The sequence below is a fragment of the Kogia breviceps genome, chromosome 18, assembly GCF_026419965.1.
Source record: "Kogia breviceps isolate mKogBre1 chromosome 18, mKogBre1 haplotype 1, whole genome shotgun sequence".
Lineage (NCBI taxonomy): Eukaryota > Metazoa > Chordata > Mammalia > Artiodactyla > Physeteridae > Kogia > Kogia breviceps.
In genome coordinates this window covers 17,705,261-17,849,439 of record NC_081327.1, presented here as the reverse complement: position 1 = coordinate 17,849,439, position 144,179 = coordinate 17,705,261, and positions in this window count along the sequence as shown.

The window sequence follows — 144,179 nt, the reverse complement described above, 5'->3', positions numbered from 1 at the left end:
AGCCAGTGACACGGGTATCCTCACCCTGAGCTACTTCCCTGATACTCCATACCCACCCCTGCCCACCAGAGTGAGCCCTAGGGGGCATCCAGGAAGTGGTGTCCTCCCCCCATCACTCCCATCGGGATGCTGTTGGCTTTTCTCTTGAGCCATAATCCAGCCATTCGCTCCTCCATTCATCCACCGTGTCACAGAGCACAGGGCGTGACACAAAGACGGGTGAGCCACAGACCCTGCATTTCATGGTCTAGATTTCTGTATGTTATAGCCAAATTCTGAGAGGGCTAGAGCTTTTCAGGAAGAAAACAGTTCAATTCACTGTTTCATTATTTTTTCTGTCTTCTTCCTCTAAGATCTGGGGCTGCGATGCTTCCAGGAAAACAGTAAGGTGGACTTCACTATAAAACCAACCCAGCAGGAAAATGCTAAGTGAACTAAGATGACATTTTCGGACTGATTATTTTAAACAATAATTCATTCAAGGATTGATAAAAGCCCTAGTGTGATTTTGAGGGGTTTTTTTTTTTGATATGGTGAATAGATAACTATTTCTTCCTTATTCCAAGCCCAGAATTTCTAATTTGGGGGGGGGGGGTGGCCTTGGAATGGAAACTGACCTCCTGTCCATGCTGAAATCCACAAAAGATCCAGTCTTGCTGCTCAGGGAATATAGTGCTTTCCAAAGTGCTATAAGTTCCTTCCCCAGGGAGGGGACGCTGGGTAGTGGGAGACCATGTAATTCAGGTGTGCAGGTTTACACCACAGGCCACAGCCAGCGCCTGGCTCTGGCATTCTGCCTGAGCCATGTTCTTCCCTTTATTCTGGCATTTAACAATATAGATTTCTCATTTTTTTCTTACATCAAAATCTTAGGCTACGTTCAAAAGTTCAGAGATGGGGCCATACTGGACCTGTCATTCTCCCAAGGGAGCTGAGTAGTGCTGTCCTCCAGACCCGGGTCCCCAGGTCCCACCTCCTCCAGCCCCTAACTGGCCTGCTTCACCAAGAGGCATCTGTGTCTGTGACCCTGGTTCACACCAACCATGCTTCCCCAACTTTCTTCCAGAAACACCCACTACCCCTTCACAATCTAGCAGCTTTGGGACACAGTCAAGTTTCTTGCATCAGCACATCTATTCCAAGGCTTCTATTTGATCTTGAAAAACTTGTGCATTTTCCATTTTACTATATAATATGTCCGTGTGTTTTAAGTAAACTTTTGTTTCTCTTCCTAAAACATGGAATCAATGTGTCCCTCCAGGAAGATGTGCGGGGCTGTCCTGAGGCTTTGCATGTCCTGACAATTCTCCCAGGTGGGCGAGAGAAATTCTCTGGTTTGAGAAATGCAAGAATTCCTTAATCTTGTTCATCAGAACTTTTGTTCTTTTTCTGAATCTTCCAAGTTACTAACTCATGACTACTTTTTATAATCAGAAATTAAATGGTCTCCTTGGAAATGCCATTAATTTTGGTGTCTTGGTCTGGCCCTCGGGGACATGAGGCCCTTTGAGTTTGCCCACAGTGTTTGTGCGGTAAGGGGCCATGACTCATGCCCACACAGGGCCTGGCTGGCCCGTGGCAGGAGCTCCGGGCATCCTACACTTGGGTTGTACAGCGCTGCCCTCGGAAACTTTCGTGGGTTATGGCTTAGGAAGGGTTCCGGAGAGTTCAGGAGCAATCGATAGCACGCATTACAGGAGAGAGAGCACTAACAAAGGTGCCGGTAGGTCATGCATCTTAAAACCGCTTCTCGGGGACTTTAATTGTCGGGATGTTCAGGAGAAGAATATGACCTTATGGGGGCATTTTCCAGAATGGAATAGTCTATATATTAAAAGGCAGCAAATGATTCATAACTGGATGGTGGCACTGGGCCTATGGGCCCATGTTTCCCATGTGGATTTTTTCTCTGCATTGCAAACTCTTACATTAAATTGTGATAAATGAAGAGTGGGGGCTACTCATACAAATCAATGACTCTAGTGTGTGTGTCGTTAGCCTGAGAGATGCAAGCAGCGGTCAGTCCCATAAATCATGTGATGATCTGCTGTCTGCAACACGATGCGAGCAAGCAGGCGCATTAGGGAGGTTAAGGAATGAAATTAATCTGTGCATTTTCCTCTCCCCCTTCCGCCTTCTCCATCACCTGGTCATACGGAAAGAATTAAAATCACATGATCTGAACTAAACCAGCTCCAGAACAGTAAATTGGCTAAGTTTGACTTCACCTTTCGACTTTGAGTTAATTATGTATTAGGGGATTCATTTAATCGCAGACACTGGGAAGGCAAATGGAGACTAGGGGAAACCCTCCAGGGCCTGTCATCCAGGTGCCAAGATTATTCATTGCCCTGGCTGTGCCACGAGCTCTACCTGGGCAGACCATGGGACGGGGGGTGGGGGGGCTGCGGGATCCGCCACGCCCGCGCTTGTGACTGTGCTGTTCTGGGACTGACAGCTGCAGGGAGTCCGCCAGCCCACAGAGGATGCTGCTGCTTGTTTGGGTTTCAGAGGGGGGCCCCACCTCTTGATACACAGGGCTGCCTGTGATGCTTGGTTGCTGGGGCGTCCTAGGTGACTGGTCTGGGAGAAGCCTCACTCAAGGCGTGTAGTAAGACCTCATCCCGGATGGAAACCCATGCTCCTGCAAGAGCCACTAGCCTTGGCGTGAACACCTCCCACGAGCAGAAGCTCTTCACCTGCAAAGCTGTCCGTTTCATATTGCAAAACTCTGATGTGGACCACTCAAGTGTCGTCCCCCTCCCCCCACCCCCACCTATGCTCTCCAGACACCTGAGGACAGTGGCTGTTTTCTCCCCAGAGGTCCTCTGCCCGTGTCTCTGACAGCATCACTTCCAGTCCCCTCACACTTTCGGTCTCCATCTGCCATACGCAGTGTCAGCCAGGTGAGAGCCGCTGCAGGCAGAGCCGCTGCAGGCAGAGTAGGGCTGGTGGAAATGAGGCCTGCGGTAGAGAGCAGGGTGACCAGCTCCCTTCTCGGTGCCGCTGCCTGGCAACAGCCCTGGAGCAGGCCGGGAGGTGCGGCTCCCATCTGCACGAGGGTCATGTCTGATGAAGAGTCCATTGCCTGAAGTGAGCCACGTGAGAGAAATTCTTAGGAACGTTTGTCCGTTTGGAGTTAAAACACGAGGATGCTGAATGGATTCAACGCTGACCTTTTGCTTATAAAAACTCACAAGGTCCGACGTGGACGGTAGCACTATGTTTTGTGTCTGCACAGCACTTCGCAGCCTCCTGAATGCTTTCCCACGCTTAGGTGATATTGTTTGATCTTCCCATCTGCCCAGGAGTGGGGGCTAGGGACACCCATTCAACTCCTAAGGAAACTGAGACTCAGAGAGTTTGAAGGACTTGCCCATCGGGTGCACTTGCACCTCTGGTGGCTGGAAAGTGGCTCAGCTGCCAGGCCTGCTAGTTGCTCAGGGCAGAAAGGATGGGGTCGTTTAGGGGTTCTCTTAGGGCTCAGCTGGCAGGCTGTCCAAATCTAAGTCTCCTTGCCCATCTCTGGAGGCCCGATGCAACCCCCAGACCTATGCACTGTATTGCAAACACGGTTAAAAAAAAACAACTAAGTTGAGCAAACAGCTGAAAACTAAGAGGTTTCATTTAAAGAAGGGATTACGGTTTCCTCTTGAAACCTGGGAGAAACCTCTTGAAGTCTGGTCAGGGGTTGCCATCCCGTCGTGGTGGTGCTGGAATGGAGATGGGTAGTGGTTCCTGCTCAGAGGGGCAGAAGCTCTCAGGGCGCCTAAGACTCATCCTGGCCAGTAGGCCATGTGGACACAGTGACCGGAGTCAGGGCTCACGTTGAGCCCCATGCCCCGATGACCCACGGCCGACCTTCCTATGTAGGCCCCCGGCCGACCTTCCCATGTAGGCCCCCGGCCATGCCGGCCTCTCCCCAGAGCCCGTCTTAGGCTGCTCCCTCCCCCAGGATGCACACTCATGACTGTCACACATGCCAACCTTTCTCTTCCTCGCCCAAGTCCCTCCTGGCCTTCAAGTCCAGCTCAGGCTGGCTCACCAGCCCTTCAGTCAGCCCTCTTTGGCCTCCTCCTTCCTAAGCTCCGACAGGACTTCTCAGCTGATTGACACAGGGAACACATCAGAGCCTGAAGGGCCCGGGTGATATTTGAATGCACCCTTCCTTTCGAGGCAAATGAAGTCAAGGCCAGCCGGGGCCCTGGCCTGGCTGTGTCACCAACCCACACCTTCCCCACGCCCGTGAGGTCTCCCAGTTATGCTGCTATGTGAGTACACTCCTCGTTTGCCCTTCGTTTTTCATTCTTTTGGGGAAACATAAAAAATACAGAGAATAGCCAAAGACCTAATTCCTCAACATCCAGAATTAGCAAATATTAACATTGGCCATATTTGTTGCAGATATCAAAAGTAACGACAATCTGTAGCCCTGTCCTGGGGGGCTGCCTGCATGATCCATTTCAGGTCCTGACACCACCCCGATTCCATTCCACTCTCTCTCTCCTGAGGTAGCGTCTTTGCGGTACATCCTTCTGAGCCACGTTTGTGTGTGTGCACGCACACGCATGCAACCCAGAGCACACAGAGCACGCACGCACGCACACCCGTGCACACACGTACATGTACACACATTCTTAAATTTTACGTACTGTGTGGTTACACGCAAGTATAAATCTTTGCTTTTATTCCATCATCATGGCATTTTTGAGGTCCAAGCACCCACGGCTGGGAATCCACTTAGCCACGCAAGAGGCATTCCATGAGGGATGTACCCCTTTGGATGGCCATGTACATCGTTTCCAATTTTCCACTGTCCCCAAGGATGAAGCTCCGGCAACCCTGTGCATCTCTGCTGGGGCTCATTAAGGAGGCTTGTTCTAGTGTTTCAGCTGTTCTCTGACGTGTCCTGGGTCTCTCTCCCTAGGGGCACTGAGGCCTTTGGGGGCCTGCAGGGACGAGGTGTGAAGGTGTCCAGCACAGCCCCCGGCCAGTGCCTGGTATTTTTCCTGGAATGTGTTCATATTTCCCTCGGTTTCCCACACAGGCTGGCACGGGCTGGGCACACCGCGTGCTCCTGGCAGGTGGGGTCTGCACACGCAAGCCCCAGGGAAACCCAGCCCTCGGCCCAGCGCTCTTCCCAGGCCTATTAAACCTCTCACTTTGTATTTCCTAATTCCTTTAAGAAATCCCAAACCTGTCTCCTCGGATAGAACTAAAATAAATGTAATATCTATTGCTATCGCTTAAACACAAATTATAGTATTTTTTATTAAATAATCTGTTGTCAAATGCTTGACATTCTTCATAATAGATAAAAAAGGCAACTAAAACTAGTTATTTTCTGTTACCTTAGAGGCTTGCAACGTAGTTTGTAGTGTATTTACTTGTTATGTTCTGCTTGTCGCATTTCATTATAAGCACGTGAATTATTTTCCCTATTAAATTAAATGCAGTGTCCCCTCACCCAGCTACCCTTGAGCTTTTATCAGAGGTGAAGGTCTGGAGATGGGGAAGCAGGGGGAAGCCACCTGGAGATCAGGGCGGAGCTGGCGCTAGTGGAGGTCAGCGCCACCCCTGTGTTGGAAGCTGGACCCGGGAACCACCCCCACCCCCACCCCCCAGCGGGCCCTGGCTGTGAAGGGCCCTTGTGTCACCCCTCTGGCCTCACATTCACCAAAGCCCATTTCCACGCACTGTCTCTTGTCACCTTCTCAGCAGTAAAGCGGGCAGGCTGGGTCCACTGTACCCATTTTACAGCTAGGCGAATGGTGCTGAGATAAGGCGTTTCAAGTTGAGGTCAAGTTCAGGCTAGAGCCCTGCCTCCCCCCACCCCACCCCTGCCACTGCCCCGCTCTGATTTTGATCGAAGACCGCTGCGCACCCGGCACGTGGCTAATCGTTCCACGGGCAATGCGTTGTTCGATCTCTCTGTTATGATCTCTCCGACCCTGCGGTTCACATAGGACCGAGAACTTGCCCGTGGTCGTACAGCCAGTCGGTGCAAGGCCAGCGTCCCAGCCGGGTCTGTCTGACTTCAGAGCCCAGCTCAGAAGCAGCGCAGGGCAACAGGAACCTCCTGGGCTTCACAGTTCCTTTTTAGAATTTGATGAAATCTATGCCCCGCTTCCTGGGGGGGGTGTACATTTCTCATACCAATAACATTGGACATGGAATTGTATGGACTTCCCAGATTTTCTGCAGGCCATCTCTGTGGGGCCCACACAGGTCTCTGTGCGCCAGGTCAGAAAGCGCCCTCCTGAGAGCTCGGGAGTATTCCCTTTTCGTTTACCCAGCCCCAGCGTAAACAAACTGAAATGGGACCGGATGCGAGAGTCCCCAGCCCCTCCCCCTCCTTCCTACACTCTTCCTGTCAGCAGAGTGTCAGCAGAATTTGAAATGGACCCACGTGGGGCTCAGGAGTGTCCCTCAAGGCTGGGGCAGGACCTGGTCTTCTCTGCATCCGAGAGGGCTTGGAGGATGATGAGCCTGGACACCCGCTCAGACCCTCCCGCTCGGTCAGCTGCTCCCCACCTGCCCGCCCACGGTGGCACTTCTTGAGAAGAAGAGTTAAAGCCTTCAGGTCACCTGCAAGCCTCTGACGATATCCCTTCAAGAACACAGACAGGTGCAGAGCCTGGCAGAAATCCAGGGAAGCTCAGTTTACTCATGTCTAAAATGAGAAGATCCTTTCCAAGGACTGCCATACAAACGACAGGGCTCTGACACCTTCATCACGAATGACATCACACGTTTCTATTTCTCCTCTCCCTACATGTTTAGCTTGTGGGTGCCTGGTCTGACCTGTTCTTGCTGTTTAATCTTACAGAGAACGTTCTCAGGATTCCTCCTATCTTGATGTGTCTTTCAGCACCGGCCACTCCATCATGTGAAAGCTTTGTGGCAACACAGCTCCTCTCATCTGAGGCTGCTTCCAGAGCTGTGCTGATAACACTCACCTCGGCGGTGCAGGGAGAAAGGAAGCTGATAAGCCCATGTGAACGTCAGAAAATTACACCTCCTAAACACAACAGCCAAATCAAAGTGCGAGGAAACATCTACAGGTACCTATGGAGGGGAGATAAAAGAAAACGTACCCGGAAATTCTTTGGATGGAAAAGAGGAAGCCAGATGAGAAGAACGTGGGCTTCATGCATGGGCCTTTTTGGGGTGCCCAAATTGCCACCAAAGCCACCATGATGGAAGCACCTTCTCCATTGGCCAGTGGTCAGGAGTGGGCGTGAATGGAAAAGATGAGGTCAAGGGAAGGGACCAGGCTTTGGGGTGGGCGGACTCTAAACCTGACATCCAGCTTGCCCATTTGGATATACTGTTAGCTTAGGTTTTGTCTGTTTCCTTCGGGGGCTTCCCTCACCACCATTCCTCAAATACCCTACAGCCCTTGAGTGGTATTTAAACATCCACCAGAAATGAAATCATCAGGACCGGTCATGGCACAAGAGAGACGAAGTAGTAAGGAATTGGGGAATTTTGGAACCACAGGACGGAGGCAGTGTGTCCCACCACAGTCAGTGGGATGGAGCGCTGGACACATGTTCTGGTTTATCCAGGGGTCGAACCACCCGTCCTGGAATCTCATAGCTCATCCTCTTCCTCATTCTTACCCAGCCCAGTGCCAGATAAGGCATTATGGCTTTTCTCAAGGCCAGCATTCCCATGGTATTTTGGTCAAGCATCTCTGCCATCCTCCTAGGCTTCTCATGCCTTTTCTGTTTCAACCCCAAGTCTGTCTCCCCCATCCCAGTCCTCAGTTGGAATTATCTTGAGGCGCTCTCAAACTACAGCTGGTTGGCTGCTCCTTGCAGCACCCTGGGGAAACTCAGCCCAGTTCATGGTCTGCTTCTCATACAATAAACCCTATTCTGCTGCCAAGATCTCCCACATAGGAGATGAGACCACCCACCCACAGAAGGGGGTGCCCTCTTCTCCCCAAGGCCAGCTCAGTCCTCCCTTGGGATGTGGCACTCTCCTGGAGAACATCTTGATGTAGATGAAGGATGCTCCATGAATCAATAAATCATAAGTCTGCTGGACAGCACTCAGGTAGGTAAATGCATGTGTGCTCTTCACTCAGTGAACCCTCCTGAAAAAGATAATACACTCAGTATCTTACTCTGCTGACATATTTCAACTCAATTGATAATGGGCCAGGATTGAGCACAGCTTAGAGAGTGAATTACCTTTTAGCCATCCCTTCAAGTTTAGGGTTGCAGTGACCAACAAAATCAATGTCAAAGGATTCTTGTTGTCTCGGGCAATACCTACAGTGACTCCTAATGAAATAAACCATTGAAGCCTTTTAATCAGAGCACCTGCCTGAAAGGAGGAAGCCATCCGGGAGGAGGCTGGGGCTCTAGGGACCTGTTTTCCCCTCACCGGTCAATGCATGAGTGATTCTTTAATTGTAGTAATGATGCGTTTACCCTGGACCCAGATGCTCGGGCAGCAGGAGGCAGCAATTCTCTGGGGCGCAGAGCTGGCGTGACCTCAGCTGGGGCTACACAGGTCCCTGAGCAGGGCTGTATCACCAGGGGCCATGGCAGCGCCTCCAGGGTGGGGACCTGCTTTACTCCCAGACATGTGATAAATCTCTATGAAACGAAAGCCCTGCAATAAAGGAGACCCTGCTCTGGATCTGGATCCCAGGGTCAGTGCTATGAAAGTCAGAGTCGCTGCAAATGGGCTTCTGCCCCCACACCTGCTCTGCCCTCCTCCCCTGCCTGCATCCCTCTAAAACATCGGTTAAATCACTTTAAATAAATTCAAATATTAGGAAGCTCGAGGAAATTCAGAAACAATCAAGGTTGATCCAGACGCTTTCTGAAAAGGCTTGCTTTTGTGGCCACTTGTCCACTCCAGGGCACGTTTGTGGCTTGCCTCTCTAGCATTCATTCCTCCTTCTCTGGGGCTCGATCCCTGATTTTCTTTGGAAATCTGTCTTCTCTCACTCTTGTGTCTGACAGTACTCTCCCCTCAGCTCTGTGATGTGCAACATGGGATCCATGCCTAAGTTGGTCAGTTAGCTATGGATCCCATGCAAACCGACCTGTGCCCCCAACAAACTCAGCTTGTCCGTCAGGAAACTCAGGATGTTTGGGGTAAATAATGGAGAAAGGCCTGGTTCTCTCTTTTCAATGAAACTTGGACCTAAAGGTGCCTTTTCTTGTTCATCACCAGAGGGAGAGTCCCTCTGAAGATGGGACGCACACAAAGGAAGTTGGGCCAAGAGGCTAAGGCAGCCTGTAGTCCAAGCTCTGTGGTCACTATCTGAGGCTCTGTGTTCAGCTACTGCCAAACAAGAGCTTTTTGGATTCTTCAGTTTTTGAGCCAAGAAGTTCCCTAGTCACTTTAGTCACTTAGGGTGGGCTTTTTCTCTTTTTCTTCTTTCTCTCCTTCCCTCCCTCCCTCCCTCCCTTCCTTCCATCCTTCCTCCCCTCTTTCCTTCCTTCCTTTTTCTTTCCTTGTGTCACAGGTAACGAAAGAATCCTCATAGATTTCTCCCATCTACAAGGAAATAAACCATGAACGTTGGAAGATACGACTTCTGCCTGTCTGGGGAGGAAACCCTTCCAGGAAATCCACAGGGGAGAGTCCCTAGAGTGACCACGACATCAATCCAAGAGGTTGCTCGTTTCTGTGTACTCAAACCTAAATCTTACCAAGAGCCTTTAAACAAGCCCTAGGAAAAAGTGAAGGGCACAGATGGAAAAGGAATTGCTTTTCTTGGAAAGCAATATAAAAAGAGAGCCACCCATGTAGCTGATCATACTCAGAGGCCCATGGTCCTCTGAAGTCCCATTTTTCTGATGGGTCATAATGATGGAGACCAAGAAGAGTTTCTGCTGTGGATAGCTTTGCTGAAGCCCTGGCTGCCTAGAACGGCCAAGGGTAAGTCCTCCACCAAGCCAGTAACCCCTAACTCTTCCCATGAGAGACTCTTCAGGTCCCTGGAGTAGATCTGCTCATATTCTGGATAACTGGATCAATGGAGATGCCAAATGAGGTAGCCAGACAAGACAGTAGATTGGAAGGAGCCAAAGTCAAGCCAATAATGCCTGAATCCTCCCTTCCCTGGGTCTTTGTGGAGGTCACTTTGACTTCCAAATACTCAGACCCCAGTAACCCGCACCCTAGGCCCTCTCTTTTGGGACCAATGCCAATAGGAACTTTTAGAGAAATGGAGGCACAGCCAGAGACCGCATGCCTCCTGTAAGATCCACGAGCAGGATGCTGGTAGAGCACCCACCGCCCTTTGTCTACCACGGTGATGAATGGTTGTTGACACGACTAAACAAAGGTATTATTAGTAGATTACATCTGAGAAGTCGGACCCCTGAAGAAAGAGGCCAGCAAGAGCCCTGGGCCTCACTCGACTCCCAATCACTCCACAAAAGCCTAAACCACCAGGTCAGGGATAAAAGTGAATAAATGTTTCTAAATTCTTATCTTAAACACACTTAAGCTTAAAGCTATTTAACTGGGGCTTTAAAAGCATGTGAGCCTCGTGGAGCCCAGCTACCTGCCTCATTCTCTCGCTCTTATTTTTGCTTTTATCCTTTTAGTCTTGAAGAAGCCTAATTAGAAGCTTGAACAGGGCTCTCTCTCCCTGCCCTTAAATCAGTAATTGGCTTCAGTGCAGAGACTGTCAGGAAATTAACACATCACAACATGACAGCTGTTAATTTTTTCTCCTTATTTGTCATATGAATCACCGCTGATTTGCCGGAGTGCATAACAAATTAGTGGGCTGTAATCAGCGGTCTCTCTTCTGTGAGCTGCACCTTCTCTTTTTTTTTTTCCCTTTCCCCCCCCTCTCTCTCTTCTTCTCTCTCCCCCTAAAGTCCATTACTTCACTGCATCGGCAGAGACGACGGTTCCTAAGTGTGTCATTGTCAATAAATCAGAATAAGCAAATGCTAAAAGCGCAAGAAGCTCTTTAAACTTTGATGAAGGCTTTTAGTTACATTTTTAAACTTACACTCATAGCTGGAATCTTTTTTTTTTTTTTTTTTTTTCATATTGTCACTCCCTGGTAGTGATAGACTGTCAGGTTTCCAGTCATTCTCTCATCCAGTGTGCCAGGGAAGGTGGAACTCCAAGTGTCATCAGCGCAAGTTCTGGCTGATGGAAGGGGATGGAGGAGGTGTTAGGGAAGGTGGGGGCTGTGGGCGGGGAGTATTAGAGATTCCAACAGGGTCGGACCAGAGGTGCTTCCTCTCTGAGTGAGGGGTTAGGGGGAGAGAGGAAACGGGAGGAAGGGCAGGTGAGCAGACAGAGCAGGAGGAAGAGAATGGATTCTGGGACCTCACTGTCCCAGAATCAGTGGATCAGCCACCTGAAAAAGGGTGTGAGTCTTTGTTAAATGCCTTTGTAGTGTCAGCCGGGACCACCGAGAAGAGTCACGGGATCTGGGACTTTATTCTTCATTCAGCACATTTGGTGGGTCTTACACCTCATATTTATGGCCTCCAGGAGAAAGGGGAGATAGGAAGGGTGACAGCTACGAGGTGGCTACAATGTGGGATTCTGCTGCAGCCTCGGAGATTTGGCAAACAAATCTGTGTTCTTCGCATCTACACTGTAGATGCGGAAGGGAGAAGAGCTTCTTCCTTCTTGGTCTGGACCTTTCTGGACGGAAGAGTGCTGGTCCTTCCAACCTGAGTCCATCAGGGAGTTAGTGGGAGCTTCAAGGGGTTGGGGGTTTGGGGGGCGCTCAGCCTCTCAGAGCTCTACCAGCATGTTCTCTTGGATATTGTAGACTGATGTTGAGCCTGAGATCAGAGGATTTTAGGGATGAGTTTCTCCTTTTCTTTCTTCTTTCATCCACACATCCATCCATCTATCCATCTATCCAGCCAGCCAGCCAGCCAGCCAGCCAGCCAGCCAGCCAGTGTCCTTTGCATGGGACATCAGGATATGAGCCCAGCGTGTGAACAAGTGGAACAGAGAGAGGGAGTAGAAGATGGGTCTATCTCAAGATAGGACACAGGGAGGAAAATCACAGCCTTAGATAAATAAAATCTTTAGACTCAGACCCCCTTCTGCTATCCCAGGATGCCTTCTTGGGTGGGATGTGGCAGAAGAGTGGAAGGGCCTTTCTCCCTCAGCCGTCACCATCAGCAGATGGGTAATTCTGTCTACCATATTGGTCTGTCTTACCCTTTTTCCAGGAATTAGTCTAATGACTAATTCACTAATGGTGAATTCTAATTTGACCACTTGAAAATTGGATTTAGTTCAGTTTATCAAATACTTTTCCAGGACTATCAGGCACCAGACTCTAGTTTAAGAACCAGGAATTCAACAAATTAAGATCTATGATCTTAGAAAATCTGCACTTTTTTGCAAAACAGTAGTAATTTTAAAAATTTCTTTTTTTAAAGAATACCAGCACCTGGGGCTTGGAATACACGTCCCACCCACTGTTCTTTCCCTCTTCTGAGAGCCGAGATGCTGTATCATAACAGGCACAAAGCTGCAGCACAAGCATCAGCCATCAGAGTTGATGAGGCCTTGAGGTCCGGCTGTGTGAAAGTCATCGAAATCTTTTAGAAATAAAACAATTGTCCTTTTTTTCCTCCTTTTTACTGGTGATAATTTATATTCCTTCAACATGTTTAAATACAGTTTGATATGCTACATCTTATAAGAATCTCTGCTGAGAAAGTTTCTCTCTAAGGTCATTTTATAAGCTCAAAGAAAATACCAATTTTACAATTACTCTGTCAAATCCTACTTTAAGAAAAAAACATCATTTCTCCATTATCTGATGTGGAACAAGTTTCCTGGTAGAGAACTAGATTAACAGTACGGAAGCAGCAGCTTCCCTGAAGCAGCGGTTGTGGGAGTTTGGTGATACCATGACAAACCAGGCCCGCCATGGTGGGGGCGGGCTCCTGGCTGGTCTAAGGAAGCCCCACAAGAGTAGGACCCATGGGCACTGTGCTCCACGGGCTGGATGCCTCTGGAAATGATTGAGTCTGATCCAGTAAGTGTTTCCAACACATAGTGAGGATCCAGTGAAGCAATGAACCCCACTGCTGCTGACTGGCTCTCAAGCACTCCCTTCCCCAGCTCATGGGTACTGTGGGCACAAGGTGATGTCACTACCCCTCCACCCCTACTACCCCTGACCTGCAGTCATCTAGCCTTCAGGTTCTCCCATTCCCATATCTTGTGTTCCTCTCCTTTCCAAATTGCTAGATGGGAATCCTGTTCCTTGATAAACAAACCTCCTTAAGTCTCCCTACTATCTTCAATGTCCTCATTCTGCTATAATTGATGTTGTGGTCTTAGTGATGTACTCTAGGGGAAAGCTTCCCCTGCAGTCCTCTATGCTGGCAACTGTTCCTTCTTCCAGGCTCCGTGTCCATCAGGGTCAGTTGAGAACCTTCCTTCAGTTGGCATAGAAGGAAGAATTTTTCCTTCTATCCCTGAAGATAAGCATCATCTGCCTGTGCTACCCTTCACCTCTTGTAATCCTCAGCATTTACCCATCTCCTGGATACTCTTGTCACTCATTCTCATTCATCAGACACCGTGAGAACTGGGTCAGCATCTTCCCCTACCCCCCAACCCATTGTCATCAGTAAAGGTGCCCTCAGCCTTAACATGCATGATTCATCACCCATCACCTCACAGATGCCTGATTCACCTGCTAATTTCCAATGATCTCCATCTACTCTACATTAGCCATCTAGGTGACTGGTCACCCCCAGGTGGTCTATACCTTCCTGTAGAAACTATGACTCTCAAGTCAAATGCTAGAAGCATCACATTCTCATTCCCAAGGTCCTGTCTTAGCTCTCTTGAAGATTTCCTCATTTTACACATTTTCTTCTACCTTACTGGGATTTCTAGACCCTAGATGTCAATACTATCTTCCTTCCTAGTAACACCATCTGCCTTTGATTCTTCATGTGGTTTCTATGTTCTTTTGTTTCAAACATTGTGATGTGAAATTCCTCCATATCACTATTTTTTTTCATTGTCCATGCTCCACCCTGGCAAAATCCCAGTCCTGAATCAATCCATTTTTCTCCCTTCTTTATATCCACTCTGAATTAACAAGCAGTGCTGGAGAAAAACCATACTTTTCTGTAAATTGGAAGCCCTACAAGCACAAAATCTCTGGGCTCAGCTGAGCCTTCCGCACTCTGTACCACTCCTCTGAGTTTTCCCACCCTGCTTTCTCTCCAGAATAAGAAATCATCCCAAGTGATTATTTGAAAATTTCTCTATGGGGTTTTCCATCTACTTCCCTCCGTCTTTCTCTCCCACCATAGTGGAAAAGACTTCACTCCTTGTATGGGAGGTTGACCGTCCCGCTTTGCCTCTGCTCCACATTTCTTCCACGTCTGCTCCCCAAGTGCTATGGCTTGATTCATTCACTGCTTTCTCTCCTATATTTTCAACACCTTCCACTGTCTTCTCTTTCTGCTCCTTCCGTTTAACAATGAAACTTACTTAAATCTCTTCCAACTTAATTTTTTTTTTTTCTTATAGCCCTAAGCAGCTTCTTACCCTCACAACAAGCCAAGTTTCTGAAAGAGTGGTCTCCACTCGCTGTCTCCACTCCCCCAGCAATTGTTAGCAAACCAAATTTGGGTCCGCTTGCCTGTGCTCATTTAAGGCAATCTATTGACACCAGGTTGTGGTGAAGGAAAGTACAGTGTTTGTTGCAGGGTGCCAAGCCAGGAGAACAGGCAGCTTATGCTCAGAAGATCTGAACTCCCCAATAGTTTTCAGGGAAGGGCTTTTAAAGGCAGTGTGTGGGAGGGGGCTGTAGGGTGTGTGATCAGCTCGTGCACAATTGGCTGGCATCAAGGTAAAGTTCCAAGCATCATCAACCTTCTGGTTTCAACCAGTCTAGGGTCTAGTGCTTTCGGTTAGCAGGTTTCACCTGGTGGGGGTCTGCTTCCTATAAAAACAACTCAGGCCTTTATCTATATGGTTCAGGGAACTGGGAGTTTGGTGACTTGGCTATGTGGCAGACTTATAGGGTAAACTGCTACCAATTTCTCAGCCCAACAGCTATTTTTTGTTTCTACATCTTCACGTTTCCTAGTCATTATCTCCTGAGCCAGCCTTTTGAGACTCAGGGGATGCCTGGGAGACTAAAGCAAAAGCCTTTTAGTTCAAGAGACGGGGACACAGGGGCTTGTATACAGTTTCACAATTAACTCATCCCACAGTTTGGAGGCTGCTCCTTCCATCTCATGGAAACTTGTCTCACCAAGAATGCCAGTGTGCTTGGAGACGAGGATGATTTTCAGTTCTTGGTTAACCTGATTTTTCTGCAAGCATGAGGGCATAACTACTTCATAAAATTTGAGTTCCAAATTTGGATTTTTGCTACATTTCTGGCCACCCCTTTCTGGAATCCTCAGTAGATTTACTTCTCATGATCTTTGCATTCTATGTAATTTCTTTGGGATTTCCTTTTTCTCTCTTTTCATTTTACACACTCTGTGGGCAAACTTGATGTCTCTTCTGGCTTCAGATGTGACTTCCAATCTAAATTTTCTCAACATGTAATCTTGGATATCTCACAAGTACCTTCAAGGTTAACCTGCTATCTCTTTCTCCCCATCCTCATCTGCCTTGGATTCTTTGTCTAGAGATCAATGACCAGAGACCATCCTAGATTCTTTCCCCCCAGTACAGCCATTGTCTACTCAATCACTGAATTGTGTCCATTCCCATGACTGTCCTTTCTCGCCATTACCACTGCCGTGACCCACGTCCCCACCACCATTTTCTTTCACTTGATCAGTTCAACAGCTTCCATATTGCCAGCCTCTAATACATCCAGTGTATCTTCTAGCCTGCAGCCAGAGTCTTCTTTCTCAGTGCAAATTTGACCTCGTAGCTTGCATGTTTAGTCCCTGCTACAGAGTCCCTTTATCTTTAACCTGTTTTCAAAGACCTTCATGATGGGACTCACTTGCTTCCTTAGAGGGTGTCATCATTTGCCACCCAGACCATGTATTATAGTCCAGAAACACTGAACTCACTCAGTTTCCTGAAAGTACTAAATTTTGTCTTGTTCCCCAGTCTCATACCCGAGACAGGGGCCTGCATTCCTTTCTCATGCTAGAACAGCCAGACATGGCAGCTCATGTCACATGGCCTTGTTGGGGTGTCTGTTGCCACACCAGACCCTGCTTGCAGATAGACAGTACACTGTGTCAGGGCAGAAACCATGTGCTTATTGCTGAAGCCAATCCCAAGCATGGTGCCTCACACAGGGAGGTCCTCTGGACATGTTCCTCAAATGCCTTAGTGTTCAATGTCTACAGTGTCATTGGTCCTGGGTCAACCTCTCCACTTCATGAAAGCCAGTCTATATCTTGGGCTCCATAGTTTGGTGTTAAATTTATTCCCTGAGCATCTTTCAATTTTGATCAAATTTTCCAAGATAGCTGGTTCAATGGAAGGATCTCTATATTCCCAACTAACAACTTCTAAGTACCTTGGGTTATTTCTCTCTGCATGAAGCTAAGCAGCCGGTGATTCCCATCTCTGAGCAGATGTTTGGCCCCGTGTAGACCCCGCGGGGCCGTGCCCAGGGCTACACACCTCACACAGTCCTGAACCCACTCTGTGGTTCTGAGGAAGCCCTCTCAGTAAGGATTCTTTTCAGTTCAGCTATTTCTGAAATCTTAGAGTCCACAGATGGAAAAACTGAGAAATGATTTGCAGACTGGAGCAAAGTGAGCCGAGGCTGGGAGGAAGGAGAAAGAAGGTCAGTTTGGGGGCAACATCAAAAGTCAGTCTGCACTGTTAGAGCAAAAAGAAACAGAGGCACACAAACCCAAACAAGACAAAAATGCTTATCAGCTGGGCCAAGCCGGGCCCAGACCACCCACTTTGCCGAATTCACCGGATCACTGGAGATTCACTCCACTGGGGCCTTACCCTTCCTTGTGCTCCCCAAGGGGCAGGCAGGGCAACTTGGTGGAAGAGGAGAGACCAGCCCAGATCAGAAGGACCCTTCCTGAACCACTCAGCCAGGGGCTTCGAAGCAAACCCAGATAGAGGTTGGGAGTGGGTGAGCCCCCTGCCTGCTGCCTCTGCTTCCCCTTTGAGAGAGCAGCACAGTTTGGTCCTTTTACCCTAATGAGTCTCAAATGGAAGTTGGGGTAGATCAGTAACTAGGGGGAAGGGCCGCATTCTTTGAAAAGGCGTATTCAGAGTATATTATGCTGTGATAATGAAAAACAAACTCTTGCTTTCCTATTAAACTTTCGAAAAAGTTAAGTCCAATTAAAGCATCTGAACTCCTAGGGAGACAAGGAGATGGAGTCCTCATTAGCCCCTGCAGCGACTCTGAGGGCAGGCGAAGGAGGAACAGGGAAATTTCACTTTGTTTACTGACTTTTTTGTCTCTCTCTGCAGAACGGGGGGATAGAGACCTGCACATTTTGTTCATCACTGTGTCCCCAACACCTGGACCTGGGCCTGGTTCACAGAAGATATTTGTCGAATGAACTGATGAATGAGAGAAAGAAAGAAAGAAGGAAAGAAAGAAAGAAAAAAAGAAAGAAAGAAAGAAAGAAAGAAAGAAAGAAAGAAAGAAAGAAAGAAAGAAAGAAAGAAAGAACAAACATCAACCCCCCAGGGACAGGAACGGTGATTGGAGTGCCTTGTCTGACACAGGGTAGATGGACACTGAATATTTGTTGTGTATTGTTTATCAAAACAGAGCTTAAGTGAAAAGAAAAACAAGAACTTTTAAAGGAAGTTTTTCTAGAGGGAGGTTCATGTTTCCCAATCGAGATACTGAGGCCCAGGGAGGAAGGGAAGTTTCCTGCAGTCTCTGAGCTTGTTCAACTCCAGGCTGTGGCCAAGCTGAGGTCCCTGAGCCCCAGGTAAAGGCCCCGCCCAGGGCCTCTCCCTGCTGGGGGCGTCCGGAAGGCTGCACCCTGCATCTGCTGGGGAAGCTTGTTAGGACTGAGAGTCGCAGGACCAGGCCTTCAGGGCCTCTCCCCAGGAGAGCAGAGCCCTTTCCTCCTGAACGTCCTCAGCCTTGTTTCTCCCCCTGGTCTGAGCAGTGGCCCTCACGTCTGCTCTCCTCTCTGGCTCCCAGAGCTCACCCGCTCACATGTTTCCGGATTGTGGACAAAATGAAGGCCAGATAGGTGTCACGTGAACGGCCGAGGCACAAACACAGGAAGTGCTGCTGCCTGGCCTGGAGGGCCCCCACGAGCTGCCTTGCTTTTCAGCCCTTGGAGGGACCAAGGAGGTTTTCGGCAATTCAGGAAAGTGGTGAACTCCCAGAAAGCCAACCTCTCCCTTCAAAGCCCAGCTCAAATGTCACCTCTTGCAGGAAGACTTCGCTCTTCCCCAGCATTTGTGAGGTGCACTCCCTCCTCTGGTGAGGCAACCCCCTCCTCCGCATCTCTGGACAGTTCTCGGTGCCATCCTTCCACAGCCCAATCATGTTCCTGTGTGTGGGACTGTGCCTTTCACCACAAGGATAAACCCCCGCATCCACATCCAGAGCCTGGCTCTGAGAGTGCAGGTTCTTGGGAAATACTCATGACAAGTGGACGAGCCTCGCAGCATCTTTAAGGCCAAGGAAGCAAAAGGACACCAAAGAGATGCTCTCTGCGAGCCTCAGGGCCCACAGAGTGAAAGACCAGGAAGGCAAGGACAAGGTCCCTGAAAGGACTGAAGAGGGAGGACTCCCCCTTCCTGGGCCTCCAGACCCAGAAGCCCTTGCTCTGCCCTGGCATCGTGTCCCTCTTAGGTCAGACCCCACGTCCCACATTAGATAAAAAGGTGAAGACGTAGATGTGAACAAGGAGAGTAAGATGAATACAAACCTTTGCTTAAAATGCCCACCCCTGATAAAGAGAAAGGCTATTTAATCAACCCCTTGTTTGACCCAGAGTGTGGAACTTGTTCGTCTGGACCCAAGCATGTAGACACTGCTGAAAAGCAGCAGTCACGCCTGAAGGGCTGGCCTGGGTCAGGTGTCAGGAGGCCGAGGGAGGAGCAGGGAGACAGGACTAGGCTATAGTGTCTTCCCCGGGTGTGTCTTCACAGCTCTTCCCTCCCCTTCCCGGACTCTCTCCTCCTCACAGGCTGTTTGTCAGGGGCATAGGTGGGGTTTCCTGGGAGGCAGGCTCTAGAGAAGTTGGTTCATGAGCATTCTTGGGATCCCCATGGAAAGGAAGGAAGGAAGCAGGACTGGGCAGAGGAGGCAGCTGAGCGGCAGGGCCGTCCCAGTGCAAGGACTCGGACAACATGACAGACTGTTCTGAGGCCTTTACATGCCCCACTTGGACCACTCAAGCCTGGGAAAGGGAAGGGAAGTTCACTTCCCTTCTCAGGGAAGTGTCTCAGGATCACATGTAAAATCACATGCAAGTCACGGTAGGTCCAGGAGGAGAGCCCAGGGATTCTGGCTCCCATACCAGGGTTACGTTAAGACCATCTTCCGGCCTAAGCATTGTAGAGCATGATGTTTCTCCCCACCCAACACTTCACATATAGACCCAACTTTCAGATTTCCTGCACTTTCACAAAACAATGCAAATCAATAAACCTTCATGGAGTTCATATGGAATGCTCAGGACTGTCTCAGACCAAAGGGAGGCAAGAGAAAGAAGACTCAGGGCTGTAGCCTGCAGTCCAGGAGACAAGAGGCATGGCCAACAAGCAATGCACCTGGCAGGACAGAAGAAAACTTCCATGGGAATATGTTCACACCCCAGGGTTAAGTCCAAGCAATTCAGTGTGGGCCAGAAGGGAGGCTGTGGATGAGGCTTGGGAATGGGCTTTTTGGCCCATATAAGTGTCTCAAGAAAGATGTATAGGACAGAGGTATCATCCAGGGCAGGTGGTCCAGGCACCTCAGCCCCTCACCTCTCAGTCTAACTTGGGTTGGGCAGGGAAGTCACACTGAGGAAGGACAGAATTCAGTCAGATGGTCACTGGGGAGAGCCCCCTGGGGAAAGGGAAAAAGCCATTCTCTTTGGAGTCCAATCAATGAGTGGTCCAACTGGAGGGCAGAGATTCCTTGATACTCCCCTGACACCCAGAGGCCTGCAGGGGCCCTCAGAGGAGGAGGGTGTGATCCATGAGGAAGCCACTCACCCCAGGCACGCCAAGGCTTCAGAAAGAGACACCAGCGAAACAGAGGGAGGCCCTAGCTGGGGGACATCCACACCATAAATATCACAGTGGCTGCAGTCCTGGGACACCTGGAGGAATGGAAGCCACCAGAGATTAGAGTTCATGACAGAAAAGGAAAATGGGGGAACTCTTCAGGGATGTCTGGTCTTTACCATTGTCAGGGTCACCCAATCCAGGCAGGCACCTTCTCCAGGCTGCTGTGGAGGTGGGCAGCACTTGGGTGCTCACAAGCGGGGAGCAGGCCAGCAGCAGTCCAGGGTCACGTCCAAGTCCAGACCTTGCACTAAGTGAGATTCTCCCCTAGCTGCTTTCTCAGAGCTCTCTCCCAACTTCTGGGGAAAGTTTAGAGCAACAACTGCAGTCTCTACTACCACATTAGTGATTAAACTCAATAGCTGGATTAGCCTTGTTTGGGGGAAAATGATTCTAACTAGATGAACGTTGGACCATGGAGGCCACAATTACAAGGACACCGGGGACTATTGCTGGGTCCCTGGGCTCTCCCTCCACAAGCAGGTGTCCCAGGTGGTAGTCATTAGGGCTAGCGATGCACCTTTCTGAGAATAGGCAAGAATGTGTGACCTGCTTTGTCAATGGAAAGTGATGGAAGTTGCCTGTGTCACTCCCAGAACTGACGCCTTTAAGACAGTGGGTAATTTGCCACCTGCCCTTCTCAATGACATGGGAACCAGCAGCGCTCCAGATGGTGGATCGTCTGTCAACCTGAGACTGCTAACGTGCATGATGAGAAGCAAATCCCTTCCTGACTTAAGATGCACATATGGCCAGATGGAGAAATTATTTTAAGATTGTGAATTTTCAGAGCTGTCAGTTGCTGCAGCACAACCTCTCCTATCCAGACTGATAGCACCATATAGCTTAAAGCTCTTCAATGCATTCCTTCACAGCTCTAATACAATCCCAAAGCCTCACCATGACCTGTAAGGTTCTACACTGCCTGGTTTCTGCCTCCCTCCCAACCTCATACTCCACTGGTCTCACCTTGCTCGCCTGTTCCAGCTATAATGGCCTTCTGTCTGTTCCCCAAACAAACCAAACTCATTCCTCCCAGAAAGACTTGGCACTTACTGTTATCTGCCCCTAGAATAACCTTCTCCCAGACCCTCAATCCTGAGTGGATTCAGATCCACTCAGATGCCACCTTCGTAGAGGGCTCTTGTCTGACTACTGTCTTAAAGAAGCCCAGTCACTCTCTATCCTATTACTCTCCTTGCATTTTCTTCTGAGCATTTATTACTTTCTGAAATTCTTGGTCTCTGTTTATGTTTGTCTTCTCCCCTAAAATATGAGACAGGAATGTTAACCGATTATGGTACCTAGTACAGAGTTTGATACACAGTAAGAGTTCAGTAAACATTTAATGAGTGGATGAATATGCAAACCAGTGAAATTCATTGCCTCATGGATCAGATCCAAGAGAGGGGTTAAATGAATAGCATTCATTTTTACAAACAGATAACGACTCAGTCCAGAAATCCAGCAGAGCTAGCCCTACTCGGTTCCTGGCAGGGATACTCCTATCCGATTTGGAGCAATGACCATTTCCTCCCAGATTTAGGCACTGGATTCACCATGATAAATGGCCCGAGCTCCTCATTGCATTTAATGGCAGACCCTGATCCAAGTGGAACTGCAGCCAGGTGGCTCGTGTGAGCCCTGGAATACGACTTCCAGATAGACCACAAAACCTGGAGAAGCCAACACATTCCAGATACATTAACTCATAATCCCCAGGAAGTGCACACTTCTGGTGAGGGAAGGGGAGACTCCCCCTCCACAAGCACTAATAGCCATGGTTAATCCTCATCCCAGTGAAAGATTCTTGCCCAGGAGTCCGGGGAAGCTCCATCAATGTCAGCACAAGGGCCCAATGCAGAGGGAGACAGTTGCCCTGAGAGCAGCCATCTGAGTTTATGGATTGCTCGTGATTGTCCTCCAGCATCTGGGAGCCGCCCAGCTTAGCCCACCTGCCTGTTCTCAGTATCCAGAGGAAGGTGACTGTCTCTGCATCTCAAGCTCCAGCCTTTATTCTCTGTAGGGATACAGCAGGCTGTGTCTCTACCCCTAAAATGAATAGGATGGGATCCAGGCAGTCCAAGATGCCCATTGAGCCAATGGACTGCTTTTATCCTGCCAAGCACATCATCCCTTGAGCGCCGGTGCCCCCTCCCCACTGCACCCACTGCTCCTTTTGTCTCCTGCTCTCTTTCTTCCCCAAGCCTTCGACGGAGAACACCCTCCGGGTCCTGGAATAGAGCCTCTGCTCTCTGTTCCTCTCTGTCTTAGCGGTGCTGGGGATTCCTCAAGCTCGCAAATTCACCATCTCCCCTCTTGTGACTGCTTCTAAACTCCAGCCCAAGTCTTTTCTTCTCAGCCCAGAGTAATTGTTCTCATACAGCAATCCATGGACTAATGTCCGTTCTTGGTAAAATAAATAAATACATACCAGCTAAGGAATAACTATTTTTATTAAGCTAAATTTTATTCATTTCAAAGGACTATCATGAGATAGGTTCTTATTAGAGAAGATTTTCTTTTTTTTCTTCAGTAAAATTGCAATGGTTTCTATTTATTTATTTTCAGGTAGCTACCTGGCCAAATAAAAAGTTGGTGACCTCAAACTGGTCTCACAATTTTTATAATGTCTACCTGCCTGGGAAGCACAGAAGCCCGAAAACATGCAGGTCACAGGGCATCCCTCCCTACCTGTCCTCTTTCTACCTGGAGTACCTGATGCAGAAATGCTCACGGTCTCCTTTCCCATGTCCCAAATCCCATAAATGAGTTCTCTCAGCAATTCTGTCCTCATCAAAGGCAACTCTACCTTCCTGACCCCTGGACTCTCCAGTTAGAACCTTCTTAGGTTTTCCCTTCGTTTAACGGACCCCATTCTTTTTCCTCCACCTCTTTGGGCTCCATTTCTTTCTCTCCATGTCACTGCCGAACCCATGATTCAGGGACCCAGCATCTCACACTAAAATTGGAGCAGAGCCTCCAACTCTTCTGGGCCAGTGTGTTTCTCAATCGACCCTAAAGCACCATGTACAAGCTAGCACGCTAGTCTTGGGCAAACAGTGCCTTAGTCTAAAAGTCACAGACTGGAGGCCATGGGGCTGTGCCCAGCAGGACACATATTAGATATAAAAGAGGGTTTTCTTCTTTTGGGGGGAGGGTCAACATTTGCATATGTACACATCAGAAGACCTGATGATGCTGGGTTTGCCATTTTGCACGCCAACACTTCTCTGGAGCCAAGGAAGGCAGCCCCTCCTGGGTGGCTGGCCCACCCCGGTTTGTCCAGGCCCTGCCACACCCCACTGGGTACACCCGGCCTGCCCAGTTCATGGATGTTACTTGCCATTTGACTGAAGGCACTCGTGTTGCAGCCCCTACACGAGTCCCATCACCCTGCTTTTCAAGGAACTTAAGCTCATACATTCTGCACAGAAGTGAAAGACAACTATTAAGTGAGGAGACAGCAGTTAAGCTCCATCTGTGCTTTAGGGAGCCACAGAGAGCCCTCCGCCTTGGTTTCCCTGTCTGCGGAATACGGGGCTATGACCTTTGCATCTGGAGTCCGATGAGACACAATGAAGACGTACATTTTGGTTTTAATGCTGTGAGCTCCTTGGAGAGCAGGTAACATCAAAATTCAAGGTGTTATTATTAGAGGGTAAGAAGTTTTGTTCTATGCTAATTGAACTCACACCTCACCACTTTGCGCACAGGGAAGAGGCAGCATGACAGCGTGACATGCTTCCGAGTAAGAGGGGTTCTGCCTGTGAGCGCAAGACAGCCTGACTCGGCCTCCTCACCTGCCGTGACGTGCCTGTAGACCTGCCTCCCGCTCCTCACCTCACATCCAGCCCGGACTCCCGCCACTTTCGGGATGCAGCGCTTGGCTCCACACTGAGCATTGACCGTTCTCTGCACCTGTGAAGAAGTTGTCAAGCTGAGGTCAGACAGGTGAAGATTCAGGAAGGCAGCCCGCAAAGTTTCCCTGCTACTAGGCTGCCACCACTTATAGAAACACCGGCAGGACACACGTGAGAAAACAGATCTTTCCTTCGCGATGGCTTTAGCCCTCTTCTGGGGTTGCAGACGTGATCTTCCTCCACTACCAGGAGGCCGTGACAGGGCTGGATCTGAGGAGGCGGAGGGCCCGCTGAGGGAGAGTGGGTGCCGGCCCTACTGATCTGGTGGTCCTGGCATAAGGGCCAATTGCGGGAGGAACATCATTTTTTCCTGCTTTTTTTCAGGGCCAAAGAAGAGACTATCCATGGAAGGTAATGTAGCTGTCACCGAGGAGAGAGAAGTGGAAATTCACGGTTCTCTTGTGAGGCAAAGACATCTGTGTTATTGCACCCTAAGCCAATAGTTTTTAAAACAAAGTCATAAAACAAGCTACTGTATATAAAAGAGGTGGAAGCTACACAGGGCTCCCCTCACACTGTGTGGGCTTCCAAAAAGAAACAAACCTTAAAAAATAAAAAAAGAGAAAAAGGCCAGGATGACAATGAGTGATGACAGGACAAGGCCCTGGGGTACAGGTTGGAGCTGAGAAGCTGGACCCTCCAGGGCTGCTGCTTCCCTCCAGAAGGAAGGGGCCTGTTTGCACTTCAGGGCAGAGAGACACAGCTGTGCCTGAGAGAAGGCACGAGGTGGCAGGGACAATGAGGGACAGGAAAGGTGCACAGCCCTGTGCCACCATTGGCACAAGCCCTGGAGATGTCTCTCTTAGACAAGAACGTGCCTGGAGATGTGACCACCGTGTGCACCTGTGCTGAGCACCGGCGTCTTCCCAGGCTTTCACAAACATCCACCCGGTCAATTTCTAAACCAGGGTCCTCATTTTCAGATGAAGAAATGTCAGCTTCAAGGGATCACTTGGTTGGCCAATGTCACGGTGCAGGGATACTGACCTTAAATTCAGTGTCTTTTTTTTTTTTTTCCTTTTTAATAACTCCTTCTTTTTCTATCTTCTTTGTCAAGATAGGTCTGACTATTTCTAAAGCCCATCCTCCTCCAATGCGCAGGAGGTACGGATCCAGTAGAAAACCACGAGAGGCACTGATGTACGTTGTATGTTAGCAGGGCCTGCTGAGATCTTGTCTACAGCCCGCTGGCTTGACTAGGAAGACATCAGCAAATGGACCAACTCTCCAGATGGTGAGTTGGCCTCATGGTTTGTTTCTAAGGGGTACAGTTTGGGCCTTAGAATCACAGAATTCAGAGTTGGAGGAGGCTTAATACAGCCTCCCCTGAGCATGAGGATCTGCCCCTGATGCTCTGAGAGGTGATGATCCAGCTTCTGTGCACTAGAGAGTGCAGACCCGGTGAGAGGTACCGGCCACTCTTTTGTACCAGGTAATTCGACCCAGTGACCTGGGTCTGGATGAATATCAGAAACGCAACAATCCATATATATGTGTTAGCATACGGTATTTGTTTTTCTCTTTCTGACTTACTTCACTCTGTATGACAGACTCTAGATCCATCCACCTCACTACAAATAATTCAGTTTTGTTCCTTTTTTATGGCTGAGTAATATTCCATTGTATATATGTGCCACATCTTCTTTATCCATTCATCTGTCGATGGACACTTAGGTTGCTTCCATGTCCTGGCTATTGTAAATAGAGCTGCCATGAATATTTTGGTACATGACTCTTTTTGAATTATGGTTTTCTCATGGTATATGCCCAGTAGTGGGATTGCTGGGTCGTATGGTAGTTCTATTTGTAGTTTTTTTAAGGAACCTCCATACTGTTCTGCATAGTGGCTGTATCAATTTACATTCCCACTAATAGTGGGACCAGGTCCCTTGGTCCTGAAGGGCCTGCCTGGGTATCTGCCATGTCCTCGCATCCTGGGGTGAGCACAGCATCCCCCCAGAGTCAGATGCTGCTGATTGTAAAGGATTCAGAGGTTTTGCAGCAGTAGTTCCAGTGCATAGCTCAGTATCTGCTGCCACGTATCGCATGTGAATCAGGTGTGGAGTCTGTACTTGGAAAGGCTGCCACGTGGGATGGGGCTGGCAGGATGGGGCCAATACCCTGGTCACACTGGCTGTAAGTCTGCAGAATGTTGGGGCCCTTCTGTAAACCCACCTGCCTGTATAGATACTGAAGAGATGCCAAGAAGTGAGTGAGCGATCTTCCTCTGCTCCACTACAGTAGACATTTTTTTTTCCCAGTATTTTCCCAGTATCCACATGCAGGATCTTTTCCTGTACACCCTCATGAAGGGTACTCTGGAGGAGTGTGAGGAAAAAAAAGAAGATTCTTTGTAATGTATATTAGTAACATTTAATTAGCCTTGGATTACTTATTAAGTGACAATTATTCCTATTTCATCTGTCACAGATGAACGACTACCTACTGTCCATGGTTTATGGACCTAAAGTTCTCCACCAAGTGTGACAAATTCCCATTATGTCCCCAGCGTTAGGCTTTGCATTTGTAGTTTGGGCAGAGGCAAATGGTCCCCTCCACACAGCCAGACGTTTCCCCATCAACCTGGCAATGAAGTAGGATTGTATCAACCTTACTTCTGGTAAAAACAGAGAACTCATCAGTGAAGAATTAGTGACACATTCTTTTTTTTTTAACTTTGGTTTTAATTAATTAATTTTATTTGGCCATGCCACACGGCTTACGGGATCTTAGCTCCCCAACCAGGGATTGAACCTGCGCCCTCAGCAGTGAAAGTGTGGAGTCCTAACCACTGGACCACCAGGGAATTCCCAGCGACACATTCTTGATGGGGCGCCCCTACCGTGGGAGGGATTCAAGCCACTGAAACTGACAGAATGCCTCCAGGGCAACATCCTCCGAAGTGAATGCCATCCGAGTCTTGTGGATGTCCCACTAGAAGTCCCTTGGAGATCAGTCTTCAAATCTTTCTCTTACTGCTTGGAAAACAGACTTCAGAGAGGAACTGGATGTGGCCACAGACCAGGGCTACAACCCTGAAACTTCTCGGGATTCAAGAAGCAGGCCCTAGGTATAGAAGCCAGGAAGGATTCTCCCAGGCGTCCTTCTGTTTTCACACCCCTCCCCAATGATGCCCTTGACATATAAGCTGAAGAGCTCAGAAATATCTTGCCAGCCCACTGTGCCAGGTTAAGACCTCCCCAATCATCACCACCCCAAAGGTCAAGGTGATACATGGATAGGCAGGTGCCTTATTCCTCAAGTCTTAGGGTACCTAAAATCTCATCTTTTGACTTTTTTCTACTGAATTCATCATGCCCTTTTTCAAAGGCATACCACGCCGACATAAGCCACTAACTCTTTAGCATAAGTGAGCTTTCCAATTCTTTTCGTAGAATGTGCTTAAAAACAGTAAGCTAACGTCTCCTAAGGGTCAGACATGGGTTGGGAAGTTGGATCCCGAGACTGTCCTGGAGGAGCAGCTGGTCCCGAGAGAGGACTTGCAGGCCACCGAGAAGGGAAGAGGGCAGGCAAAGAGAGGATGGGGAATGAGTGTCTCCAGAGGATGCAGCCAAGGACAAGGAGGAAGGCAACTGGAGGCTGCAGAAGCATCCTGGGCTGTTTCTACCAATCTCATCATTTTGTACATCTGAAACTCAGAGCTTTGGTACAGCTGAAAACTAAGCAAATTTGCAAATGAAATGTAAACAAAACCACAACCAGAAAACTCATTAAATTCAAATGGAAAATATTAAAAACCAACCAAATATAAATCTACAATATGAATTTAGCATGATTGATTCATCCTCCTCCAAAGCATAAGGCTATTCACAGTGTCCAGGTAGCAGTAGTTACCACTGAGCGTGTTGTATTGTGTCTGAGGGTGTTCTCCTTGTTGTGAGTCCTTGGAAGGTTCCCCCAAACTAACACAGTGAAACATGTCCAGTGCCCTGTCGGTCATGTGACCTATCTTTGGAAAAGATATATCCTTGTCTATGTCAAGTTCTCTCTGCTCCTCTTATCAGGCTGCCACAACTGGGGTTGTACTCCTTTGGCAAACTGATCAGACTGTAAAATCGGACACCTCATGATGGCAGGGAAAACGGGCTTACATAATCTGTGTGAACATAACTTACTACACCGTTCACAAATAATAGATGTTTATGATCCAGCAGTCAAAAGCTAAGAGCAGTGGCCGCTCAGGCCGCCAAGTGCCCATTACTTCACAGAATGGCCCTGGTGCCACGGGCACTGAACTTTCCCAAACTGGAGTTCATTTCAAATGCACTAAGGCACAGAACAATTCGGAGGAGACTTAGCCAATCACTGTGTGTGTGCGTGTGTGCGCGCGCGCGCGCGCACACACGCACATGCTTGCACGGAATCACACTAGAATTGCTCTAGCTCCTCCACTGTGTATGTGGGAGCAGAGCCACCTACAGTGGCGACTGTTCATTTTTTGATATAAAAATGCCCCTGGTTATTGCCAAAGAGCCACCATCTCTGCCATTTCACACCTCTTGTCCTCAACTCCTCACCTTACCTGATGACGTGACACGTTCACAGACAAAATGTTTGGGGGGATGGCAGAGACTGAGGAGATCTCAGATGGAGCCCCCGGCCAGCAGCTTAGGGCTGCTTCAGAGAAGATGCAGCAGAAAGGACGGCGGCCAGCATTTAGCTCTGCACTTAGCTGCTTCTCGTTAACGAGCTCTCTAGTGGAAGTCTTCACAGCAACCCTCTGACTCTCCCAGTCTTTGTTATCCCACCCACAGCAACCTCTGTGAGTCAATAATAACAGCTTATTTAAAAATAGCAGCATCAACTTGTTTGCACTCTTATCATCGGTGTCTGGCTTCTATTCCCGGAAGACTTGGGAAAGGTGTGCGACCTACTTCCTCTGGAGCTTCCCTTCGCTGAACCTGCTTCCAGATCTGGGGAAAAGACAGACACATCTTTAGCAAACACTCACGGTGTAATTGCCAGGCAGTTATGGTCGACAACAGTAAAATACAGCAGTTGGTGGCACAGTGGGTTCATTAGTCAATAAAGCATCGCCACGCGTTTTATTGAATTGTAACCCTATTTTGCCCTGATGCGGACCTTCTGGAGCTCCCACCTCCATATAAATCTGAGTGATTCATTTAGCATTCAGAGTCGGGTAAAAGGAGGATTTGGTCCAATTCCAATGCAACCCTGCTCCATTAGCTATCTCTATTATTATCTGCCTTTGTCCCCCCTCTTGTCAGTGGGGACATTTTGATAAAAGCTCACATTGGATATAAATCAGGGAGTGAATGGCAGGTTGTGCACGAACCAGCTTTCCTATTGGCCACCCACTTATGTATAGGCTGATTCTGCCCCCCGGATGCCCCCGGAGCATCACCTAGCCTGGTGAAGAAGCCAAGTGGCAATCTCCCAGCTGCCCTGTGTCCAACTGGCAAATTTATAGAAGTGACTCATTTTTCTAATATCTGATTGGAAATAAATTTGACACGATCTAATTCATGTTAGAACACTGTGAAAAGCATTTCATTGTTGAGGCTGTTTATTTAGGGACTGAAAATTAGCCCTATCACTAACATTTCCACCCCCAAAGTCAGTTGGATAATAAAAGTAAAAATAACAATAAGATGTAAGTCAATTTTATTCATTCCATATCTGTTTAAAATATCACAAATAATTTGGTAATTTAAAAAGTCATATCCTGGTTGTAAGCACCATTCTCATATGGGTTGGGTCTGAGATAATCTAAGCAAGAAGGTGGATTTAAAAGTTGTAAGGAACAATAAATAGAAAATTACTGATCAAATATTATGAAAATATGGATACTGATGAAAACCATTCCATTTGCTTTTAGGAAACTTTTTTTTTTTTTTTTTTTTTTTGCGGTACGTGGGCCTCTCACTGCTGTGGCCTCTCCAGACGCGCAGGCTCATTGGCCATGGCTCACGGGCCCAGCCGCTCCGCGGCATGTGGGATCTTCCCAGACCGGGGCACGAACCCGTGTCCCCTGCATCGGCAGGCGGACTCTCAACCACTGCGCCACCAGGGAAGCCCGGAAACGTTATTTTTAAGGTGTAGGAAATATGAAACTTATCACTGAGATCTGGGGTCCATTATCTACTAATTATTTTAAAAAACTGTTAGAAAAGAGAAGGAAAATACTAAAAATTAAGGCACACCCAAAGAAGAGTATGACAGGATGATGGAGGAATTTCAAAAAACCAGCATCAAGTATATGCTTTGACCTGCCTGGCCAAGTAGAACGACACAAAGCCTTTCTTTTTACCCATTCCTGCTCAGAGAGCCCCAGAGGGTCTGGTAATTTCCAAGACTTTGACACAGAGCCCTACAGCTGCATTTTGGGGTGCCATTTGGCTTTTCGGCTCCATTAATCACGTGTTTGCTTCCTCAGAGTGGCCTTTCAGGCCGGCGCTCCCGTTCAGAAGCAGCACCAGAAGCATCTCTGGGAAAGCATCCGCTAAGGACATCACAGATGCACTGTTTGTTTCAGACGGTTCTCCTATTCTCCAGGCAGTTGACAGTTCGACAAAGTGGATAAGGAACACACATGGGCAAAGAACAGAAGAGATTTTTTTCTAGCCGGTGAGTGCCATAAGAAAGTCTGTTCCGGTAGCGGCAGACCCGCGTCCTCACCTCCCAGAGCCGGTCCTCAAGGAGAAGGCTGCCAGGCAGGGCGAGACTGTAGGTTTTAGTGGTCCAAATAAAGCTGGCATGGCCGTGCAGACCAGAGTCACCCAGATACAAGGAAGTGCTAACTTTACTGCAGTTTGGGGTGTCAATTTCCAGAAGGTGGTGTCTGTTGCCCTGCCAGCCAGACCGCAAGAAGCAAAGCCCTGTGTGCAGGCAGCCGGGCAAGAGCGGTTGTCTTCCTCTGCCTCTTTATTCCGGCTTCTGCCACATGCAGCCCTGATGCCTTTAACTAAAAAGCACAAGTTCATAATTTAATTTGAGGGGATCAGTTGGCAAATGCTCATTAAACAATTGGGTCTTTGCAAACGCTATCTTTAGATTTTTTTTTTAATTGACCTATTATTTTGCTTGCTCTGGCTGCTAGAGCCCCCACTGCACACAAGGAGATGCTTGCTACCTGGACTTTCTTTGATGAATAGTTTTAATTAAAAAATTCTGTACCATAAGTATGTTAATGTTACAAACATACCAAAGGTATGCAGTCATAAATTTTAAAACACATTTAAATTAATCTATAAATATGCCACAAAATTGACAGGTTATATTTAAGCAGGGGGATGTGGCATAGATAGCTAATGATGACAATTAAGAATCGTGTAAAATAAATGAAAATCAATACTCAGAACAGTTTGGAGAAAAGGGAAAAAGAGAGGAACTAAAACAACATGTAGCTTGTCTTTTGGAGGAAAAATTAGTAGCTGCTTGTATCCTGAAATGTCTGCTGCAGTGAAGGAAGGGAAGCTGGTAGCATTCTTTTCTCATCGTCATGGATCATAAAAATTCCCCGGGGCCCTGCTGGGGTGACAAAAGGGACCTGCTTGGATCTGTTGGTCTGGGAGGAGGGTGGCTCTGTTTTAATTCCCTAAACAAAACCCGCACCTTGTCGGTTATACATCTGAAAGGAAACCATCAAAGGTTCCTAGGTGCTGACATGTGGACATAATTTTTTGCACTTTTAATGATTTGTTTTCTGCATTTTAAGCTCCATGACAAATCACGGGGGTGCTCATATACTAGGAGACAGGAGGCTTCTGGGGTCAAGACGGCCAGCTAGCTGCCTGCGCTGTGGGCACTTCATACCCTCCACTCAATGGGGGGCAACCCGCCCGGGGCCTCTGTGAGCCTCCCTGTACAAAGCACCATCTGCAAAGAGATGTGTGTGTCGCTCCCACTAATTCACAGAACGCTCTGCTCAGCCAAACCAGGAGCTATGTACTAACCTTCATTACTACATTCATATTAAAAGACAACTCCACGTCTTTCAATCATGTATTTCCCTCTAATTAAGGCATATTCACTTTTTTCCCCTAATTAGGTATTCTTTGTTGCATAATGTTTGCACTAATCTTTTGGAATCTTTCTCAATATCCAGTCATTACAGGCTCCCCTCGAATTCAACCAAAGCATGTTATTTTTTCTGCTAATTATATCCTCATTTACAGATTGGTGCCTCTTCTGATTGGCTCTGTGCACCAGTTGCTATGACTTCATTAGTTGCGTCTCCTGACCCTGTTATTTCTTGTGACAGGACTTGCTCCTTGTGTCCTGTGGCTCCAGATCCCGGGGTCACTTCTCACCAGGGTTGAAATAGTGTCAAACACATGAGGGTTTGGGGGGGGGGGGTGGGCATTACTGCTGCAGTCGCTAATTACTACACACAGCCACGTTGTACATACTACACATACTACACATCACCACTGCTGCTGGGCCTTCCTTTCCTCCTCTTTTTTTTTTTTAAATGAATGTTTTAAAGGTGTCATTAACAGGTTAGTTTCATTAAAAAAAAAATGTGCCTGATTTAAAAAAAAAAAAAAAAAAAAGAAAGCTAAGTGTGTCTCCCTGCTAGGGCTCCCAAAGAAACCATCCTTCAAGTACCAAACCTCACAACGTTTAGTTTTGTATGGGGGCAGCCACTGTGTGAGCAGGGGACTCAGGATTCAGCTGAATTATTGCCAATCTCACAAAAAGTTGAATTCTAAAATTTTGAAAGTGATGCTAGTAGAATCTTCTCATTCCAGGGAGACACAAATAAAATAAATAAAAATCAAGCAAATTAAAAAATAATAATAATTATATAAAAACTACAACAAACTAACACAAATTGTCATTGTCAAAAAATAGCAAGATGAAGCTCTCTGGGCAACGAAATTTAAAAAAAAGAGCTTACCTGATTAGACAAGATATGTATATTAAGAGATCATTAAAACGAATGAATTACAGTTGCGTACCAATGCTATCTTTTTAATAAGCAGAGTAGAGGAATGGGACGTGAAAACTGGGGGGTTCCCATAGCTGACAGTGTGTTGTGATCCCCACTTTTAAATTCTAGGCCATCGGAATAACCTAGTTTCCTGGAATCAGAGACCGAGGAAGAATCAAGCCTGCGGAGTTTAAATGCAAGTTAGTTAATATGAAAAATGCTGTATCTAGTTGTTTGCAAAATTACTTTTGTTGATTAAAAGGCTCTTCAGAACTTCCGGCTGGTGAAAGGGTTTTAAATTGTCTAATGCTGATTGTGATTGCTATGCAGAAAAAAGGCAGTGCAAAGCAAACCATTATATCACTGAATCTTTGTTAAGCAGGCCTTGAAAGTGTCTGACAGCATAATTAATCTTGTGATATGAACAAAGAAACCAACTCAATAGTATTGAAGATGCTTATTAAAAATACTAAATACCTTTTTCCACTTAAAAACCTTTTGAAACAGTGTGGGAAGTGGCATTACCTTTTTGTTTTTGCAGCATTTTCAAGTAAAATTGATACTAGGGTCTACAGTGCAGCAGCAAAATCGTGAAGTGGACAACAATGACAATTAGTTAAAAAACAAAACAAAACATGATCCCCGACCAAGGATGCTGGCTGGGCTCACCAACCTGGCAGCTGCAGGTTCTGACAACACCCTCTGGCAACAATGCCACTTGCCAAAGTTGAAGGAGAATAAATAGTTGACAAATCCTACTTTGATACCAAAAACGTACACACTCTGGGGCCTTCCTCAAAACTGCTCTTTTTGTTCTTGGGGATCTCAAGTGAAGGCTGTTCATACAACCATTTATGATTCCACAGAGTTTTGGAGGCACAAGACATATTTGGATTATTTGGGGTTCCTTTTTATTAGGGCAGAGTTTGGGGTCCAGTTATCAGGGTTTCCTGGGTCCCCTGGGGAACTCAGCCATGACTACGTCCTGGGGAAATGACCCAAGGAGGCCCCGAGGAGCCACCAACAATAGTTCTAACCTCTGTGTGTGAGACAACGGTGCATTCACTGCATGCAGGCAGCGTAACTGTGGGGGCGGGGCAGGGGCTTTGGTGAGCAGGGGTTTGGGCTTCCTCTTATTAGCTGGAATTTTTACCTGGGATGGTGACTAAAGAGAGCACCGATATGTGACACGTTGCAGTCGGCAACTGCAGTGTAACTAAAAACCACATAATTTCAGTGCATATAGCAATAAGCCTTTCTTGAGCTCACACATCTGTGAGGTTGACTGATCTTGACAGGTCAGCTCCACTGACCTTGGCTGAACTGGCTCCACTCCTGTATCTACAAGTCAGCTGTACTCAACTGACTTGAGCTGGACCTAACTGGGGCAACTCGGCTCCACAAGTCTCTCATCCTCATTGGTCCAGGTGTGTTCTTCTTATGGTGATGGCAGAAATGCATGAGAGCAATGGAAGCATGGGAGGGCTCCTAAGCCCTAGGCTTATAACTGGGAGCTAATGCCATGGAGTGCCCGGAAGTAGTCACTGGAACAGAAAACTTTGCAAAGGGGGTCAGGGAAAGGACTGAAAGAGACACCTCAATGCATACTGCACTTTTTGGTGAAAGAAGGTATGAACATCTAGTTATAGCTCAAACTCTTTTGCGAACTAAGAATGAAAGGCAATTTCTTGGAAAAGAAATTAGTATTGAGGAAAATAAATTGGAATAAGCTATTAGTTTTCCATGATGCTGATAATCGGAAGAGAGATCAGTGAGAAGACTATAGATTGGAACATGATGGTTTAAACCATCATCATTTGCAGTTGATATGCTCATCTACCAAACAAATACATTTAAAAAAAAATCCGTAATCAACAGAACTAATAGGAAAGTTCAGCGAGATAGCTGGATAGACATCCAAACTACAAAAATCAATAGTATTTCATTTTATCAACTATAACCAACCAGGAAATATAATTAAAGAAATAAAATATCACTCACAATGGCCACAACACATAAAGTTTACAGAAATAATACTTCAAAAACTCTGATGATTATGTTATAATATGATAAACATGGTCACATTCAAGCATGCCAATTCTCCTGTACCTAAATTTCATTCAATTCAAACATAAATTGCAGCTGGATTTTTGAGAAAATTGACAAATTTGCTCTAAAATTTAAATTTATTTTAAAATTACTCTAAAATTCAGTGAAATAAAGATATAAAATAGCTAATTCAGTAACAAAAAGGAGATTAAAGACTTAAGAATTGTACCAAATGTAAAGTCATATTGCAAAGTCATAGCAGTATAAACAGCGTGGAATTGGCAAAGAGTAAATAGACCAGTGGAGAGATAGTATCACAGATCTAAAGAGAGAGGCTACATTTATTAGTAGGTGTTTTTGAGAAAACTAGATCACTTCACAGAGAAATATAAAAGAAGATATCGACTTCATATCACACTTAAATGGACTCCACATGAGTTGAAATGTGAAAAGGTGAGGTGTGAATGTGAATGGTAAAAATAATAATTATTAGAAGAAAATATAATATTGTGGGACATAGGGAGAGAGTATTTTCTAAACAAAATTTGAAAAACTCAAAAAGTAGTCAACAATATTTGACAGATTTCCTCAATTCAAAATTGAAGGCCTCTGGGGGACTTCCCTGGTGGCACAGTAGGTAAGACTACACGCTCACAATTCAGGGGGACCTGGTTCAATCCCTGGTCAGGGAACTAGATCCCACATGCCTGCTGCAACTACGAGTTTGCATGCCACTAAGAGGCCTGCAAGCTGCAACTAAGGAGCCCTCCTGCCACAACGAAGGAGCCCTGGAGCTGCAACTAAGGAGCCCACCTGCTACAACTAAGACCAGGTGCAACCAAATAAATACATAAATATTAAAATTTTTTTAATTGAAGGCTTTTGGTTCACTGGAGGACACCTCAGATAAGTTAATAAGCCAAGGACAGAATGGGAGAAAATTTTGTAATATTTTAAATTGAGAAGGGTTGAATACCTAGACAGTAACCCCAAGACAAAATGGTCAAATTCTATGTTCAGGCAATTTACAGAAGAGGAATCTCCAAAAGCTGAAAAGTTAAAAGGAGAGGCTGAAAATCTTTAGTTATCAGAGATATGCAAATTTAAACAAAGAAGATACGTTTTGTACCTAATGCACTGACAAAAATTGGACTGCTAGAAAATCCCCAGTGTTTGCAGGGATGAGGGAATACAAGACATTTACGCTGTGCTGGTGCGTCCATGACTACTTAGTCCTAATAAACGTACATACTGCCCACAACTCAGTTCAGTTCCCTGGCAAATAGATGCTGAGTGTGCAGTGCATGCTGGGAGTTTCCCGAAGAGCATGCTCAGAATCAATGTCCCCGGGAGTGAAAATGATAAGAGAGGTTGAACTGGAATGCAGTCACCACAAAGACCTCACCTGTCACATTATTCTACGGGGAGATCCAGAACTGGGATGGCCCTGGATCTTGAGAGAGGCAGCTCTCTTAGTCACCCGGGGAGGGACTCAGTGGAGAGGGCAGCCAACCCTCCTAACAACTGGGACTCCGTTGGTCCTGAATAGGCTATCTGGGTGGCCTACTCTAGCAACCACTGTACCCTACAATCCAGGAATCCTAACAATGGACCCACCTTCCAAAGGACACATGGGTATTGGTCACAGCATGAGTTGTGGGGGCAGGAGTTGGCAACCTGTATGTCTAGTCTTGGGAAGATGGGTAAAATATAGAGACGTGAAGTAATTCAAAGCAATGCATTATATGTACACACAGCAATATGGAACTTAACATTTATATAAATTAAAATACACTGATGACAATATGCACTTGTCTAGACTGGAAACTAAAGAACAGATAGCATTAAACACACTGCAGTGGTTGTCTATGGGGTAAGAGAATGGGGTTAAAGAGAATAAATAAAGAGACAAATCAAAAGGTAGGTTTTGCATAGATGAATGGTAAAAATATGCTGTAAATTGAGGATTACAATGATCTCAAGCCTCTGCTCTGGGGTCCCGGAAGATAAAAAGAAAGCAGTGTAGGGTCAGAAATTTCTAATCATTATTTAGATCAACCTCCAGATCATTCCACATGCCATTTTTTTTTCACATCCAATCCACATAAGTCTCTCATGGAGTTGTGGTCCAGCTGGTATATCTATTTTCCAGGGAAGCAGGACTAGGGATTATTTTCCAGATGTTTTGGATTTATGTTTTCATACTTGAATCTAATTGAGGGTTTGTGAAGAGCATGAAGAAAGAAGTTTAAGTTCTTCACACTTTTGGAGTTCATTTGAAGAGAATAAATTCAAGCATGGGCTCAGAAAAGATGTTGCCAATGGAAAGTAGGCATGGAGAAAATCAGGAGTTCGGAGAGGCGGTGGCTCCTGCAGGGAGGGAAGGCATTCCTGGAGCGAACACAAGTGAAAAGTACAGTCTTACAATGAGGTGGAGAAACAACGTTCAAGAGATGCTCAAGTATTTTTAAATTGTGAAACTGCCAAAGAGAATTTGAGGCAGAATGTATACAGTCCACATGGAGAAAGGTTTTTTTATAGAAAAATCCAGTTTCTAGGATATTCTTATCACAGTGTTGGGAAGCAGGAAATAAGTTCAGAACAATGGCTTTGTGCAACTCTTAATGCCAAGAGTCCAGCCTCCAGTCTCAAAGTCTGGGCTCTTGAAAGTGAGAAAGTATATACAAGAAGATGTGTGAGTAGGTAGTCTGGGTTCTAGTACTGATGGCGACAGCCATGTTCTGTTATCTCAGATGAGTCCTGTCCCTCTTTGGATGTCAGCTTGCTCATCTGTAAAAGAAAAAGGTCAACTTTTTTTTTTCCCCCCTGAGTTTGATGTAAGAGAGTGAGGTAAGAAACTGTTGATAAAATCTCTGCTCCTGCTGTCAGGGAGATGCCGCAAAACATCCAAGCCCCATCATATAAGCAACTGATGTGATTCTTTGCTGAAGAGAAGGAGGAGGAGGAGAAGGAAAGGAATAGGACTGGGAGGTGGTTGGCGCAGGAGGATAAAAAGAAGGCAAAAGAAAAATAATAATTTAAATAGAGTATCTGGGAGCATTTGCCATCCCTTCAGTTTGTTGTAGTGTGAGCATTCACTACTGTAGTATATGTCTAGTGTCTTAAAATAAATAAATATATATTTAAAAACTTATATGACCTCAATGCAATCCAGTTACATCATCTGCTGCTTAACTAACATAGCAACAATTTATTCCAACACTGGTGAAAAAAAATGGCCCTCTTGGACTTACTGAAACCTGGCATATTTGTACACGGATGTACAGCTGAATGATTTAAGGGACTTTTAAAGGAAATTTGAATGAGACGTTTTTCGTTTTGCTTATATGCCTTATTGAGCACGTGGTGTTACAATTGCCCCAGCATCTGATGTTCCTTTCTACATTTGAGATCTTCCTCACGTTTATGAGACAGAGCCTGCCTGCCTCCATAGAGATTGAAACGACAAGCTATTTTCCTAACTTCTTTTGCAAATAGGGCACAGGGACATGAGTCTGTGGATTAAACCTTAATGAAACCATGAAGTGGGGACTGTGTGTAACCATTCTAGATTGATTGATTGGTGGTAGCAACAAGTGTCCACATCTTATTTCCTGAAGCACCAGTAGTGTAGTGACAACATGAGGGATGGATGTGTAGGGTCTGTGGTGTTGACAGTATTAGCCATAGGGTCTGGGCTCAGCAGTTGTAATCACAGTGCGTCTGTGGAGCGATTGGGGTTTCCATTCCAGTCGCACAATCCTTAAAACTGGCTCTACAGTGCTGCTGGATATAAAGGTTTCTCAAAATCCTTTTAGTAATTTTTTGGGGGGGTTTTTGTATTATTCTGATTTTACTTCTAACTCTTGAAGATAAGAATCCTGATGGGGGATATTAGAACTTAACTCCCATGTAAGATGCGGTGCTGTGTCTTTAAATGTCTGATTTAATTTACCAGTGAGGCCATCTGGACTTGTTTTCATTGTGAGAAGTTGTTTAATTCCATTTGTTGTTGTTGTTATTGTTGTTGTGCTTCATATATAGAGAGCTTTTAAAATCCTCTAGTTCTTCTTTTTATTAAATTAATTTTTATTGAAGCATAATTGCTTTACAGTGTTGTGTGAGTTTCTACTGTACAGCAAGATGAATCAGCTATACATATACATATATCCCGTCTTTTTTTGAATTTCCTTCCCATTTAGGTCATCAAGTAGAGGTCCCTGTGCTATACAGTATGTTCTAATTAATTACTTATTTTACACATAATATCAGTAGTGTATATATGTCAATCCCAATCTCCCAATTCCTCCCACCTTCTATTTCTTCTTGTGTCTATTTTGGTGATATATATCTTTTAATGTCTTTCATTTCTTCTAAATTGCTGAATTATTTACATTAAATTGGTATAATATTTCCTTTATTATTTTTTAAATGTCTGTGGGAGCTCTGTGATACCCCTGCTTTCATTCCTATTATTTCATTCTTATTACTGTCCATCTGTGTCTTCTTTTTTAGCTTTATTGTTCTATCTAGAAGACTGATGATTTTATTCATCTAGTCAAAGAACAACTTTTGGTTTTATTGATTTTTTTTCTAAAGTTTGTAAATTTCTTTTTTTTTAATTGATTTCTGTTCTTTATTATTGTATATTTACTACCTATTTGGGTTTAATCTGCCTTTTTTCTAGCTCCTTCTCTTATTTTAGATCCTTTTGCTCCATAGAATAAGAATTAATGGCTATACATTTTCCTGTAAATAATTGCTTTAGCTACATCTGATAAATGCAGTATGTTGTGTTTTCAGATCCATTCAGTTCTAACTATTTTTGATTTATCTCTTTTGATTTCTTTTTTGATCCACAAGTTTCTCAGAAACATTTTTTCCAAATGTTTGGAAACTTTTCAGATATCTTATTATTGATTCCTATTGTATTAGGAATATATCCTGTATGATTCCAGTCCTTTCAAATGTATTCACATTTTAAAAATCACTCAGCATGTTATCTATCTTGGTGAATGTTCTATATGCAGTTGAAAGAAAATTGTATTTTGCTATTATTGGGTGAAATATTCAATAAATATGGATTTATTGAATCCATAAATATGGATACAATAAATCTGTATCCTTATAGATTTTAAACTTGTTCTGTCAGTTACTGAGAGAGGAGTGTTAAAATCTTCAAGTATATTTTGTATTTGTCTTTTTTCCTTTTATTTATTTTTATTTTTATTTTTATTTTTTTGTGGTACACGGGCATCTCACTGTTGTGGCCTCTCCCATTGCGGAGCACAGGCTCCGGACTCAGAGGCTCAGGGGCCATGGCTCATGGGCCTAGCCGCTCAGTGGCATGTGGGATCTTCCTGGACCAGCGCATGAACCGTGTCCCCTGCATTGGCAGGCAGACTCTCAACCACTGTGTCACCAGGGAAGCCCTCATTTTGTTTTTTTCCTTTTAATTCAACAATTATTTGCTTTATGTACTTTGAAGCTTTATTTTTAGGTACATACATGTTTTTTGTGTTTTTTGAAGATTTGAGCATTGTATCCTTAAAAAAATGTCTCTATCTCTGGTAATATTCTTGCACAGAAGTCTACTTTGCCTTTTAATTTAGTCCTATGACAGTCTCCTTATAATTAGTTTCTGCATAATATACCTTTTTCTATCTCTTCTTTTTAAGCTATTTGTGTCTTTATTTTTAAAGTAGGTTTCTTATAGGTAGATATTAATCTTTGATATTCAGGAACAAAAAATAGAATTCCAAGGAATTCTCAGATATTTCTTAAATCAGCTATCCAATATTTTTCATTACACTGTATTTTTTTGTTTGTTTCTTTTTTTTGGTGAAGTACACATTTATACATATATTTTTCAATAAGATGTAGAAATAATCTCCATTTGAAAAGGGAACATTAACACAAAATAAATGTCATATAAAATTTATAAATTTGAAAAAGAAAACAAAATAATACCATAAAATTTAAAAGTTATCATTCTTTAAAATTTGTCATTCAAATATATTTAAAGAATTAATAGAATACTATTTAAGTTTATACTTAACCGATTGATGTACGTGGGGAAAATGTTAAAAGATTCATAAATCCAGTTCTTACTATTGCAACTATTGAAATATCATTATTCAATGTCATTTTTCAATGCCCTCCTTTGCATTTCTGCTTCCATCAAAAAGATATGATTAAACCAGTAATAATAAAGTTAATAGCTGTGTTCAATTAAAAAAGTATCATTCTTAAGAAAAATGGTAAGAACACAAAGCCCCTGTGCACAAGTATTTATCTTTTTTTCATGACAAATATTACAAATGTAGAAAATTTTCTTTCATTTTTTTCATTGATGTTGGTTGAATTGTTAAAAGTGCATCTAAAAGCATCTGCAAAGTGGGCTTTAGGGGACATATTCCTTCATACAAAATTATTTCCTTTTTAACAATAAAAATATTTTGTCACCTTGCCTTGATTTTGGTTTTGCCATTGAAATTGGTAATATTCAGATTTTTTATCAGTTTCTAATTTTATTTTAGAGTATTATACAACATTCACATATTCTGCTATTTGTATTTATCCTATTAAAAGTACTTACAAAGAACTATAGCCTATAGTGATTATTAAGTCATTGGAATATGCTAGTGAACATTATGGGATAGTATTCATATAATGTTAATTTGAATCACCTATCAAGCAATGTATATAGCACTGCACAGGATCATGTGCTAAAAATACCAATTTAAGGACTTAGTTTGAATTCAAAATTTGTATTTCTTGAAATACCACTCATAGGATTTATATAAAGTATGCTTTATAAACTTATTAATAGTTATTATATTTGCAAGAATGATTCACTATTAGTAGAAGACAGGGCCATAATCACAAATTTACAACATGACAACAGCCTGCTTCTCTCTTACCTGCTCCTTCCCTGGTTCTTGTAAATGTTCATCTTAGCTTTAGACTCTACATGTCAGTGTTTCCTACTCTTGCTTTCGGTATGACATCAGTAGATTCCTTAGAACCAGTAACGTCTCTATATTTATTGTGAAGCATTAATTTGTACTCAAGATTTATAACTTTCCTGTTTTCCAAATTTCTTGACTGATATTTATCAGACTCATAATTTGGAGAAATATATAAATTTCCCTAAAATGCAAGGAAGCAATTCCATATGGAAATAGTTATCATATATTTGAGTCTTGCTTTTTCATCATCTAATAATCTCTGGCTTTTAATTGGTATGTTAGGCCATTTACATTTAATGTAATTATTAATATGGTAGAATTTATGTCTACCATTTTGCTATTTGTTTTATATTTTCTCCCATCTTTGCTTTTTTTTTTCTCTTTTCCTATCTTCTTTTCAATCTATTAAGCATTTTTTAATATTCCATTTTATTTCTACCTTGGGTGTATTAGGTATACCTTTTTGTTCCATTTGTTTTAATTACTCATGGTTTTCCAAGTGTATTTTTACCTTTTTATAGGCGACTTTCAAATTATATTATGCCACTTTATGTATAATTTAAGAACTTAGAATACTATATGTCTACTTTTCCCTTCCCATCTTCCCATCCTTTGTGCTACTGTGACCTTGAATTTTAATTCTGCAGATATTATTAACTACACTGTTATCTATATCTATATTTATGTTTGTGTCTGTGTCTGTATCTATATCTGTATATTTATCTCCATCCTTAAAACGTTATCTTTTTTAAAAAAACTATTGTATAATTGCTCATCTATTTACCATTTCTGTTGCTTCTTCATCACTTTTTATAAATCAGAGTTTCTGTTTGGTGTTATTTTCTTTCTACCCAAAAAAGCTTTCTTTAATATTTCTTGTAGCATTTCCATATGTTTTTGCTCCCACTTGAAATGTTCTTCCCCCAATTACCTGTGTGGCCAGTTCCTTCGCTCCTTTGTCTTTTGCTCAAAGGCCACAGTCTATGCAAAGTCCCTTTAACCATCTATTTAATATCATAGTATCCTGCCCCCACCTCCCAGCACTCTCTATAATCCTTCCTTGCTTTATTTTTCTTATAACCTTTAACATCAGATGACCTGCCTGATAATTTCTTTTTTGCCTACCTCCATGCAATTAGAATATGAGCTTCATGAGAACAGGGAATTTTATCTATTTTGTTCACTGATGCACCTATATACTAGTGCCTAGTGACACTAGTATTAGTGATAAACTTATCACCAGTGCCTATAACAGGGCCTAGCCCATAAAGATGATCAATAATTGTTTGCTGAATGCATACATTAGGCTCCTCTCATGCCCTTACATGGAGCAGAGTTGCCTTCTCAACTCTTAGTCTGAATCTGCTCTCACTGTCTATAAGACTCTAGGACTAGTCAACTTTTTCTAACCAGGTGGTTAACTTATTTAGTGGTTGATCCAATCCAATGATTGACCCAATGACACAATGACCTGTAATGAATGGGTTATTTCAGCTCATTCTCACATTTTCTGAAAACTGTCTCACTGCCTGTACCAGGCAGTGAGAATACAGAAGGAGGCTGATGCTGTCTCAGGATGCTCAAAGGCCTCTAGTCGAGAGTATGATGAATTCCCCCAGAATCACAAGGTTGAGTGATGCCACAGAGGCATGAACAAGGGATGGAGCTGGTGCTCATGTGGAGAAGACTGGTAGGATTATTGGGGGAGACTTTCCAGATGAGGTGACAAGTAAACTGGGTTTTGACAAAAATAAAACGGGAATTTGTGTGTAAGTACATATTTAAAGTGGAATAGTTTGACAGTTTGAAAAAAAAAAAAAAAAAAAACTGTGGTCCCAGGTTCATGTTCACTGGCCAGAAGACTGGTTCAGGTCTTCCATGACTGTGAAGTTCTCTCACCACATAAGACACCATCTCATGCTCTGCTTAAACACAGGTGCTTGAACCAGAGGAGTTTCTGCAGCTTCAGTACCTGTCCTCTCTCTACAGGTGGCACAAAAAACCCGTGAGAGGAAAACTCTACCCTGCTGGTGGAAGGAGCTTGCCTGGCTCCTGCAGAGGGTGAGCAGTTCAGAGCCAGCATAACAAACTCCCTTAGACAACATCTGATTTCCAACAGCTGGGCAACTTCTGAGGTTCTGTGCTCTCAGCACAGCCACAGCCAACATGACACACTCAGGGTTTTCGTGTTAGGTACCAGAGATCCTCCTGCCACAAGCTCTTGATGTAATCAAGACAATGTTGTCAAGGACTTGCACGACTCTAGGATCTGAGAAAAGAAACCTTTAAAGCTCCACTTGGGGGCTGTCCCTCTCTCAGTGAAGTAGTCCTCCATTTTACTTTGAAGCCACTGCAAACTTTTCTCTCCTCAACCCATTTCTACAGACATGTACCCTAATGCCCTTAACCTGTCCTTAATCCAGTAAACAAAGCCTCAGTAACATATAAACATGATTTAAGAAAACAAATCTTCCCCCAAATCTGTCACATAGCTGCAAACAAAGCTAAAAGGCCATGATTAACAGGACTGACATCTGTAAAAAGGGAGGATGCAGCTTGGTTCCCTGCCAGAAAAGTATGCACACTAGATTGATAATGAAAATAATAGCCAATCTGTACTGAGTGCTTCCCGTGTGCATGCACTGTGCTAAGTGCTTCCCATTGACTAGATCTCACCAATGTTCACAACCATCCAAAAGGAATGGGGTCTCTTTTCATCTGCATGTTGCTGATGAGGTTTAGAGAGAGTAAGTAGCTTACAGGAGGTCACAGAGCTAGTGCATGGAAGAGCTAGGACAAGGTGAGCAGTAGTAGAGAGAAAAACATTTACTAGCAGAGCTGTGTAGTCAAGCCTACCCCAGCTAACCCACATACACGGTTGGTAATAATAATTGTTATTTAAGTCCCTGAATTTTGGAGTTCTCTGTTACACAGCAATAGCTAACTGATATACTTACCTTCTCAGTTCATTCTCAATTCCTACAGTCTGGCAAAGTCCCCAGAATGGTGTAAATGCTAAATTACATGTAAATGTAAATTAATTTTTTTAAGCCACCTTTTTCAAAAAACAGTTCATCGTAATGTCTCACTAATAACTGTTATACATACACTGTGATATTCTTCCATGTGGTTTTGGAGGAATGAAAACAAACAAGTGAAGACAGTGCTCTCTCTTGATATGGGTCACTAAGGATCCGAGTTCCTAGGCGTCCGGGCCTGGGACCACACAGTTACCTTTGGCACTGCCTGGAGGCAGCTGATACATCCCACACCAGCTCTGATAAAGCCAGCCTCCTTCATCTCCAACTGGACTCCAGTGGTGTGAAACGAACCAACATGGCAAGGCATTTATTGGGATTCCATGCTGATTCTGAAGGCATGGCCACCTCTACCCCAGGGTGCATGAGTCTAGCCAGAGGTTGCCAGTGTGAAGTCAGATCCACTTTTCCTCTGATTTTTTCAAAGGCGATTTTCCAACACATCCGAGGGGATACATCCTTCTCTGGCTGGCTTAATGCTGTTTCCCAGGAGCAGTGTAATGGAAGGTGGACTATCAGGTAGAAGAAGTATTCTTCAGAGAGCTGCATTCCCATGGGAATGGTGACAGCTTGAGCCTGCCGGGGAGTCGTGTTGCATTCCGAGGTGTGAAGGGAAGGCATGAACTGTGCATATGCTGTACCATACAGTTTTGCTTACTGCTGCTGGTAGCTTCATTGTAGCTGTGAATACTCTGCTCCTCTCTTCTTCACCCTTGAAGATTCGTGAACATGCAGGATTGTGCTGCGTGGGGCAGAGCCTTCCCCGAATGGTAGGCAGTAGAGGATGTGGTTCTGATCGTTTTACCCACGGGGGCTGATGGCATGTGTTAGGGAACCTTCCTCAGGCAGCCTTCCCACCACTGCAGGGTTGAGAATTTTGGTTTCATTGAAGGTTTTTCTTGATACAGATTTAAAAAGCAAAATTCCTTCTAAAAGAAACAGACAGGAAAGATATCCAATCAGAGACTGCACGAATGGAGAGACCATCTATTGCACTAAAGGAAACACAGATTTGTGACCCATCGTACATCTGACATGGTTTTGAGGCTGCCCCTAGGTAGGCTTAAAGCCTACAGTCTAAAAACCATGAATGTGCTTCTATCTTTGCCAGATGGAACAAGGGAGTCTTAGAGACTCTCTTCTGACTGTGAGAGAAGGAGAGAAAAACAGGAGGAGGGAGAGGGGAGCAGAAAAAAAGAAAAGAAGGAAGGGAGAAGGAAGAGAAGGAGAAGTTCTTGTCAAAATCTTTTTAGCGCACAAAACTAATTCTGTTCAACTTGGATTTGGTGAGCTGGATAATATTCTGTGCACGGCTCCTAAATGAATTATTAAATGTCAACTCAAGATGGCTTAACTACAATATCCAATTTAATAACCAAAAGTATCTAAGGTAACAATAACAATTTTACAGGTGAATGTAGAGTTGTCAAGTCAAACCATTATAGACAAGCTTTGGGGTTTTTCACATAATCTTCCTCCACATCTCATCTTCTGTCACTAAATACCCACTCTGGAGAGTGTGTTCCATTTCAATAAAGATCATCCCTCCGGTGCAGGCTTTGCTATTCAGATCGAGCCAGCAAACCTTTTTTTTTCCTTTCTAAAATATAAAGCTAAACAAGATCTCAGTCACAACCGCCAAATCTTTATTAATGCATTCCTTGTGCTACTTCTGAATATTAATAAAAATTAATAATTAATTTTGCCTTTGGCATTGCAAGATATACTAGTTTTAATTAGTGTACTGTACTCCTATACAATTAAAAAATAATTGATGTCCACGCTTATTGGCGGTGTCTGTGATCTTCTTTTCTGTTGTTGTCAACAAATGCCTTAAAAAACAAGTTCAAGAATGTTGTGCTGTCCACTTGATTTACACAACCAAAGTAACAGGCAAATCTTTTATGATGAAACAGGACAGTTTTCTGTTTAAATTATACACAAGTATATTAACTAGAAAGAGAAAATTAAAAGCTGATGGCTACAAGGAATAATGGAAAGTCTATAAAAATGTTTTATCTATCAACAAATTTGCCTGGAAAATATCAATGGCTGGCACATCTCTCAGCTGAAACATGGAGAGGCCATCTTGAGTTTGTTATGTCAATTCCATCAAGCATTTAATTCTGATGTCCTCCTTAATCAGCTTTAGTTATTTAAATTCAGCATATCATGTTACTGTTCTACTACATCATTTTAATTGTGCCATGAACTACTTTATTATGGAATGCTAAAGTATCTCCTTGTGTCTCTCTCTTCCTCTTTCTTTCTTAACAATGCAGACTGTAGAACTCAAGGCAGAACTCCTGTGGATAAAGAGAAAACAGCTTCCTTTGAAAACACTTGTATCAGGAATCTTGAACAGAGAGAGTGGTTGCTGTTCTAGAAGGATGTCATTCAAATCCCACTGTACGTGTGTCTCTTGGCTTTATTTCTAAGAATCAGGAGTCTTTTTTTTAGGAACTCTCTACTGAACAGCTACAAATATACCTGGGATACCAAGAAGTGATACACTAAGAGGAAACAGACTTAGTAAAGCAAAGGGCAAAGAAGAAAAGGGCAGCACGAGGTCTGGATTTCACCCTTTACCCCAACTCAGTGAGTGTTTTTTAAAGTAGAATATCAGAAATTGATGGAAATGTTTCTTTTATCAGGATAATGATCTTAATAGCAATTTTAAGCAAAATAATAATAATAACTATGCCAAAGTATCTGCCCTAAAAATGTAATCTTTGGTTTATTTTTCATAACAGTATTGCCTTCATGGAACTTATCTTGGTCATGTAGCGAATTACTTGCTCATAGTCTGTGTCTCCACCTAGAATCTCACCGCCATGAGGGCAGGCAATGCTATCATTCTATCCGCAGCTGCATTCACCATACCCAGCACAATGCCTGGCAGAGAGCGGACACTGAGCAAACACCTGTGGTTGAATTCATTAATTCTGACTTAAAATACATTTTTTATCCCTTGAATGCTTTGAATTTTCTTTTCCATGCTTATCAAAAGGTGAACAGATGAACAAGCTCTGGTAGAACCATATGATGGTCTACTACTAAGCAATAAAAAAAAATAAACTACTAATACTCACAATACCAGGAAGGAATCTCAAACAGTAGGCTGAGGAATGCATGTCAGTTACAAAAGAATACACACTGCATGATTTAGAGCTTTTGGAGGTCTGGAGCAGGGAAAGCTATGCTGTGGGGAAAGAAATCAAGACAGAACTTTGGTTGCCTCTGGAGGGAAGTCATTGGAAAGGGGCATCAGGGAACGTTCTGGGGTCATGGAAACATATATATTGATTGGGCTGGTGGTTACACGGATGTGTACATTTGCCCAAACTCATCAAACTGTACACTTAAGATCTGTGCATTTAAGCTATATATATTTTGCCCTGAGTTTTTAAAATCTTAGGAATACACATTTTTTTTTTTCCATTGGTAAATGAAGGAGGAAACTCAGAAAATGTATACAGTTGGGGGGTGGATTCTGGAATTCCTCTCTCCACATCACCACCTCCCTCCATAGGTCCCTGGACAGGACAACCAGACATTGGAGGTGACAGACGTGACATCCCCTCCTTCATGCTGGTGCATTTTCACAGTTGGAGTCCCCCTGACCTGGGCGCTGTGCCCTGTCTCTCTGACCTGATGCACAGGTAGGAAAGGCAGGGGTTTCTCCATCACAAGCACGCAGTTTTGGATGCAGAGACGTGCCTGGCTCCTCCACCAGAAGCTGTGAATAACACTCTTAACAGCCCATGCAAATGCTGTGGTCTATGTCTGCATGCCCAGCTGGTCTGCTGATCAATTTTTACTTCTCAAATTGGGTCAGTGAAAAAGGCTGGAGCTTTCCGTTCCTGTGATCTAAATTCTCCCTGCGATCTAAATTCTATTAACACTGAGAAGCCTGGAAACACCAAAGCAGGCCTTTGGCTTCGCTGGGACCACCTTTGAAAGGCCCATTGACCTATTTTCTTTTTGGACTTTCTTTTCATTAAAGGGCCCAAATTTCCTGGGTGTTAATGGAGGGATTAGCTTGAGAATTAAGAGGCCGTGCATCGTTCAGAGAACAAGCAAGTGATAAGGTGAGCCATACCTTTCTTCTAATTGGTGCTTAAGCACATCTAGAGGGTCTTCTTGTCCAAGAAATCACTATGTGACCTCCTCATGTCTGGAAGAAGCACCAAGACAGTTGAGAGGGCTTCCAGATACTGCACCTTGGTGGAGGCATGGGCTGTGGACTTGGGGATGCCCTTTGGGGATACTCTGTTGGCTTCTAAGAATTACATCTTTCCCTCTTCTTCTACCTGAGAGGCTCTCACATTCCCATCCTGATCTCGCTTTCCTATTTTCCTTTAGTCATGGGTGACGAGCGTATATTCAGGGCTGGGAGTCAGAGCCCACCTTGTGTTTCCTACTCCACTCTTGTTGGTTGACTTTTTGGGGTTTTCCCAGGGACCTCTGGGTGTCTGACCTGCACCCAATGGCCTCGGGTCCCTACAGTGAGTTCTGAACCTGACCAGAAACTCTGGCGTGTCCAGAACTGTCTTGTGGATAATTTTCTGCTTGCTGTCCTCCATGTTCCCAACCTACAAATGATGTCAAAGCACAGCAGCACCTCTCAGGTGGCATAGGCACCCGAGAGCAATTTGTACGCATGCGGTGGGTGGGAAGTGTCTGAGGAGGAAACAAGGTACTGTGTTGGGCCAGAGTAAGAAGGTGGTCCAGAGAGCTGGGACCATCAGAGAGCATCTTGGAGGAGGGAAACTCGGGCTTAATCTTCAGGGAGGAACAAGTTCAGCTGAAGGGGAATGTTCCAGGCTCAACAAGCAAAGACATGTTGTTCACTGGGGAGACAATGAACACTAGTTTTGCCAAAAGCAGCTTTTCTCCCCTTTAATTCATATATTCCCATCCTAGTTTCACAAGGGTTGTCGTATCTCATAGCACCTGACCATATACGGCCACAAAGGGACAAAGCGAGAGCTGTGGGTGGCAGTAACTGTCTCACAGATCAGGGAAAAGCATCAGGCAGCTGTGGTTTGAATCCTGGGTCAATCAAAAGGTTCTCCTCTCTGCACCCCACCTGTAAAATGGGATCTGTGGCATCAGAACCGTCAAGAATATTAATGAGGCACTTTGCATGTAGCCCTTCAATACAGGATAGCTATCATTAATGTTTTCCTAGGGTGGGATCAAAAGCATATTTACCCTAAATAAGGGGCCATTAAAAGGTGGTTCTTAAAGTATAAAAACAACAAAAAGTCACAGAATAATGCAATGTGGCCACTCCAGTCCTCGCCCACCTACCTCTTAGTGGTCCAGCCCTGGCTCCCAGGTGAGCACTTATCCTGACCCCTGAGCTACACCTGCCATTCCTCAGTGTTCAGTGGCATCTTCCGAGCCAAATTCCAGATTTTGGCAACATCTACCTTTAAAGAAACGTCTGTTTCCGAATGGACGCTGAGAAGGGAAGACCCAGCTGCAACAGCACTGAGCTCAGCGCTGCTTCGGGACCCACAAGGCCGAGGAGGATGGAGGGGTGGCATTTTCAGCTTCGTGCCCAGGATTTCTTGGCCGCTCTGAGGTCCTAGCCTTTCTCTACTCCTCGTGTTCCAGTGTCATCAGGGGCATGGTGGGCTGGCTGGTGTCTGTAGATGCACCTGTGAGAGAGACTGAGACGGGGGTTTGGGGGAACCCTAAGGAGCTCAGACTACAGTGACCACTGTGCTAAAGGCTTGAACATGCTTATCACATGGAACCCTCATCACTACCCTTCGAGGTGGAGACTGTTAACAGCTATTTGTGTAACAGTTTGCTTAATCCCCTACCCCCCATTAGACTATAAGCTTTGGGATATCAAGGGTTGGGTGAGCCTCGAGCCTTGCTGTGCCCCTGGCCCTGGCACAGTGTCGGGCATGACCCGAGTGCTCGATAAGTACTAATTGGAAAACTAAATAGTCTCATTCAATCAGTAGGCATGTCAAGTCCTCTCTTGAGTCCAAAACTAAGTATAACCTTCATGTCCCAGGGCACTGAAGCCCTCTCAACTCCTGCCCCCAGCCACCTGGCAAAGCTGAGATCCCTCTCTCCTTCTGGAACCTTACATCCTCTCGTGCAAAATCAGCTGCCACACTTTGCACATGGACTGTGGTATTCACATAGGATCTGTCCCCCCAGCTGGGTCAGGGGCTGCGGGAGGACAGTGGGTGGCATAGCAGCTATCAGGCTGGTCATTTCCCAACCCCACCTCCTGACAGAGTTGACTACAAGTGGGTTTGAATCCTGATTTGCCACCATGATCATGAAGGATCTGAACTGTGTCTGCCAAGGAGATCCCTAATGGTGCTCTCTGAGAAAGCAGGCAGGCGCCCATCACCCTGAAGGACATCCTTCTGTCAACCCTGCAGAGAACACCCTCCGGTGTGGGGGAACCGAGGTCTCTCGGGCTGCTCTTCTCTCTGATGAGACCTCACGTCCAGCCCAGCACATGCCTTGCCTGTCTGTGGCCAACAGAGTCGGCCAGATGAGGGCTGTCAGCCTGGCCTGCAAAGGCTTGAATATTGCGTGCGCTTGACTTTTTATGTAACTGGCCAACGTGACATGTCTAACAATACAAATGGAAGTTTTACGATGATAAGATCAGTTGTTACTGAGATATTTATGTGACAAGCTGACAGATATAAAACTACAAAGCTTGCTTTTATGCCTCCCATCCCTTCAGAGGAAAAATAAATAAATACTGAGATGATGGGTCACTTTGAAGAGAATTTATGATCGAAATTACCTAATACCTGGTAAACTTCTCATATGCAAGATGAAGTCTCTCTAGGCTATTAAAAAGATAAACTTCATTTCCCAAGACTGCGGCACATGAATTCTTCCTGGAGAGAAATTTGAGGCTGTTGCCTTCCCCTGCCCCAGATAAAGAGCCCAACTCTGCTGGGAGGAAGAGGCTTCACCGGGCTGCATGGCACAAGCATCTCCCCAGCCTGTCACAAAACATCTGCCCATCCTGAAGACAGAAACCTAAATCCTGAAATGAGTATTTGCTGAAAGCGTCAGTGATAAAGCATGGCCTTCCCTTGCCACTGCAGACTGTGTGGTATCAAACCGGTAAGGAACAGAGGACATGTCCTGGGTAATGGGACAGTGGCCACTGCCAGCATCTTTCCTTCAGTGCAGGTGATGACTGAGAACTTAGCATCTCACATGGTAGCAGCTGGGACCACTTTTCCTGCTCAGATGGGTGTGGAAGTTGGTGCCAGGCTGATACTGGGATGTCTGCAATTAGATATTAGCAGTCTGACAACTTGAACTTGCCTGTTGGCTCAGGTGCCCCTCCTTTACCTTCTTCCGGGGAGTACAGCCAAGCCCCAGGGACATGTCTTTTCCGCCAAGCAGTGGGCAGGGCATTCCATGGACCCCGCCTCCTTTCACAATCGCATCTGCTCTGCAGGTAGAATCATCGCTGTCTTCACCTGTGGAGGATAAACCAGAGGCCCAGGAGGGAGGTAGCAAGCCCACCCCCTTGTCCCATCCTGCTTGGAAAGACTCAACAAGGCTATGGGCGGGGAGTCTTTACCAGAAGCCTCCAGATAGATGTCTCCTTCCCACCAACCTTGCTCAAGGTGGCACAGTCATGGTAGGGCTGGTGTTTAAAACGTCACCTCCTCCCTGTGTCCAAAAGGTCCTCAGATCCTGGTTGTCTGGAGAATAGGAATTAGGGATGGGCGAGGCAGCAAAAGCCTAATTCTCCTTCTGTGACGTTTCCTTTACAAGGATGTTCCTTCTGGGGAACCGTGCAGGGTCAGGGTTGAGTGGGCTCATTTCTAGATAGAAAGATGGTTACCAGAGAGAAGGGGTGCTTCTCCGTGGCCACCCAGCCAGCGGGTCGCAGAGGGGACTGCAGCTCAGGGTCCTTCAAGCCCCAGGCCAACCCCTTACCTGTGCTTTTTGCCTTCTCATTTCTTCTCAAGCAATCTGCCCCCTTCAACACATCCTCAGAGTCTGATTATCTTAGGGGTGTTTGAAGGCTGCTGACCTTTCTGCACAACGTGTTTCTCTCTCAGGAAAGCATGGAGGTGGGTGTCAATGTGTGTGTGTGTGTGTGTGTGTGTGTGTGTGTGTGTGTGCGCGTGCGCGTGCGCGCACGTGCTGGGTATCAAATCCAAATTAAACTCTTTTACTGTATTTTATCAGATCGATCTTCTGTGTACTCCTCAGCATTGTCTCATTTAAATAAAACTTCCATTTGTAACAATCCTATAAATAGAAAGCTGTATTGATCAGGGCCCCACCGGCAGCTGCACTTTGGTTATCACTGAAGCCTGACCGGTTAATGTGAGGGCTACAATTTATTATGCAGCAAGGTACAATGCAAGGCCATGCCATTTGGGGCTTTAAACACAGTGTGCTTTGCTCAGGCACGCAAGCTCAGTGGGGCTGTCCTTGGGATCACAGTTTACTCCTGATTTGCCATTTCATAACCCCACATGCTCAGTGAGCAAGGCTTTAATGGACACCCCCTGGCCCCAGCTCTGTGGGATAAGTTAGTCTCCCCAGGGCAGTGAAGACGTAGTCTGAGAACCACACAAAAGCTGAGTTGCTTTATACTTGGAGGAAAAGCTGCAGAGAGGTGAGTGGGCCGACTGCTGTGTTCTGTCTGCCGGGGATGTTGAACTGACCATGTTGAAGCAGCGGCATCCCCGGCATCCACTAAACGCCTCCTGTGAGCAAGGCATGGCTGCCTGGGAGTGGAATTCATTTCATCAGGAGCTGGAGACTTAGACCATGCAACCATTGCTTTGTTGATTAAGCTACTAACCATCATCGTCATCTGTCTGCTGGGCATGACTGGTAGCTGCTTATTATCAAATGGTTTTTCCCAAAGTCACGGAAACTAGGCGTCTGTGGGATGCTTGTCTGCGAATAGAGAGATCGCATGTATATTGATGTACAGAGAAATCTGGCTCAGAGACCCTCCTTGCCTCACTGGCAAAACCCTGCTCTCTTTCAGGGTCTCTGTCCCCCCCCCCACCAACTGTGCTGAAACTCCCTGCCAGGGCTTGCCCAGAAGTGAGAATTCATCCTGGGTTCTCAGACAGGTGTACCCCTGGACCCTGGACACCTTAACCAGGAACGTACAGCTGGATGTGCGGGAAATTAGCTGCCACCGCAGTGTCACAGGGACCCATCCACCCAGGAGTCAGAAAAGCTCGCCTCTCACTTCTGAGCCCACTGGTTCCAGGACTGTTGACCTCGCCTCTGCGGCCTTTCTTCCAGCCCTGGACATGGAACCACCCTTCAAGTTCAGGTGGCACAGCAGGGTCCAGGTTGTGACTTTCTTTGGCTTTTGTCCTTGTCCTTTGCTCTCTGTTGTATTTCCAGCAGAGGGTGAGGGGATGATTGTAAGGGGTCACTCCAAGCCTCTTCTGCCACCGGGCACTTATATTTCCCGCTAGGCCCCTTGCCTGAAGAGAAAGACCTGTGGATATATCTGAACATACTGGATGCAGCTCGTCTACCCACTGGATCACCTTGGGGCCTGGGAACCCTGAATGCCACAGTGAGAGAGGAAGACGCCCTCTCCCTAGTATCACACAGCAGCCCAGGTTCTGCCCAGGGAGTTTAAGTAGAGTTCTCAGATCATTCACCTGGGATCAGTGTCCAGAGGGGAGGGGTTGGGGAGGGGCATGGGGAGGTGGAGGGCTCCGTCCCAGCTGGCTCTGGGCTTCTACGCAGAGCTGCTCGCAGCCCCTCAGCACCCTCGCCGTGCACATCTCACGCTGCAGCTTCTTCGGTTCCCTTTCAGTGTCCACTGCTCCTTTCATCTCCCGCTCCCACGAGCCTGCAGGCACCCTCACCTTCCTGGATTTCTCCTGCCTCGGTGCTCCTCTGCTTAACTCCTCCCTTAAAGTGAGTTTATGCACTCCACAGGAACTTGAGAGGCGGCAGAGGTCAAGGTCAGCTCTCTGCCCTCTTGCATCAGAAGCTCTAAGATACAACTTTGGAACGCCCCAGGCCTTACTGCATGTGAAAAGGAAATCAAAAGGTGATCACACTCAAGAGGGTGCCACACCTGTGCCGTCTCCCAGATGGCGTTTGCACAGCCCAACCATCCTGACAGCATTCCTCCAGGGGCCAGGGTGCTGGACCCCCAGGCAATGACACAAGTGAATAAGTCCTCCTCGGAGTCCGGGTCCACGTGCACAAGGTCAAGCAGAAAGTTCTCCCTGACCTCTCTGTCAAGTCCCCATTTCCTGTCTCCAGGGGAATCGCCTCACCCCACCCTGCCCCCACCGACACCCACCAAAACCACTTCAGAACACGATAGTATATTTCCCAGAGGCGGGATTAGTCTTTTCTAAATCACACAGTATATAGGACACCAACTATATAATGTTGAACTTCACTAAGCTTCACTCATTTCTCTATAAGTGTAGCGCCTCCACCCTGGCATGCACTGCATGCTTCCATGTCTTTCCTACAGACCTGGTTGCTGACCACTTGTGAGCTCACACACACACAAACACACACACGTACACAGACATACATGCACGCACAAATGACCATAGCAAGAACATCGTTCTACATGCACCAGGCTGTCTAACACCATATCAGAAAAAATAAGCACCACCATATTTCTCTCCCAAGCATCCGTGAGGCCTGCGGAAACTGAGCCGTATGAACACTCCACCTGAAACATCTGTGTTGCCACCTTTCTCCAGGAACAAAGGGTGCAACTTGAGTGGGTACACGTTCTGCACCCAAGTAATTCACAGCTTCATACTGGTAGGTGGTTGTCCCAGGAAAAATAAACTTCATACAAAAGGAGTAATCACATCTCCTTTGGAACTATTTGCAGACCGAAATCATGATTTTCCAGTTCCCACCAGTTCCATGGAAGTTGTAAACCACACCAGGTGAAAGTTGGGGCTGGGGTGGTGGGTGCTGAAGGAGCTGTGTCCACGTGGCGTCCAGGCTGTCATTGACACACACGGTGTTCGCTCTCCAGTTAAGAGCAGTGCTGAACTTGATTATCTGTTGCACTGCAATACAGGTCTTCATAAACATAAAGTCTTTTTTACTGTTAAATTTTAATACCTTGGGTTATAGGTAGGATAGAAACAATATCTAAGTGGCATTTAAAAGCAAATCTATTAAATTTTAGGGTACCTGTGTTACATGGTTAGAAACATTATCGTTTAGATCCTGCAGGGGGAAATGGGCACTGTATGAGAGAAGGAAAATTTTGTACTTTTGAAAACACAATCCAAGTCCAATATCGTCTGCAAGAAGAAGATCCTCTGCTCATTACCAGGAAGATTGTTTTTATACTACCCATAACAAAAGTTATTAAAGTTTGAGAACTGTAAAATGCTTAATGAGAAACTGTAGAATAAATGGTAACATCTAGGGTCTGGACTGGTATTTGCTGATGATAAACATTAAATCTCAATTGTGAGATACAGCCACGAGCTACACGGGTACCCGCCTGTGAGTGTGAAATGACGAAATAGGAAAATAGTAACTAGGTAACCATGATACTGTCCAACAGAGAGAGGAATTTCTAGTTGGATTCGAGGCAAGAGTTGACATTCCAGCTAAAAGCCCAAGCAGTTTGGCCCACCTTCCGCCACTTGCCTCAATACCATCCTCTGTCCATGTCCTCCATGCAGTGGGGACCAGGACACATTGGACAGAAAGAGTGGCCGTGCCTTGCACAGGAGAGAAGACAGGAGAGAGACAAGAGAAGGAGAGCAGGCACATTGCCACACAGCTGATAATGGTTTAGTTGGAACTCTGGGCATCTACTGAGACCAAAATGCCAACACAATCAGCCAAGGATGAATTGGCTCCCTGCTTCTTTAGAGGGGGGGTGATGGAGTTGTTAACTGAGCCCTCTGCCCTGGGCCAGGGATGTTTCTTCAGTCTTCCGCTTGGTGGGACTCTGAAATGAGTGGTCGTCGTGCCATTGCATGGTTGGGTCACTTTCTACTAAGAGGTTCATTGTCCTCTTGGAGTCCCGCTTTAAATTTTTTTGTGTGTGTGTTACGTGGGCCTCTCACTGTTGTGGCCTCTCCCGTAGTGGAGCACAGGCTCCGGACGCGCAGGCTCAGCGGCCATGGCTCACGGGCCCAGCCGCTCCGTGGCATGTGGGATCTTCCCGGACCGGGGCACGAACCCGTGTCCCCTGCATCGGCAGGTGGACTCTCAACCACTGTGCCACCAGGGAAGCCCTGGAGTCCCGCTTTAAAGAACCTTCTGGACGTTGCCATAGATCAGTGGGTAGACTCAGTTGGTAGCTCTTTAAAAATACTAATGTCCAAGAGCCATTGGAGAGTCTCCTTTTATTAGTTCAGAATGAGGCCTGAGCATTTGTGTGTTTTAAAGGCTCCCGAGGCTATGTGGAGGAGCCCTGGTGGAGATTCATGAACTTGCAGCGGTGCTTCTCAATCTTGACTGCACGCTGGGCTGCTTTGAACATATGGATGCCCTGTCCCACCGCGAGGAATTCTGATCTGATTGTCCTGGCCACTGGGAACTTTCAGGCTTCCAGGTGAGTCTAGTGTACAGTCAGGGCTGAGAGCCACTCCTGCCTTGGAGGATGCTCCTGAACCACTCTCAGCAGGTGAGGGGGAAGCACAGGTGGCTCAGCCTGTCACTTGGTTAAGCCCAGGGAGATGTTGCAGCTGTAGAGATGGAATGGCAGCTGGTTGGAGGTAGCAGCTGAATGTGAGAGGGTCACTCAGTGTTCCTGTGGACCCCAGCGTGACTCAGAGAGAGAGAGAGAATGGTTTCCCATGCTCACAGGAGGAACGTAAACATGCTCGGTGGTCTTATAGCTCCCTACTGCATGTCCTAAAGTCTAAGAGTGCAGACATGGAGCATCCAAGTTCTTTCTGTGCTCCCAATGAGCACAGGAGCTGAGAGAGGGCTGGGGGAAGGATGGTGTTATGATTGGAAAGGTGTGTTGGGACCAGGTGTGAAGGGTCCTGAATGCCAGGTGGAAGGATCCGGCCATCATCCGCAGGCAATGAGCTTCTCTGAAGCATTTGGGGCACAGCTGGGGAGTGTGCAAGGAGCTGACTTCGGGAAGATTCCTTTGCAAGGTACGATTTGAGGAGACAGTAGAATGGAGTGGTTGTAACAGTTCAAGAAAGAGGTGAAATCTGTCATCTTTATTTTTATAAAGACCAAGAAGATCCACTCAAAATTGTTTCAGGGTCTATGGTCTCTCACTGGTATGGTCTCACTTGGTATGAAGGATACAAATATGCTCAGACAAAGGGGTTGCCAACTCCAGGGACCAAACTGGTAACATAAGTGTGTCCATCCGGCTGCAGAGAAGGCACTGGTTAATGGTGGGTCCTAGGAAAAACTGGAGAATACATGTGGCAGGAGGTATTTTGATGTAAAATTAGTAAAACACTGTGTCAGCCAGATACCACATCTCTCTGGGTGTTTTTGAACTCTAACTTAGAGGATGGGCACTGAAGTGAGTGACCCCAATTCTCTTGCAACCCCTTCTTCTCTTTAATAGGAGGCATCATCCTCCCGCTCTTTGATCACTCCCATCTTGTTCTCGCCCCTCCTTGTAACATGGGGGAATACTTGCATAAGGCGATGGTGCGTGGATGAAGAAAGTGCCTAGAGGGGCTCAGGATCTCATGGATTGTCAACACCCTCCATGTGCCAATGGCTGTGGATGGTCTTCACACCAGCCAGGTCAGGACCAGCCAGCTGAGACCTCCCCGTATCCTCCATCAAGTAGAAAGCACGGGCTCTCATCACCCACCACCAACAACCCCTCCATGGTCCCCTTTCTGCTCTGTTATAAGCACACAATTACCCACAGCTTCAAGCCTGAGAGGGACTGGAGACAAGAAATAGCTCTGTTAATAAAGTTCTGAAGATTGACTGGCGTCACTTTCCTTAAACTATGAAAGAATGTTGCACAAATCATTAGGTAAAATTTTGATATAACTCTTCTTTCAATTAAACACAATGATGGCAGCAAAGTCTGTATTAGTGTTCAAATTTCCCAGAGAATATCCTCTCTGCAGAGTGGAATGTCTATTAGCTTTCTGCCAAAATAAAGGTCACCAGACAGAAGCCTTCCCCATGCAACTCTTACTTCCTTGAACAGGCAGTGTAATCAGGCAAGATGTGTCACACTCGGGAAACCAATGGTGCAATTATATTTAATATGCCCAGTGCATTGCAACCTGGTCCCTTATTCTCCCAAGGTCCTCAGAATGTCATGGGGCCTGGGGCCTGGCTCAGGGAGGGGAGGGAAGGATAGAGATCTGCTCACAGAGTTTATCCTTCCTATTGTCCTGATTTAGGGAAGAAGCAAATAATCCCTGTGCATCATCTGAGCCACCCCGAGTATCAGAAGTTTCCTAAGGATAGTGTAATCTGCTAAGAACAGATAGAGAATATGAATCTTGATCCACTAACTCATGTGTGCAAGAGTGAAAATCTCTTCATTTTTCTACAACTTAATGACTCATGTGAGTCTTCATTCTCTTGTGTGGCAAACTAATCTCAGGTAAATCGTGATTCCTGCCTAGGATTGGTTTAAATTCCAGGAAATTATGCAGGGCTAAGTGCCTGGGGAAAGAAAGAAAGATCTGGTCCTTGGTCCTCAGTCCATGGTGCCATCCACCACAAAAAAAAAAAAAAAAAAAGGCTGGTCACAGCTAATAGCATCTAGCTCATCTGAACAAGAAATAGGATCTTGGACATGCTGAGAGATGAGTGTCTCTAAATGTAAGATCATGAGTACCAAGCATTTTCTAACTTAGCCAGCCCAACATCCATTGTCCCTACTTCTAGTAACACCATATTGATTTTCTTTTGGGGAATCACTCCTTCTCATGTCTCAGTCTGAAACCAAGCAGGACCCTGTGGGGTCTTCCCAGTGACAGACCCTTCTGTGTCCCCAAGTTCCAAAGAGCAGACTCAATCAGTTAATGATTAGAACAATAGAGTCACAGGACTCCTATTTCCTCTTGAAGGGATACAGAGAACAATTTGACATACACCTTTGAGTTGTTCTGCAGAAACTAAGACCCCTACCCACTGAAGGATGGTGACCACATGTTGAGCAGAAACATATAGACCCCAGACTGGTTGGAACCAGAAGGTTAAGTTTCCTGAAATATCACCCTCATCATTGTTTATTTCACCATCAACCAATCAGACAAATGGCTAAGAGCTGATAACGCTCCCTGCTACCCTCACCCCTAACGTTGCCTTTTAAAACCCCTTGCCTGAAAGCCATCAGGGAATTCGGGTCTTCTGAGCATGAGCTGCCCATTCTCTTTGCTTGAAGCCCTGCAATAAACACTGTACTTTCCTTCACTACAACCCAGTGTCAATAGACTGACTTTGCTCTGCACCTGGGAGGAGACCTGAGTTTTGTTTGGTAACAAGTCCAGATGATTTGGATGGAGATGAATTAATATCCCAGCTCTAGAGAGGAGACGTGACTTAACCAAGCAGCCCATTTCATCACCCTGGCCAAACTGGTTGGTTCAGCCATGAGCCCTACAGGATTGTTCACTGAGGATCTTACCCTTGGAACCTGGCTGGAATTACAGGGGAAGAAGCATTATGTTCTGGGGAGCTTACTTGTTCAGCTCCCAGGAAGGCTGAACCTGGGACTTTCTGGGGGCAATCTGGCACTATCTGGAGAGAACTTTCCTGAGAAAGAAGGCAATATGCAAGATTGAAGAGCTGAAGGATGGAAAGAGATAAGGCTCTGATTGCATTGTTGAGATCTTGGTCCAGCTACACCTGAGGTTTCTTATACTTTTCAATTACATGAATTGGTATCTGGAGAAAACAGTAATTCAAAAAAAATACATGCACCCCAATGTTCACTGCAGCACTATTTACAATAGCCAGGACATGGAAGCAACCTGAATGTCCATCGACAGAGGAATAGATAAAGAAGATGTGGTGCATATATAAAATGGAATATTTACTCAGCCATAAAAAGAATGAAATAATTTGCAGCAACATGGATGAACCTAGAGATTATCATACTAAGTGAAGTAAGTCAGAGAAAGACAAATATCATATATCACTTATATGTGGAATCTAAAAAAGTGATGTAGGTGGACTTGTTTACAGAACAGAAACAGACTTAGAGGGAGGGCTTGTGGTTGCCAAGAGGGAAAGGTGGAGGAAGGGATGGATTGGGAGGTTGGGATTGGCATATGCACACCACTATATGTAAAATAGATAATCAATAAATACCTATTATATAATACAGGGAACTCTACTCATGCTCTGTAATAACCTATATGGGAAAATAATCTGGAAAAGAATAGATATATGAATATGTATAACTAAATCATTTTTCTGTATACCTAAAATTAACACAACACTGTGAATCAACTATACTCCAATATAAAATTAATTTTTTTTTAATTAACCAAAAAATTACATGAATTGGTAATTGCTGTTCAATCTCATTTGAGCGGATCCAGAAAAATCTGAGTAGAACACTAAGAATCTAAAAGTGAAAATCATTTGGGCTCAGGAGACCTATGGGCAGGACAGATCCAGGTGTAGTGGGGCCCCAAGCTTGTGAAATTTTAGCAGCCCTCTTTAAGAAAAAGAATATCATATTATTAACATAAAAATAAGCACAGGGCCTTAGAGGAGACTCATAAAAATAGGGGACTTGAAACTTAAGCTTCTTTAGTTCCATTGTAATTGGGAGGCCCGGGGACTGGTCTCCATTCCCCCAAAAAGCCTTTGGTAAAATCACTTACTCTCTTTAGGTCTCAGTTTCATCATCACAAGCAAGATGGATGATCTAAGGCAAATCTTAAGCAGTTTAAAAACACCATGTCTTTACAATCTTTGTTGAAAAAATGACATCATTTAAATTCATTTTTTCATTATTTGCTTGGATGAAAATCTTTGTCTGTCCAGGAATTGCCTGGGTATTCTGATGGGTCTGGACACCTACATAACTCTTTCCTACCTCTCTTCTGCAGGCCACTCCATTAATACTGGCCCAAGAGATGGGCCAGAAGATTCAGGACAGTCATTCATTTCTGCCATCTTGGTAGGCATAGGGCCCACCAGGGAAGGGAGGGGGCTGATCTTGGGAGAATAATGCCAAGCTATTGTACTCTCTTAGGAAGTGCTTCTTCCTAAGCTGTCTCACAGAGAAGCTTTCTTAAAGAATGTTTTCATACAAAATTTCTAAAATGCTGAAAATACAATAAGATTAACGGCCCCTGGAGGCTATAGCTTAAATATTTTATCTTCTTAGATATCAGTTACACTGCACTTTCCTCCAAGGATCTAAAGTCTTTTAAATATAGCATCTAATTAATCCTCCTGTCATCTGTGGATGGAGCAGCATCATTACCCTGATTTCACAGGTGAGGACACAGAAACTATGTGAGGGGTGTCTACGGGCAGAAGCAGGCTGATTCCAATCAGTGGAGACCCTGACCACACCCGTGGTGGCCAACTCAATGGGGGCATCACCTGCAAAATCCATCTGAGAGGTGCTACTCCCAGCCTATACACTACAGGGTATTTAGACTACAGCTAACATCACCAAAAAGATATCCAGGAGGGTTGAGGACATCTCTGCCCCAGATACACAGAGGTGGAGCAGGTGAATCATGTCCCCAAGAGGTGACCGATTCAGGATCCAGATGGCCGCATCTCTAACTGATTTTTGCATCTTCACAGACAGACAGGTTATTGTGAAAACAGCCCCTTTATTGATACAGTCGTTAGACGAAAACAGTGTTTTCCCCCCAATATCTAGATGACGATGAAGATGATCATTTGCTTCCATTTACTGTGTACCTCCCGTGTGCCGGGCAACATGTCAGACCACAGCCACACAGGGTCTCTGACCCCCACCCTGAAATGTAGTCAATCACTAGTCTCACTTCACAGAGGCAGAGATGGAGCCTCAATGAGTTTCCAAGTAGAGCTGGTGGATGGCAGGCCAGGGTTCTTCCCAGGACAGCTTCCCTGCTGCTCCTTTTTCAAATCATCTGATTGTTTAGATCCAGCATTAAGCAATATGGTCCATCACTTCTGGCGACTTCTGCTGGATAAACACAGGAGATAGAAGCTCAGGACAGAGACACTTCCACTGATGATAAGGACTTCGCTGTAGCCATCACTGTTGCCATTACAGGTGAGAGGGCTTGGAGCCTGGGGTTTGATGAAGTAGCAGTTTAAACACAGAAATCACCCAAAGGCTATCTCAAAGACGGTTCTTTCATTGTCAAAACTCACAATGGTTCAGCCTTAATACCCCTGTTCTTGCCTCCTACCCCAATCCAGAGCACCAACCCCACAGTAAAAGCTCGAAGGATGACCAAAGACATCAAATCCAAAAGAGTCTCATTTGGGGCCTATAGAGCAGTGCCTCCAGGGAGAGAGATACAATGGAGATGAAGGGGAAGAAAGGGATGAAAAGAGGGAAAGAGAGAGACGTGAGGGAGAGGATATATATATGGAGGGAGAAAGAGAGAAAGACATGGTGGATGAGCATATCACAGAGACAACAGAAGCAACAAACAGAAATAAAAGGCCATCCAGCAATGGGAGAAGAAACAGAGAGAAAGGTAGAAAGGGGTCAAGAGGAAAAGAAAAAAGAAAAAGAGGAGACGGGAAGAGAAAACCCAGCAGCGTGATGGAAGCCTCTGACCCGTGCTGTAAAATGACAAGGATTGAGTGAGCAGTTTTTAATACAGATAATATTGTCCGTGTAGTCTATAAATATAAAATTAAATGCTGACCTCTCTGGTCCATGTCAAAAGTCCAAGCCAGTGTCAGCACATATTGTTTTTATTTGTTTCACGAGAAAATAGATCAACAACATTAACCTCCCAATGAACAGAAAATTGAATGAATTAAAAAGCAGAGCCATAAATCGTGCCGGTTTTATTGGCACCGTGATAAACATGCCCGGGGCTTCATGGGGAGTGGGGTCTGGGATAGTCTCAGTACCCCGAAGCCTCTTGTCACCAAGAAAGGAAAAGAGGTATTAAGACGGGGCACCATTCGCCCATTCGCATTACCTCTATCCATCACCAAATGACAAAGGCTGCAGCACACGTTTCAAGAAGTATCAAGAAGGAAGAGAGAACCCAGGAAAAAGGCAATTTGGAGAAGCCCTCAAGGACACAGGGGTGCCCCGGTAGTCCACTCGCCAGCTGCATTGGACAAGAGGAGCTGTAAGGGGGAGCGGGGAGCTGGGCCTGGGATTTCCAGGACACAACTGGAACACCCTGCGGCCAGATCATCCTGGGGGGTCCTGGTCAGCTCCCGTCTCCCTCTCCCAGCTCCACCTCTCCTCCGGCCAGTTGGTTATTCACGAGAGGAGCTGCTTGCCAACAGAGGAAATGCATTTTATTCCCAGCTCAGGAATTCACACCATCACTTGGGCAGTTGCTAAATAAAGCTTCATGCCTCTCACAAAGCCAGCTTCACGTGGACCTTACGGCACTGCCTTCATAATGAATCTGAATAATTCTTAATTACAAAGATGGCACTGAGGACCGGTATTTACAAATAGGAGACAAAGCATTCACGAGATTCATGCTCTTAGCCTGGTCATTTTGGCCCCCAGAAACCACGCAGAGGAGAACTTGCAGAGACTCTGAGCTTTCCTTCCATCCACACCCCACTTCCTTTCCTAACATTCTCTCAAGGGGCTGTAATTCTGGAAGTGGAGAGGCAGGCAGGGTGGAGATTGAATAAACTCTTTAAACTCTCCACTAGACTCTTCCATAAACCCTCAGCTGTCACCACCCGTTAAAAAGAGGAGGACCCAGTGATTTGGGGAGAAGACTCGTAGGTGAAAGAAATACATACAAGGTAACATAAATCAGACTGAAAATAACTTCCATTTATAAACAAAAGAAATGTTATATATTTAGAAACCAATGGTAAACACATTGACTGGATCATTAAAACTCCAAAGTAATTACTCTGTGGAACGAATTTACAAAGCAATAAAGATTCTTTAGCTAGCCAAATATTTTCAGGTAAGTAATTATTTTACAGAGCTATTATTTGCTATACAGTTTCTACTGATTTGTTACAGGTATTTTCAGTCTACCGCCGATGGTAACAAAACTCGGTCAGGATAACCACAGAGTTAGCTGGACTCACAGATAAAATTTTTTAACCAGTTAAACTTACATTAACCACATCAGATGAGAGGTGTTCTCTCTGATCAGTGTGAGAATGTGTGGGGGTGTGCTTTGGCACATTTCCCTGGCCCTTTCAAATTAGGATTTGGTTCTTTATAACAAAAAAATAATAGTGGCCAGCACACCCAGGGCTCACAACGAGTTTGCCCATATAAATGCCCCCTGCCAGACAAAGCATCAGTGTGACGTCCAGGAAACTGAAGCACAGAGAGGGTAGATAGTTTGCCCAGAGACACCCAGTAAATGCCAGAGGTAGGATTCCAGCCCAAGCAGTCTAGCTACAGAGTCTCTGCACTTTGCCACTACGCAATACTCATTTCTCTCCTAGGCCCTGCCTGGTGGCCAAGCAAGTGTTCACATCATGTCATTTAAAGGCCACCTTTGATCTCAAAGTGATACCTGCACCCCCGTGTTCACTCCAGCACTATTTACCATATTCAAGATATGGAAACAATCTAAGTGTCTGTCCACAGATGGATGGATAAAGAAAATGTGGCACATATACACAATGGAATATTATTCAGCCATAAAAAAGAAGAAATTCTGCCGTTTGCAACAACGTGGATGAATCTGGGGAGTATTGGGCTTAAATGAAATAAATCAGAGAGAGACGAACACTGCACGGTATCACTTACGTGTGGAAACTGAAAAACAAATAGTTGAATTCCTTGAAACAGAGAGTAGAATGGAGACTGCCAGGGGCTGGAGGTGGGAGAAATAGGGCGATGGTCAAAGGGTACAAGATTTCGGTTATCAGATGTTATAAGAACTTTTAAGTTCTGGGACTTTAATGTACAGCATGGTGACTATAGTTAATAACACCATACTTTACAACTGAAATTTGCTAAGAGAGTACATTTTAAGTGTTCTCAACACACACATGCACACAAAAGGTAACTAAGTGAGATGAGGGATATATTAATTAACTTGATTGTGGTGATCATTTCACAATGTATACATGTATCAAATCATCACAGTGTACACTGTAAATCTGTAAATTTCACTTGTCATTTATACTGCAATAAAGCTGGAAAACAAAAGATGACTTTTGTCCTTTACAGCTCATGTGCTGTGTAGATTTCCTGGCCCTAAACAAGGCGACGGTGTGGGTCATGAGATGAATGAGCAGAGCTTTGCGGACACTGGTCACCCAGGACTCCATTCCCCAGAGATCCCTTCTTGCATCTCTGGGTGTCCTCCGGTGGGGTCTCACGGGAGCTCACAAACACCCCAGATCATAAAGGCCAGCCCTGTGCAGCCCTGTCCACACCTCCACAGTGCCCCCAGGGTGAGAGCGGTGCCAGGGTCTGGGGGCACTGGGGAGAAGGCCCCTCCCTCCAGCTCAGCAGGGCCCTGGTGGGAGTGGGCAGTGCACTCCTGAAACATCTCCTTGGGTTTCTCCCTGCAGCCTCGCCGCCTCAGGGCAGGCGGTGGGACAAGGAACACCCCTCTGTCCTCAGGAGCCTCTTCTTTGGGTCCCAGCATCCAGCCCAGACAGAAGAACCTTCCATGTAAACTGGGTCAAGCACATTCCTATGGGTCTGCGCATCCTGCCGAAGCAAGGGCAACGCTGACTGTTGAAACATAAAGCAGGCTTACCCCGGTCAACACAATTCTCATTTTAATATGACCACAAACAGTGACAACTGCACATCTGTAGTTTGGATGCTCTGATTTTTCTCTTTCCACTAGTCCAGTTAACGAAGACATGCTGGACAGCCTGGCTTTGGTCAACTGGCCACGATCTATCATCCACCACAGCCTGGGGCTTCTAAGCCTGGGGCTTCCTCTTCCACACCCATCTGTGGCTGTGAGACCTGGAGTGCATGACTCAGCTTCTCGGAGCCTGTTTCCTTCTCTATAAAATAGGAATTCACAAAGCACCACCCTCATAGTGTTTGTAAATGCCTATGTAAAGCACATAGCAGATGCTCAATAAAAGTTAACTCTTGAATGAGTCTGGTCTTCCAAGTAACAAGGAGGTATGATCTAGGGCTATAGCTCAGAGATCCCTGGAACTCCTTGCCAGGGGGCAGGATGAAAAAACCCACTGATGACTACGACCCTTGGGTGCTGGGTGGTCTATACCCTTCAAGAAGCATCTCTGAGAGCCTTCGCTGGCCCAGATGCTGTGAAATGTGGTGCCTCTGGGGGCTTCCCTTTTTGAGAATCACCTGGGGAATTCAGTTCTGGTTCTACCAGGTCCCGTAGCTACATTATCTTCTGAGGACACGGTTAGCTCGGGACCGAGCTCTACAGCGTACCATACGCTTCCAAGCCTGAGCACAGGGGGAGAGCTCCAAGCTGTGGGAATTCACCCCTGGGTCACCTGTGCTCCACCCCATCTCCTCACCTTGAAGGAAACATTTCACTGAGGGCTTCGAAATGTCCAAAATGAAGAAAGAGGATGATGACCTGGCAATTCGAATGAGAACATGTACCACGCCGGACCCCAAGGATTCATTCATTCGATGCCAGCTAATAGATCCAGAAATAATTCCCGTTAATTTCTCTACCTCTTAGGAAGAGACATTGCCAATTCAGATAAGGTATTGCTGAGCTAAATCCTAAGACAATAGACTCAGACCTTCAAGATCCAGATTTGCTCGTCAGGGAAATGCAAGTCATTTTCTTTGGGGGTAAATGTTGAAAAGAATTTCATGAAAGTGGCTATATACCTACTCAACTTTCAAGGCAGTGAATGCCTCTGCATTGCTGTGTATAGTAGATTTTCTATTTAGGAAGCAGAGGTCTTGTCTGTGACCATTTGGATGGATTGGTGAGTTGACAATGACGAGGTTAATTAATTCAGGTGGTGTAGACATTCCAACTGGGTAATTCAAGATGAAAAGATGGAGTTCAGCATGTGTGAGAAATAAAAGTATTAATCTCCTTTATCACTCTGTTTAATATAGAACTTTTATTAACATGTGCTGGAGAAGGAGGGACAGAGGATAAAACAGCCACATGTCAGCCGTTTTCTAAGGGAGACTGGCAGGGCGCTGGCCCATATATCTTCAGAGAAGGATGCTGAGTTATTATCTACCATTAGAAGGGAATGTTCATTTCTCATTTGTCTGGGATAGAAAAGCTCCTTCCATAATATTGAGAGCTAATAGCTCCACGAAGAGTAGAGTTTTGGTTCCTAAATTACCTGGATTGGCTCCGTACCAAGTCTAAACTCACACCCAGCTCTCCATTTACCACTTCCCACTTGGGCACAGGTGATACCAAACCTCGATCAGACGTCCCTGGGGAGCAGGAAGAAAGCAGCCAAACATCCATGCAGCTGATAAATATCAGGTAGCCCTCAAATGTATCCATTTTGCAGAATTCTAAGGTTTTAGCTGGAGAATTGACATCATGTGAATTGAGCCTAATATTTTAATTCTTGTTTCAAAAATGTTTCTAGACCATTTCCAACCTAACAAAAGCCTTCATGCCCCCAAACTGAAAGGGCTCATTTTGAAACTGATGACTTATCTCCCCCTCTAAAGGGGGCTGAGGTAGGTGCATTTCTTTCTGCCCTGCAGGCATCTGTCTTCTTCCCGGCCTTGCGGGCAACTAACCCCCCCCCCCACCCTTGGAGACAAAGCCCCCAAAGGCAGACAGGAGGTGACTGGTTCAGGTATTGATCAACTCTTACTCACATAAAACCTTTCACCTCCCTCAGAGGATGATGGCCGAGCCAACGTCTGATATTCACATGTGGAAATAAACTGGAATATAAAAAATCTGCATCCATGACAACATGGACTATGATCTCATCTGATGCTCCACACCAAGCAGAGGGCAGCTCTGGGCAAGCTGGAGAAATGGTGCACCGGGCATGCTGGAGCAGCACAGCCTCCTGGACAATCCAGGGCACAGGAGGCTCTGTCACCCATGTCCAAACCCACCGACCATCTCCACTACCTGGGGTTGGCGGAGAACCTGGACGCAGAGAAGGTTAAGTCAGGAAGGAAGCTTGGCCCTAACGGTCATCACTACTTGCTACACATGTGCGAGCCCTGTGCTATGGGTTGTGCTCCTGTCTTCCCGCTTAGACCTCCTGGTTATGCAGGTGACCTGGGGCCAGGGGTCTAGAACCATTGGCTTAGGAGGAGCTCGCTGTGGGAGCCAGAGCTCCATGCTGGAGCAAAGCACGTGATACCCTCAAAGCATCTTTCCGCTCCGTGCTACAATTCCTCCAAAAAGCAGCCCCGAGAAGCTGGCAGGGGAAGATCAACCCAGTTTCTGATGACACGGTAGAGGCCCAGAAGTTATGTCACATTTAACCCCTAAGCAAGTCACCCACAGTGTTTTAGACTTTGCATATAGCCAAAAAGTAAAGAAATGGCAGGATACGACTTATAAATGATGGTATATTTAAAATATTTACTTTTTACAGGTTAGCATATTTAACACACAAAAATCAATGTAATATTATCATATAATTACAGGATTTATTATACCATTAATTCAGAATACAATATAGATAGTGTGGGTTGGTGATTGGGCCACTCGTTTAAAATCAGTGTGAGGACCCCTTCAGCATCCTGCCAGGTGTAACTATGCACGCGCTCAACTGGAGGTCGACACGGAGCTCTTAGTGTCAGGCTCAGGTTCAAAGTAGCCCCGGGTCTGGCTCCCCTGACTCTTAGGTCTGTGAATTTTCTGCCATTCCAGGGCCATTAAGTGAGCAAATGTCCAAGTGGGCAGTTGCATGCCTGAGCAGTGTCCATGGAACAGGGGTGTCTCTCCAGCCACAGATCATCCTGTCCAGCAAGGCCATCCCTCATAATTAAACAGCTGCTACTTTCCCCAAAGATATAGGGATAGCTTGTTGGTTATATGACTAACAGTTTATGACATCCTGGATGTATCAAGACCAAAGGCACCTATAAACACAAGTTAATCCCATCAATTGACACTACTCCATGTGTGGGAGGGAGGACACATTCCAGACCACGTCATTCATTGCTCTTCACACTCTAAAGGGTGACCCACAAGACAGCTGTACACAGAACATTCACTATTGCCTCAGCAGGAGACCCTCAAGAAGCCCCAGAGAACACAAACAAGAGGCAGTCCAAGGACCCCTGCCTGGGCAGCTTTTCAGAGGACCTCTTTAAAACTTACTGTGTGAGGGGGAGGGGGATAGGGGGACAACATGTGTTGTGTGGATCTGTCTTGCACTCATTTCTACCTTTCTTGGTCCCACAGCACATAGGTAGTCCTTGGGAAAACACCTCTCTCTTTCTCTTCTCCTGTGGTTTGAATGGGCTGCTCCACTCAAGGCTTGAGGGGTGCCATTCAGAGCATTAAGATGCACCCACAAGTCATGGACGCAGGGAGCATTTCCATCTCTAAGAGCTTTGCTTTAGTGCCCTGTTCTCAATCAACAGTCCCAGAAAAATGAGACATGCTAATTTATACTATGGTGTTAATGACTGATGACCAAAGACCAAGTTATATCCCTCAGAGAGCATTTGATAGCCATGGAGTATTGGAGATTCACGAACTTTTTTGTGAGATCCTATTCCAACTTCCCCTCTTAGAGGCTGTGTGACCTTGAACAGAACAAATCCTTTAACCTCTTTTGGCTCTAGTCTACGCCTTTGCAAAATGAGGTTGGTAACATCTACCTCTGCTGTCTTTCTGTGATTTCGATGACATTTGTAAAAGCTCAGTGCAGGCACCCAGAAAATGGCCAATGTATCATCAGGTTGGGGTGAGTGGGGATGAGGCCTTCATACATTCGGGATCCCTCCCCAGACCCTGCACCCACTAGGTTCAGCCAGGACCCTCACCGGGGTCAGAGCCCCAAGCTCCTTCTCTGCATGATAATCAGATGTGTCTCTCTCCTCTGAAAGTCTCCTGAACTTTCTGATCCGTGGCTAGGACTAGCACTAAGCCAGCACCTGGAGACCATGGGAGGGCCTGAAGGCAAGGTGGCGATGAAGACAGACAGTGCAGTGGAAAGAGGACTAGAGTGGGTGTCTTGAGCCCTGGTTAGCCACCTGCCTCTGGCTCTGGTACCCTGGATGACCTTGATCATGGTGTTCCTCTTTCTGGCTCATCTTCCCCTCATGTGGCTATAATGAGGATCCTGAGGCTGTTCTACTAAGTTCTTGCCACAGTTGGGTCAGTGTGGCTGCAGGCGATACATGGAGACTCACCATAGCCATCCTTGGCTTCCCAGGGTATCCCTGAGCGTTTCATTCATGAGCACTTGGTGTTAATCCAGGAGTCTCCTGACATGTGGAGGTTGGGGAGAGGAGTGAGTCACTCAAGTACACATGGTGAAATTCTCAGGGCAATGGAAAACTGTTTCTATCTGACCAGGAGCCAGGTCACAGGTCTGAGGCAGACCGGGGAAGGAGGAGGAGACCACCTTTGGGTTTCATACAGTCCAGTTATTGTACGCTATCAGGGCCACATATAAACATGGGTATACTTACATACATGTACACAAAGAAACGTATATATTTTCACACGTGGAAATCTATATACATGTGTGTATAAACACATGCTCTCCCAGGCTACTGCAAGGCCTGCTATGAGGATACAAGCACCTGAGTGTTCCCATTTATTCCTTGAATCTCTCTCCTACCCAGACTCTGGACATTGCACGCTAAGCCTATCTTTCCCTTCCAACATCAGTCTGCAGCTCCAGGCTTCTCTGAAATAGTGATGTATCAGTTAACTCTTGCAGTATAACAAACTGCTCCAAAATATTGTGGTTTCAGTGACAACCCAGATCACCACTCTGTGAGTCAGCAATTTGTGCTGGGCTCAGCTGGATGGTTCTTCTGGACTTGGCTCACTTGTGTGTCTAGAATCAGCTGCTAGGTCACCAAGAGGCTGACAGGTCTAAGATAACCTCAGTGGGATAGTGTGTCTTACTCTATGTGGTCTCATCCTCCAGCAGGCTGGTCTGGGCTGTTGACATGGGGTTCACAGGGTTCTAAAAGAAACAGCACAGAGGCATACAAGGCCTCTTGAGGCCTAAGCTCAGAAATGCACATTGTTTTTGGCTTTTGCTGCCTTCTATGGCCAAAGAAAGTCACATGACCAGCTCAGCTACGTGAGGAGGAGAGAGACCTCATTTCCTGATGGAAAGTGGAATTGGCAAAGTTGTGTTGCAGAGACAGAGAGAAGGTAATAGCTATGGCTATTTTTACAAAAAATTAATCAGAGGCTACATAGTAAAAAGCCCTGAAAAAGGCTGGGTCTGGAGAATTGTCAAGATTCCCAATGGAGCAGGGCAGGCCTGGCTCTGCCAGGGCTCCACCTCACACCCTCCACCCCTTTGTTGCTGCAGTAACCCTGCTATTTCCCCAAAACATGAGAAAACCATTTTGCTCTGTTAGGTTTTTCACTGGCGGTTGAGAATACTTTTTTACCCATTTATGGGTGCAAATTAATGAGATGACAACAGACTGAAACCAATGACAACTGCTAATCTGTAAGCAAAAACAAAGGATGAGGAGCCGAGAGCACTACAGCTGTTTTATTTTCATTGAGAAATGATTTTATGTTAGAAACACTCAATATTCACAGCAAATTAAAAATAATGAAGTGAATTGATACCAATGATATTCTTTTTGCTTACTATCCCTTTGTAAATCTATTTCTTCACACAAATTGACAGGCCTAATTGATACATACACTATTATTCCTCATTAGTAGGCTGAATAAAATAATTCTTGATTAAATTTATTGCAATTTACCAGTCCAGCATAATGTTTGCAAGCTATAAAAGTCAATCAGCAGGAAACAATGACATTATTACATTTTATATAGGTCTCCCTGCCCTAGCAAAGAGAAGGCCATCAGAAGACCCGCCAAGTGGGCAATACACCATAAAGAGGGAGCCCCCACCCCAGGCCAGTGCTTTGGGTAAGCCTCTTGCTTTGGGTAAGCCTCTTGCTGATGCAAGAGCTCCAAGCCTCCCTCTCACTGTGTAGCTGGCCTGGGCTCGAGCCATCCCTGCCCTCCTGGCTCTGCCTGTCCTCAGGCAGGCCTTCAGCTGTTCCATGACTATGAGTTGCAGGGACTTCCAGGGGCCTGAGATTGGCAATGGAACCTGCCACTCACACCCATCCCATCCCAACAGGATATCAGAAGGGAGGCTGCTTAGAGATAGGATGAGAGAACAAAGCCACACCAGGCCACCCATCCCAGGGCACCCACATCAGGGGAGGTCCTGAATCCAACTGTTCACCAATGAAGTAAGATCTCCATAGGTGCCTGCCACCCTAATGTCTCAGGTATCACATGCTGGCAGCATTAAATGCTATATCCAGCCCCACCGAAATGTTCTATTTGGCTCAATGGGATTAAAAATTAAAATTAAAATTAATTGCCAATCCTTAAAAACTTGGAGATTATGTATAAATCCCTGGTGTCCAGGTTTCCCTCAAAGAATAGGAATAACTGGCCACACTGGACCCATTTCTGTGTGGAACTGGGTCAAAACTGACCCCTTCGGGTGGGAGGAGTATTCTCTGCTCCTCATTAGCTTGTGTTCTGTCCCTTCATTGTTGTCCACTACCTGCCTGCCCCTGTGACGTCTGTGACTTTTGCAGTGCATGATCTTTGAGCGCTCAAGACTTCACTCCTTGTAGTTCTGGGTTGTCTCCAGGTGGCTGTGCACTCTGGGTTGAGTTGTGTTTTGGGACGTTTGGCTCTTGACATGGCAAACCTGTAGCGACCCCCTAGATAGGGAGGCTTACCCAAAGCGCCTCCCCACTCGCTCTTCTCCATCCTGTTCCTGGTACAAACATCCTGAGCTGGACTCATCACCCCCTCTCCCCTGCTTCCATATCCATGCTGTTGAGCATTTCACCCTCCATAACCCCTTCCACCCTCTGTAAACACACCCCTACTATGTCCCATTCCCAAGGGTCCTGCTCTCTGGGCCATGAGCTGTGAATATCCACTCTTTCTCAAGATCATGATGATGAGGAAGGGTCTTCTGGACTCCCATATCCCCAAAGTATCCACCTAGACCAGAGCTCTGAGAGGGATAGGGACAAGAATAGTTATTCTGACCAGACAGACCTCTGTTGAAACTTTCATCAGACTCACAGCATCACAAAGATCTCCTGGAATGTAGTATGTGCTCAGTAAATGGTTTTGGATTTGATTCCTATGACTACCCTCCTGACCATCCCCATTAGTTCTTTATCACTCTCAGTAGCAGTAAGGTGTCATCCTGGAGGTTAGAGAGTGATTCAGACGTGCCCTTTTCCTCTGGCCCTGGGATGTGAGGTTCTGCAAGGCATGGGAGGAGCAGAAAACATCTCATGGGGGAATCATGCATGGCAGGACCAGTAAGGAAACATCCCTGGGGACAGAGAGGAGCTCCCAGACACAAGACACCAAGTGTACAACCGAATGCAATTAAGACAGTTAAGACTTCAAGACAAAGTCTCAAATCAGGAGACCTGCTCCACTGGGGATGCCAGGATGAGCTTCTCTGCAAGGACCTTGAATGTTGCTAGGTCTGTGCGAACATGTGCCCAGTAGCCCCAGTGCAAATCTCTCTTTATGCTCCAATACTGGGAATCTGACCTCTGATGGACACTTTCACCTGCAAGTTCCCCAAGAACAGATACAGCGCACAGTTCATCACTTCCCACACCCAGAGCTCTCCTCCCCCTCCTCCCCCTCCCCTCTCCCTCCCCTCCCCTCCCCTCCCCCTCCCCCCCTCACCCCCTCCCCCTCCCTCTCTCCTCCTCCTCCTCCTCCTCCTCCTCCTCCTCTTCCTCCTCCTCCTCCTCCTCCTCCTCCTCCTCGTTCCCAGTCCCAGGGGAGGGTTCAGCCATATATAGTCAAACTGCAAACCCCAGAGTTACCTCTAACTTCCTCCAGCACATTGCTATCGTCCCTCTGCCCTATCGGCCATCCTTCATGTGCCCTTCGTATTCACTGAGTTAGTCTTCTTTCATCTCCACACCAACAATGTGGTCCAAACCACCACTGTCTCTCATTCATATGCACCTTGCATGCAGGCCACTACATCTGTCTTATTCACCACTCTTGCCTCAGCATCCAACAAAATACCTGACACATAATAATAATAACAATAATAATAATAGTATGGTTTTTTTATATTGGATACTTATGTGCTGACACTTGTCTAAGTGTTTTATGTGCATAATCTCACATCACAATTCTCTGGGGTGAATGTCATTATTATTGTTACTCACACATGAGGAGAAGGAGGCTCAGAGGAGCTGTCCCCAAGGTCCCACAGGTAGTAAGTCCCAGAGCTGGGATTGCAGACTAGATCTGTTCCATCTGACCCCACAGCCTGGTTTCTGCATCCGCATCCTGCATTGCCCCTGTGGGAGTTTGGTGATATCCATTGGTTAAATGGATGGATCACCACACCCCTTGGTCAATCTCCACGGCCCCAGCTGTGCTCCTTCCAAATCATTCTCCATGTTATAGCCACCGCAGTGGCTATAACTTAAAATAGTCAATGGTCCCCAACTCCTGAGCCTGGCTTGAAAGGTCTAGGCCCTTCCTCCCACTCCCTCCTCGCTTCTCTTCACTCTTCCATCAGGCATACCCATCTACTTTAATGTTCCCAAATTGATGTGCCACGTTATTTCTTGTCTCAGGCCCTTGTCCAGCCAGTCTCTCTGTCCACAATGCCTCCCCGCTCTGCTCCCCCAGACCTGAAACTCTCAACCTAGACCATGCTTCCTCTTGTCCTTTCCCATCCGCCTAGCCAAGGCACCCATCCTCTGTGTCCCCACGGTACCCTGCACAACCCACAGGACAGTAACGGCCAGGTACCGTTGCCTCCGCTGCATTAACCTGTCAGTTCCTTCAAGCCCAGCGGGCGTGTGTTCACTCTGGTCTCCCCACTGGTAAGCGCAGTGGCGGGCATGTAATTTTCCGTGCCTGACAGCGATGCCTCTTTGATTGAATGGGTTGATTCAATAAAATTATTAGTAAACAAAAACAGACAACATACAACTTAAGTGGGCTTCAAGAATCAACCATCGGAAAAAACGCATGACCCTTTTGACAAGACAATGTGGTCGGCGATGTAGAGGTGTGATTTCCAGCCTTGCCGTGTGTCAGATTCACCTGGTTTGCTTTACTAAAGCACAGATGGCTGGGCTGCACCCCTACAGTCTCTGATTCAGTAGATCTGGGAAGAGGTGGGTGGACTGAAGATGTCTAGTAGGTTTCTAGGTGATGTTGACGTTGCTATGAGAGCTACCCTTCTAGAAGAACAGTAGTACCTAGTAAAACTGGGAGGACAGGCAAAAGGAGAAATGAAACACAAGCTTCTTGTCTTGTCAGGCTTTGGTCTCAAGTTCGTAATGCACCAAACTCTAATAGAAAGTCTGCACTCTGAACAAAAACAGTTTTGGGGCAGCCACACCTAGCCCAGGGTCAACATTCATGTGGATTCCAACCTCTTGCTGCAGAAATCCTGGCTTCTCACCGACTTTCTGGTAGAGAACGGCCACATTTGGCACCTGTCTGGATGCCAGGCATCCAGGCCCAGAGTATAGGCATTGCTGAGATGCCCCATACATCTTTCTGGCCGTCAAACAAGGCCTGACCCCCTCCTCCCCGATGGGAGCAGCTCCAGGCAAACCAATGGCATCCTGCAGACATCGTGAGCGGGGAGGAAACAAACAGATTAATCTCTGAAATTTGATACCCGTTCCAGACACAAGTAGCAACAAACTTAGCGACAAAGCTGTCAAAATATGTTCCACAGCCTCATTGGCAAGAGATCTGGACACATGAAAGAAATTCAGCAAAACCAAATCAGTTGCCAAACTGGGAGGTTTGACAGCATGCTCAGGAATACGTTTAGATCAAAACAGGAACACGTCCAAAGGAGTGAGTGTCTCCATAAATTATTATGGAATGATTAGAAATAATTAGTCAGTGATTTCAAAATATTACATATATTTTTCAGTGGTATTGAGGGGACATGTTATATAACATGGGATTTTGTTTTTACATTGGGTTTTTCTAATTTTTTTCTTAATGCTCTCCAGCAGTTTTCAAAAGATGGGGGCCACAGATGTAATACGCCACCATGTAAATCACAGTGGCTTAAAAGAATATGTTTTTAGGCAACAGGATTCCTTTGCAAAGCTTCTAATGGAAGGGAAATGGCAGAGAGATTCTTGTTGCTTTCTGGGCCTTGTTGGTGGGGGTCGGTCTCTAGTTGCTTTTCCTGAGTTCCAGTTTGGTATCAAAGGAGTTATAGAATTTACGTTTCCGAAGGCCTCCAGGGGTGGTTGGACCCAAGCAGACATGGGGTTCACCCAAGCAGACATGGAATTCCAACCAGAGCCAAGGCTGGAACCCAGGCCTCCTGACTTCAGGCTGCTTACTTTGGGCAGGAAAGACCTGGAACCAATAGGCTCCTATAGCCTTTCTGAAGAAACTTCATTCTAAAGGCAGATCTTTAGAACAAATCTGTTCCTAGTGCTCCTGCCATGTGGGAGAAGAATTCTTGTCCTGCTCACAGAGGGACATCTCCTGGGCTCTGCTCCTTCAGCTGGCCCTGGAGTGTCCGAGCAGACTTGAAACAGCTGCCCCAGATCTGGGCATCCCCTGTTGGCAATGTTCCTTCCAGCCTTACAATCTTGGGAAGGCAGACCATGAAAGACCTACCCTCCTTACATGTCAGAGGGATGGTAAGACTCAGCTCAGCCTTCCTCAGAGAGCAGAGAGAACATTCCATCACCCAAGCATAAGGAGCCCCACAGGCCAGTGGAACAGAATAAAACACTGGCTGCATATCCCTGCCCCCGCTGGCTTCCCTGGCCCCTCGTTTTTCCCACTTCCTCTTCGAGAGTTAAGACTTAACATCCTGCTAAGGGGTATTAACTTTTAAGTTGCCATAAAACCAAATAATTTTATTTATCAATTTGTTTTAATTTCAGAGAATGGCTAAGCATATGTATGAGTTAGCCGAAAAAGCCAGCATGCACACCTGCTGTGAGGAGAGCTTTCCAAAACGAGACATGAGGAAAATATTTGAATTCCATTTCCCTGTTCTGAAGTCCCATTTGGAAAAAAAAAAAAAAGAAGAAGAGGGAAGAAAAGAGAAGACTTCCAATGCAGAAGCAGGCCTTTACAGTTACAGCCTTTTACGAGATGACCCTGAGCTATGTTCCCTGTCTCTGAGGAAGGCACCAGCATATAAAATGGTAGTGAATTTGCATTACTTCCAATCCATCATTCTCTGGGTGTGCAGGAAAAACCAGGGGACCCGCTGCAACAAAGCTCAGCCTTCGTGTTGACAGATTCTTATTTAAGTGACTATGAATACAACAGTTCCACAAATAATTTGTCAAGTGTGGGGCTGAACTGGCTCTGAACCCTGATAAATACCGACTCTCCTCCTGCTACAAAAGCAGCATGCTTGGTGTGCGGACACCGCGGAGCGAGCACGAGCACGGAACAATCGATGCTGCTATATTTCTTTCTTCTTTGGGGTTTAACGAAACAAAACAAACAAACGAACCCCAAACAACTTTGAAGGTGGCTTTTTTTCCTCAGTGTTGAATATCCAGGATGGAGATGCCCTTTGACTGCACACCAGGCACTGCAGGCTGAGCCATAAGGGTCCCTGTGCAGACCACACTGATGGCCCCCTGCCCACAGAAGCCTCCGGCTTCCCTCTTGGATGCTCCAGTCAAGTCGCCTTAAGCCTCGAGTTCCCCTGGCTGCTGTCCTAAACGGTGCACCTGGCAGCTGGAGCCCAGTGACTGTGACCACACAGGGCGGCCGGCAGTGCACAGGCTGCACCAGCAGACTTGCAGTTCAAGATGCGCCTGGAGGACGGGGTGACAGGTCCCCTTGAACAAAATGTAAATCTAATCATCTTTGAAGACCGCGATATACACCTAAATGTCTCTTGCAGATGTAATTTGGTATGCATTATTAATTTATTTTTCATAAAGCTCCCCAGCTCCTGAGGGGGTGAGTGTGAGCACAGAGCCGCCCGATGATAAGGCTCGTTTGTCAGGGGAAGGCGGGCATGGGCGTACAATTTCCCTTCCTAAAAACCCCATCCAGTAGAATGTGCAGATGCTTCTTAGGGACAGAAGACTCCTGCAAACTAGATGATTCCGGACATATTAATAAAGCGCCGACCTCTAATGGGACATGAACACTCCTGCGCTGTTTGCAAAGTGAGCAGTCACTTAACAATGCTGGACCGCCAGGCGTAAGAGGGGCTGTCTACGTGTCAATTACACTGAAACTTTTGACACTGAGACCATAATGCCTATAGAAATAATTACGAAATAATTAACTCGTTCTAACATAAAATGCTAAATATTTATTGTTTATGAAGCCATTTTAAATAATGCAAAACTCATGCAGTTGGGGCCATCATGATTTTCCAGTCATTAACTTAACCAGAATTTGCATTTTGGGAGTCTAGCCAGTGACTTACATGCAGTCCTTAAGTCATTTTTCAAACACCCTGTCCTATCTTAATCTATTCATCATTAATCACATTTGGTCACTTTACATAGAGAACACTATTCAGATAAAAGATAAAAGAAATACATTAATAAAATGAAAGCAAGTTGGAATACTTCAAAACATAAGGTAGAGGATGAATATTGTTATCCCAGCAATTTATACACTGTGCACTTAGTGTTAAAATAGGGCTGGTGGAGCTGTTGCTTATTCTTTAAGAGGGATTGTAGGGAGGAGCTGGCTTTTATCATATCAGGCACCCTTTCTCACTGTTCTGAAATGACAGCATGCATCTAAGCTGGTCTCTGGAGCAGCTCTGCCCTCCAACAGCTGGGGCAGGTCAGTAGAACACGGGGAAATCCAGACCCTTCTCTAACCCAGGTTACCTCCACCAGTCACTAGACTGGCCTAGCAAAGATACACTCTGGGGCCACTCCAAGGAACTGATTCATCCTCACCTGGTGCTGTCCGTCCAGTTTCCTTGGGGGCACAGGGAGGTCATGCTGGGCCCCGCTCAGTGGCACTAATACCTCCTGGCCCAGGAACTCCCAGGCTCTCGGCCACAGGGTCTGGTCCTCTATGGGCTCTTGGACATTCTACACAATGTCCCCTTCCTGGGGCATTGGCAGAGCAGAATTGTGAGCTTGTTTCCCATATCAACAGAGGCAAAGTGAAAAAGTGGGGAAAGAAAAGCAGGAGAAAAGGCAGGGAGGAGGTGGGGAGGGAAACTGTGTCTGCTTCCACCATTCCTCCCACCCAGAAGGACTACGGCCATCAGAAACATATGCTGTTCTGTGCCAGCTGGGCCAAGTCCCCTTCTCCAAACCCATAGACTGCTTGTGCTCTCCTGGGCAGCTCCTTAATCAGGGCCACCTTGTGGCAGGTACTAGGCATGTACTAGGGCTGAACCACTGGGGTCCCATGAGAACTTGTCAGAATTGTATCACTCAAGGTTGTATCATTCAAGGATTTCTACTGATTAGGTGGTAGTAGTGTGGGGGGATTGGATTGTGGCCAGGCCATGGGCTCTTCGGTGAACTGAGAGTCAAACAGACATCTTCAGAGGAGGACTGCTGAGTCCCCACCCAGCCATATAAGCTGGCTATCTCCCCCAAGACCAGGTGGTGCTAATGCTGGGGTCAGCTACACTTTGGTGGGTATATGTGACATTTAGTTTGGAGGCACCACAGGGCCCAAGGGAATGAACATAATCTGAATATTCGTGTCTTGTGTATATATTCAGCCATTTGGGCCATTATAGCAAACTACCACAGACTGGGAGGCTTATAAACAACAGAAGTGTATCTCTCAAAATTCTGGAGACTGGGAAGTTCAAGATCAAGGCGCTGGCAGATTCAGTGCTTGGTGAGAGCCCACTTTCTGGTTTGTCAATGGCTGTCTTTTCTCTGTATCTTCACATGGTGGAAAGGGTGAGGGGGCTCTCTGAGGTGTCTTTTATAAGGGCACTAATCCCATTTATGAGGGTTCCATCCCCACGACCTAAGCACATCCCAAAAGCCCCACCTCCTAATACCATCACAATGGAGACATCATCACATCACAAACGTTTAGTCTATAGCAATTGGATACAGACTGATAAGGCAGACAGGAGTCAAGTACAGAGAACTCTGAAAATCTGATTAAAGTGCTTTATATTTACTCTGCAAGATGAGAAAGGAACAAAAAAAAGTGATGTGCAAAGCCCAGACGTTCCAAGGTTCTTGATAAATGCACTAAAATGTGGTACCTGGGGGCTGTGATCCTCAGCAAGCTCACCCCTGGCATAGAGTGAGCTCTGTGAGGACTGGGGACCACATCTGTTTGAATCACCTCTGTATTCTCAGCATCTACAACAGTGCCGGGCAACATGGTAGGTCTCCTCTCTGATGTTAAATAAAACGAAATATAATTGAGCGCTTTTAATGATGCTAAGCATATTCTTCTGACCCACACTGAAGGGCCTGAATCCAGTCATCTCCAACCAGCAGAAGACTCTGCAATAAATAGCTTGGATTGTGACCTAGTACCCGTCAGGCCATAAGCTTTATTATTTTATTTATGTTTTGTTGCTCTCCCATGTGCCAAGTGCTCTATGAGATGAAACCATTGCTCAGGCCCTGCTGGGGGGAGGGGCCGTCTGCCAATCATGATAGAGGCTGGCCAAGGGATGTCCCTCCAGGCAGCTCCAGGCTGGCCGAGGTGGGTGTGGCTCAGATACAAAATGGGGTGAAGGAGGTCACTGGCAGAGCAGTCAGGGCACATGGGGGCGAGGGCCAGTGCCATGCTGTTGCAAGCAGGGTGCCTGCCTGTGCTCTGGAATACTGAGCTATTGAGTGGGCCAGTGCTCTACAGCCAGACACTTATCATTGTTGTGAGATGGGAGGGGGAGAGGAAGAAGCAGGGGAAAGAGGTGACAGGGTGGCAGAAAGACGAGGGACCTGGGTAAAGTGTCCATCACTGGGTGTGGCCAATGACTAGGCGGGACAGATAAGCCCTCTCTGGGGTCTGACCTTTGGGACCAGTGTGTACTGGTCAGGGCAGCTCCTCTGCCCATAAGGGGACCCTGGAGACCAATGCCCCAGCAGGAATGGGCTGGAGGCAAGCTTGTAGAGAGAGCACCCAGGACACTACCTGAACAAAGGTTTACTTCCAGGGCAGGCCCCTTGCCATTCAACCTACCATGCCACCAGAAGGGGATGTGAAAGCAAAATTGTCCTGATCTTCATTGTGGAAACTGTGGCATGTGTGATTCTGAGACACCATCAAAACCAGAGGAGATGCTTTGCAGATTCACCCTCATCATTTACTAGTTTGGACTCAGGTCAAGCAATTGAGTATTTTTATGGGTGCTTTTCAAGAATCTCCCCAAGTCTTTTTTTTTTTTTCTTGTAACAAAACTCTTGCCAAAAGAAACTGGTTTCTAAAGTCCCAGTCAAAAAGTAGTAATATTCTACCCACACATTAATGATTTCAAAATTCTCCATTATGAACAATATTTATCAAAAACAGCCCACTATCAGATGAAAGATGTGCCTTATCTTTTCTTGTCAACTAAAACATTATTCACAGAAAGTTTCTTTCATATCTGTTTCAGGGGTTTCAGTGTCATTTTAAATTGCAAATCAATCATCTATCTTGCAGCCCTCGTTCTGGAGGGGAGATTAACGCTCTGGCTAAAATTGTTTACAAAGCCATTTGTAAACCTTCTGCGGATGCAGATGAGGAAAGTTTACCAGTTTAACATTGTTGATCTCAGAGAAAGCCTTAAGCAATGACTTCAGAGGGCAAAAAAATTTGTTCATTTATCATTATTGTCATGGGCTTTCGCAAATGATGACTATTTGTCTTCATCCTATTTTTAGACAATGAGCCACAATAGAGTCCAGAAAGCCATTTTGCCAGATGGGAGAAGGTGCTTTCATTGCAAAATGTTGTCTTTTCTTTCCCTGCCCTATAAAATTGGCTAAAGTGAGAACCAAGGATATGTTTTAATGTCAGGATTCCCAGAAGACATAATGACATACAATAAAGGCATTGCCAGCCCCAGGAAGGATGCGGTTCAAATGCATTGAACACTATTTTCAATCTAAAATCGTGACTTCTGGGATAGATAGAAGCATGGTAAAAGCCGGGAAGATAGTTATGGATTTTAGCACGCTTTCATTCCTTATTAATATTCCCTTTTTTAAAATGAAACACTGCAATAGGAAGGCCAATTACTTCTCATTAAGATGAATAAAAATGTTAGAATAAGCTGGACATAAAATAAACATTTATAGTGATATATGGTGAATTCCACCGAGCTCTGAACTACTAATCAGAAACTCTCTATGGAAGAGAAGATAAGAAAATCCAGTTTTCCTAAGAAATGTTTCAGATTCTGGGGAATTTCATCAAGCTCCCTGCTTGCTCCCCTCAGCTTGTTTCTGGCAGTATCCTGGGCAGGGGGGTACTCTTGTTTCTGTTTTCTCTGATCGTCTAGGGGTCTAGGAGCCCCCTTTCTGCAAATAGCCCCAAACCAGTGCTCGCCTCACTAGGCTGGCTCCCTGGTCCTCCACTGGCTTTATGAGCTTGCCATTGATAATCATTGTATGCCTAGTCTGTCTTTAACACAAAGGAATATTTCACCTGTGTTTTCCCTCTATCGAAGACAATAATGAGACAGGCCTTAAGGGGATTATGTAGTCAACAATCAGCACCCACGTCATAATAATGGGGGGTCCTTCTGGTTTGGGTCCAGGTGCAGGGGGCACCGGAAACTTCATCTTCTAGAAGCCTTTATCATTGAGCTGACATTTTAGCAAATAGTACTATTGACTCATTGGACACACGGTGGAAACGTGAGAGCATTACTGAGCATTAATCAGCTTGAAAACATGTCACATGTTCTGAAATAGCCTAGACACACTCTTACACACACGCACACACATACACATGCACACACACACACACACACACACACACACACCTTGGAGTTTAGAGGGAGAAAGGATCTTGGGGAACCCAGAGAGGTGGATGCCGCATTTTGGGTTGGTCACTGTGCACGGTGGGCTTTGGAGGAAGGCTGCTGCTCGCCCCACTCAGTGCAGGACAGACAGCGGTATGAAGAGCTGACAACCCGCCAAGACTGCTGCCTGGTTTACTCTAGCAAACTGGATACTGGCCCAGGTTCTGCTCCTCTCCATGGTATCTTTTTTTTTTTTTTTTTTTTGCAGAATTGCAGACTTACCTGACAGAAAGCTGCTTCTCCACGGGCCATTTCCTTAAAAGCAAAGAGACACCTTTGCAGTGCGAGCTCCATGGTGCTTCTGTACTTTGACTCCTCGTCACAATCCCGTTCCCCCAACCACAGCGCATCCCCTGCCCCTCCTCCTCTCCCTGCCCTTCCTCACCTGCAACTCCTCCCTTCCAGCTCAGCCGTGTGCCTCCGTCATGGACTTTCCCAAATGGCCCAGCCCTGTTGACCCCTTGTCCAAGTTTGCTCCTGGTGTGTTATCTCAGTCTGAACAGGAGCAGCTTTATTTCCCAATCATGACCATTTTGGGTTTGCTTTCTTTATTTTTTGGTCAGTAGGAGTGTATTTATTGGCTGGGGAATTTATAACTCAATAATTTTAAGACAGCCTAAAATAAGACACAATCGTCTAAGAAAATAACCTTTTAATTTTTATTCAATTTTTTTTTTTTTTTTTTTTGTGGTACGCGGGCCTCTCACTGTTGTGGCCTCTCCCGTCGCGGAGCACAGGCTCCGGATGCGCAGGCCCAGCGGCCGTGGCTCACGGGCCCAGCCGCTCCGCGGCACGTGGGATCTTCCCGGACCGGAGCACGAACCCGTGTCCCCTGCATCGGCAGGCGGACTCTCAACCACTGCGCCACCAGGGAAGCCCTATTTAAGTTTTAATTGTGGTAAAATGCACATAGCATAAAATTTACCATCTTAATCACTGTAAAGTGTACCATTCAAGCAATCTCCAAAACTCTTTCAAATTACAAAACTGAAGCTCTGTACCTATGAAACAACTCCCCATCCCACCTTCCCTACAGCCCCTGGCAACCCAGTTGACCATTTTTGATGCTGTAACCAATGTTTTTATCCTCCTGTATTCTCTATTACCCCTTGACCATCCCTCCCATTCAAGTCACCAGAGACTCATTGCATGAGGGAAGAAATGGATAACAGAAAACAGACAAAAATAATTCTCTAATGAACTTGAGCCTCAAAAGTCTAAGCCTGGAGGAGAAGAGAACAAGAATGGCCCCAAGGCATGAACAACACGTGAGGAAGGACATGTGATGACTTAGCAGAAGGTTTCCTACCCCCAGAGAATACATTAATGGTCCAGAAGAAAGAAGAGCAAAGGAGAGAGAGCACTTAGATGCTGGTAGGTCCCCATGAAGGGGCTGGTCCTTGGCCATCCTGAGGTTGAGCCCCACAAGATGATGAGAGAATCCACAGGCACCCTGGACTAGACCGAGCAGCCACCATCCAGCACTGGATGGAGGCATGACCACTGGGGTACCACAGCCACCTCCACCCCACCCTTGTCATTATATAGGAGTCTAGGGAGCCCTGGGAAGGCCCCCAACTTGGGGAAGATTATTCTCATTGACTTGACAAAGTAAGAGCTTACATTACAAATTTAGTTGAATGATAGGAAAAGAATTTTATTTTTCTTGAATTTCAAGGCTGCTCTAGTCCACACCTCTGCCCCCTCTGCAAGCAACTACACCTTATACTGGCTTACATTTCCCACTGCCCTGCTCAGACTTCATGCCATGTTGTGAGGAAGCCCTCCCACCAACAAGCAACACCAATCTGTCTGCCATGTGAATGAGCCATCTTAGAAGCAAACCCTCCTGGTTCGGTCAAGCTTTCAGATGACTACAGAACCAATTGACATTTTCAGTGCAAACCCATGAGGGATTCTGAGCCAGACCTGTCCACCTAAACTGCTCCTAAATTCTTAACCCACAGCAACTATGAGATAACATATAGAGTTTTTTTTTTGTTATAAGCCACAAAGTTTTTAGATAATTTGTTACATAGTGATAGATAACTACTACAGGAGCCCATATCAGACAAAATCATTAAGTTGCTGGATCAACCCTCACCTGAAGCTAAGTACCTATAGACTTTTCAGTGAAGTGGATCAATAGAGTCTCTTTATTGTCTAAGCCAGTTTGAGTTGGATTTTCTATTATTTTCTATCAAAAGCATCTTGGCAGATACATTCCCAATCCTTCTCCCTCGCCTCAGACTTCTGACCTGGTGGAAACTAAAAATGTGGATTAACTGACCCTATTTAACTTCAGGTGAAGAATCTTCATTCCAGCTACTCCTACTTGTAACTGTGGCATTAACATTATGGAAGCAGATGCTGCTGCAATCTCCATGCAGAGAATTCATTCCCTTGCTTAAGGATGTAGTAAATGGAGATGGAAAGAGTTTATATCTAAATATATAAAGAGTCCATAGGTAATAGCCCTTAAGTGTAAAATCACTGTAGATATCCACTGTTATTTGCTTAACCAAAGCCACCAAAGAGAAGGAGAGAGTTGTTAATTCCTACTTGTCAGTGACAACTTAGCATTCTTCAAACCAAAATGAGAAACAAGAACACTGTGTAGTGGTTACAGCATTTTGGTGGCTAAAAACACAGGTGTAACCTTTCTGTTTCTTTTGTAAGTTGCCTCTTGCAATTCACAAAAAAGAGAGCAGGTCTTTTTTTTTGGAGGAGTGAAAAACACGGTGTGTGTGTGTGTGTGTGCATGCGTGTGTGTGTGTGTGTGTGTGTGTAACAAAGTAGAAAGATCATAGCAAGATAGCATGTATCTCAACTCTGGTTGACAATGCTCAGAATGATCTAGAAAGAATAAGGTAGACAGTGGGTTCCAAAAGGAAAGAAATCAAAGTTAAAAGGATGTGCTGGATAAAATACATCTCCAAGAGCCCTTGGCATTCTGCTTTGTTTGAATAAAACTAAGACTGGTCAATAACAATCATTGCACATCATGTGTCAGCTGTGGATATGGATTTAATGCATAGATAGACATGGTCATGTGAAATCTACAGATCTATGGTCTAGGAATACCTGATAAGAATTATCAGTAAATTGTATCTTTATTAGTGCTCTTATGCTCATTTCCTGCTTTTGTTTTTTTGAGTGAGATTGTATGGATTATTGGCTCTTTATCCAGGAAAAAACTTGAAATTCACTTCTGTGATGAATTACAGAAATTCATCACATTAAGCCTCACTGAATGTTACATAGAAACATTTTTGGGAGGGACAGAGTTAATGTTTGGCTTTGAAGTCATTTGATATGGATCTCATTTTCCTCCTAACTCCTGTGTAACCCTGAGCAAGTTACGGAGTCTGTCCAAATATCAGCCTTTTCATCTGTAATATTATATTGTTTGTAATAATAAAAATAGTATGTACTCTTACAGGATTTACTATGTTTCAGACCCTGTAGTCAGTGTTTCCTGTTTCTTAACTCATTGAATCCCATTCCCTAATATGATTCTCTTATCCCAAAGCTTGGCGCATGTTAGACACTGCAATGGCAATATACCCTTTCATTTGGAAATGAAATATTAAGAAGCATAAATAATAGAAGATAAAATGATCTATTTCTCACACATCTAGGTGACAAGAATCTAAAAATATTTTTACATTTATACTCTGTGACCAAGTACACACACACATGCACTGTGAAAGAGCATGATTCTAAAAATCAATGTATCATTGCCTTTCCTATATCATCCATTTCTATCCAGTCCACCTGGTATCACTGGGGACATCAGAGGGACACTGTGCTTCAAAGACAAATGCCATCTTAATTAGAGAGGTCTCTTTTTAACATTTACCATCTCCTGTTGGGTCTAGCTCAAAGCAGTCAATATTTTTTTATAAACAGGGGAAGAAAAAAAATGTCATCCAAAATCCACATCTCTAAGTTATTGGTGTGTGTTTGGTGCAACTGTGTTGATCCCAGCATCCATGTCAGCACAATGCCATACACATGTGTTAGCCGTTTTAGGCACAGGGCTAAGGGCTGTGACCACATCACACCACCTGAATCAGAATGCATGACAACCCAGGGCAGGGCTATTCAGACACAAGCTCATGTAATCAACCACAGTGGGAGGGCCCAAATTAGTGGGGTTGACTCAGGTTCTACCTGCTTCAGATGCCCAAGTTCTCAGTTGAGACAGTGAGAGGTGTCTTACTCCTGCTGACTCAGTTCACAGGAAAACACTGAAAAAATATGAAGGAATACACTGCCTTATCTTCAAATTTACATCAGGCACCAAAGCAATGTGGTGAACCCGCTGTAGAGGCACCATGACTCTGGAGGAAGCATGTTTATGGATTTTGGTGTCAGAGAGACCTGGGTTCAAATATCAGCTCTGCCACCTGCCAGCAGTAAGACTTCACATCTGTGATCTTCTTTTCTTGTAAGGGCTACATGAGATAGTACTTATATACTCCCTGAAACATAGCAAGGTCTCAGTAAATGGCAGAAGAAGCAATAAAGTAATAATGATTTTTGCCTCTCATTCCTTACCTCTTTCCCTGAGCTCCAAATTTGTACAGAAGACTAACTACTCGATACCTCCACCTGGGTGTCCCACAGGCCCTCGGAACCAGCATGATAAATCAAACTCACCGTCTGTTCCTTAAACCTGCATAAACTAGAAAGCTGCGTCATCACGACCTCTTCCCCTCCCTCTCCATTCACATGGATCTGATAACTCAGTCAAGGTGTTGACTGGACTTCAGGTTGGAACTTCATCTCACAAGTCGTAATTTTCTTCTTCCTTCTCCTGAAAATATACAAAAGCAAGATGGAGAACAAAAAAATGCTTACAGGTTTTCAGGGAAATTCAAAGACAAATGTAATGCAAGACTGTAAAATGTGTGTAAGGCAGCTGCGATTGAGCAGAAGCCACAATAAGAGGAAGTGAAAAAAAACTCAGTGAATTGCTGGAGGAGTTCAGTGATGGTATATCTCAGCAAGACCAACGAGGAGACATTTATTAAAGGAAAAAGACTCAACCCGAAGTGCAAAACTATCCTTGTTTTCAACAATAGGTATTGAAAATAGAGAGAGCAGTGCTTCTGCGAGAAGCCCACTTAGGCTGGTTGGGACAGAGGGGCAGAGTGAGCCATAGTTGCAGGAAGCAGTCTGTGTTTGAAGCAACAGAGAAGGAAAAACCTTTGGCTTGTGAAATCTGAAGGGTGACCTTACCTTCTCCTGCCTCTTAACCCTCTTCATTGCTACTTGTCACCCCTACTGTCGAACTTGGGCTAATACCTAATAGAGGGGAATCAAATATACCCAATTATAAGTAATGCCAAAGAGCAGCCATGGCTTCTATACAAAAATACTAAAGGAAAAATTCGTAATAGATAGCAAAATTTAACAAAATAAAAAAGCTTCTTTAGTAGTCATGTTTTCATAGGGCAGGTAAAAATTATGACCAAACATTCTGTCACGACTTTTAAAAAAAAATGAGAAGCAATTACATCTCTGATGAAAGCTTACAAAGAAGGAACAATTGTCTCATATATGCTAGCTTGATGTTAAAGGATATCATTCAAAGATGAAAAGTCTACTGATAAAATCATATGCATATGTTAAGCACTGAGGTCTATACTAACATAATATTAGAAACTAAAATTGGGTGGTGGAAAAGAAAGGGAAGGGAAAAGGAAATCTGCTAATTGTATTATGAATCATGGTAGAGAATGAAGAAGATAGTGTTTAAATAAATAAGAACTAAAGATGTCATAAAAAGTTATAACACAGGAGTTATGACTGGAGCAAAATATAAACCCTCTTAAATATTGGAAGAGCCAAAATATATCAAATTGTAGAGGTCTTTAAGAACCAAAGAAAAATCTGTTATACAATGATGTGTCGGAACTAAGACCAAATATGTGTCATGTAAGTGTAAATGGGCTCAGTTGATCTATCAAAAATATTTTCAGGTTGGTCCACAAAGCAAAGCCAACCCTAAGCTGTATTCAAGAGTCAGGTAAGACTGAGTCATTCAGCAAAGTTGAAAACAAAGGGATATTCAAAAGCACACCAGATAGGTGTAAACAAAGGGAAGCAGAGGCCATGCTCTTATTACCTGAGAAGGCAGGATTCATAATCAAAGCATAAAATCAGACATTTATAATGCTAAAGGGAGAAATTCACAGCGATCATATAACTGTTCAGATGACATAGCAGCAACAATCACCCGGCAGAAATTACAGGAGATGCAAGGAGGAACAAGCAGTAACACTAAGAACAGGAGACAATTTGGCATTCTCTCCATGACAGACCAGTGGACAAAAACTTAGACTCTAGCAGCCCCAAATAACATAATTAATAAGACAGACTGGACTGAGTTACACAGATTACATACCTTGACAACAGATCATTTATCTTCTTTTCAAATGCCCATGAAATATTAACAAAAGAATCGATCACACTGTAGGCCACAAAGGAACCCCGATAAATTCCCCAAAACCAGAAATAGTGGAGATGATATTCCCTGATCACAATGTAATAAAAATAGAAGTAAACAACAAAATCAGAAAATAAAAAGTCCTTGCCATCTGAAAATTAAAAATAAATTAAAATCACTCAGACATATTCTTAAATTAAAGAGGAAACACAACCCGAAAGTGAAGAATTTCTAAAAAAAAAAAAAAAAAAAATAGTGAAAATATTATATATCAGAACGTATGGACCCGGCTAAAAAGGACTCAGAAAAAAGTCATAAACTCAAAAACTTAGGTCAATAAAAAATAAAAGCAAATGAATTAAGCATCTGACTAAAAAAGGAATAAAACAACAGTAAGAAATAAAGAGCTAATAAAGATAAAAGCAAAAATCTGTAAGTTAGAACAATAGAAACCCACAGAACTGTAGAATAAGCCCACAAGCTGTGTCTTCAGGAGAGGGAGAAAAACAATAAGATAGCCCACTAATCAACCTGCTCACAACAAAGAAGAAGAAAATACAAAGAGACGGAGAATGTAAATAGACCAATGTCCATTCAAAAATATAAAAAGCTGTCTATAAAAGTTTTGATTAAAAAAAGGAGTCAAAACAGGACTAGGCCTGGGGAAATTTTATCAAGTCTTTCAGAAAATCAGATGGTCCAATAATGCTTAAATATTTTAGGGCATGTAAAAGAAAATTACCAAGATCTTTTATTGAAGCAAATATAACATTATGCCTAAACCTGGTAGAGATTGGGCAAAAACAAAAACAAACAAAAATCACAGTCTAAACTTATTTAGCATATTAGTACAAAAACCAGATATAAAATATTATCAAACAGAATCCATTAGATCATTAAACTACACTATAAAAAGTGGGTTTTATTTCACAAACTTAAGAATGGTGATATAATAGAAGAATCACTAAATATGCCATTCCCTTACTGGATGTAAGGAGAAAAATCATATGATCAATTCAGACACTAAGAAAAATAACATGCTAAATTCAACAATAATTTCTGATTAAAAAATTAACAAAAGCACAATACAACATGACTAACTTATAAAGGTTTCCTTAAAATTTGTAAGGAAAAGACCAAGTTGAAAGTGGGGGCCAAAAAATTTCACAGAAAAGGAAATATAAATGATTAAACATAAGAAGAGCAACTCAACTTTAATGAAAGATCTCCAATTTAAAGCTATTTCAAGATCCTTTTGCACCGATTGGATTGGCAAAAATCCAAACGTTTGATAATACTCTGTTAGGGGTGCTCTGGCGAAACAGGCATCACATATTGCTGGTGGGAATATGAATTGGTATAACTCCTGTGGAGGGCAAATCAGCACCATCTATCAAAATTATGTTTGTATATACCCTTTGACCCATCAATTATACATTTGGGAATTTATCGTCCAGTTACACTTGCATGCATTTGAAATGATGTCTGTACACGGTTATTCATTAGCTTTGCTTGTAGGAGCAAAAATGCAAACAACCTAAATGTCCATCTATTGGGAACTAGTTAAATAAATTATGGTACATCCATACAATATAATAGCATGAAGCTATAAAAAAGTAGTGACACTTTCTACATATGGATATGAAAGATTGCCAATATGTATCAAGTAAAACAAACAAACAAGCCCACAATGTGCCAAAGTGTGTATATTAAGTTGCCTTTTGTGTTAAAAGAGAAAATATGTCTGTGTGTGTGTGTGTGTGTGTGTGTGTGTGTGTGTGTTAGGCTGTACACAACTCCCTATAGTCTTAGGAAATAGTGTTGCAAATATTGGCTCCCATCTACTTTTCCAGGTTGATCAACCACTCCTATTCCCTCCAACACACAGCCCACTCTGATCACACAATATATGCTTTAGTTTCACTGAGACACTTAACAGTCTCTGGTTATATCTTTGTGTATATATTGTTCTCTCTTCCTAAAGCACCAAGATACCCCCTCCTCTGCCAGATGGACCACTCATCCTTCAGGAAGACCCAGTTCCAAAATTGCACCTACACTATGGGGAGGTGCAATGGAAGGGAGTAGCTCCCTTCCATGGGCTCATATGCACACCCCTCTTTGTCAAATTGTACTGAAATTCTTTGCTCAGATATATAAGTTCCCAAGAACACCATGAGAAATTCAGGGACATCAGTCATGTGTTATATTTACTTTTGCATCCCTATGACCTATCTGGCAGAGATTATGCGCACAATAAATAGGCCTTAGAATGGGAGGTGTAAACAATCCACATGTCCATCAACAAAATGTGACATATACATACAATGGAATATTATTCAGCCTTAAAAAGGAAGGTGGTTCTGACACAGGCTATAACATGGATGAACCCTGAAAGTATGATATTTACTGAAATAAACCAGATTCAACAGGACAAATATTGGAAACAAATATTCAAATATTTGAATACTTGAATATTCAAATTTATATGAGTTTTTTAGTGTAGTCGAATTCATAAAGGCAGAAAATAGAATGATGGTTGCCAGGGGCTTGGTGAAAGAGGGAATGGGGAGTTAATGGTTGAATGGGTACCGAGTTTCAGTTTGGGAAGATGAAAAAGTTCTGGAGTTGGATGGTGGTGATGGTTCCACAACAATCTGTACTTAATGTCGCTGAACTGAATACCTAAAAAAGGCTAAAATGGTAAATTTTATGTTATGTATGTTTTACCACAATAAAAAAATATGCTTTGAGTGGGGGAATCCAAGGAATCCTTAAGATAGAAAGTCGCTATCCACAAGAACACTTTTATATCCTATTCCCAAAGACGGTAATATTGTATGTTGTGTTCCCATCCATTTGTCAAAATCAATTCTACCTTTAGAAAACTTTCTCTCGAAACTTAATTGAAAGCTGTCACTGAATAGTCACTAAGACCTTAGTAAATATGCTACACCATTCATTTGTCAATAAATATTGTTGACCCGCTAGGCGGAAGACACCAGTTCCTGGGGATACAGAGGTGAGAAAGACCTCTTTTCCTCACCTTGAGGAGCATCCACACAGCACTGAATCTACAGACCCTGAAACACTTTGAAGAAGCTTTGCCTCTAGTTCCTTCCAGTCTCGGGGGTCACACTCTCACTGGTTCCCTGTACTTCCCTCTACTCTGTAGCAGTTTTCACCTAAGGTATGGGGTATCTGTTAATGTTCCACAGTAGAGAACCAATTCCCTTAAATAAACAAAACACAAAAAGTTTATGAAATACATTGGGTAGAAATGCACTGCTCGTTTTTATGTTTTATTTTTGAATTGGTTATTGCTGGGGTGGAGAAGTGCTATTGATTTTTGTATGTTGATCTTGAGTTTAGCAATCTCACTGTACTCTATTATTAATTCTAATAGTGTGTGTGTTGTTTCCCTTGGTTATTCTGGGGAGATGATCATATCATTTGCAGTTAATGTCTGTTTTATCTCTTCCTTCCCAATACTTACAACTCTGATTTCTTTTTGCTCCCTCATAACATTGGCCATGACCTTTAAAATAAAATTTCCCCCCAAACCACCGTAAGGTAGCAAAAAAGTGAATTAATTTTATGATACTGAAATAAAAGATTTTTGTTCAAAGAAACCATGAACAAAGTTACTAAATGCTAGAACAGAAGATACGTGCAATGTCTAAAACAGCAAGGGATTACTGTTTCTAGACTATGTAAGGAATTTTTGCATGTCCACAAGGAGAAAATGTCAACCCAATGGAAAAATGGTCAAAGGATCTGAATAGTAATTTATAGATGAGAAAATTCTAAAGCTAGTAAGCTCATCGAAGAGATGCTTAAAGTCATTAATAATCAGAGAAGTGTAAATTAAAACAATAATGAGATATTACTTTATATATTTTAGACTGGTTGAGTGAGAAAGCTGGGTAGTGCCAAATGCTGGAGGGAACTTGGGGATATAAGATGTAAGGATGTAATCCAGTGCTTGAGGTAACGTGACTGGTGCAGCAAGTCTGAAGAGCGATTAGTAGCTTTAAGTCAAATTTTAAAATGATCTGCTGCAGGGTATCCCCAATTCCCACACATGCTCCTAAGTAGACATGTGCAGAGAAGTTCATGGTAGCCTTGCCTGCCATGTTGAGGAGTTGGAGGCAGTTGGGTTGCCCCTCTTTGGGTGAGTGGATAGATAAAAATATGGTGGATGCAAACCATGGAGTCCCATGCATCAACTGGAAAAAACAGTCTACATGTGTGGCTGGGTCTTAAAAACATGGTGCTGAGGGAGAGAAATTCAGAAAAGACTATAATATCTCAACCAATACCAGTTATATGAAATTCAATTGCATGCATACACATCAAGAGTACATACATATTTTGCAAGAACACATATGAACAAAAACAGCAAGTCCATGTTAAGTGCATCAGAATAGTTGCCTGTAGGGGTAGGAAATGGGGAGAAAGTAAATGAATAAATAAAGCAAGATCAGGCCCTTGCACAGAGGGATGGTAGCAAAGCTCCATGAGAGACCAAAGGATCCCAGAGAGAGAGATGACAGGAGCTGAGCTCGTGTCTCAGAAGCTAGGGGGTCTTCTAGCTCGGCCAAAACATCACCTCAAAGTTATCTCAAAGATGCCCACAAGAAGTGGCCCAACCACACCTTTTGTCATGAGATAAGAGCTTGGGATTAGCAGATGCAAACTGGTATATATAGAATGGATAAACAACAAGGTTGCACTGTAGAACACAAGGAACTATTTTCAATATCCTGTGATAAACCATAATGGAAAAGCATATGAAAAAGAATGTGTGTGTGTGTATATATATATATATATATATATATATATATATATATACACATAACTGAGTCACTTTGCTGTGCAGCAGTAATTAACACAGCACTGTAATTCAACTATACTTCAATAAAAAATAAATTTAAGAAAATGAATAAAAAATAAAAAGAAATAAGAGTTAAAAAAAAAAAGAGTCAACTCGGAGAAAACACAAGATAAGGAAGGGAGAAGGGCCTTTTTGCCCACTTCCCACCTTGTAAAGAAAGGGAGGGGGTGGCAACCAAGTGGGAAGGGAGGAGAGTGGGAGCAATCTCATCCTTCTAACCACCCACCAGCCTCTGCCTTCCCCGTGTCATCTTGTGCACAAAGAGTGGAGGACCCAGAGAAAGGGGGCCTTGTCTTCTGATCTGGCCAGGCTCCAAGACCTCACGTGATAAGTCAGGGCACAGGAGGGGCAGGCCAGGAGTCCAGAGCCCAGAGCTCAGCCGTATATTCATTCCACATGGAGGGGTACCTGGTCCTCAAAAGTCTGATTGAGAGAAAATAAATAATGGGCCTCAGAAGCTCATTGGTCAGGCAACGAACACACCCAGACCTCCCTCTGTCCCTTTTCTTGGCCACATCATTTGACACTGAGGCAGGTTGGGGTTGCACCCCTCTTGTCAACAGAGACCCTCCAGAAAGCCGGGGCAGCAGGAGACAGAGACGGCATGTTTATTAACGTCTGTCGAGAAACTGGTGACTGTCAGAGATTATGTATTGACCTGGCTTCCTGAATATATTCTCGGCTGGTTAGGAATTGTTACATACAAATTCTCTGGAAAGTTAGCCAGCTTGCTGCTCTCAAAATACTCTTAAGGTTGGGGGGCAGAGAGGTGACTCCTGTCTCCGGCAATTTGGAAAGCCGGAACCGGAAAGAAAAATAAATGCGGTGAAAATGTATCCACCGCAGGGAGTGGATCTGGGATCAGGGGCTGGTCACGAATCCAGAATAAGACCTTCCTAAACACAATGGAAAGCATGGAGAGATGCGTGTCCTAATTTAGGGCGGTTCGTTTGCTCAGTGATTTCCAGGCAAGTCCCAGGGGGATCAAAGTGAGTTCAAGGTGAATAGGTTTGCTGCCCACAGCTAAGTGACTAGATGTTATCCTAGGACAATGGCTCAGGCCCTGAAGGGCGGCGCTGGCACCTCCCAACTGTGTGGCCATCAGCAAAGCGGCGGCAACAGGGGTTGGGGGTGGGGGAGGGTTCTGTAAAGTAGAGGCCTGCACGCTTCTGCTGGCAGAGCGGGAGCTCTGACTACAGAATGGTACATGCCGGGAAACAAGTTGAGGAACAAATCACCAGTCTGGATGGGGGCTGGAATTGTCGGCTTCCTCAAATATACACCCTAGTAAGAATTTAGAAGGAAATTCGTGCAAAAGCATGGACAGCAACCTTAGTCCAAACCTACTCCCAAGCAGTGAGTGGAAGCAGCATCTATTTTAGATGTCATAGGTGTAGAACTGTCACCCTTGGGTAGCAGCTACCAAGCTTTCAAAGGGCATGAGTGGAATTAGGCATGGTGGTCCTGGGCCCCTGGGGTGGAGGGACTTGGTCTAGCAGTGCCTCCTGATTCCCACGGGTCTCCAGAGAAGGATGTGTCTTAGGTGGTCCCTGAAATGCTACTGGGAAACTACCATGGTTTCACACCAAAGGGAACAAAGAGCTAGGACATTCCATAGATGGAAGAATGAAATTCAGTCCTGCAAATCTGCCCTAATGTACATTTGCAACAGCTGCCTGCAGTTGGGAAACCAGATCTGCTTTGTGGCATCCTTGATCAAAGATGATCCCTCTGGGACGTGGCAGCTTCTCCTACAACCGTCCCACCCCTGCTGCAATCCCACAGTTCCTGTGGGTTGTATACAACTCAGAGGCCCTGAATATCAAACACGCTAGGCACACATGTAGCAGTCAGCGAGACATGGCCTGAGTGTCCCGAAAGACACGGTGACGCCCCCAAAATGCCAAGCTTGCACCCAAGGCTTGGCTTTGACTCCCAAAGAATTAAAGTCAACATGTGTCTGGGCATCAAATCAGAGAGAACTGTCAACTCTTTCAACTTAGTTCTGCGGCACTAAAATTTCCTTCTTAAAACAGTATCCAATTTCAAGTGCAAAGGAAGAAACGGATAATACAGATGTTTCATGGAGTTTGAAGTATCAAGAGTCTAAAACTATCACTTTTACTTTATCAGCCATCTCTGAAGAGTTCAAAGCATTTTTCATGAACATTTTCCTGCAAAATTTCACAACAGCAGACGGGGCAGGCATGATCCTCATTTTACAGACAGAAATGAATGAGCGGCTAGAGGTCTTCAGACTCTTAGCCTCTTTCCTCTACATGTCATTCCCAAAACCCAACAGTCAGGTCCACATTTTTAAAGCAGTGTCCCTAGATGCCCAGGCTCTTCTGGATCTTCCAGGACTGTAGTAGCAAACACAGAAGTCAGACAGTGAGGGGACAGGTGGCTTTGTTCCCAGTGGGGCCAGTGACAAGCCAGAATGCTCTTGGTCTAGAAGCAGCTGAACCAGCTCTGGCCAATCCCTGCCATGAAGAATGTGGACCTGAGTGTAACCAGATAATCTGATTGTTAAAGAGAAGACGTAAATCTAACAGTTTTTGGATAAAATCCACTGATATTTAAATGTTAGCTAATTTTGAAAAAAAAAAAAAAATTCATTGCAAGCAAAACAAATCACATCTGTGAGCCAGACACTGCCCAAAGCAGCCTGTTTGCAACCCCGGTCCTAAGATGTAACCACTGATGGCAATTTCTATCTATGTTTAGCAGAGAAAGAAAAAAAGAACTTCTATTTTAAACTACAAATGACCACAACCACATCTGCATGCTAGGGGACCTACATCCTTTCTCCCCAGTTTGAAATATTTTCTAAGAAAGTTATTATGATGGGCTTGGGCTGTGGGTCCCTCATGTCACCATCCCCAGACATGGTCTGAAAGTGGCAAGTAGATTTTTTTTAAATTTATTTTTTATTGAAGTATAGTTGAATTCCAATGTTGTGTTAATTACTGCTGTACATATATACAATGGAATACTACTCAGCCATAAAAAAGAAGGAAATAATGCCGTTTGCAGCAACATGGAAGCAACTAGAGATTACCATACTAAGTGAAGTAAGTCACAAAGAGAAAGATGAGTAGATTTTTATCTGCTTGTAAAAGAGAGCAGAATGTAGGGTTTGGAGGTCTGAGCTCTGCTGCAAATAAAGCCCCTTTCCCTCTCCTTTCCAGTCCATGAAAGTTTACTATCTTCTCCTGCCACTTGCTAGGATGAAGGAAGTTGGGGGATGACCCACGCCTGTGTCGATGCGGAGAGGAAACCGCCACAGGGCAAGGTTCCAAATGCCTCAACGAGAGAAGCGGGAGACACAAGGCACACAGGACTCCTCAGAGATACTGGGAAAGAGGTTCTTGGTTTTCTACAGTAGGTAGGACAGAATTGGAGGTTTTGTTTTGTTTTGTTTTTTTAAGGTCAGCATGACTCCTGCAGCCTGGAGGCTTGGGGACATGTTTAGTCAGGCAGCCAATAAACTTTGAGTCCCCAAGATCAGGGCACACGCCACAAGCTGCTCCATGATGGACAAACAGGGGCTCATGTCTTGCCAAGAGTCCCACGGTTATCAGGCCCAAGGGTGTAGGTGTGGGATATACAGCCAGAGTTTGTGTTCCAGAAGGTGTGGCCTCTCCGTAGTCAGCCACCAACTGGCAGGGCTGGCGGGGCCCCCCCACACTGGAGGTGCCATGATGGACACCACAGAACAAAGCCTGGGGCAGGTGTGGACAGGGCATTTTCTCCTTCCTTGGGCCTTGGAGGGAGTTTCCTGAGCACCCAATTTGGATGGCAGCAGAGGTGGTCTTGAGTAGACAGAACTGTCCTCAGGACCCTTCTTGGAGTGGCCCCAGGGGCTAAGAAAGCTAACATGTTTGTCAAAAAGGAAAGCAGAGCAGGATGATCCCTATGTCTTCCCTTGGAAATAGCTCTTTCTGCTCAAGACACTTTCAGGTTTCCAACTACACAGAGCCCACACCCCCTCCACCCCTCTGTCCCCTGGGGAAGTAGCCTTAGCTTGCAGAGATCCAGCCTGAGGTCTTGTGGTTCAGGTCCAAGGCACGTGACATCTCCTAGCCTGCCCTGGGGACCCTGCAGGAACATCCTTCCTTCTCATGACTTCCAGTGGATTTTTGAGCCACTGATCATGAGTCACAGTGGAGAGGTGAGTTTTCTTTACATCTGCTTGGCTATGATTAATGTATGAATTGTTGGCCTGGTGTTTTGTTCAGAAAAGAAATAAAACAGCTGTAAAGGGAGCATACTGTGCCCACCTGCGGTCTGACTACCGTCATCTCACATACCCAGATCAGTTTATTTGGTTAAAGCGATGTGAACTGCAACCCTGAATAATTTATTGAACTATTGAACCACTTGGAAAATAATTGAAGCTTGAGCCTCGTTTTACGTAACAGATTTAAACTGGAGAGAAATGTATTAGCAAGATCTCAACCTCTAGAAATAGACAAGGCAGTGAGGGAGCTGACAGTCCTTATCATAACATACTCTTGTATAAAGCGTTTCTAACTGGTCACTGTGGCAATGACTTGGTAGCATCTCCCATCCCATGCCTGCTGGGTCCGACCACAGAGGGAAGGGAGGCAAAATGGTGGAGGAAGAGGGGCACTGCCAAGATGAGAGATAATCCCAGAGTTTGAGGAGTTGGGCGGCACAGGAAAAGTCTCTTATTCACAGCATAGACCATCCTGACAGTGACCTATAATCTAAGGGTCTGCTGCAGAGCAGCTAGAGGAAGTTAGTTGTGCACAAATCATATGTGCTCCACTTACAGGGAAAGGAGGCGTCACCTCCACCTGGCTCTGTGCCTTGATGAGACAACATCTGGAGTACCATGTGCACATCCAGGTCCACATGATTAGAGAGGCATTGATAAACTAAGGAACCCAATAATTAGCATTCAAGGTGGAGAAGGAATTTCAACCACGTGCAATGGAAATCACTTGAGAAACACACTCTTCTTGTTTTAAAACTTTATTGTGGGGCTTCCCTGGTGGTGCAGTGGTTGAGAGTCCGCCTGCCGATGCAGGGGACATGGGTTCGTGCCCCGGTCCAGGAGGATCCCACATGCCACGGAGCGGCTGGGCCCGTGAGCCAATGGCCGCTGAGCCTGCGCGTCCGGAGCCGGTGCTCTGCAACGGGAGAGGCCACAACAGTGAGAGGCCGGCGTACCGCAAAAAAAAATCAAAAAACTTTATTGTGCAAGTATTTTGATACCTATACTATAGTAACAACATGTAGAAAATACAGATAAGCAAAAGAGAAAGAGAAAAATCAGAAATCACAATCTCAAGAGCCACAGGTGCCTATCCCTTCAAGTTTTTACATAGTGCATTATATGATAAGTTGTTTAGAAAATGGAAGTCATACGATTCCATAATCTGCTTTTTTTCAATTAGCAATACATATTGTTCTTATATATAACAATACATGTTTTGAATAGGCAAGTGTACCTTGTCTATAAAATGTATGTACAGAATTATTTTGAATAGTCACATGGCATTCCTGTACTGTCAATTACTAATGAGTACAGGTTGATTCTGATTTTCATATTTATAAACAATGATGTGGGCATGCTGGTATGATAAAATGCAGGAAGACTTTGTACTAAAGAAACATTCTCTATTCTTTATCTTTTAATCCTCCAACCCTGGAGGGGAGATACTGCTCATTTCTCTACTTTACAGTTGAGAAAAATGAACTTAGAGATTTTTAAGTAAGTAACTGGCTATGACATTGTGGGCAAGGATCAGAGCTGGAATTTAAACCCAGGTCTGTCTGATGCTGCAGCCAAGATTTGTAATTACCACAGTCTACTGCTGTCTACACATATCTATCGAAAAATTTCTGACTACTTCTTTAGGTTAAAGGCCTGAGTGTGGGACAGGCTAGGACCTGGGACCTGGGACACTTTGCTGCAGTGCTGGTACCTGGACAAATGTCTCCTTGAGCAACAAAATACAAAGAAACTATAAGGGACTAAAACTAACTGCGTGCACGCGCAGCTGGGGCAAATCATGGGCAACAAGACACAAAACAGACCAAAAAGCCCAACTGCTGCTTCTGAAGAGCCAGGAGCAAAAACCGGGGGTCTGGAGCAAAAGCAGGGTACTGTGCATGCACCTTCACACAACACCACCAAAGGGGTGGGTAAATCACCTAAGCCTCCCCTCCAGCCCGACCCCTGGACCCGCCCCTACCCTCACCCCATATAGGGTACCAGCTCGCCCCTCCTCAGGGAACAAGCAAGGGAACATGTTACTCGTTTTCTCTCCCCCCTGCTGCATCCACGGCCCCAATAAAGCCTTGCCTGAATTTCTTGTCTGGCCTCTGATCGACTTCTATTGATTAAGTAGGCCAACAACCCTGGTTGGTAACAAATGTATACTTACTGGGACAAAGGAAATCAGGACTTTTACATCTAGGGAACAGAAAAAATGGTCACTGCGTTCAGAGATCGGCAGGCTCATGGGGTTGTTGCACGGTTGATTCATTCTGGGCTCACCCACCTGGCCCAACAGGAACAGAGAGGCTAAGGGTGGCTCATAAGTCCTCTGAAATGGAAGGGTCTCCCTTGTGAGGCAGGGAGCACACAGAATCATCCCAGCAGAGTTTGCAGGGGTCCCTGGTAGAGATGCCATCCCTGGGCTAGAGTCTGAAGAGAAAGACTCGGCAACCTCTCCAATCTTCTCGTTCTATGACACCACAGCCTATTGGCCGTCCTGGTACTACAATTACGATATAAAATTGGGGGAGTCTTTATATATATATGCCATAGTTACTAAAGCAGTGTTTCAAAACCATTTCTATAAAAGAAAAGTCATCGTCGATCTCTAAAAATATATGGAGGTAGGTGGTGGAGGAGGAAGGCATGAACCCGTATAAGGAAATGTGTTCGATTGGAGCAAAATGCAAAACCAGATTCTGTTTCCAATTACGAGCTTTTGTTCCCTGGCAGTGGCCATCCTCCACCTTGCCTGCTGCTGTGCCTTGCGTTACTTGAAGGAGACACGAATTATTATAACTTAAAATGTGTATTCACCCGAAGAAAGCTGTGATGTGGGCACCAAAAGAGATGCAGACTGCTTAGCCTAAGTTGGCCTTTTCTCCCTTCTATTCTAATAGATCTTTTTTTTTCTTTTTGTCACTCAAAATGAGTGTCTGGTGTACTAGCATAAATTGTTAAAAGCAGTTTTAGGTAAAGGAAGAGAGAGTAAAGTGGAGTTTTTTTCACAAAAGCCAACCTCAATTTATGTCAAAGAGGGTTAAAAGACCTTGGGATTAAAGCAATAAACTTGCTGCTGTCAAAGCTAAAACCCGCTAACAATTTAGTGCCAAACGCATGTTGTTCAATATCATTTCATATTATATTATGTCACAAAGAGCTGACGGTCTGCATCACCCTGACAAGGCTGATTTACTCTGAAGAATTCATCGACATTTTGCACAGTCAAAGCTGACTTCATTTTGTTTGGATGGACGGTGGGAAATGTCTCTGTACTTGAGTTTGAATATTAGTCTGAAAATCATTCTCAGATTAAAGATTCAGGAGACCATGGGTCCTTGGCTTGGCAAAGCCAAGTCTCTGAAAGGCAGAAATATACTTTTCGTTGTTCTCATTGACAGAGTATTTAGACCAAAGACTTTAATAAAAATCAAGAGGTTAAATTAGATGACATCCCCTAAAGTCAATGAATTGATAACCATTTCTCTGGAAAAAGAAAATCATACAAGAAGATCATCCCTGATCCAGACATAAATTTATAAATAAATTTATAAATTCCTTAAGAGATGTGAATCACCTTATTTCCTTAGTTATGTGTATTCACAATTCCCTTTTTGCCCATTTTCTTTCACCATGAAAAAGGCATAGGTGCAGTGAGTGACATGTCAGGGTGTCTCCCAGTTCAGAGGTCATGGGACAATGGACAAAGACAGTGAGACAAAAGATTTTTCTTAGGACAATCACAGAGGAAACAAATGCATCTGAAATTTTATGCCTTGAAGAGTATCAATCAGGCTAGTTTTAAAATCAAATAAATAAATATCCTATATAAAGTGACTTGTATAAATGTCTACCACGTATGAAATATGCATCTCTATTTATATACTTAGGTCTAAAAAAATTATGCAACGAAATATTGAGTGATTATCTCTGGGTGGTGATATTAGGGGTAACAGGTGATTCTTTTCATCTTTATGGATATTTCTGAATTTTCTTAAAATGCACATGGCTTACTTTTGTTTGAAAAGGAAACCAAAAAAGCCATAAAACTATACTATAAAGGAATTTATTGTCCAAAGCTATCCCACAGTGAACGTCTTTGCAAAGTATGGTCTTATTCTTTAAATCAGAATAAGGCATCCCTAATTTAACAGACTCTAAAGTTGAAGTTCTCAAACATTGCTTTCCCTTATGTCTGGCCTGTTCAGTGGTCAACTCAATAACCTATGGGAGGGAAATGTTGAAAATGCTTCCCAATTACGTGTCTGGGATTCTGTGCTGGATGTCCCCAGGGCTGCTGTGTGTTCCAACTGACGCGTGACTGACACGCTATAAGACGTCCCACCTCCACCACCAAAGGATGCTGAAAGGCCTTGACAGATGGTCAGAACAATTCCAGGTGACAGTCAGAACTGAAGGGTCCCAGGGAAGGGAGGGGTGTGTGTGTGTGTGTGTGTGTGTGTGTGTGTGTGTGTGTGTGTGTGTCTTGTCTCTTCTACATCTAGGAAAAGAGACTCACCTCAGCCTTGCCCAGCTTCTCTATCTCAGGCATCACATGCACCATCTCATCCTTCTGTCCTCTGGCGGGATCTCAGCATCACCCACCTCTCACCTGACCTTTACCACATCTTCCCCCATAGCCCGAGGGGGCACACTGCCAAAGCCACTTTCTTTCTTTCTTTTTTTTTTTTTAAAGAGGGGAGGGCAAGCATTTTAATTAAGATTTTAAATGGAGCTTCCCTGGTGGCGCAGTGGTTGAGAGTCCGCCTGCCGATGCAGGGGACGCGGGTTCGTGCCCCGATCCGGGAAGATCCCACATGCCGCGGAGCGGCTGGGTCCGTGAGCCGTGGCCGCTGAGCCTGTGCGTCCGGAGCCTGTGCTCCGCAACAGGAGAGGCCACAACAGTGAGAGGCCCGCGTACCACAAAAATAATAATTTAAAAATTAAAAATTAATTTTTAAAAATGCTACTCTGATCAAGTCACTCCCCTGCATAAAAAATATGTGTAAGAAAATAAACTCTTTCTCTGGCTTCCCATCACTATTGGGATAAACGGCAGGGTCCTTTCCCTGGCCTGTAAGGCCCTCAATGATACTGCCTTTGCCTGTATCTCCTCTTCCCTTCCCATCACTCTCTGCACCCTAGCCACCCCCAGCCATGCTCACTTGGGTTCAGAATCCCCAGCCTCCTTCCCTCCCTAGCCCCTTTGTATTCCAGAAGGCTTCCTCTCTCCTCTTCCCCTGGCCAATCCCTTTCCACCTGTATCAGGTTAAATGCCACTTCCCTGGGGAGAATATCATGGATTCTCCAGTCTAAGTTATGTCCCTTTGACACAAGAAGGGCGGTGCCATCAAACTCGTCACACTTTGATTAGAGGAATTATTGATAGATGGCTGTTAGGCTAAAAGCTGCAGAGTGTCAGGACTTGGCTGTGTTGTGTCCAGCACCCAACAGTGTCTGCAGAGGAAAGGAACAGGATTCAAGTCCCCTCCAGGCACCAGGGGCCTGATGGAGAAGCTGAGGACATAAGGCCCCTCTCTCAGAGTGCCATCTCTGAAGGTAAAACCGAGAACGCTTATTTTAAAAGAACATTTATTATATTTCTGTTCTGTTCTACATGATCTGCACACCATTATTCTCAACAGATTTGGAAATCACAAATTTACACTTTCACCCAAACTCCTTGCTGACTTTTGGTGTTGAAAAAATTGCCATCACAATCACCCTACAATTCATTAGTAATCCATCAGCCTTTTGTTTCTCTTAAAGAACAGAGGACCGTGTTTCCTACAGTTTGGGAGAGATCCATTGTCTTTGGTTTTTGTGTGTGTGTGTGTGTTTTTAAGTTTTATTTTAAGAATGACTTTCTAAGAGCCTTTGAAGCTAAACCTAGTGTTATTTGTGAATTTTCACCTGGGATCTGACAGGAGTCAGGGACAGAGCTGAAAGGGACTTCAATGGTCATCCTGGATAGGAAATAGGTCCAGAAGGTCACCAAAGCTCACACAGACATTTTGTGATGGAGTTGGGACCGCAGCCAGGTCCCTGAATGCCCATTCCATGCTCCTCCTCTTTTGTATCAATTCACCCTTCACTTGGAAATGGTACCCTCATTTTCTAATTCTGCTCTTAGAAACTCCCTTTTATAACACCCTTGGACCTTTTCTTTAAGTTGTCCCATATCAAGCTCAGAGGTGGATCATGAGACCATGATTCAGGCAACTAGCACTTTGCATTCATCTGTCCATAGTGATTGGTTCAGACTTAGACATGTAACCAAATGAGAGCCAATGAGATGTAAGCAGATTGTCTGTTGGAATGCTGGTCAGAGGCTCTCATTCTATCTACCCCAGACTAAACTTGAGGGTGGGTGCAAATGCCAGAGCTGCTGCAGCCATCTTTTTTTATTAACATCTTTATTGGAGTATAATTGCTGTACAATGGTGTGTTAGTTTCTGCTTTATAACAAAGTGAATCAGCTATACATATACACATATCCCCTTATCTCTTCCCCCTCGGGTCTCCCTCCCTCCCACCCTCCCTATTCCACTTCTCTAGGTGGTCACAAAGCACCGAGCTGATCTCCCTGTGCTATGAGGCTGCTTCCCACTAACTATCGGTTTTACATTTGGTAGTGTATATACGTACATGCCACTCTCTCACTTTGTCCCAGCTTACCCTTCCCCCTCCCCATGTCCTCAAGTCCATTCTCCAGTAGGTCTCCGTCTTTATTCCCATCCTGCCACTAGGTTCTTTATGACCATTTTTTTTTTTTTTTAGATTCCATATATATGTGTTAGCATACGGTATTTGTTTTTCTCTTTCTGACTTACTTCACTCTGTATGACAGAATCTAGGTCCAACCACCTCACTACAAATAACTCAATTGTGTTTCTTTTTAAGGCTGAGTAATATTCCATTGCATATATGTGCCACATCTTCTTTAACCATTCATCTGTCGATGGACACTTAAGATGCTTCCATGTCCTGGCTATTGTAAATAGAGCTGCAGTGAACATTGTGGTACATGACTCTTTTCGAATTATGGTTTTCTCAGGGTATATTCCCAGTAGTGGGATTGCTGGGTCATATGGTAGTTCTATTTTTAGTTTTTTAAGGAACGTCCATACTGTTCTCCATAGTGGCTGTATCAATTTACATTCCCACAAACAATGCAAAAGAGTTCCCTTTTCTCCACACTCTCTCCAACATTTATTGTTTGTAGATTGTTTGTAGTCACCATTCTGACTGGTGTGAGATGATATCTCATTGTAGTTTTGATTTGCATTTGTCTAATGATTAATGAAGCTGCTCATTTTTTCATGTGTTTGTTGGCAACCTGCGTATCCTCTTTAGAGAAATATCTATTTAGGTCTTCTGTCCATTTTTGGATTGGGTTGTTTGTTTTTTCTGATATTGAGCTGCGTGAGCTGCTTGTAAATTTTGGAGATTAATCCTTTGTCAGTTGCTTCATTTGCAAATATTTTCTTCCATTTTGAGGGTTGTCTTTTCGTCTTGTTTATGGTTTCCTTTGCTGTGCAGAAGCTTTTAAGTTTCATCAGGCCCCATTTGTTTATTTTTGTTTTTATTTCCATTTTGTCTAGAGGTGGGTCAAAAAGGATCTTTCTGTGATCTATGTCATAGAGTGTTCTGCCTATGTTTTCCTCTAAGATTTTTATAGTGTCTGGCCTTATATTTAGGTCTTTAACCCATTTCTGTGTATGGTGTTAGGGAGTGTTCTAATTTCATTCTTTTGCATGTAGCTGTCCAGTTTTCCCAGCACCACTTATTAAAGAAGCTGTCTTTTCTCCACTGTATATTCTTGCCTCATTTATCAAAGATAAGCTGACCATATGTGTGTGGGTTTATCTCTGGATTTTCTATCCTGTTCCATGGATCTATATTTCTGTTTCTGTGCCAGTACCATAATGTCTTGATTACTGTAGCTTTGTAGTATAGTCTAAAGTCAGGGAGCCTGATTCCTCCAGCTCTGTTTTTCTTTCTCAAGATTGTTTTGGCTCTTCAGGGTCTTTTGTGTTTCCATACAAATTGTGAAATGTTTTGTTTTACTTCTGTGAAAAATTCCAGTGGTAGTTCTTTAGCAATTGCATTGAATCTGTAGATTGCTTTGGGTAGTATAGTCATTTTCACAATGTTGATTCTTCCAATCCAAGAACGTAGTATATCTCTCCATCTGTTTGTATCATCTTTAATTTCTTTCATCAGTGTCTTATAGTTTTCTGCATACATGTATTTTTCTCCTTAGGTAGGTTTATTCCTAGGTATTTTATTCTTTTTGTTGCAGTGGCAAATGGGAGTGTTTCCTTAATTTCACTTGCAGATTTTTCATCATTAGTGTATAGGAATGCCAGAGATCTCTGTGCATTAATTTTGTATCCTGCTACTATACCAAATTCATTGATTATCTCTAGTAGTTTTCTGGTAGCACCTTTAGGATTCTCTATGTATAGTATCATGTCATCTGCAAACAGTGACAGCTTTACTTCTTTTCTGATTTGGATTCCTTTTATTTCTTTTTCTTCTATGATTGCTATGGCTAAAACTTCCAAAACAATGTTGAATAATTGTGGTGAGAGTGGGCAAACTTGTCTTGTTCCTGATCATAGTGGAAATGGTTTCAGTTTTTCACCATTGAGGACAATGTTGGCTGTGGGTTGGTCATATATGGCCTTTATTATGTTGAGGTAAGTTCCCTCTATGACTATTTTCTGGAGGATTTTTATCATAAATCGGTGTTGAATTTTGTCAAAAGCTTTTTCTGCATCTGTTGAGATGATCATATGGTTTTTATCCTTTAATTTGTTAATATGGTATATCACATTGATTGATTTGCATATATTGAAGAATCCTTGTATCCCTGGGATAAACCCCACTTGATCATGGTGTATGTTCCTTTTAATGTGCTGTTGGATTCTGTTTGCTAGTATTTTCTTGAGGATTTTTGCATCTATGTTCATCAGTGATATTAGCCTGTAGTTTTCTTTTTTTGTGACATCTTTGTCTGGTTTTATCAGCGTGATGGTGGCCTTGCAGCCGTCTTGTTACCAGAGCTGAGAGATGGACTACATTCTGTCTGAGAGCCCTGTTCCTGCCCTGAGGCAGCTGGGCCTGCAAGCAGCACTGCTGCTATTCTTTTAGTAATGAATGTTGGGGAATTCCCCTTATTTCAGGTTCCTGACCCCTGCCCAGAAAGAGTCCTACTGAATGTAGTCTACCCATTCCTGTCCCTTATTTCCATGTCTCCCTCCAGGACTGGGACTCAGCTGCAGATCACGCAGCCACTTGCTCATAGAGGGCTCTGCACCAAAATGGCTTGAGCATCTGCAGCCTGCGGTGGGCTCACTGCCCCACCTCACTCATGACAACCTTCAGCTTCTTTGGCCACCTGCCTCTCAGCTGGAGTGCTCTTGCATTTGCAGGAAGGGTTCTTCCTCCTATGTGTGGTCCCACATGCAAAAATCTGTTTAGCAGTCTGCCTCCCCTGACTCATGACTACAACAACCTTCAACCCCCACCCCAAGCACATCCCCTGGGATCACTGGAACTTGGGACCTGCACCCTCCCTCTCACCCTCGCCCTCCAGCCCTGCCCTCATTCATAGGGAACAGGAGAGCTGCTGGCCCCAGGCTTGCTCCATCCCATGACTGCTCCTCCTGAGGTCTCACTTTCCCTGATCTCCATAGGTCAAAGGAGGACACAGACATTCATCTCTGTGTTGTGAGAGCCCCCTTCCTGAGGCTGTGAAACGAGGCTTTTGTTCTCCCGACAATGTCCACTGACAGCACTGTGCAAGTGGCTGGTCCCCATCTCCTGCTGGGGGCTCTTCAACCACTTAATATGGTTTTTCAATTTCCATTGCTCATGCCCATACATCTCCATCCTGATGAATGGAAAGGCATGGGAACTTCCCTCTTCAAAATTCTGATGAATGGCATTTTTACCCTGGAATGATCCCTAAGTTAAAGTGAGATTTACCAATATTCATTTTGTGATAATGGCATAGAGCACCACGTCCAAAATTCATGGCAAGCACACTCTGCAACATTCTCCTCCTTGAATGCAGGCAGAGAAAATGTCTGACTCTATGTATATGCATGTATACACACCCATCCTGGCATATCTGCATGTATGCAGTGCACATGTGCACACACATTCCCCCCACATGCAGCCCATGGCACACCCCATCCCTCAGACTCAGTCCAGTGGCACTGAAGGAACCAACCATCCCAGGGAAAGGCTGAGTGACAGGCTTTCTCATCAAAAGGAAGGCAGATGGGCAGATGTGAATTTGGAGGAAGAGAAGAGACAGTAATGGGTGTTTGGTGTCTCCCATCTACCGCCAGCTAGAAAGGAATTCATCAATTCCACCACTCATCCAAACACGGCATGTTGCTGGTGGGGGGCAAACACAGCCTGGGATGCCTGCTCTCTCCCATACAGGGAAGCAGGGAGGATGGAGCATGGGCTGGGCTTGGGTACTGGGACTGTATCAGTGGGAGCTCAAGGCTCACAGCTGGTCCCAGGTGAAGGAGAGTGCTGAGCTCCAAAGAACTCTCCCAGGGTCTTCAGTGAGTGTCTTTAAGTCAAGAGCATTTGTTGGAATAAAGACTCTTCACAAGTCACAAAAAAGATCCTTGCTCCTCACTCCCATGGGTAGCAAGAGACGACCCTCTCCATCTCACAAACCCCAAAGCCCCCTTTCTGGCCATCGACGAATCTTTCTTCTCCGTGTCCTGCCCCACGTGATTGCCCACACCAACCCCACCCCAGGAACATTCCTGTTTATTTCCTCGTTTCCTAGCCTTATGCCTCTAATCTGTGTGTATTTCTCATTACTGTGCCTAGGAACACCGATGCAATGGGAATAAGGAGTTAGGGACTGCACCCCACCTTTCTGACCATCTTCAAGCTGTTAAAATTCATCATCACCTATTGGCAAGCAGCCACCATGCTCCATGGCAAGAAGGTATGCAGTGGCAGTGGCATGAAAACATTTGGTTTGCATTTTTTACTAGATATATAATTTTTTTCTTTTCTTCCTCCTTTTGACCCACAGGAAAGAGAACCCTAAGTCCCCACACCTTGCCACTTCATAAATCTTCTGCCCCTAATTGTGCCTCTGGGGATGCTCTTGGACAGTCTTTCGGAGGAAATGTTACCTTGGTCTTCCAAGTTTTGGTTTATCACTTCGGCTGCTTTCTGCCAAGTTTGCTCTGTCATGAGAGCTGTTTCTTTAAATATTTGAGTTATTTACTATGAGGAGATAGGGTGGTGATAATCAGAGCTGGGGCTTTTTGCTTATATACATATATATTGTATATACATATATATACATATATAATATATATGTATATATATACATATACTATATATGTATATATATATACATATATATATACATATATAAGATTTACACATATATATGTATACATATATAAGATTTTCATCAACCCCACTGGTGGCCCAGTGCTGCTTGGGTAGGTTTCTGAGGGCTGTTGACACAGGGTGGGGCACAGAGGAATGTTCATGTATGGTGAGTTACCACTAGCACCCCCTCTTCCTAGAAGAGACCCCTGCCCTGAAGCCACACCCATCCTCTTCTCTGTGCCCCAGTGTGAAAGTTCTAATGCATTAAAGGAAAAAGCTGGGGAGGGGGGCAACGCTTTGCTATTTCCACTTCCAAAAATGTTGAGGATGAATTTGATACATTCTTAAGGAGGAAGGAAAAGAAGAAGAAAGTAGAGGACTGTCATGGCCAAAGCAGAGAGAATAGATGAGGCATTGTGGGATAAGGGTACTGCCACAGGAACAGAAACCCTTATAGGGAGAGTCTCTGTGTGGGGGAGAGGAGCTGTGGGCAGAACAGTTATTAGAATCTTAGCCAGAGGTCAAATTGCAGGGAGGGAGAAATTAGGAGTACAGGATTACCAATTTTGTTTATCTTCTCAAAGAACCAGCTTTTAGTTTTATTGATATTTGCTATCGTTTCCTTCATTTCTTTCTCATTTATTTCTGATCTCATCTTTATGATTTTGTTCCTTCTGCTAAGTTTGGGTGGTTTTTCTTTTGTTGTTGTTGTTCTTCTTCTCTAATTGCTTTAGGTGTAAGGTTAGGTTGTTCATTTGAGATTTTTCTTGTTTCTTGAGGTAGGATTGTATTGCTATAAACTTATCTCTTAGAACAACTTTTGCTGCATCACATAGGTTTGGGGTTGTCATGTTTTCATTGCCGTTTGTTTCTAGATATATTTTTTATTTCCTCTTTGATTTCTTCAGCGATATCTTGGTTATTTAGTAGTGTATTGTTTAGCCTCTATGTTTTTGTAGCTTTTACATTTTTTTCCTGTAATTAATATCTAGTCTCACAGCGTTGTGGTCAGAAAAGATACTTGATATGATTTCAATTTTCTTAAATTTACCATGGCTTGATTTATGACCAAAGATATGGTCTCTCCTGCAGAATTTTCCATGAGCACTTGAGAAGAAAGTGTATTCTGTTGTTTGTAGATGGAATGTCCTATAAATATCAATTAAATTCACCTTGTTTAATGTGTCATTTAAAGCTTATTTATTTAAATGTGCTTAAATGTGCTTCCTTATTTATTTTCACTTTGGATGATCTGTCCATTGGTGAAAGTGGAGTGTTAAAGTCCCCTACTATGATTGTGTTACTGTTGATTTTCGCTTTTATGACTGCTAGCATTAGCTTTACGTATTGAGGTGCTCCTATGTTGGGTGCATAAATATTTGTAATTGTTATATCTTCTTCTTGGATTGATCCCTTGATCATTATGTAGTGTCCTTCTCCATACCCTCACTTTCAGTCTGTATGTGTCCCTAGGTCTGAAGTGGGTCTCTTGTAGACAGCATATATATGGTTTGCTTTTTGTATCCATTCAGCCAGTCTGTGTCTATTGGTTCGAGCACGTTAAGTAGAAGACTCAAATCAACAGAATTAGAAATGAAAAAGGAGAAGTAACAATTGACACTGCAGAAATACAAACGATCATGAGAGATTACTACAAGCAACTCTATGCCAATAAAATGGACAACCTGGAAGAAATGGACAAATTCTTAAAAAAGTACAACCTTCCAAGGCTGAACCAGGAAGAAACAGAAAATATAAACAGACCAATCACAAGCACGGAAATTGAAACTGTGGTTAAATATCTTCCAACAAACAAAAGCCCAGGACCAGATGGCTTCACAGGCGAATTCTATCAACATTTAGAGAAGAGTTAATGCCTATCATTCTCAAACTCTTCCAAAATATAGCAGAGAGAGTAACACTCCCAAACTCATTCTACAAGGCCACCATCACCCTGATACCAAAACCAGATAAAGAAGTCACAAAGAAAGAAAACTACAAGCCAATATCACTGATGAACATAGGTGCAAAAATCCTCAACAGAATACTAGCAAACAGAATCCAACAACACATTAAAAGGATCATACACCATGACCAAGTGGGGCTTATCCCAGGAATACAAGGATTCTTCAGGATACACAAATCGATCAATGTGATACACCATATTAACAAACCGAAGGATAAAAACCATATGCACACACAGACTTCCGGGCACACACCTGCAAGACACATCTGCAAGATACAGAGGTCTGGCCACAGACTACAGAAAACTACCTTCCACAGCTTCCTCCTGCAAGGAGAAAACTGCTGTGGATCATATTTGCCTAAAGATTTTTCTTCATCTAATGCTTTTAGGACAACTGCGATGGAACGAAAGCCCTGCCTGGGGGAAAGGACATTTTCCTGCATGTGCAGAGGCCAGAACCACATGGACAATGCCTGGCCGTAGTCTATGAATCTAAAACTAATCTCAGAGAGCCTGAGGCTGGTCAAAGGAACCCAGTAAATTCACTCTTTTTCCATGAGCTTCGAACGAAGCACATCGTCCACACAAGACTCCCCCCACACCTCCCATGTACATTCAAGTCTTGTCAACATTACCAAAGAAAGAAATATCCAAATAACTTTTAAGACAGAAAAAGGTCTCTGGCAGTTCCACGGATAAAAATTAGTAAAACCACTATCGGACAACCTGGAACAAAATTCCAAGGACTTGACAGGTCTATTTTTCAGTTAGGAGGAGAGTATGTACTTGGAAATTGGGACATTGATGCTGAATAGGGAACACAGGTCTCGTTGTTGTGCCTTCCAAAGGGCTCTTTTTTCTTTTGTCAGTGTGAATCTGGGAATCCATATTGTGCTTTGGAAGATATTATTGGGTTTCAGGGGGAAATCAGTCGCATGCTTTCTAAGCTAGGATATGGCTGAGTCTATTCCATTTCTTAAATGTCTAAGAAATATCAAGAGGATATATTAAGCTAAAGGATCCATGTTAATGTAACATTAGAGAACTTGATAAGAGCGCAGCCCTCAGGAAAGTCATTTTCAGCTTCACACATGCTACATTGCACATGTAATATGTTGTGTTTGATGCTATTTGTCATTTATTAAATGTATCTGCTGATATGAAGTGTTCCATTTCCTGAGTATATGGTGCTGAAAAAGTTCAATCTCAGTTTACACTCACACCAAGAAAATCTGATTTCCCGAGCCCTTCCTTGAGCCAAGGCTGAGGGTCAGAGGATACTTGAAATTCTATTTATTGAGTGTCTAAGGTTATGGAATATGTCAGGGAGATCATAACTGAATCAGACACAGTCTCTGCCCTCCAGAGGCTTATAGTTCGATGGGGAGAAGGAGACATGCAGAACTAATTAAATACATGGTACAAAATGCAATAATATGGCCATATCACACGCATCAAGGAATACAAGAGAAAAGACAAGATTCATCCTGATGGGGGGGTTGGAAGAGACTTGTAGGGTAGGCAGCATGAAAGCTGGACATATGGAGTAGTGATTCTGGTTTAAACAGAAGAAAAAATGAGGGACAATCCTCAACTTTTTAAAAAAGCAATAGATTGTCAAAGTGAGGTTCATATGGGTTTGATGTCACTTGAGATGTCAACTTGATACATATCAGAAGACCCAGCTGAGTGGAAGAGTAATCAATCCCCCTGCACAAAGAACTTGCAAAGGGCATAAAGGAAAATGTGTTTCTCAACTCCTGATCTCGTCATTTGGAGAGTAATACGAAAGAGTCTTGAGAGAAGGGAGTGAAAAGATTTATAGAGACTTTCTTCTCCAGTAGTTGTTGTCCTAGAGTGAGTCCCATTCCATTGTCCCCCTGACCCCCCTTCACCTGAGAGGACACAGACAGCCTGGCGCCTACTGTCACTTTCATCCAGGGGTAGAGAAAAAATTGCCCCTGTTGAATAAAGTTTAAAGAGATAGTAATTAACAAAAAATAAAGTTGCCTTTTGATTATGTCACAAAGCATGCTACATAGGACAATATAAACTTGTACTGACATTTAAAGATGTGCAGTAACATTCTAGGCGATTGTTTACTTAACAGTTTTCCTAAGGGGTTCATTATTCATCTAAGTTCTTAACAATTTTCCTAAGGTGTTCATTACTCATCTAAGTTCTTGTTGTTCCTATTTACAAACAATGTCTCAGTAAACATGGTTGGTTATATCTCCTTGTGCTGATTTCTAATGCCTCCCTATGATACATTTTTGAAGTCCAATAAAAGGAGGAAAATTTTCTCTTTGCCCTCCAAATTGGTTGACTCTCTTTTAACTATTTAAATAACTTTTATTGGTTTTTTTTCTATTAGATTGCTTGAATTTTCTTATTGATTTATAAACATTCTCATGTATTTTGGAGAGTTATTCTCATCATATTTGATGCAAATATTTTCTCCCAGTGTCACCTTTCACTTGAGATGTTTTCTGATTCTATATATTTTTTAAAATTTGGTACTTTCAATTTACCCACCTTTTCTATATTTTTATAATTACTGAACTAATTTCTACAATTCTTTTTGACATGCTTACAATTTTATTTCTGTGTGCATGTGTGTTTAGGTTTTTAATATATCTTAAATTCATTTTGTGTGTTTTGTAAGTTAGATATCTAATATATAGGACCAGTTCTCCCAGTTTCTTCAACACCCCTTTCTATCTCCACTACTTTCAAACATTAGTGCATCTCATAACTCCAAGATATACAAGGATCTGTTTCTGGAATTTTTAGTCTCTTCCACCTATTTGTATATTCTTAAGGAAAACCTCACCTCTTTAATGATTAGAGCTTCATAAATTTGACATCAGATGGTTAAAGTTCATTCTTTTGATCATCTTTTTCAAAATCACATGGCTGTCCACAACCATTTATCTTCTATTTGAATTTTAGAATCTGCTTGCCGATTTCCATAATAATCTCATCGCAAATTTGATTACATTAAATTTTTAGATAATTTTGGAGAGAAGGAACATTTTTAAAATAGATCTTTCCAGCCTGAACATTAAGTCATCCTCCACTTATATTCAAATCTTAATTTATTAAATGTTAGATTTTCCAAGAAAATTTGTCATAATTATTGTTAGATTTATTTACTTCCAGCTACAATATTGTATAGATTTTTGTTGTTGTTGCTATTTTAAGCAAGGTACATTGTATTTGGTTACTGCTGGTGTAAAGAAAAGCTTTGACTTTTGCATATTAATCTTGTATCCGGCCACTCTGTTGAAATCTTATATCAATATTAATGTATTGTTAATTGATTATTTAATTGTTAATAGAGTTTCTTGAATTATTTAAAGTAGTTAATCATATCATCTTCAAGTAAAGACAGTTTTGTTTTTTCCAACTTTATTTCCTCCCTTTTCTCTCTTGATAGTTGGCTAAAACATCTAGTAAAATGTTGAATAATAGTAAACATTTTTATGTTTCCTAACTTTAATGGGAATGCTTGTGTTTAACCAATACTTTGTATATTTGCTGTGCTTTTTTTCATATTTACTTCTATCCTTAGCTTATTATTTTCATCATGATATGATGATAGATTTTTTTAATGCTTTTGGGTGGCTATTAAGAGAAATAAATGGTTTTACTGCTTTACTCCATTAATGTACCAAATTACAATAATAGATTTTATTATGTAGAAACTCCAAAATTTACATGTCCATTCCTGAATTTTTCCTTGGCTTCATTACTTGTTATAACCAACTGCTTCTTGACAACTCCACTAGGATGAACAATAGACTTCACAAACTTAATACAGATAAATCCAAACTTTGGACTTCAGCAAATGGCAATTCCATCCACCCAGATCCTCAGAATAAAATACTGCAGTCATCCTCAGTCTCTTGCTTTCTCTAATATATCATATTCAATCCATTAGTAAATCTCAAGATTCTGCTTTCAAAATACATCTGCAATTGCAACCATCTCCACTTTTATCCCTCTAAACCACCAACTCTTCTCACCTGGGTGATTTCAATAACTTCCAGATGGTTTCCATGTTTCCATGTTTGTTCCCTTCATTCTATTACCAAACTAACAACCACAGGGATCCTCACGGTGTCTACTGCTCAAAATGTTAACTTCCGGTCATGCTTCAAATAAAATCCAAAATTGTTACCATAGCCTGCAAAGCACAACACAGTCTGATGCATGACACTTCCCAGGGTCTTCTACCACCTTCTTCTTGCTCACTGGGCTTCAACAACATTAGTCACCTTGCTGTTCCTTCCCCCCCCCCATCCCGATGGTCCACGCTACGACACTCCCAACTCAGGGACTTTACAGTTGCTGTTCCTATGCATGGAAAGTTATTTCCACAGATACTCATATGTTTCCCTCCTTATTTTATTCAGGTCTCTCTTGAAATATCATTCTGGGAGAGGAGCCTTCGTTGACTACCCAGTCTCAACTGGCCTATATTCATCTTTTTCTATTTCTTTATCCTGCTTTGATTTTCATCACCACCCGACATTACATTATATATTTTAATCCTCTTCATTGCCTATGTCTCCAATTTTAATGAGAATTCCATAAGAACATTTTCTGTCTATTTTACTCCCTGATATATTCCCACAGACTAGAAAAATTAAAATGTATCCAGACCCTGCCACATGTCCCCTCTGGAGGTGGGAAAATCACCCCCATTTAAGAACCACTGCATTAAAGGCTTATATGAGAAAAGAATTAAGGTCTCAAATCAGTCATCTAAGCTTCCACCTGAAAAAATGAGTGACAGTAATGAGTGACAAATAATGAAACACACACAGAGAAAAATACAGTAGAATTAGTCAACAAAACCAAAAGCTGATTATTTGGGAAAAAATAAAAACAATAAAATTGATAAACCTCTAGTTAGACTAACCAAGAAAAAGAAAAAAGAGAGAGAAGATATAAATGACTAACATTAGGAATAAAAGAGGTAATATAACTAGAGACCCATAAATAAAGCTGAATGGCTGTATTATTATTATTAGACAAAATAGACTTCAGGAAAAGGAACATGTTTACCAAAGACAAAGAAGAACAAGACAGAACAATCCTAGATATATATGTACACAGTAACAGGTTTTCAAAATACACAAAGTAACGCTGACAGAACTGAAAAGAGAGACAGATCCAAAATTAGAGTTGGGGGTTGTAATATCCCTACTCAGTACTTGATAGAACAAGTAGACAGAAAAATTAGGACGTAGAAGCTATGAACATCAACCAACTTGACTTTGTTGACAAAGTAGGAGAATGCACATACTTTTCAAATACTCAGAGAATAATCACCAAAACAGACTACATGCTGGGCCATAAAACTGCTAATAAATTTAAAAGGACTGAAATCAGACAGAATTAAATTAGCAATAAAAAAGATATTTGGAAAATCATCAAATACTTGGAAAATTGGACAAGATTCCTATGTAACCTAAGTGTCAAAGCAGAAGTCACAAGAAAAATTAGAAAATATTTTAACCTAAATGAAAATAAAATTACAGTATATTAAAATGTGTGGAATACAGCTAAAATAGTTCTTAAAAGGAAATTTATAGTTTTAAATACTTGTATTCGAAAAGAAGAAAGTTCCAAAATCAATCATCTATGCTTTCACCTGGGACGAAGTGAAAGAGTAGCATCGACATATATACACTACCAAATGTAAAATGGATGGCTAGTGAGAAGCTGCTACGTAGCACAAGTAGATCAGCTGGGTGCTTTGTGACCACCTAGAGGGGTGGGATAGGGAGGATTCGAGGGAGGCTCAAGAGGGAGGGGATATGGGGATATATGTATACTTATAGCTGGAGGGGATATGGGGATATATGTATACTTATAGCTGATTTACTTTTTTGTACAATGGAAACTAACAAAACATTGTAAAGCAATTATACTCCAATAAAGGTATTTAAAAATTTAGAAAAATAAAAGCAAATTAAAGTCAAAGTAAGTACAAAATGGGAATTTTAAAAGAGCAGTCAGAACTCAACAGTAAATAAACAATAAGAATAAAATAATAAAACTAAAAGCTTTCTTTAAAAAAGATCAGTAAATTTGATAAAGCTCTAGCTTTGCTGATCAAGAAACCAGAAGAGAAGTAGGGTTTTAAAATAATATGAATGAAAATGGAGGCACCATATTGTATCCCGCAGGCTTTAAAAGGACAATAAAGGACTATTACCCACAACTTTATGCAAGATAAATTACTAAAACTGACTAAGGTACAAATGGAAAATCTGAGTAGCTCTATGTCCCTATGAAAGAAATTGAAATCATAAATTAAAAAACTTCTCAGAAAGAAAACTCCAAGCCCAGTTGGCTTCTCTGGTAAATTCTATGAAACATTTAAGAAGAAGAATACCAATACCACACAAACTATTACAAAAATTTGAAGAGGAGGAAATGCTAACCAATTCATTTTATGAGGCCATCATTACCCTTATACCAAAACCAAATGAAAATATTACAATAAAAAAAAAAAAAAAACTAGACACCAACATCCCTTGTGAACACAGGTTTAAAAATCCTTAGCAAAATATTAGCACATTTAATTCAGTAATAGGTTAAAATTATAATACTTGATGACCAATTGGGGTTTATCCTGCTGGGAGAAGAATTTGCAGAGAAGCTCTCTCCCCTGTCTCTGGACCCCACACATCCCCAGATCAGGCTGCTCTCCTGCCCTCCTGTGTGTGGATGGGGATCTGCAGCAGCAAAGCCCCACCTAAGGGTATCCCCAGATCCCACACCCAGACTTTCAGACTTTCACTCTGTCTTAATGCATCAGTAAACTTTGATCAATGCTTTCTAATCTGTAGACAAATGGTTCTTAGAGGTTTAAGAACAACAGCTTTCAGCCCATGATGTATTGAACCAAGATGTCCTGCACCAACACACTTTACCCCACCCCTCTTTTTCACCTTCATTGACGTACAATTGACAAGTAACATTGTAAGATTTTTGAAGAGTGCAGCCTGATGACTTAATATACATATACATTGTGAAAGGCTTCTCCCCCATCGAGATAATTACAGGTCCATCACCTCACATATTTACCTTTTCTTGTGTGCATGAGAACATTTAAGTACTACGCTCTTAGCAAGTTTCAATTATACAATACAGTGTTATCAACTTTAGTCATCATGTCACCCATTAGATCCTCAGACCTATTCATCTTATAACTGAAAATTTGTACCTTTTGTTTCAGCCTCTCCCTATTCCCCACCCCCACCCCCACGGCCTACTGGCAACCACCTTTTAATTCTGTTTCTAATCAGTTTGAGGTTCTTTGGTTGTTTGTTTTTCTAGATTCTGCATATAAGTATACAGTATTTACCTTTCTCTGTCTGGCTTATTGCACTTAAAATAATGCTCTCCAGTTTCATCCACATTGTCGCAAATGACAGGATTTCCTTTCTTTTAAGGCTGAATAATATCTCATTATATCTATATAATAATTAATATATATGTAATATAAGCTATATGATATAATATATAAAATATATATATGCACATTTTTTGGTCCATTCATCTGTGGGCAGAACATAGGTTCTTGCCATACCTTGGCATTGCAAATAATGCTGTAATGAACATGTACGTCTATCCATTTTTACATTTATTTCTCCTACTAAAAACATGCTAAATGCAGGGAATTCAGAAATTTTGGAAAAGTAAAAAGCACAAAGTCAAAGAACCACCATGGTCCTATCAATCAGAGGTAATCCCTGGTCATATTTTGTACACAATACTATTAATATACAAAGACTTAAGCAAATTCATGTTATTTTCTGACTAGTATTATGCTTGGAAAGAACTTTCTAACCCTCAAAAGATAAAGAACTAATTTGTTTTCCCTAATATTTAAGCAATTTCCCAAGAACCATTTAATTATTTTATAAATAACACTACTTGTCATATAATAAATAATTATATATATTAAGTTATATTATAATCTTACTATTCTCTTCCATAGACCTATTTTTCTATTACCTAATTTTGAACAATGTGACTTCATAATATGTTCTAATATCTGACGGTGCAAGATTTACCTAAATATTTTTCTTTTTCAACTTACTTTTATTCATTTCACATGGTTATTCTTCTAGATGAAATATATAAAATATTTTTTCTAATTTCAAAAATTCATTCAGAAGACTGATAGGGATTGCATTACATTTATAGATTGACTCAGGGAATAAATAAAAATTTCCCAATCCATATTCCCATTCCCAAGTTAGATGATCTGTTTTATTTTTCTCCCACTCTCTCTCTCTCTCTTTTGTGGTATATAGTATAGTCTTTTGTTTTGTTTTGTTTTGCTTTTTTTGGGGGGGGGTAGGCGGGCCTCTCACTTTTGTGGCCTCTCCCGTTGCAGAGCACAGGCTCTGGATGCACAGGCTCAGTGGCCATTGCTCACGGGCCCAGCCGCTCTGTGGCATGTGGGATCTTCCCAGACCGGGGCACGAACCCGTGTCCCCTGCATCAGCAGGTGGACTCTCAACCACTGTGCCACCAGGGAAGCCCTATAGTATAATTTTAATATCAATATTTTGCTAGCTTTCTTAAATAAATTATAAGGCACTTAACATGGGGCTATTTTCCTTAATAAAGTTTTGAAATAACTGCCCATGTTTGAAACCTTGAAAATATTTTAGAGAAAAATATTCTATGAGTTTTTATGTTTATTCTTCATTTATTTATTTATTTATTTATTTAACAATGAGTCACATTCACAGAAAGAGAGAGAAGATGAAAAGTCAAGGGCTATGTACCAGATGAAGGAACAAGATAATATCCCAGAAAAACAACTAAATGAAGTGGAGATAGGCAACATTCCAGAAAAAGAATTCAGAATAATGATAGTGAAGATGACCAGGACCTTGGAAAAAGAATGGAGGCAAAGATGAAGAAGATGAAAGAAATGTTTAACAAGACCTAGAAAAATTAAAGAACAAACAAACAGAGATGAACAATACAATAACTGAAATGAAAACTACACTAGAAGGAATCAATAGCAGAATAACTGACACAGAAGAATGGATAAGTGACCTGGAAGACAGAATGGTGGAATTCATTGCTGCAGAACAGAATAAAGAAAAAGAATGAAAAGAAATGAAGACAGCCTAAGAGACCTCTGGGACAACATTAAACACAACAACATTCACAGTATAGGGGTCTCAGAAGGAGAAGAGAGAGAGAAAGGACCAGAGAAAATATTTGAAGAGATTATAGTCGAAAACTTCCCTAACATGGGAAAGGAAATAGCTACCCAAGTCCAGGAAGCACAGAGAATCCCATACAGGATAAACCCAAGGAGAAACATGCCAAGACACATAGTAATCAAACTGGCAACAATTAAAGACAAAGAAGAATTATTGAAAGCAGCAAGGGAAAAATGACAAATGACACACAAGGGAACTCCCAGAAGGTTAATAGCTGATTTCTCAGCAGAAACTCTACCAGCCAGAAGGGAGTGGCATGATATACTTAAAGTGATGAAAGGGAAAAACCTACAACCAAGATTACTCTACCAGGCAAGGATCTCATTCAGATTTGATGGAGAAATCAAAAGCTTTATAACAAGCAAAAGCTAAGAGAATTCAGCACCACCAAACCAGGTCTACAACAAATGCTAAAGGAACTTCCCTAAGTGGGAAACACAAGGGAGGAAAAGGATCTACAAAAACAAACCCAAAACAATTAAGAAAATGGTCATAGGAACATACATATTGATAATTACCTTAACGTGAATGGAGTAAATGCTCCAACCAAAAGACACAGGCTTGTTGAATGGATACAAAAACAAGACCATCTACATTCTGTCTACAAGAGGCCCACTTCAGAACTAGGGACACATACAGACTGAAAGTGAGGGGATGGAAAAAGATATTCCATGCAAATGGAAATCAAAAGAAAGCTGGAGGAGCAATACTCATATCAGATAAAATAGACTTTAAAATAAAGAATGTTACAAGAGACAAGGAAGGACACTACATAATGATCAAGGGATCAATCCAAGAAAAAGATATAACAATTATAAATATATATGCACCCAACATAGGAGCACCTCAATACATAAAGGCAACTGCTAACAGCTATAAAAGAGGAAATAGACAGTAACACAATAATAGTGGGGGACTTTAACACCTCACTTACACCAATGCACAGGTCATCCAAAATGAAAATAAATAAGGAAACAGAAGCTTTAAATGACACAATAGACCATATAGATTTAATTGAAATTTATAGGACATTCCATCCAGAAACAGCAGATTACACTTTCTTCTCAAGTGTGTATGGAACATCCTCCAGGATAGATCACATCTTGGGTCACAAATCAAGCTACAGTAAATTTAACAAAATTGAAATCATATCAAGCATCTTTTCTGACCACAACGCTATGAGATTAGAAATGAATTACAGGGAAAAAAACGTAAAAAACACAAACACATGGAGGCGAAACAATAAGTTACTAGATAACCAAGAGATCACTGAAGAAATCAAAGAAGAAATCAAGAAACACCTAGAGACAAATGACAATGAAAACATGACATTCCAAAACCTATGGGATGAAGCAAAAGCATTTCTAAGAGGGAAGTTTATAGCTATACAAGCCTACCTCAAGAAACAAGAAAAATCTCAAATAAACAATCTAACCTTACACTTAAAGGACTAAAGAAGAACAAACAAAACCCAAAGTTAGCAGAAGGAAAGAAAGCATAAAGATCAGAGCAGAAATAAATGAAATAGAAACAAAGAAAACAATAGCAAGGATCAATAAAACTAAAAGCTGGTTCTTTGAGAAGATAAACAAAACTGATAAACCATTAGCCAGACTCATCAAGAAAAAGAGGGAGAGGACTCAAATCAATAAAATTAGAAATGAAAAAGGATAAGTTACAACAGAAACCACAGAAATACAAAGCATCCTAAGAGACTACTACAAGCAACTCTATGCCAATAAAATGGACAACCTGGAAGAAATGGACAAATTCTTAGAAAGGTATAACCTTCCAAGACTGAACCAGGAAGAAATAGAAAATATAAACAGACCAATCACAAGTAATGAAATTGAAACTGTGATTAAAATTCGTCCAACAAAGAAAAGTCCAGGACCAGATGGCTTCACAGGTGAAGTCTATCAAACATTTAGAGAAGAGCTAACACCCATCCTTCTCAAACTCTTCCAAAAAATTGCAGAGGAAGGAACTCTTCCACACTCATTCTATGAGGCCCCCATCACCCTGACACCAAAACCAGATAAAGATACTATAAAAAAAGAAAATTAGAGACCCATATCACTGACGAATATAGGTGCAAAAATCCTCAACAAAATACTATCAAACAGAATCCAACAACACATTAAAAGGATCACACACCATGATCAAGTGGGATTTATCCCAGGGATACAAGGATTCTTCAATATACATAAATCAATGTGATAAACCATATTAGCAAATTGAAGAATAAAAACCATATGATCATCTCAATAGATGCAGAAAAAGCTTTTGACAAAATTCAACACCCATTTATGATAAAAACTCTCCAGAAAGTGGGCATAGAGGGAACCTACCTCAACATAATAAAGGCCATATATGACAAACCCACAGCAAACATCATTCTCAATGGTGAAAAACTGCAAGTATGTCCTCTAAGATCAGGAACAAGACAAGGATGTCCACTCTCACCACTATTATTCAACATAGTTTTGGAAGTCCTAGCCATGGCAATCAGAGAAGAAAAAGAAATAAAAGGAATCCAAATTGGAAAAGAAGAGTAAAACTCTCACTGTTTGCAGATGACATGATACTATACACAGAGAATCCTAAAGATGCCACCCGAAAATTATTAGAGCTAATCAATGAATTTGGTAAAGTTGCAGGATACAAAATTAATGCACAGAAATCACTTGCATTCCTATACACTAATGATGAAAAATCTACAAGTGAAATTAAGGAAACACTCTCATTTACCATTGCAACAAAAAGAATAAAATACCTAGGAATAAACCTACATAGGGAGACAAAAGACCTGTATGCAGAAAACTATAAGACACTGATGAAAGAAATTAAAGATGATACCAACAGATGGAGAGATACACCATATTCTTGGATTGGAAGAATCAATATTGTGAAAATGATTATACTACCAAAAGTAATCTACAGATTCAATGCAATACCTATCAAATGACCAGTGGCATTTTTTACGGAACTAGAACAAAAAACTTAAAATTTGTTTGGAGACACAAAAGAACCCGAATAGCCAAAGCAGTCTTGAGGGGAAAAAACGGAGCTGGGGGAATCAGACTCACTGACTTCAGACTATACTACAAAGCTACAGTAATCAAGACAATATGGTACTGGCACAAAAACAGAAACATAGATCAATGGAACAAGATAGAAAGCCCAGAGATAAGCCCACTCACCTATGGTCAACTAATCTATAACAAAGGAGGCAAGGATATGAAATGGAGAAAAGACAGTCTCTTCAAAAAGTGATGCTGGGAAAACTGGACAGCTACATGTAAAATAATGAAATTATAACACTCCCTAATACCATACACAAAAATAAACTCAAAATGGATTAGAGACTTAAATGTAAGACCAGACACTGTAAAACTCTTAGAGGAAAACATAGGAAGAACACTCTGACATAAATCACAGCAAGATTTTTTTTTTTTTTTTTTTTTGTGGTACGCTGGCCTCTCACTGTTCTGGCCTCTCCCATTGCGGAGCACAGGCTCCAGCCACACAGGCTCCAGCCGCGCAGGCTCAGTGGCCATGGCCCATGGGCCCAGCCGCTCTGCGGCATGTGGGATCTTCCCACACAGGGGCACGAACCCGTGTCCCCTGCATTGGCAGGTGGACTCTCAACCACTGCACCACCAGGGAAGCCCCAGCAAGATCTTTTTTGATGTACCTCCTAGAGTAATGGAAATAAAAACAAAAATTAACAAATGGTAAACTTCAAAGCTTTTGCACAACAAAGAAAGCCCTAAACAAGATGAAAAGACAACACTCAGAATGGGAGAAAATATTTGCAAATGAATCAATAGATAAAGGATCAATCTCCAAAATATGTAAACAGCTCATGCAGCTCAATATTAAAAAAACAAATAACCCAATCCAAAAATGTGCAGAAGACCTAAATAGACATTTCTCCAAAGAAGAGGTACAGATGGCCAAGAAGCACGTGAAAAGCTGCTCAACATCCCTAATTATTAGAGAAATGCAAATCAACACTACAGTGAGGTATCACCTTACACCAGGTAGAATGGGCATCATCAGAAAATCTACAAACAACAAATGCTGGAGGGGGTGTGGAGAAAAGGGAACCCTCTTGCACTGTTGGTGGGAATGTAAATTGATACAGCCCCTATGGAGAACAGTATGAAGGTTCCTTAAAAAACTAAAATTAGAATTACCATATGATCCAGCAATGCCACTACTGGGCATATACCCAGAGAAAACCATAATTCAAAAAGACACATGCACCCCAATGTTCATTGCAGCACTGTTTACAATAGTCAGGTCATGGAAGCAATCTACATGCCCATCGACAGATGAATGGATAAAGATGTGGTACACATATACAATGGAATATTACTCAGACATAAAAAGGAATGAAATTGGGTCATTTGTAGAGATGTGAATGGATCTAGAGACTGTCATACAGAGTGAAGTAAGTCAGAAAAAGAAAAGCAAATATCGTATGTTAGCGCATATATGTGGAACCTAGAAAAATGGTACAGATGAACCAGTTTGCAGGGCAGAAATTGAGACACAGATGTAGAGAACAAATGTATGGACACCAAGGGGGGAAAGCAGCGGGCGGGGGGTGGTAGTGGTGTGATTAATTGAGCAATTGGGATTGACATGTATACATTGATGTGTATAAAATTGATGACTAATAAGGACCTGCTGTATAAAACAATAAATAAAATAAAATTCAAAAGTTAAAAGAAACAAAACAAAACAATGAGTGCATTTAGGGTTGTGAATTCTTTCTAAGACTTACTTTGGTTGAATCTCATGAGTTTGAATTTGTAGTGATCTCATTATCTTTATTTTCTAAATTTTCAATATTCAGCTTATTGGATTTTTTTTGCATTTGCTATTTTTACTCCAAATTAGAGGGATAGATGGAGTTTTACAAGAATACACACTATTTAATTTCCACATTAACTCATTAATTTCTTAGCAAGAGGTGTCTCTCATCAGACAAACTATTCCTAACATAAATTCCCCAAAATCTGTGACATGTACCTTTAAAGTCTGATAGTTTTCTGATCATTTTATTTAGTACTGGGAGAGAGGGTCTGAAGCCTATAAGCAAATCACCATGGTTTCCAAGACTGCTCCTTAGAGGCAACTTTGAACTGTGCCCAATTTGTTTTGACATTGCAACTAGACTGCTCATTCTTCAGGTTTCAATCCAACCCTCCCTTCCTTGGGGAGACCTTTCCCATTACTCCCTATGAGCCTCAGTTTCTCCCAACAGGCCCTTCCTTGCAACCTGAATATCTTTTAAAATAATCTTCTTTCCCTTCTAGAGTGTAAGATCCATGAGATCCAGTGCTGCATCTGCCTAGTTTGCTACCACATCTCCAGGGCATAGCCTGACACATGGTTGTTAGTGGGCTCTTAGTAAGTATTTGTTATCTGATTCCTGGAGGGCAGGGATCTTGCCATATCTTGTCTCATTTCCCTCCGTGCAGTTCTAGATGCAGAGCAGATGCCCAATAAATACCACATTTCAGAAAAGTACATGGAATTGATTAGTTTTCCATTTTCCAGTTACACTAATCTGTTCCAGGGATCCTCAGAAACTAAATTTTTATTTTCTTTTCTTTAGACTCTATAACTCAACAGCTGGAAAAAAAAAAAAAGCCCTAAAGGTTATTTGACCTCAAACTCTGACAGTAACATGTTGATGCTAATTCAGGCATATAAATATATATTTTTAATTCCAAGAAAATTGATCTTCCTTGTTTCCTTGAGTTTGCCTTAATTGTCACAAATATCTTTTTTTTAAGAGTTCTTCTTTACATCTAAACTTACTCCTGTTTGTTTCAATGTCATGAATTTGGTCTTTGATTTCCCCCTAGGTATTTTTAGCTATTTCTGGAATAATTACTTCCTGGCCAAGGTTGTGTCTGTCTGACAGACAGAGAGACACAAAAACAGACAGTATTCCCACCTTTAAACTCAAGGAACTCCCTCTTTTTCCCTTGGAAAGTTAGAGGCAGATCTTGCAAACAGAATTCTTTGCAAAGGCCATGGGATCAAAGACAGAAACTGCACTACAAAATTGTCTCTTGAAGCCATATCATCTTTCCCCTGGAACTTGCAAAGGCCAAGTAGACAATTGCCTTCATGGCAGGAAGAATTTCTGACTGACTTTCTTACCTCCAATTCTCTTTTTCCCACAGGTCAAATTCAAGCTCACCATTTTATCTAAGGCACTGATTTACAGCTCTGAAGACTCCTGTCATATCACAGACATGATAACTGTCATGGCACAGTGAGCCACAGTCAGCCTCCAACACCTGAGCTTGGATTAGTAATGTTTTGAGTACATGATACTTAGGACTGATAAGTTTTGAATGGGAAGAAACAGCAGAATATACCTGGAGCTTAGGATACTCCACTTTAAGGTAGGCAGGGGGAGACCGACCTAAATCATCATGAAGTATAAGGAAATCAAGTTTTTTGGAACTAAAATGGGGTTCCAAGCAGAGTAAGAGCAGCCAAATTTGAGACAGAAGGTCCTGGATAAGTCAGCATCTATGAGTGGAAGTTACAAGCCATGAATTCCCACACTCCTAAGGACAAATGCCTTACACAGGGGTAGCTTTCCAAAAGTATATTAAGACATTTCATAAGGTGATGCCTTCCTAGTCCTTGGAGGCCTAGTGACCTAGTGATGGTTCTGTCCTGGAGAGTCCCGCATGGGCTTTGAAAGAGGATCATGCTCTCTGAGGTTCCTCTGACCCAGTATTGTAGAATGACTGTTCATGGTGGCCCAGACTACAGGGTAAGAATACATCCATTTCTCTGTCACTCACCTAAATGGAGGCTTTCAACAGAATCTTTTAAAGTATGTAGTGGCCATCCATCAGTCTCTCTCCTAGCATCCATGTCCCCTGTGTCCTTTCCCAACAGCCCATAATTTCCATTGTTTTCCTTAAATTATTTCATAATTCTCCTTATGGTTCTGATGAAGTCAAATCCAACCCCAGCTCCAGGGATGGAACATGTGACTCTGCTTGAGATCATCAGGATATTCCACTGCCCAAACCAGCACAATAGTTTTAATGATTCAAACTGACTTTGGTTGCTCCAATCAAGTGATAGAAGAAGCATGCTGCCCTGGGAACTGTTGGCAGTCAAGTCATCTTGTGATCATGAGATGAAGCCAAACCTACAGAAGGCAAGGGCTAGAGCTTGGTGGTGTCATTGAGCTGCCAGATCAATCAAGACTGTGTTGAGTCTGTCCAATCTCTGAACATTTGTTAGCCAATCAATTAGTTACCCAGCAAATTCCTTTCCTTGGATAAGCCTGGTTGAGTTGGGTTTCTCTCACTTGCAACTGCACATACTCTATCTGATGAGCATTTCTCTGGTTCCAGGCTCCCATACTAAACCAGTAAATGATTCCTTGACATTTATTCCAGGGTTTGACCAGGATCCTCCCCTCTCCTGAGACCTGGGGTATGAGCTCTCCCTGGTGGTGGCAGGGACCATTCTTTGCACCAAAAAGTCCTCCTCTGGGTGGGAGGGAGCCTGGAAATGCAGGCCCAGCATCCCGGGAGCCAACTCTGTGCTCCTCCCACTGACTCATCTGGCCACCAGCAACCCTGTCATTTCCCTGCCACTGGGCTGGCTCAGAAAAAGCTCTAGTTGAAGAGATTACAGACAGATGCTCTGGCACAAATCAGAGACCCCGTGGAAGGAAAGCAGTCAAGTTTTCTCTTAAGCGACAGCCATCATTTTCAGCAGGCAGGGTAATTACAGGTTTGCCCTTCCCAGTGCAAGCTATCTGAAGGTAAAACAATGGTGAGCAGCGTGTGCCTGCTTCAAACAATGGAGGGGAGAGACGGGAACAGAAGGGTTCCATCTCTTTTAATTTATTTTAATAAAGCAGGGGTTTTCCAAAAGGCCAAAGGGTCTCGTTGGCCACAATGTGGTTGAGATCTGCCAACAGCTTCCCTATACCTCCTCTTTCCCCGTAATTCAATCGGAGCCACAGATGGAAGCACTCAGCCAGCATCTTCCTTTTCCTGGCCCTTTCCGAGTCCTTCCTCTCGCACTGCCTCAGCTGGAGAGGAAAGCTCTCACCCTTTAAAAGCAAGCCTCCGGGCTTCCCTGGTGGCGCAGTGGTTGAGAATCCGCCTGCCGATGCAGCGGACACGGGTTCGTGCCCCGGTCCGGGAAGATCCCACATGCTGTGGAACGGCTAGGCCCGTGAGCCATGGCCGCTGAGCCTGCGTGTCCGGAGCCTGTGCTCCGCTAAGGGCGAGGCCACAACAGTCAGAGACCCGCGTACCGCAAAAAAAAAAAAAAAAAAAAAAAAAAGCAAGCCTCCTCATCCTCGTGTTGCTCCACACCTCTGAGCTCCCGTGAGGCTCACCTCCCTCCAGGTCCTTCCATGGCCAACCCCTGCCCTACAGCCCCTTCTGGATGTTCAGAAACAGTGGCACCTCTATATTTGCCTTTATTTTTACTGCACTCACCTGGTCCCCCAGCTGAGCAGACAGTCCCACGAGGGCCATGCCCTGGCCTTCTCTTCTCCAGAGGCCCAGGGGCCATCCCAGCAGGTGGTGGATATGTAAGAGGGAGTGAGCAGCCTCTGAATTATACCTGAGGAAGATGTGTTCTTAGAATGACCAGAAAAAGAAGACAGAACAATCCTGAACAGAGTAACAGACTACCATTGTCATGCTTTCCAGCCAGTAATAAAACTCCCCCTTCTGAGCTCTGAAACACGCTCACCATCCCACGTGCTGACCCCCAAACCAGCCCCACCCTCCCCCTTGGTCCCAGCCATTGCTGCAGACATCTGGAACTTTCTTCAAGAGATTTCTTCTCCTCTTCTTTCACCACAAGTTGCCTCCAAATTTCAAAGCCCAGAAACACAAATACCACCTTATCAGCTTTTCCTGAAGAGCAGAAATAGCAAGAATTTAGTAAAAGCAGCATATGCCTCTGGGAGGGCATTTGGGCTCATTTCTGGCAGATGGATGGTCCATTTTTCTACCTGGGCTGTGGAAAATGAGTTCCCAAGTAAACAAATCTCTGTTGTCACTTGGAGGCAGGGTCCTTCGCCTTGTTCCCCTCATTAACAGAGAAGCGGGCAGCCCTGCCCCTCCTTTCTTCTGTGGGCGCTCTCCCTAAGATTTCTTACTCCCTCCAGAAAACCGCAGGGAGAGGTGCAGCCCACAGAGGCTGTGCAGCCCCCTCCCCTCTCTGGGCTGTGAGTGCATGTCCTGGGGATGGCCTCTCTGCAGGCTGTGCCTCCTGACTCCAGACCAGCGACCTTCTCCATCATCCAGCAACTCTCTTGCCCGCTCTCTCATAGGCACCTGCTCCATGTTTGGGGCTGAGAATGTTGACAAATGATCTCCTTCATGAAGACCTCTCTTCCTTCCAGTGCCTTCCTCCATAAAATGCTGGGCCGTGTTCTAGAACCTGGCAGTGTGTGCAGGCTTGATTGGATTTGAGGAAAGGAGCTTCCCTTCTCTGGGGCTGCATGGAGAGCCACCCTCTCTAGCCGCCACCCATCTCTCCTCTCAGTCCTTCCTCATCCTATCTCCCCTGAACTGATGTGAAGGACTTTCTCTAGAAGGGCCTTGAGCTGGAGGTACCCCCTCAGCAGGCTGCCATGCCTGCCTCTCTCCATTCATGGATCCTGGACCATTGCCGTGGGCTTTGGCTGGAATGTCTATCTCTGAAGATCTCAAACACTCAGCTTGTTTACCACCACCTTCCAGATGGGCAGGAAATACCACCATGAGCCATCCAAACTGGACCCATTTTGAAGAATCAAAAGGAGGGTCCAAGTAAGTCTCACTGCACAGCTTAGTTTTGAGAAGCATCCTGCTATGAAGGAGTCAAGTCCTGGCATAATGCTGGATAGGCCTTTCTGAGGCAACCAAAGACCTAGAGCAGATACTACGTAAAAACAACGGGCCATCACAGAGAGGGAGTCTGGGTGCTAGAGATTTCAGACACTTGAAATTCATCTATCCTAGGCATTTCTTCCTCTATGCTTAAACACACTCATGCTAGAGAGGAAATTGAGTGCACATGCATGGATTCTTTTAAACCTCAAGCAGCCACATGTTTTCTGGATCTGTTTAATTGTCCATGAAACCCCAGAGTCGTCTGCAACATGGAGGGCACCCAGAAGAACCCCATCTCTATCATTGCCACAGACCGCACCCTGCCAGAGCCCAGCCATGTCGCTGGGCATTGTGGGTGGCCGGGCAGATGGGGCTGCGCCAGGACATACTGTTAGCATTGTCAGTTCACATGTGTATCCTGCTGACAACTGGTCCAGAATGGGAAGGGCTGCTCTGACTTCTTCCAGACTTTGTTTCTGAAGGCAAGACTACTGTAAATGCCTGGACGAAGATTCTGAAGACCTGGTGTTGTTCCAGCTGTGAGAGGTCAGACAAGCCACTCGACCCCACTAATCTCAGCTTCTTCCTCTGTCAAATAGGGCTAATGACACCCGCCTCATCCACTTCTGCAGCATGTTGAGATGAGGACTAAGAAAGGGAGAAGAGACACTTCTATCCACTCTCGAGCCTTACTTTCCTTCCCCTTAAGTACTGTAGTGGACAGAGCAGGACTTGGTTTGGGGTACAGGAACCACCAGCAGTGTTCTTCATTGCCCTAGAGTTTACACACTGCTTTCATCTGGATTATCTGGATTACTTTTTACAACACTCAAGGGAAGACAGGTGTTATTATGACTCCCATTGAGGACACCCCCAAGATCCATGGAGACGCGGTGATTTGTTCGGTCCCCTACATCCCATGAAGTATCAAGGCTGCCCCCAAAACCAGCCGTGCAGCCCTAGCCTTTCCATTTTACCACTGGGTTTCTCTGCCAGTCAGCACAACCCAAAGCCCTCCTCAGAGATAGTTGGTGCTCAGGTGGTGCTGGTGATGGCACCTCTGCCGCAGCAGCTCAGTCGCCCACCCCCTCTCACTGCTGCAGACCATGCTGTGGTCCAGAGCCGTGCTCCCATCACTTCTAGGAAGGCATGAGCAGTCCACCTGAGGTTTTGAGATCAACTCAAATCTTGGCTTTAATGGAAGCAGGTGTCTGGTCCAGTGATGGGGGTCCCCCAGGCCAGCCCATTACCAGCCTATGATCAGCAGGCTGATGTGAGCCAGGCCTTTATTGTAAGGGTCACATATGACAAATGCCATGCACTAACCACAGAAACACATATTTAAGCAAACACTCATGGGCTTGACCAGACAAGTGGTAGGGACATCAGGTCTGACTTGATCTGGGACTGAAAACAAGCCACTAGTTCTAACTCCCTTATCACGTCCCTCATTGTCACAAGATGCCTGTAGTTTCTTCCACCTCTGCATGCACTGATCCATATCTCAAAGAAAGAGCATCTGCTTTTCCCCTAGAAGCCCCAACACAGACCCTACTTGTCCAGTTGAGTCAAGTGACTATCTTGAGCCAATCCGTGTGCTCTGGGGGGAGTGTGCTGAGGTGATTGGCTCCAGCTTAAGTCACGTACTCCATCTGTGGGTGGGACCAGACTGAGGGAGGATCAAACAATTCAAGCATATGGGCTGAGAGTGACTGAGGGAGAGTTCTCCAAGGGACATTAAAATGTGATAACTAACAGACAAGCAAATGAAGCCAGGCATCCGAAAACCCAAATATCCATCTGAGGCACAAGGGAACCCTCATTCTTTCTGTAATGCAGTAGTTGGTGAACTTGTCCTGCAAATGGCCAGATAGCAAATAGTTTAGGCTTTGACGGCCATAAGGCCTCTGTCAAAACTACTCAACTCTGTCACGGTACTGTGAAATCAGCTAGACAACACATAGATGGATGAGTGCGGCTGTGTTCCAACAGAACTTAATATTTAGGGACACTAAAATTTGAATATCATATAATTTTCACGTGTCACAAAATACTATTCTCCTTTTGAGTTTTTCAACCTTTTAAAAAATTTAAAAACTATTCTTCGCTCACAGGCCTATATGAAAACAGGTGGCTGGCTGGATTTGCCTGGGGGGGAGGGAGCGGTGGGCTGATCCTTGCTCCTAAAGGAGGGTTGTCAGGAGGTGGGGAACAAGGTTGAGGACTTTTATGCCATCAAAGGGCATGAGGTCCAGGTAAAATCCTGCAACTAGGGAGCACGAATAAGACAGAGCTCGAAGAAATCATTGGAACAAAGTAAAAGTTAGCGATCTACCTATATCCTCTCCCACACTAATTTACAGAGAGAAGTCTATTAATCATTCTGGGTGCAGAAAGGAAATCGCATTCTCAGCATAAACATAAATTATCAGCCTAAAATTCAAATTCCTTCCAAGGGATGGGGCAGGCTAAAAGTTTTGAATAGCTCAAATAGAACAAATGGATGAGAGGAGATAATGCATCTTTTGAAATACAAACCTGAAAAGATGTTATGCTCAATTACACTGACAAAAGATTTGGGATCCAGCAATATCCTCGGTGGAATTCGGCAGCTAAACACGAATGCTAAATCACAGACTCTAACTTAAGCAAGAGTAATCTAGCATAAGCCACATTACATGCATATCCGCTGGGAGTTTGAATCCACTCTGATGTTTACAAAATGCTTCTCTCCATCTCTGTTGGAAGGTGAGCTTGCCCACTAAGACCCCTGCACCTCCAAGTTCTCAAAATGAGACTGGGGTTTTTTGGAAAGAAAACAGAGTCAAGGAGGGTCCTGAGGAGGATGGAGGTGTTAAGGGGCGGACTCTTCAGAGAGAGGAGTTTCAGTTCCAAGTAGCAGTGATGGGGAAAGAAGATGCCGGGAAGGAAAATGAGGGGATTTGGTGAGCAGGAAGAGAAAGAACTGGCATGTGGTTCGAAGTGCACGGTGTCACCTTAGGCACAGGCGAGAAGAACCATGACGCTTGGCTCCTGCCACCCCCCGACCCGACCCCTGCTCTCAGTTCCTGAAGTTAGAACAGACCCTGTGAATCTCTAACTCATCCTCCTCAGCCAGCCTCTGGGTCCCAGAAGGGGAAGGGATGACCTCACGTGCTTCAACACCGTCTGCAGTGCAGCTGCTGCATGGTAGGTATTTGTTTAACACCCAAGCTGCTACGTCCAGAGACGGGCGTGTGTTAGGTCACCAGAAGAATAGAAAAGAAAGGCTAGACCTTGGAAAACAAGAGCGGCCACATGTTTCCAGAAGGCAGGCTGAGATTCTACGTGATTTATTGGTCGTTGCCATGACAAGTGTGAAAGGCCAACCCTCGGAATTTGTACCTCAGGTATCCTGAGAGGGAGACAGATGAGCTAAAGGAAAAAAAAAAAAAAAAAAGATGTGGGGTGGATTCTAGAGAAACAGAGAAACCACCGTGCTCTGTGTAGTATCCAAGGGCAAAATCGGGACTTACAGATGAAAGGCATGGGAAGGCTGGTTTGAGCAGCAGGTGGGGTATTCTGGAGTGTCAGGGGCTACATGTGGACGATGGAGCTTCCTGCCAAGGAAGCTGGTTGTACAGCAGTAAGAGAATTGTCCCCCAAAATGTTACCTGGAAAGCAGTTAAAGTAAATGTCTAAATTGCTTTCACCTTTAGCCATTTTGCCATCTCCAGATTTGAAGGAAGTGAGAAACGGAGCCAGGAGGCAGAGAGAGAGATGCTTAGGCTTCATGGCTGCTTGATCTGGGTTGGAGAATAAGCCTGGACCTTCAGCTGAAGTTGCACTTCCTCATTCTCCCCCAGCTCCAGCCCGGACTTAGGGCCCAGGTGTGGGGCAGACAGACATGCAGCCAGCGGCAATGGTGGTAGTGACCTGCCGTACATGCCATGGGACACAGGGCCCAAGAACCTCAGGGACGAGCTTCTTCCTCCTTCTGGAAGGCAGGTAGGTCACGCCTGGGTGTACTCTCCACTGAGTCAGTCACACAAGGAGAAGTATCTGACTTTCAAAGACATCCCGTGGGAGGGCACCCAGACAGCCCTGGAAAAGGCACTGGGAACATGGGGGACCGCAGGGGGAGCTGGCCTTCCACCCAACATGAACTTTGGGGGCACCACAGGAACCCGGACCCATGCTTTCGGGAGGCGTGGTCCTTGGGGTTTCCAGGGAAGGCGCTAGCCTCTAGGTGCTGGAACAGAGGACACATGACAAACAGCTCTTTAGCCATCTGCTGAGGAAATACCAGGGTAAATTAAAACGAGAGTGGATTTGTGACTTCTGTCTTTTCCAAAAAGATAGTGTTGGCAGGTTTATGAGAAAACCATTCCCAAACACCTTGAATTTATATGGCACGCTTATTTCAAAAGCTCTTCCACATCTGTTAGCTCTTTGAAGCCCCTGGAGGCAGGTAGGGCAGGGGGAGAGCTGGGTGGGGGAAGGAGCCCCAGAGAGCTTGGACCTTGGGGCCCCTTGGGAAGAGGCTGGAGTGGCCTGTGGTGCCCTGACCCTTTACACAGTCCCAAAGGGCTTCTCCTCCTCCCAGAGCTCTGGCTAAGGGTCACATGTCATAAGGCTGGAAGCAAAGTGACCACTTAAGAGCTGGGGGGTCAAGTGCAAGTCAGCCCTGGGAGTGCCCCTTTCTCACACACACCGCCCTGCACCCCTGAAAATTAGCCAAGGCTTGGAGGTAAAGGAATAATGGCTCCTCAGACAGAAACAAACAGAGGCTGATTGACAAGGAGGCCCCTCATAATCAGTGCTGCAGTAAACTATACTAATTATGGTGTCAATTGGTAACATTATAAAGGTTGAAGCTACATAATGAAAAAAGAGAATACACACAGGCAGAGCGAGTTCAGCAAATGTAATTACAGGGTGACATTATTGGCAAATAGTATTTTATGAGGGATTAAGAGGGATGTGACATAAACACATTCCTAAACTTACAAGCTCCTCAGGGGTGGGAGGACCTGAAGCTGGCCAAAGACTCACCCCCGGCCACCACAATTTGGTTAGCTGAGTGCTTCGGGAAGCCCCTGAGGTCTTCTGGGAACCCCCCAAAAGAGATGTTGTTAGGTAGGGATCCCCGCTCTCACGCTCTAATTTCCTTGTAGGCTACATAATATCCTTGTTCCTGGCCTGTCCCAAGCTCTTTAGTCCTAAAATCCTAAGATCTATGACTGTCCAAGCCGGAAGGCACCATAGATGCTTCACAGCGAGTGTGCTGTGGGATGAGAGCCTGCCCGTTCATTGTAACAATATTATCCATGTTCAACATTATCCATGGAGCTCAAGCCAAGGTCTCTGTTGTCCCTGTGTTCCCATTCTATGGAAAACCAAAGAACATTAATAGAGCAAATCAATAAGGCTATTCCAGATTCAGAATGATACCAGGTGCTCTAATAAAAACTGAATGGAGTGATGTGATAGCAGGTGGATGGGAGTGGAGAGATAGGCTTCTTCCTAGATGGAAGGTCTAGGAGGGCTTCTTGAGGACCGGACACATGACCTCAGTCCTAGGAGCTGAGACCCATAGAAGGAGAGTAAAACTGATCTTCCAAAGATGCCAGCTCCTTACTGGCAGAAAAAGGGAGGAGCGCAGGTGCCCTCACTCGAAGTCTGGGGTCCTTCTGTTGCATCAGGCACTCCCAGCCAGGATGTGGGCCGGAATGGGAAGGGACACCATCAGCCCTAAGATCTGTGGGGCCATGGTGTTCTGAAGATTGAAGGGGCATGAGAGATCACATAATTCAAAGTCCCTAAAACACTGGAGAATCACATGTGCTGCGTGTGTGATAAAGGAGCTTCCTCCTAGTTCTGGCTGTCTATTGCTATACAGCAAACCACCCCAAAATGAACAGCAATTTCTCATTATTTTTCCTATTTCTGTGTGTTAACTAGACAGTTACTGCTCCCTACCTCTTCTGTGGTTACAGTCAGATGACGGGGCTGGAGTCGTCCAAAGGTCTCTTCACTCATGTGACTGGTGCCTGGGCCAGAATGACTGGAGAGCTGGGAGCTGGCCAGGGCCCCCTCCCTGTGGCCCCCCTACACAGCTAGGTTGGACTTCCTCACAGCATGGCAGTCTCAGGACATGAGGGCTTCTTCCATGGAGCCTGGCTTCCTCCAGGGTAAGTGTTATAAATGGACAAGGCAGAAGCTACAAGTTTCCCAGGACCTAGCAATGAAGAGCCAGAACATCCTTTCTGCCACACTCTATTGATGAAGAAAGTCACTAAAGCCATCCCAGACTCAAGGAGAGGGAAATTATAGACTCCAGCCTTCAATGGGAGGAACAGCAAAGAATTTGTAGCAGTCTTTAATCTACCATACACCCTCTGCATTAAAAATACACAGCCTCTATTTAAGTCCTGCTTAGCCTCTTGACAACTTAATAAATGTGTCATTCACACTCAGATTGCCTTCACTTTCCCCCAATTATTCAAAGAATTAGTCTATATTTATTGAGGGCCTTCTGAGTAAAAATGCATCACGCTTGGTACCATGTGCCATACACCATACACAATGTACAACGTACTGTGCATTTTTTTGCAGGAGCTTACACTCTAGATAAAGTGCCACATACTTCAATTTGTAATAGCTGAACTTATTTTTAAAGAGAAATTTGACATAGAGGTCCAGTATATCAAACAGATCAAAGTGGGACTATTTTGGGTGAGGTGAGAGCCACAGGGCATCTCTGACGAAGGCTGTGCTCGGAGAATCATAGTGTGTGTTTGCCATTGCTAGAGATGGTGAAAGGAAATTAGGGAGTGAAACATCTCTTCTCCATATAAGAAGCTTTCCTGATGAAAATATATGGACCCAGCCTTTTGGGAGAGCTTGTATATATATATATTCATTTTTTAATTTTTTAAAATTGTAAATGTATGCCAAACTGGCTTGAACAAGAAGAACACAAGAACAAGTCCTAGGGTGTGCTTGTTTCAGGTAGGGCTGGACCCAGGGGCTCATGCAACATCATATACTACTTAACATGTAATATACTAACAAACACAGGACTGGGTCTCTCCAGTCATCACCTGTTCTAGCTTCACTCTCAGGGGCACTTCCTCTATGTCTTTGTGAGGACAAGGTGGCCACCAACAGTTCCAGACTTACTTCTACTGTTGGGCACTTTCCTCAGGCTATTTCCACTAATTCCAGCTCTAATTGGCCTCGCCTGGGTCCTGTGCTCAAACCCACACAGTCTGAATGGTCAGTGGATGATGTCCTGCTCTGACTGTTGAAGTTTAAGGCGACATATGCATGCTTGAGCCACAGGTGAGCTGGGGATGTCACTGGTACTGAGAGTGAAGGAATAAGAATTAGATTCCCTTGCCAGAAGAAGGCAGCCAGGTAGCTGGGCAGACAAACACACCTGCACAGAAAGGAAGGGACAGCAAAGAACTAAGAGACAGGAGGGCAAGAGGCCAGGTCTGGAAGAGCTGGGCATTCCCTGATCCCTCCCCACAAGATGGGAGGAGTGGTCAGATCTCTTGACCATATGTCTCTGGGAGGAGGTTTAAAATCAGTGATCAGGACCCCACTTTGGACCCTGGCTCTGGCTCTGCCCTCAGCTCTGTGCCTGGCACCAAGAAGTCCTCTGAGCTTGAGGAATACCCAGAAATGTTCCAGAAAGCCTTTCAGCAGGTGCTTTGGCCTGAAATGCAGCCAGGGACAGAGAAACACAACGGCCATACACTATCATGAAACATTGCCATTAAGTTTAATGCCTTCGTAACAAAGAATGCCACATTTATTATCACAAATAAATCCGTGGATTTAACACCCATCATGCTTTAGACTTTATTTTTCCATATAAAATAAATATGGCTAGAGTATAAGATTATGACTGCACCATTATTTTCTAAAACTATTTAATTTAAGCTCAGTCTAACTGTCCCATGCTCTGAACCTGGGCACCCTATCCTAGGAGAATGCTCGCCCCACTGAGTGCAGCAGAGAGCAAGGTTTCCTGAGTGCTGCACAGGAAATGTCTGGGTTTCATCACTGTTTAACGAATTGTTGCACTCTTTATAGGATAAACAATAAATTGCACATGATTTATCATATTACCCAATAAATCATGTGACAAATCATTAGGCAGAGTGATAAAATCAAGTGTCTTAGAAATATGTTAATCTATGATGCCAAAGTGTAAACTAAACAGTTGCTTAAAAACCCTATTTACTAATCATTTTTACATAAAGGAAGATTAACGATTATGTAGATTAAATGTGTACTTATTCCTATAAACATCAGACAGCCATGTCCCTGACTGGCCTTCTCTTTTCAGCAAAGCCCCCCAAAAGCCTCCCTTTGTAGCACGGTTCCTTCTGCCTCTCCCTCCTCCCTGAATGGGTCTCGATGGGGAAAGGATGCTGAAGAAGCGAGGACCAGAGCAAGAAGTGGTTAATGAAGAGCGTGTCACCGAGGCGCCTGGCGGAGGGGCTGTTCTCACCGTAAATTCTGTAATACGCTAATTAACACTTTCATTAGGGCTCAGAGACAGGTTCCAATGCTGCCTGCTTCTCCAGCCTGCCTTCGACCCCTCGCTCTTTCTCGCTGGTGACAACTATGTTTATAGCTTCTCTGCCCATCGAGCTGGCTGGCACATCGAATTACCCTCAAGAGTACATGGGCATCACGTCACATTTACGTACCCGATATCATACGTGACGAGCTGTGCCACCGCCAAGGCCTTGAACGCACATCCTGCCAGACGGCTAGCCCCCAGAATGCATAGGCAGATATTAAGCTAAATCTTTTTGGAGTCAAGCTTGTTTCACATCAGTTACACAAACATATTGGTTCCTTTAAAAGAACAAATGCTTTGTGAGTAAGGAAAGGACTCCAGGACTCAAACCTGAGAAATCATTCCACACATCAACTCAGCCCTTCTTTCCTAAGGTTGTTTCTTAGGGGAAGAAGGGGAGAGCTCGTTTGGCTTCTAGAATATGAGTTTTGAACCACATTCGTTATAAACTATGGACTTTACCAGGCAGTGTAAAGGGAGAGAAAGGGAAGGCCCTGGAGAGGGTAACTAGGAAGATCACGGGAATATCAGAGAAGATATTCATTTTCCTTTCTTGCATGAAAACGCTGCTAATCTTCTCAAGAGTCCCTCTGATTTTGGATTTCCTCAGTATTACAAATCAAATCCTGAAGCTGATCTTGCAGTGCAGAGAGAACTGAAGCCATCTGAGACATATTCGAAGACTCCCCTTCTATTTTGCATGAAACCCGTGTTGTTAAATTGCTTGAAGATCGCCAAGGTTTGGGAACCATCATTCCTGGTACCTTGAGAAGTGGCTGTTGAGAGATTGGGAAAAGGATGGGAGATAAGCAGGGTGTCAAGGATTACACCGCATTATCATTCTCCAGAAAAGCTCTAAAGAATGAAATGGATACATTTTACTGACAACTTCAATTTCCATGACCTACTGGGAAAATATTGCCTCAAAGGCAGAAATCCAAGAAATGAGTTTTCACGCGTGGTCTTTAGCCCTTCCCAAGAGACAGGACATTAGGAGTTCAGAGAGGAATGTCGTAGGAGTTCCAAGTCCCTGTATAACCCCAGGTGCCCGGCTTCTCCCCCATGCTGCCCCTCAGAAGCCTCGGTGGCAAAGTGGAGACAACTTTTAGAGGAACTGGTCCCAACTGCCAAGATAAAACAAGAAAAGGTTCAAAGTAATTTATATTTCTAAATGCCCAGAAGAGAAATAGACTAAGTGACAACAAAATTCTCATCCTGTTTTCCCTTCTTCTTGTCCAACCCACCTCAAAATCCACTCTGATTCACATTTCAAAATACTGCCTACATCAGTCAGCCTAAGTTGAGTTTTGCTTCAGTAACATAATAGCTCAAAATCTCAGAAGCTTAAAATGAAATTTTATTTCTTGCTCTTGCAGTGCCACTGTAGGCCCAGGGAACTCTCTGAAATAGGTGTCCTCCCTGTGATGGTGGAGCAAGAGAATCTGCTTTGGCCTGATGTTACCTCCATATGATTACATGCTTTCCTAATCACTGAGGAAGAAAGCATGTTCTAACAAGGACTAATTCTTAAATGCTTTCACCAGAATTGACACATCAATTTTTTTTTTTTTTTTTTTTGCCAAAATTAATCGCATGGTCCTTCCTAACTTCAGGGATGAGGAATTATCATTCTCCACATTCCAGAGGTAGGAAAAAAGTAGATATTGGTGGTGAACATTCATAATGTTGATCTCACAACCCACTTCCCAAAGCACACTTGTCTGCAGTCACACCTACAAAAGCAAAAAAGCAGAGAGCCCTATTAGTAGGGATCATTTCCCAGTATCTTGCTGTTACAATCTGAATACTACAGCCTCAGAACTGTGGTAAATATACTCCACCAGGGATGGGAAGATGCACATTTTTGTGCATCTTTTTTGTAGTGCTCAACTCTGCAAAGAGGCAATGTACTCTAATGATCAAGATTCTGGGGTCAGACAGCTTGCACTTGAATCCCAGCTCTGATACTTATTACCAGTATGACCTCGGAAAAGTTAATTAATTTCTCCTTACCTCAGTTTTCTAATCTGCAATGTGGAGCTCGTAATAGTGCTTGACTCATGGGTTTTTGTGAAGATAAATTGCACTAACTCCTGTGAAGCCCTGGTACTGAGTGAGTGCTATAGAAATGTTTCCTGTGACTGTGATACTTTACAATCTGCAAGGGGCACTCACAACCATTACCCCACTTGGTCATTATAATTTATCTAAGGAACAAGCTCTCCCTATCTCCTGCATCTTCCTCCCAATTCCAGACAGAGCCCAGAGACAAGAGAAGGATGTTGATTTGTTTAAAGCCTGAAGAAGGACGTTAGAAACTAAATTTGGGGAAAACAAATGGCTCTGCATATGAAAATGAGACGATTTTGAAGGAATGTGGCAGAAACAGCCATACCTGCCTAATTGTCCATATGTCCCTTATGTTTCTCAACCCCTTTGTAAGTTGAGTGGCCTCATAGCTAACTAAAACCAATGAGTTATGAGCAGAAGTAACATAGCCACCTCTGGGGCACAAGATTTGGTTGCTGCACTCTCCTCTCCCATCACAAAAACTGGGGAGATCCCATGTTAAGAAGGTGAAGCCTGGATTGCTGAGTTATCCCTAGAAGAAGGTCATCCTGAAGAACTACAGTGGAATTGCATTTGTGAGCACTTTTGTTGAGTTAATCCATGATATTTTGGAGCTTTTTGTTACTAAAGCATATCCTAGCCTAACCTGACTAATACAAAGGGGGGTTGTTCCTGAAAGAAAATAGCAAAGAAAAGAGAAGATGTTCTTCTTCTGTCCAAGCCAACTGGGGCGGCTGAAAATCTCTTAAGAAAAATAAATAATTTATAAAATGTTTAAGCTGCTTTGCATTGCTTTGATGTTAACGTCCTTTATCTCTCCTTTTCTGTTTATATTTCATTCTGTTTTGTGTTTTATTTTGTAAGTTTTTGCACAGGGACAACAATTAAAGAAACAGACAACTCTGCATTTAACACCAGAAGACAACAGCATGGAATACTGAGGTAGAAAGTTGGCTCTACACGTGCTTATGATAATGTAATAATACATTCTCTCCAGATAGTTTAGAGGTACACAAAGCTTTCCATAGGTTATTCAAATCAATAATAGTCACTCTAATTATATCTTACAAGGTAGACTGACCCTAGATCTTAAAAACCT